Source organism: Typopeltis vanoorti, chromosome 1, assembly GCF_054136105.1.
Source record: "Typopeltis vanoorti isolate ZY-2024b chromosome 1, IOZ_Tvanoo_1.0, whole genome shotgun sequence".
NCBI lineage: Eukaryota > Metazoa > Arthropoda > Arachnida > Uropygi > Thelyphonidae > Typopeltis > Typopeltis vanoorti.
In genome coordinates, this window is record NC_143549.1 from 177,223,775 (window position 1) to 177,363,244 (window position 139,470).

Below are 139,470 nucleotides of genomic sequence, written 5' to 3' on the forward strand. Positions count from 1 at the left end.
AAAAAACACCAAGTTACACCTAAATATTATTAATAAGAATTTAAACACTAAGATCCAGCAAAGGGCATTGAAAAGTTTCATTCATGTGCATATTTTAGAATCATATGAATTGATAGTAATAATATTTAGATGAAGTTAATACAGAAGAGTTCTGTAGATATTCAGGTGATATGCAAACATCACCTTGCTAAATGGTTTATGTGCTTGAATTAACTAGGAAAAATGAGAAAGACATCCATTTCAAGCAATTTATTTTCTGTAAAATGAAATGCAGTAACAAATTGCTACAAAATTCTTATAAAAACAAACTCTCGTTATTACAATACTTGTGAATAATAGATATAAAAATGGAGTTGTATTATATAAATCTTATAAAAAATTTTGCTGTAACCACTTAAAGGACAGCTAGATATTATATATATATAACTCTCTCTCTGTACATAGGTTCACTTTACAAGTTAATTGCAAAACACAGCTTTCTTTAATGTGCGTGTATATGTTATTATAAGCTTAAAATTAAATTGTATCTAGATATCTGATAAAAAATGTTTCATTCCTAATAAACTTTGTATTCTACATTCAAAATCATGATCCAACTGTGTTTTCTTTAAGTTATAACAGAATTTGAAGTGTAGTACTTCACCTAATGAGAAGAAGAAAAGACTTACCAATGATCAGCAAAAATATAGTGGTACCTCTTTCTTTTGACTATTTTTTTTTAGTAATTCATTTTTTTAACAAGGTTAATTTTAATAATGAAATACCAAAGAATAGCAACAAAAAAAATTATCCCCACTTCCCTACAGAGTGAAGCAGTGTTCATATTCAAAGAATTTGTCGTGACTAAAGTCTCACATTATAAACAAATTCCTTTCCTCCATCAAATCTGAATAGTAGTACGATTAGCATAATTAAGCAGATTTCGATAAAAACCTTTCAAACTTCATAATTAATGAGATGGAGTTTATAATACAATCCACTATTTTTAGATGGACAGTGAGGTGTAATTCTAGTAAATATTCAAATGACTATTACTTGAATGAGAAGATGCCCTGAAATTATTACAACTTTGGCAATTACACACCATCATAGTGTGCTGTGATAAATTGTAGGCATAATCAAATTATTCTCTCTTCATTACATAAAATTTTTCTTGTACTGATGCGGTTACTTTTGCATATTTATATTCTGGAGCAATAAATATTCTGCATATTTATACTCTTCATGCTACAGAAGGAAACTAGTTACCCCTGAGGTTGTTACTCATAATGAGATGACTGTATAATTAAAACCATTTGTTTTTTGCAACCTTTTTTTTTATATTTTCATAATATGATAAGATTCAGCATGGTCAGTTTACTTTTTTTTTTCTTCTTCAGAACTGACTTTAAAAATTACTGACACCTTGTTTTTATCCCAGTTAGAGTGAATAAAAGAAACTACCTATCCCATCTGGTTACAAAAATTTTTTTTAGAGAATCCTAGTGTATTAGGTATATCTGTCAATAATATAAACAAAAGAATGTAAGATTACAAAATTAGCACTTGAAATTGTCAATTTCAAAACTGTGAGAGAAGAACCCTATATGAGAAAAGTATTGCCTGAGTAACAACCTCAGTTGTTTTGCAATTCCATAAAATGCTGGAGTATGTGTAAATATTAGCATATTTTTAAAAGATATAAAATCACAAATCTGATAATATATATATAACCCACAGTATTACAGTTGACTCTCACTAGTGTGAACTCATAGGAACCAAAGGAATAGTTTGTATCTCAATTAACATTGCACTGATGCTATAGGCTTTGAGACATTTTGGTATTTTTAAGTGTAAATTATTTAATGGTGTTTGCTACAGTGGAATTAATTGTATAGAAATATATATTAATTTTTTGGTATTAGTCTTATTTTATCCATCTTTATAAAATCTTAGTTTTAAAATGTACTAATTTCTATAAAGCCAGGTAACTTGGCTTTATAGAAATGTGAGCTCTGCTGGCATGATTCATCCAGTTCAATTACATGTATTCTCTAGCTAGTTTGGGGTCACTTCTGTATGACATCTAACTTGCCTTCAGTTGAAAACCTCTTATAATGATTCTTCTCACAGTATTCAAACTCATATCTTTATATCTAAAGGAGATGGTTATTAGTGACTAAGATATAAAGTTTCATTGGTAAATACTTAAGGTAGTTATTAATAAAAATTATTTAACTGAAATAAGGAAGATGCTGCACCACACATAATTCTTCATGTGATTACAATTTCTCATAAATTTCATGTTCCCTTTTTTTTTAAAAAAAAAAGTTAAAAAAAAGAGTAAAAAACTATCACCACATGACAACCTTTTCTGTTGTATGTTTATGATCTCCAGCATCAGTTCTTTCAAAAAATCACTTGTAGCCCATTTATGTCCAACAGTATTGAAAGGCATTAGAAAATCTAAGCATATCCACTTAATGGCTGTCATCTTGGAACAGTAGCTTGAAACAAATATCATCCACTTAGTTACTTAGCAAGGAAGTTACTTTTCTAACATACATTTGAGAAAATATGAAAAATATTTTGTATGAAAATAATTTCATGAACATTTAAAAAACATCAGAAAACAGTAATACAAAAAGCTATGCTTAGTGGAACATATCAGAAAAGCTGCTCTAAGAATGTCTCCCCCCCATTCCCGACCTCCTCCCCATACAAGTAGTAACATAGCAATATGATCTCAGTACTGAAGGGCATTTACAGAGTTTTTAGATATTTTGATTTTTTTATCAGAATACAGCAGCGGGTTAGACTACCTCCTACTTTAAGGACTTCTGTAAAAGTGAAAGGTCTTCGATTAAATACGCACAGTTTATCCTCAAGTATCTAAAAAAAAGAAAGTAAAAAAATAAATTCAAAATATTTTCCAAGGAAGTAAAAAAATAATCTCCACATATATTGCACACATTTTAATAATGAATTTCACCATGACACACAACATCAACATTTAATCACCATTACTAGTGCAATTATGTGACACTCTTGTGATTACATTTCAATTGAGATTTCTTAAACTCCACTTTAGAGGTTATCTAAATTCATTTCAAATTGTCTAGTCATGTCTTTATTACTTTTCCTAAAGCAATCATCGTGCAGATTTTGTGAATAATCAATTCTTTCGAATAAATATGTATAAGTATCATGTTTGTAAGATATACCATTAGAATAAATACTGAAATGAAATAAAAACATATACTTTTAACATAAAATTTTCATTCCAGTTTTGATGCAATACAATTGTAATCATTAAAAAGAGAACAGAATACAATTAAAAAACAAGGAAACACATGTTACTAAGATGAGGAGAGCTTAATTTGTAATGCCTTAGAATTCCAAGCAAAATTAAAGCTTCAGTTGAATACGGAAGAACTAGCTAGCTACAGTGTGCAGAGGAGTATTAAACAAGATTATCTCTCAAAACATGGAAAGTTTGAGACAGTTATTTAAGTTAGGCTGATGAATTAGAGCTTCGCATCTCTCTTTATACACTTAAGGGGGGGGGGGACTTTAATGTTTAATCTTTTTCCCCATGGATCCTACTGCCTGAAAAATGACATAATGTGGATTATTTTCTGCTCTTCCAATCTTTCATACTATATGGACAATGTGGTATATCAGCAACTGTACACTTTTATGTAATTTTGTGTTTAAAAAAAAAAACACAAGATTACATAAAATTATAAGAACAGGACAAATCAGGTCTAGCACATAATATCTTCTTGTTGCTAGATCCACTGGGGGAAAAAAAAAAAAAATCTAAAGTGTTATGAAGGATAATTTTATTAGAAACATTGTATAAGGAAAGAGGTGTTAAACTGTAATTTGTGTACATGCATTTCAACATATTCTTGTGCCTACAATTACCCTTGTTTAATGTCATTACCAACCAATTTGAATTGAAAACCTGTGAAATCATTAAGCACTGCATAATCTTTCTGTACACAAGCTCATTTATCACAGGGATGGTCAGACACAGGTTTTTCATCCCATAAACTCAAGAAAATCAACCATAGAACCCACACTATTTCAGACAGTAAACATAGTGTTTGGATTAAGGATCATGAGATGATGGCACTTGTCAGCTGCCTCTCCTCACCAGATGCCATGTATAATTAGTTAGTCATAGTCCTGGGCCAGCTAACTCTGATTGGCTAGCAGTGGAGACTGAAATGCCCTCTCACTCCCCAAAGTTAGATGGGACTAAATCAGTCTTGCCCACTCCCTATAGGGGAATAAAAGGCATTAGCAGATTTAATGTATTTATAACTCAAATTCATCAATCCAACTTAAATAAGTAAGAATGAACTCTCTCAAACTTTCCCAATTTTGAAAGGTTATAATGCTAAATGCCACTGACATTGTTAACTAGCTGGATTTTATACATACAAGGTGTGATAATCAAATTCCTGAAATGATTTTGTACTATCAGACATGCTTAATCAAGCAGAATCATGAGATTGTGCATGTCTGGACATGTTTCTGCTACTGCTTTGAGTTATAACAAAAAACAATCAAGCCAAAAGTTGACAAGCTGTGGTAGTTTGCATGTGATATTTGTTGCTTCAAAAAAATAAGTAAACAGAATTTAAAACAGTGCATTAACATCAAGTTTTGTGCAAAGTCAGGCAAACCAGGCATATTAAGAATAGTTTATGTAAAGAAGCCATGAAAAAGTATAGTATATTTGAGTGGCATAAGAGGTTCAAAGGGAATGGGAAGAAGTGAGAGACACATCTAAACATCTGAAACTACAAACTCATCAAATGTGAAAATATGGAAGGAGTGCAGCAATTAGTTTAGTCCAAAAGATGACTAGGTGTAGAGTTAATGACAGAAGAATTAAATTTAGACAGAGAGGTAGATTCTCACAGATGATTTGGGAATAAGAAAATTTGTGCAAATTTTGAGTAAAGAGACAAAAAGCAGAAGTGACTTCATATCTGTTCTAATCTTTCATAAATGGCTGTTTTTGACAGTTATTACTAGTGATGAAATTTGGTGCTTTAAGTAGCAAACCTGAAACAAAATGTCAAAGCATGCAGTAGAAAACGTCTTCATCGAGGGGGGGGGGAAGGGCACAAATGTCACAATCAGAGATCAAGACAATGCTTGCTTGTTTTTTCAATTGTAAGGGCATAGCTCACTTTGAATTCATTAAACAAGGAGAAACAATCAACTAATGCCATTATTTGGCAGGATTATATGAAAATGTTCGTAAGAAGAGACATTATCCATCATGACTCTCTGCATATAATATTATTATTACGGGTATCTCCATTCTCCATGGAGTCAGCAGACTCATGCGGGAGACCCAAACTAGCAAAAAAATATCTGTCATATCTCTTCTTGAATTCATTTACAGATGAAGAGCTCACAACTAAGTCAGGCAATGAATTCCACTCATTCACCACCCTCCAGGCAAAAAACCTTGTTCTGACACCCTTCTTTAATTTCCAGGGATGACCTCTTGTTCTTCCATCACTATAACATAGCTGAAACATTTCCCCTGCATCAATCCTATAAAAATCTTTCAGTAATTTAAATGTTTCTATCATATCCCCTCTTCTCTGCCTATCAACCAACCTCTGCAATCCATCAAAGTAGGGAGCATTTTTTACATCACTCACCAACTTAGTCACGCTTCTCTGAACCCTCTCCACAGACTCCTCATCTCCAAGGAATCCAGGTGACCAGACCTGAGCACAGTAATCCAAATGTGGAAGTATCAATGCTTTATAAAGGGGAATAATAACCTCTTTATCTCTGGATGTCAGTGTGTTCCTCAACAACTAAGTAATCCTATGTGCAATCTTGGACACCTTAGCAATGTGCCACCTGAACGTCATCTCCCTATCCACCAAAACCCTTAGTCCCTAGCCTCATCAATCTCTTGGAGTACTGTTCCATCAATGTAGTACACAGCTGGTAATCATTTAATTCCAAATACAATAGTTGTCCACAAGTTTCTGACTAAAAGATCAATCCCAAAACTGGCCATCCTCTGTATTCACTAGACTTAGCCCCTTGTGACTTTTGGCCATTCCCAAAACTGAAGAGTGCCTTGAGAGAATGCAAATTTTCTGATATCAAACATAATGTGGTAATAAAAAGCATTCTGACAGTGCATTTAGACAATGCTGCACAAAGGAATTATTACTTCAAAGGAGATAGTAGCCATACATCCACAGGTAAGCAAATATAGTTTTTTCATGGGAATTCCAGAAATTTGTCACTCACTCACTCACTCACTCTCACACACACACACACACACACACACACACACACACACACACACACACACACACACACACACGCGCGCGTGCACGTGTGTGTGTCTGTCCATCCAAGTGATTTACTTTTGTTTCAAATTCCAATAATATTACAGAGTGAACTTCCCTCACACTCATTAACAATTGTTATTCTATTCTCTTTTCAACCAATGCAACTATACTGATCACCGTCCAGAAGCTAGGCTAAACATTTTGCTTATATAAAGTTGTTATCATGCAAAAGTTACCCAGGAACTGATGTTGATAGTGACCACAATTTGGTTTTATTGAAATGTAATCTGAAATTTAAAAAGTTGTCATAACCAAGGAAAAGGCCCAAATGGAACATAAGTAACCTGAAAACAGAGGAAAACCATAGAAACTATAAACAGCAAACTGATGAAAGCATTAAAACTGGAGAGAGGGAAAAGAAAAACATAGAGGAAAAATGGACTCATTTGAAGGATACAATCATCAAGGGCGCCAATGACTGCATAGGATTAAGGAGGAAGCAAATAAAAAAACCATGGATCACCCAGGACATTCTAGATCTAATAGATGAAAGAAGAAAATACAAACCTCTCTAAAGGAAGAAAGCAAAGACAAATATAAACATATAAAAAATACGATAAACAGAAAATGTAAAGAAGCAAAAGAACAATGGTATACAGAGAAATGTAAAGAAATAGAAGATCTAACAAAGACTGGAAGAATCAATAAAGCTTATAACATTATAAAAGGAATAAGCCAGCATAACAAGACAAGAAGTACAATTATCAAAAATAAACAGGGGAACATACTTATAGATAAGGAAGAAATTTCGGAAAGATGGAAGGAGTATTAAAAGATCTATATAGTGAAAAGATCTAGATGCCAAGGCCATAGAAGATGAAACAAGACTGGATATGGAAGAAATTAGTCCAACTATATTAAAAGATGAATTTGAATGGGCACTGAATGAATTGTCAGCCAACAAGGCACCAGGCACTGATAACATCCCCTCAGAATTAATAAAATACTCAGGAAACATAACTAAGTCATACCTTTTCAAGATCATAAAGGATATTTATGAAACAGGGATCATCCCCAAAGATTTTACACAATGCTCTATCATACTCATTCCTAAAGTAAATAATGCAAACAAATGTGAAAATCATCGAACAATAAGCTTAATATCACATGCTTCAAAAATACTACTCAAAATTATACAAAAAAGACTAACAAAGAAGGTTGAAGAATATGTTGGCAATGACCAATTTGGATTCGGGAAACAGCAGGGAACAAGAGAAGCAATCCTAGCTCTAAGAACAGTTATTGAAAGAAGATTGGAGAAGAATCAAAATACTCTGATAGTCTTTCTTGACTTGGAGAAAGCCTTCGATAGTATTGACTGGAATCAAATGTTTCACCTCCTAAAAACAATAAAGGTAGATTGGAGAGATAGAAGGCTCGTATTTAATCTTTACAAGTATCAAGAAGCCCTAATAAAAGCAGCCAGCAATACAACAAAAAGCAATAGCAAAAATATGTAGAAGTGTAAGACAGGGGTGCTCTCTTTCACCCATATTGTTTAATCTGTACATTGAAGATGCAATAAATAAACTGAAAGAACTAATAGAAACCGGAATTAAGATAAATGGAATTGGCTACGGTTTGCGGATGATATAGCAGTTTTAGCTGATAACGAAAACAAACTGAAAGCCACCCTAACAAAGATGGAAGAAATCTTCACACAGTACAACCTAAAAATTAATTATAAGAAAACAAAATTATTAATTACAAGTAAAGCAAATCCAATGAAAATAAACCTGGAAATAAATAATAACCTACTACAACAGGTGTCCTCTTTTAAATATCTTGGAAGTCTTATCACAGAAGATGGAAGAAACCAATCAGATATTAAAGCACAAGTAATCCTAGCCAAAAAAGCATTCTATAACAGAAGAAACATTTTTACCAGTAAAGGACTTAGCATCCAGCTCAAAAAAAAGGCTAGTGAAAACATACATATGGAGCATTGCATTATATGGTTGTGAGGCCTGGACTCTAACAAAACAAGACATGAAAAAGTTGGAGGCATTTGAAATTTGGTGCTGGAGAAAGATAGTGAAAATTAGTTGGACAGAAAAGAAAAGTAATGAAGAAGTTCTGAATATAGTTCATGAAGAGCAGTCATTAATGAAACACATCAATAAGAGAAGAAAAAGCCTAATTGGACACCATTTGAGGCATGGGGGACTGATTACAGAAATAATGGAGGGGACTGTAGAAGGAAAGAGGCCACGAGGCAGACCAAGAATTTCATATATAAATAACATAATGATGCTAACTGGCGCTAAGAGTTATGAAGAGATAAAAAGGAAGTCACAAGACAGGATGTTGTGATGTGTTGCTATATTTACCAATTTTCGGATTGATGCACCAAAGAAGAAGAAGAAAGTTGTTTGTTCATTTTAATGTGTGTATAATTTATTAGTATGCTAGCAATAATTTTATGTCCACATTTGGCTGTAGTCATAAAATTTTTTCATATACAGGTAAAAATGTGATTCATTCTTAGCTTTTGGGCACCAGTGTATAAATTATTATATATATTATGCATATGTACATATATATAAAAGTAACCACAGTAAGTAAAAAACAACTGAATCCTCTGGTGCAAGCTGACTTTAGAAATAACCTGGTCTTAGATCAGCTTGTTTATGGCCTTGAATATATTCCTGATAATCAGATGGTATTGCAATCTAGAACCCTTGTTTTGGAAATTCCGTGACTGACATTCTGAATTGGTTCTGCTTGTTTGCTGATCAAATTGATTATGCAATTCTGGAATTTTCATCAACAATTTCTGGGTGTTGGTGAAGTTTAGATTAGTATATATTTAGAGAAAGATGTCGGAAGTTTTTTCTCACTTGGTAAAGTCCTGAAGATACTTCAGGCACAAACTTTGTTTTGTTACACTTGGATAAAGGATTGAACTAAATTTATTATAGTATATATTTAATTTACTACATATCTATTTTCTTTTTTTTTTTTCAAAAATTCTAGAATGTAACCTCTATGGACACAATGTACAAAAAATAAATATAAAGAATTATTTGCACTTCTTTAATATTGTAAGTCACATTCACTTTGATTTAGAAATAAACAAGTTGTGTACTGTGAGGACTAACTGCTTATGAAAGACAGAAGGAAAGGTAGAAGTGCTGGTAAGCTTAATATGTTGCTAGACGTCAATAAGTCAATTGAATTTGTTTGATGTTAATCAACACTAAAAATCCCTTTCACATATATGAAGTGGACGAAGAGAAGACAGTTAAGTGCTTCGCTTTATAGCAAAATATTCAGAATTGAAATTATGCCATTTTTCTTGCTCAAATGCTGTTTTCAGGAATCCATATGAAGTGAACCCCCCCAAAACTGGTCTGCTTCTTTTGAATCTAAAGTAATTTGGCAACATGTGGACATTGATAAGGAGAAACTCTCAAAACTATATTCCGGTTCAAGAAAGGAATTACAAGTCCTTTTCTTCAAGCTTTTAAAATGTTTTTGCATAATTTGCATTGAGTTCTTTAGCTAAGTTGATAAGTCATGAAGGGATGGAAATGATTCTAATTTGCCACAACTAAAGCATTAGCCCACAGTTTCAATTTTTCAATCATTGCATTCACTTTATCACGAGCATGGAATATGAACTTACCTGAAAGGATATATAATTCTTCCTCTTCTTTAGCTTGTTCCCATCCATTGCTGGATATAGACCTTCCCCTTGATTTTCCAGTTTTTTCTGTCTTTATCCAGTGTCGACCTCATTACAAACCTTTGTAGATCATGTCTCCATCTTGTTTTTGGAAGATCTCTTTCTCTTATTATACACTCATATCAGTGCTTAATTTTGTTCATCTGTCAATCCACTAATATGGCCAGACCATTTCTATTTACGTGCTTTACAATATATAGCTAGATTGCAGCTGTTGAAACCAGCAAAAATCTGAAACGTATGCTAATTACACAGCAATTTCCATTAATGCTAATGTTCTCATAGGATAAAGTTTTATTATGAAAAATGAAGTTCTTGCAGCTGAAGTAGACAAGTAAAAACTTGAGTGTGCGAATGAAATAGGAGATGCATAATCATTCAGTCTTTTCACAAGATTCAGAAAAAAAAAAAAAATTGCAATCAGTAGCTAGCCTTTTGATATGTGCTTGAATATGTGAAATGACTCCTTTCTTTGAATTTTTCATGGCTCAAGCACTATCAATGCTTATCAACACCAAATGCTACTGAACTGATTTTCTTTAATGAAGTCATCAGTAACCTTTAAAAAAAGTTTTCCCAGGTGCTGAATTTGCAGAACAACATATAATCACATACTTTCTCATCCAGCTAACACCTTATATACACCAAGGTATTAGAAATTCCCATATTAATGGATTCATGACTTGTATGCCTTATTCAAAATTAATTGCTTCTTTACATTTCCAGCCATATGTGTGATTCTATAAGGGACAGCATGATTTTTTTTAATGGTATTCTTTATGTCGGCTATCAAAACAACACTTGAAATTGGATTGGCCATTTTGAATTATAGCCGAAGAGCCAACTCAAGACTATGGAGCTCCTATATTGTAGTATTTGCAGTCACAGATGTCAGCCAATTCAACCTGGCTCACAATCAGTGTTCCAATTCATTCCACAGGTACTGAAGAACTTGATGAGATTGGTGTTATTCAACACCAATCTCATCACTCCACAGACCTTGATTTGCAGACTGGGCATTGTCATGTTGATAAAGGAAAGAGCCCTCACCGAACTGCTGCCATAAAGCTGGAAGCACAGAATTGTCTAGAATGTCATTATAGGCCAGAGTGTTAAGATTCCACATTACTGGAACTAGGGAGTCGAGTCTAAACCATGAAAAAACAGTCCCAGATCATGATGCCTTCTCCATCAAACTACACAGCTGGCACAAAACATTTAGACAAGTAGCATTCTTCTAGTCCACCAAAACCAGACTTGTCCATCACTCCAGAGTCCAATGACAGTGAGCTTTACACCACTCCATCTGATGCTTGGTGTTGCCCTTGCTGATGTTAAGGTGGTATGCAGCTGCACATTTGTGGAATCCATTTCTTGGATTCCGATCAACAGTTGTGATGCTGGCATCTTGCAGAGGCATTTCAGAACTCAGCAGTGAGTGTTTCAACTTAGGACAGGCAATTTTTTTTCTGCTACATGTTTTAGCACTCAGCAGACCTGCTTTGTGATTTTATGTGGTCCAATAGGTCACTGCATTGCTGCTGCTCCCAGGAATTTCCACTTCACGGTAATATCACTTACAGTTAAATGAGATAGCTGCAGCAGGGGAGAAATTTACCAAATTGAGTTGCTGTAAAGGTGATATCCTATGATAATGCCATATTGAAAGTCAATGAGCTCTTGTGTACAGCCCATTTTACCATTAATGCTTGTCTACGAAGACTGCAAGACTGTGCTTCCTTTTATAGCTGTATGAGAGCCATGGTTGTGATGTATCCATTACTATGAAGGAGTGTCCAGATATTTTTGCATCAGATAATGTATATTCCTTATCACTCTTCCTAACTTAACATCATCAGCAAATAATTGAATATTATGTTCAATCTCCCCATTATCATTAATGTACATGTTATGCATCAATGATCTGGATAAGACTTCTTACACCCATCTTCAGATGGGTGTAAGAAGTCTTATCCAAAGGAGGACCAACATTACTAGGGAGGTGGTCATAATGCTTAGGCTCATGAGTATATAACTGATATATAATAACTGATATATAATATTATATATAACTAATATATAATAACTGATGCATCAGTTATTTCAGTCACTTCAGATGCATTTTTCATCATTAGTGAAGGCAGGAGTCAAAAAAAAAAAAATACTTTTTTGTATAAGAAATACTCAAGAATTTATTATGAGTGGCAAAATTTCTCATGTATATTTCTTGTATAAGAATCAAAATATCTTGACATTAACCAAAGGAAAAAAAGTGGTGTCTGTCAAATGTTTTTATCACTGCCACAAACATGAAAAATTAAGGAACCTACAGTACATTAGTGCCATTGTGTGTACTAAATGATGGAAAGAGAAAAGTAACATTTTTTTTTTTTTTTTTTTTGAACAGCTGGAGACTGTTTTGCTTAAAAAATACCAGATGAGGAAGGCTATTCCAGAATAGATAGAACAGAGGATAAGACATATCACAAAAATCTTAATATAAGATACTTCATATTAATAAAAAATAATTCAGAAGAATAATTACAATTGAGCTTTCAGGTAAATGTGATAAGTGAATCAGTGTATCATTAACATAAAGGCAATTGGCAGCTGGCTCATCAGGAACTGTCACTGTCTGATATCTTGAAGTTGCTTCCCGGGCCATTCTCTGCAACAACAAGAAAGCAATGTTCTTTAATATTATGTGTACATTATATGCATCTTTTAAATTTAATCTTGACAAATTAATAGAGTATTAAATTTAATACTGTAAATTTAATTTTTTTTTTGTAATATTACTTTTGTGCCTTTGGTTGTTTTAATGGATTTTCATTACAAAAATATGACCTGTAAATTATCATGAGCACAGATGCCTCCATCAATGAACTGCCTGGCCATTTACTTGGGAAAGAGAAGTGGATTTAAGGAGGAACTGCCACCTTCATATGAAGATGATCCTGGAAACTTAGGTTTCTCTCTCTCAAAACAGGCCAGCTGATCAAAATATAAGTTGCTAGAGTCATTCCTATCAAGGTGGAAACTGATTCAGGAAAGATGAAATCATATTCAGGATTATCAGTGGATTTCAAAAAAGACAGATTTATTGCAGGTAGTCCGATGTGAAATTTTATGTGAATCACATAATGCAAAGTTGAAAACATATTTATTTAGTATTAGTACCACAGGTGAGCTTAAGGGTCAAAGCTAAATAACTGGGAGGAGACCTCCAAATCGCCTTTCAGAAATGCAGAAAACTAACTGGGACTTCTAACCTAATGTCCAATCTACAACTTCACATGGTGCACCCCATTAGTAGCTATCTGTGGGTACTAAACAAATGAGGATGGGCTAGCAGTTTAGGACATATTACAATATGATGAGATTTCATGGCAGCTGGGGTATTGTATGGTTAAGCAAGGACCCACAGTTTTTGTTAGGGAAGCAGGGCAAACAGTGAAAAGTCAGGTATTGGAACAAACTCCAACTCAACAGCTAGAAGAAGAAGAATAAACCCAATGTCGGAAGTGATAATAGGAACCAATATAAGGAGTGTTAATGAAAAGGAAACCAAACTTGTAGAAGAAATGGAAAAGTACCACGTGGACATAACTGGCATTACTGAGACAAAGAAGAAAACAGGTGAGATCTTACTAAATATAGCATATTCTGGCAATAATGACCAAGAAAAGGAAAGAGTAGCAATAGCATTCAACATCAAACATGAAGATAAACTTCTTGAGTGGAAGGCAGTTTCAAGTAGTTATGTGAGCAAACTTCAAAATTGGGTAATAGACAATGAAACTTATTTGGACACAGAAAGTTCTAAGAAAGAGTGGAGGAATTTTTTCAGTGATTAGGACAGGCAGCTGACATAAAAAAAAATGGAAAAGTGGTCCTTGATCTGAACAGCAGAGTAGGAAATTAATCCCTAATTAATTAATGCTGGACTTGCTCAGGAGATGGACTAGTCATTACTATCCCATGTTTCAACATAAAGATATGCATGAGTTCACGTGGAGAGAAGAAATAAGAAAAGCCTTATTAACTATGTCATTGTTGATGGTGATATCTTCATGCTGGTTCAGGATACAAGAGTGTACAGAAGATTTGAAATTGGAGTGATCATTATTTAGTACTAAATAAATAATGTAAACTAAATACTAAATAAATCTTACATACTAAATAAATAAGTATGTAAGAAAGTTTTAAAAAGAATTAAAGTTGAGCAGTAAAGTAATTGAGCAGTAGATTCTATAGGTAAACTGTGGACTCAACTATACAAATATTATTGAAAATTTGAAGCAGTTTGAAAACAAGAACCAAACCTTGAAGTCTCAGGGGAAATGCTGAAGAAGACATTAACTGATTGAGCTAGGGAGGTATGTGACAAAGTTGTCTGGAAGGATAGAAAAATAAGAACCCATAGTGGACAAGAAGTTAAAGAAAAAGTCCTGAAAAAGAAGAAAACATATCGAAAGTTGCTAGCAAATAAATCGGCAGGTGCCCTACAAGAATACAGAGAAAATCAGAAGAGAGCTCAGCTATATGTAAAATAAAAGTCATGGGAAGACTTTGGTAAGAATATAGAAAATAAATATCAGGAAGGTGGCAAAATGTTCTGGAGACTATGGAAGAAGCTTAGAGATGAAGTAAAAAGTATTGTAAAAGGAATAAACGATGATAAAGGAGAAAAGTGAAGATATTCTACATATTATTATTATTATTATTGTTCCGGGAAACTCCAAGGAGTCGACAGACTCATCGAGAGAGGCCCTAACATCATGTCAAGAACAACTATTCAACATTCACACAGTATCTATCATACCTTGCCTTGAACTCATTCATGGTCGTAGCACCCACAACAGACTCTGGAAGCCAATTCCACTCATTCACCACTCTCCAAGCAAAAAACCTAGCTCTAACACCCTTGTCAACCACGCTCTTGCCCAGCTTCCATGCATGGCCCCTAGTCCTCTCACCACCAGTCATATTTTCAAAAATATCTTCGGGATCAATCTTATAGAAACCCTTCAGTAATTTGAATGTCTCAATCATATCACCCCTCCTTCGCCTATCGTCCAATTTCTGCATCCCACAAATCTTCAACCTATTCTCATAAGGTTCATTCCGCAGACCTGCTATCATCTTGGTCACTCGTCTCTGGACCCTCTCCACTTCCTCCCCATCACAAAGAAATCCTGGTGCCCATAACTGGGCACAGTAGTCCAGATGGGGTCTTATCAAGGCTCGATACAGAGGAACAACAACTTGTTTGTCTCTGCATGTTAAAGTATTTTTCAGAAGCCAAGTGATTTGGTGAGCTGTATTAGTCAGTTTTGCAATGTGCCCCCTAAACTTCAACTCTCTATCCACCAACACACCCAAATCCCTGGCCTCAATCTCCTGGAGTACGGTTCCATCAATGCGATATACTGCTGCTATTCTTTTCACCCCAAACTGCATACACTTTGCCACATTAAATTGACATCCATTTTTCCTAGCCCAGTCCTCCAAACTATCCAAATCATCCTGTAAAATGTTGACATCCTGTGCACTCACAATTGCTCTACTCAACTTTGCATCATCAGCAAACAAGTGAACACTTCCTCTCAAATCCTTTCCAATATCATTGATGAACAAATTGAAAAGCAGTGGTCCAAGAACAGAGCCCTGCGGCACTCCACTAGTCACAAGACGTCTTTTAGACTCCACTCCTGAATAAACCACTCTCTGGTATCTCTCCTTCAACCACCCTCCTATCCATCTCACCAACCCTATATCTATCCCCATCTGCTCCAGTTTACCGATTAGGGTTCCATGTGGTATCCTATTAAAGGTCTTGGCAAGGTCCAGTAGTATCACTGTAAACCCATTACCCCTATCCAGTTCAGCCGTCACTGTGTTATAAAACGTGAGCATGTTACTGAGGCATGATCTACCCTTCACAAAACCATGTTGTCCCCCATACAATATCCCATTTTCATCTATCCAATCCTGTATTCTTTTCTTGATTAATTTCTCTAAGACACTTGACAATGATTCCTGATATGCTAATCGGTCAGTAATTGACAACAGCAGTCTTGGAACCACCTTTATGCAGTGGAACTATTTTCCCCTCTTTCCACCCGTTCGGGACTAACCCAGACCCAAGACTCAAATTAAACAAAATGGTCAAGGGTACTGACAATTCTTTAGCTGCTTCTTGTACAACACGAGCTGGTATACCATCCAATCCCACAGATGTATTGACAATGAGGTTATGCAATAGACCAGCACTTCCCAAACTGTGGGCCACGGCCCCCTTGGGGGCAGTAGGTTTTGTTGAGGGGGGCCGTGAAATAATGAAAACAAATTTAAAATGTTTTAAGACTAAGTAGATTTTTTTTATTTTAAAAGAAACGTATTTAACTTTTATTATTTATTATTTCTTTTTTGTTATTTTATATATTTTAATGGAAAAATTCACACATTGGTGTTGGTTCACAAACTTTGCTTTCTGCGTATTTCGGCGCTCAATGAATATTAGTAAATATTGCTTATTCATATGTTTCATTTCAAAGCAGTGGTTAATTGTATTTACTTTGAATGCTCTCCAAGAAAGCTCCAAATCTTCCTGTCCCTTTCTTCATGCGTTCGTAATCAGGCACTATTGATATTGACTTTATATGCATATCAAAACTCGTTTTATATTATCACTGTCATCCAAGCTAGTTTCCTGTTACCAATAAAAGTTTCACATATACTTCACACATGAAAAAGCTTAAACAAGTTCATGTGGGGAGATAGTAACTCGCTTGCAGTGGTAAACAACACCCCTCCCTAACAGCCACTATACTGCAGAGGCAATAAAAACAAGTACTTTTATTATGCCAGTGAATAAGGTATGAGGAGTCTGTGTAATATATTTCTCAACAAATAGTGCAATTAGAGACAACGGGATAAAAACACACTAATTAATGAATTGCATGTCTCCTCATACAGAAACTATGCTGTATAGAGTGAAACAAAACCATATATGTTGCATGGGAAAACACAGTATCTAACTAAAAACTATTGTTATTAATTAGATGTGTGCGAGTTCGATTTCCCAAGGCAGCAATAAAATTCAACCGAACGTGTTAAAATTGTAAACATGTTAAAATTCGTAAAAGTGTTAAAACTAAGTAATATATATACATAATGAATGTTATGGCAGTTTCACATATGGAATTCGGTTGAAGAGAGTCAGCATTTCAACTCAATTGTCAGCTATGCTTTTATCTTTCGGTTGCGTGATCTTTTGTTAATACAGCACCAATCATATGCATGTTTTAATAACCTGCCTTTGCTGTCTGTTTTGTGTTAAGCTTAATTACCCTAAAGGGAGAAAAATCACAAAAAATAAAAATATTTCTGGTTCGGGGATTCCCTTATTCAGGTAATATTCAATAATTTCATGTGTTCAGTCTGTGGTGTACCAGTATCGGTAAGTGGTGATATTATTTGATCTATTCTACATTAAAAAATTTAACCCTGAGATGGATAAGTGGCTGATAAAAAATTTAAAAAAATCCTGCGAACAATCAGAAGAAGCAGAAACAGACTCAAAAAAAAAAAAAAAAAAAAAAAAGACAGTATTTCATATTTTACCAGAACAGCCTGCATCGTCCTTATAACCAAACGGTAAGAGGCAAAAAATGTAATATATGCATTTGATTTTTGCAATATTTGCCGTGTATGTTTTGTATTGAATATAAATACAATAAATATTATAATAATATATCTCTCTATTACAATTTTTTTTCTAGGGAGGCCGTGAATTATTTTAATTTTTGCAAAGGGGGCCCTGACATCCAGAAGTTTGGAAAGCACTGCAATAGACTACTCACCTCCACTTCATTTACCACAATTCCCGTATAATCTACTGGTTTATTCGTTTCTGCAATGTCACCACCTGGATGATATATTCTTGCAAAGTGCTCACTCAGTAACTCAACTATCTCAACTGATTCAGTTACCTCCCTACCATCGGCATTCTTTAAAATCATTCTGCCATGTACATTTTTCCTTTTACTTGCTACATATCTAAAAAACTGTTTAGGATTCTCTTTAGCCTGCATGGCCAATGTTCTTTCGTAATCCTTTTTTGCTTTTCTTACCACACTCGTTACCCTGCCGGTCACCTTTCTCCTTAAATTCCCTCCATAGTTGTTTCTTTTTTTGCAGCTCAAGCTTAATGGTGTTATTCATCCATTTAACCCCTACTTGATTTATTATTCGGACTCTAGGTATACAGTCAGAAATTGCTTCATGCAAGCACTTCTTAACTACCTCCCATGCACTATCAACTTCTAGTCCTTGCAGTTGTACATGCCATGGCACTGAACCAATCAAACTCCTAAGCTTGTCATACTTTCCAGCCCGATAATTCCACATGTACCCTGTCTTAATTGAAAATTCTACACCTTTAGCCACCTCCCAAGTCAAGACCCTATGATCACTCTCAGCGATTGGTGGCAATGTGGTCATATTTCTTACAGCCAAATCCTCATATGTAATTACCAGGTCAAGCACTCTCTGACCCCTAGTATTTTCCATTACATGCTGTCGCAGATAGTTATCACTTAATAACCGCATAAAATCCAATTCCTTCCTCCCGTGTGTCCTCTCCTCACTCCAATCAATGCGACCATAGTTGAAACTCCCATAATAATCACCCTCCTTCCACTCATTTCTTCTATTTGCTTGTGCATACTGTCACCACCATCTTTTCCATCACCTGGTCTATAGCAGCACCCAATTGTATATTTAGTTCTGCTAGCCACAATCTCACACCAAATGGCCTCAAATGTGCTCTTTTCTCTATCCTGCAATTCAACTTCTATTCTCCTTGGCTGGAGCTCATCAGCTATCATCAACAATACTCCTCCCCCCATTTTATTCTCTCTGTCATTCCTGAACACACTATACCCATCACATTCAATCCCACTAGCTATATCATCTACAGTCAACCATGTTTCACTAATACCAATAACCTGTGGTCTGGAAGTGCCAACCATGGCCAAAAACTCTTCCTTCTTGTTCCTAATACTCCTAGTATTAGTGTACATGAATTTAAGACCCCCATTAGCCCCAACCCTACCTTGATGCCTTATATTAACTATCCCACTCTGATTTGTTGTCCTTATTTGCTCTGGCATATTATATTCATTCTTACATTCAACTGCCTCCCTAAGGACTGTATATTTACTCCTCCCCCCCCTTAATAAATCTAGTTTCCCTGAATTTGCACATCCACCACATTCAGCAACACTTTCTCAAGTCTTCTTACACCGTAACCATTCAAATGCAAGCCATCCATCTTATAGAAATCCTTTCGCCCATCAAACTCACTCCAGACGTCCACAAATTCCACACCACTCGTCATACATAACCCACGCATAAAGTCATTCGCAATTATGGCCCTCCTTTTAAACATTTCACTGTCATACCATGGCAAAAGACTAATCATTCTAACTCTCTCACTCTTTTCTTTTGCTACCTCAAACAATTCATTCAGGTCTTCTATCATTTCCATTTTATCTCCTTTCAAATCATTCATACCTGCCACAACAATCATTTCTTTCACCCTTTCCTTTTGCTCTCTAATAGAATCAGTTACATCCTTTATGGTCGCACCAGGTTGGTACGATTTTTTCAAATCCTCTACTAACACACCTCGTACTAACGAGTCTCCATACAGCACTCTATCCTTCATTTTGTTCACGTTCACACTCATACGTCTATTTTTCCTGTCATACCTTTTATTATTGGTTGGTTCATTCAGTCGCCTTTTGTTCATGCACTCTAGCTGCTGTTTTACCCTTTCTATCGCACCATTCAACAACGCGATCTCACTCAATGCATCTATCTCATCTTTTTTATTCTCTGAGAAGCCATTAATACTATCATTTACACTTTCTACATTCACACTCTCACAATTCTCATGTACAACCTTGCCGTTTCTTGTCATATCCCTATTTTCTTCATTCTGAAGTTTGACAAAAATATCACACTCACGATCCGAAATACACTTCAATTCCTCATTCTCCCCACATTTTCTACCCACGTTCAATCCTTTATTATCATCTAACCACACTCCAACCACACTCTGCAAAGCGTACATTTTACAGCTAGTACACTGACTCATTTCTTTTATACTACCGTTCTTTGATAAAGATGGCGAACCATCATTACTGGCCGCCATTTTCCTTCGTACAGGTGCCATACTTATTTGCAACGTGTTTTATCAAATTATAAGTTATAACACACCAAAAAGACACAAACAGACGCACTAAAATACGCAAGGCAAACAAAACTACGCAATATTAAGTAATTTTATCAACGATAACTGAAAATAATACTTATCTTATCAGGAGTTTGCACGAACACTACACACTACGATGTTAGGAGTAATTACTTTGAAATACTGTTAAACGAACCAAGCAGTGATAGAACTATATTAGAAAATTTTCAAGAGAAGTACATATCAATACTTGAGGTAGAAAAAGCCACTAAAAACTTGAAATGTGGAAAGGCAGCTGGAGCAGATGATATTCAACCAGAAATGCATAAGTATGGAGGTATAAAAGTTTTGCAGTGGCTACACTACATAATTCAGAGGACCTGTACAAAAAGTCAAATTCCAGATGACTGAAAACAAAAAAAGAGAATAAAGCTGAACACAAGAATTACAGAGGAATTTCTCTACTAAGTATACCAGATAAAATTTATGAAAGCATACTAGAAAAGAGATTGAGAAAGATTGTGGAAAAGAAACACGGAGAAGAACAAGCTGGGTTCAGGCCAACTAGAGGTTGTCAAGATCAGAATTTCACTTTAAGACAAATAGTTGAGAAATAATGATCTGTACTTAAGTTTCGTAGATCTGGAAAAGGCATATGACAAGCTGCCCAGATAAAAGCTTTTCAAAACACTAATTATATGTAAATGGAACATTTTACAAAGAGCAACACATAATTATCAGTCAGGTTAGAATTGAAGGAAATACAGGAAGATGGTTTGATGTAAAATCAGAGATAAGACAAGGATGCACATTATGTCAACTCTTATTCATGATCCATATGGATCACATTATTAAAGAAAGTGGCATCAGGCCTGATTTTAGAATTGGACATGTCAAACTTAGTTCACTGCTTTATGCAGATGATGTTGTATTCCTAATTAGATCTAGTGCAAGTCTCCAGGATTCTCTAACTAAATTGAATAACAGCAGTTACAAATTTTGCATGAAAATCAGCAATAAAAAGACCAACTATGAAAATAGGCAGGAACACAGAAAACTTCAGCTGCATTCTGAATGGCTATCCTGTAGAATAGAGGTCGGCAACCGGCAGCCCATATGCGGCCCAAAAGTGTATTTTTGGTGGCCCATAAAAGGTTGACCATACTTACATGACATGTGGTCCGTAAAATTTTATCAAAAAGAAAAAACGTTATGGACATTTCAAGAGGACGTTATCTACTACTGAAGTGTTAGATGATTAAGTAGAGGTGCTGTGCTAAAACCATCATCATCAAATTCCTGCCATGTACCCTCAAGGGTGTACAGGATATGATAGTACTACATGAAAAAAATTACATCATTACTAACTTCCTATCAACAATTTTCCTCCAAATCAGTCTGTTACTTGTCAAGACTTCAACATTATCAGATCTTATATTTCTATCGTCTAAGGCACTTTGTACCGCATCAATCCACCTATATCTTGGTCTTCCTCTGGGTCGTTTTGTTACCAACTTGGCAGAGAACATTTGCTTTGCTAATCTTTCCTCGCCCATTCTGTTTAAGTGACCATACCACCTGAGATTAGCTCTGCTAACGCATTCCTGGATGCTGACAATGTCAAGTTCTTTCCTAATATCCTCGTTTTTAATATGATATTGCCATTGTTGCCATCTGTTCATGCCTCTAATCTTTCTCAGGACTCTCATATCTGCGGTCTCTAGTCTTTTGTCAAGTGTTTTACTTCTGACCCAGCTCTCAGATCCATAAGTTAAAACTGGTTTGAACACTGTCTTGTATACAGCTAATTTAGTGTTCCGACTAATTTCTCTCTTATTCCATATGAATTTATTCAATTGACTTCCCACCATATCAGCTTTGCTGATTCTGTTGTCTATTTCTATATTTAATTTACCATCTTCAGATAAAAATCGTGCCTAAGTAGCTGAAATGTTTTACTTGTTCCACAGGTTCTCCATTCACAACACAGTTGACATTTTCAATGATTCTGCCTATTTTCATTGTCTTTGTCTTTTTATTGCTGATCATCATACCATATCTATTACAACAACTATTCAATTTAGTCAGAGAATCTTGCAGACTTGTTGCAGATTTATTTAGAAGTATAACATCATCCGCATAAAGCAAAGAGCTGACATTAACATCTCCAATTTTGATATCATGTTTAATACCACTTTCCTTCATAATGTGATCCATATAGATAATGAATAACAGAGGGGATAATGTACATCCTTGTCTCACGCCAGATTTAACATTAAACCATCTTCCTGTACTTCCTTCAATTCTAACTGCTGATTTACATCTCAAATAAAGACTAAGTATTGCTTGATACAATGCCCCATTGACACCATATAACTGCAGCGTATTGAATAGCTTCTCTCTTGGCACCTTGTCATATGCCTTTTCCAAATCGACAAAACTTAAATACAGATCTTTGTTATATTCCCATGCTTTCTCGACTATTTGTCGTAAAGTGAAGATCTGATCCTGACAGCCTCTATTTGGCCTGAATCCAGCTTGTTCTTCACCAAGCTTTTCTTCCACAATTCTTCTCAACCATTTCTCAAGTATGCTTGCATAGATCTTGCCAGGAACACTCAGTAGGGAAATACCTCTGTAATTCTCACATTCAGTTTTGTTTCCCTTTTTATATATGGGTACTATGAGAGCTCTACTCCAATCATCGGGAATTCGTCCCTCTGTCCAGGCTTTCTGAACTATGCAGTGCAGCCACTGTAACACTGTATACCACCATACTTCAGCATTTCTGGTTGTCGAATATCATCTACTCCTGCTGCCTTTCCACATTTCAAGCCTTTGATGACTTTTTCTACTTCCAGTATGGATATGTATTCCTGACTGCATGACTGGTCAGTGTTTTTTACCACTGTGCTGCCATCACTGCTTGTTTCATTTAGCAGTTTTTCAAAGTAATTACTCCATACTTCAAGGATATCTTTTTCTCCAGTTTTCATGTCACCTTTATCATCTCTAACTCCTTTTACAGCACTCTTTCCTCCATTCCTAAGCTTCTTCAACAACCTCAAGAATATCTTGTCACCTTCTTGATATTTATTTTCTATATTCTTGCCAAAGTCCTCCCATGACTTTTGTTTAGCTAGTTTTACACAGTGTTTAGCATTCTTGCATTTGTCTCTGTATTCTCTAAGAGCACAAGCTGACTTATTTGCCAGGAACTTTTGATATGCTTTCTTCTTTTCCTTCACTGCCTCTTTAACTTCCTGTGTCCACCAGGGAGTTCTGATTTTTTTTATCCTTGCAGACAACCTCACCACATGCCTCTCTGGCAGAATCAATCAATGTTTTCTTCAGAGTTTGCCATTGAATCTCCAAAGTTTGATTCCTGTTCTCAAACTCTTTCATTTTTTCTTCAATAATCTTTGTGTAATTTAGTCTACAGTTCACATCTGAGAGCTGCTCAACTTTTATTCGCTTTAAAACTTTCTTACATGTTATTCTTTTGAATATGAAATTCAATTTTATCCTGCTAAAGACTAAATAGTGATCACTTCCAATTTCAAATCCTCTGTACACTCTGGTGTCCTGCACCAGGGAGAAAACATCACTATCAACAATAACATAGTCAATGAGACTTTTCTTATTCCTTGCCTCTTCTCTCCGTGTGAATTTGTGCACATTTTTATGTTGGAACATGGTGTTAGTAATAACCAGTCCATGTCCTGAGTAGAAATCCAACAGATATTTACCATTATTATTAGCGTTGCTCTTTTCTCCAAATTTTCCCAAAATATTTTTGTATGTCTCACAATCATTTCCTACTCTGCTATTTAGATCCCCAACAAGGACCAACTTTTCCTTTTTCATTGTGTCAGTTGCTTTTTCTAAAGCCTCAAAAAATTCCTCCACTTCTACCTTAGTAGAACCTTCTGTGGGACCATAGGCACAAATAAGTCTTATTGTCCAGTTTCCCATTCTCATATTTGCCCACATTACTCTACTTGAGACTGACTGCCATTCAATATTTTGTGTTGAATACTATGGCTACTCCTTCTTTTCCTTGATTGTCATTGCCTGAATATAACATTTTGTATTTATTGCTCAGAAATATCTCACCAGTTTTGGTCTTTTTTGTTTCAGTCACCCCTAATATGTCGATCTGGTACTTATCTAATTCCTCAGCTAGCTCCATTTCTTTGCCATTCAGGCTTCTTACATTGATAGTACCGATCTTTAACTCTGGTGATGTTGAGTTGGGGTTTGTTTTCAGATTTGTTCCAGTAGCTGACTTTTCGCTGTTCGCCCTGGTTCCCTGGCGAAAACAACGGTGGCCTTGTTTAACCGGGCGACGCCCCAGCCGGCATGAAATTTTGTCATGTTGTACCATCATTTTTTATTTTGGTTTAACCAATAAGAATACAATTTGGTCAGCTAAATCCCAAATTGCCAGCCCATCCTCGTTCGTTCAGTATCCAAGTAGATACCCAACAGGGTGCACCACGAGAAGGTGAGGATTGGACATTAGGTCAGAAGCCCTGGTCGGTTCTCCGCATTCCTTTAAAGGCTATGTGGAGGTCTCCTCTCAGTTATACAGCTTTGACCCTTAAGCACCCCGCTGTGCTAAAAAGAATTTTTAATATAGGTATTTTTTTCAAGGTAATTTTACCTGCTTTTGTTTAGGAGTGCCCCTTTTTTTAAAAGTCATTGGCTTTGGGGCACTGCAGATGTATTTTAGAGACAAATATATGTAGCATAATAGAAGAAAATTCGCACATACCTTTTCTTAGATGTTGTTGCCTGTCTTCTTTCTGCAGTGTGCATGCTTCTGCTGTTAAAAGGGGAGTGGTTTAGGAGTGCCCCTTTTTTAAAAGTCATTGGCTTTAGGGCATTGCAGATGTATTTTAGAGACAAATATATGTAGCATAATAGAAGAAAATTCGCACATACCTTTTCTTAGATGTTGTTGGCTGTCTTCTTTCTGCAGTGCATGCTTCTGCTATTATGGTGTTGAAAGGGGAGTGGTTTAGGAGTGCCCCTTTTTTTAAAAGTCATTGGCTTTAGGGCATTGCAGATGTATTTTAGAGACAAATATATGTAGCATAATAGAAGAAAATTCGCACATACCTTTTCTTAGATGTTGTTGCCTGTCTTCTTTCTGCGGTGTGCATGCTTCTGCTGTTATGGTGTTGAAAGGGGAGTGGGGAGGAGGGGGGGGCTTAGGCAATGTGGGAGAATTAATTTGAAAAAAAAAATCCCAGTTTTTTATATAATATATACAGAAACTGTTTTTTAGAGGAGGGGGGAAGGGTTTATGGGAAAGGGTCCGGGGTGCGAGCCATTTCGACCATGTTGGTCGTCGTCTGAACTCATGGAGGAAATGTATGCTATGTCGTATTGGCTTGGTGTTTCTGCCTTTGAAGTGTTTGTGTTTTTGCCTATTGGTCGGAGTTGTGAATTTTTATGTTGTGGAGCTTCCAACACTCGGAGATTTTGTAGGGTCAGTGGACGTTGATTCAGTTCTCGTCACATTTTGTGGCTATCGTTTCTGATATTCTAAGCATCGTTTCGTTGTCTTATCTGTCTATTATTATGGCCTTGTTGATTTGCAGGGTATGTTTGTTCAAGGGCGTGAACTGCTATTTCTGTTTTCCCTGTACTTTGTATTCTATTTTTCTTTTTGATGTTGCGTTTTTTAGTGTTTAAATGTTCTGGAATAGGTTTGTTACAGTCACGGAAGTGTTCTTATAGTCTTGCCCATAAAGACCTGATGGTAGAACCTGTGTAGGTGATATCACAATCTTTTTGGCAGGGAAATTTGTAGACTACGTTGTGGTGTTCTAATATTTCTTGGTGTGTGTGATTTAGTGAGTTTTAGAAGATTTGCCAATATTTGGTTTGTGGTGAATACCAGTTTGTAGTCAGTATGTTTGAAAATGTATTTGTAGGCTTTGTATGTGTTCTGGATGTATGGCAGTTTGATAACTTTTGTGTTGGGAAGTTTGTTTTGGTTGTTGGGTTGTTTTGACGGGTTTTTGCTGTCCTGTTTGCATAATTTATTAGTTGTGTGGGATAGTTGCGATTTTTAAAGATTTGTGTTAGTTTTTTTATTTCTGTGTTGATAGGTATTTTTTCTGGGAAACTCCCATGTTACTCCTCTTAAAAACTATTATTTTCAAAAACTAACACAGATTTACCATCGACAAGGCCATCATAATAGACAGATAAGACAACGAAACAATGCTTAGAATCTTGGAAACAATAGCCATAAAATGTGAAGAGAACTCAATCAACGTCCACTGACCCTACATAATCTCCGTGTTGGAAGCTCCAGAACATAAAAATTAGGTCACAACTCCGAGCAATAGGCGATAACACAAACAATTGAAAGGCAGAAACTCTAAGCCGACATGACATAGCATCCTCTTCCTCCATGAGTTCAGACGACGACCCACACCGTCGCAATGGCTCACACCCCATCAACCCTTCCCCTTTCTCTAAAAACCAGTTTCTATTTTCAGCCCACTTTTTCATCTTTTTTCACTCTACAAAAAAAAAGTGCTCCGCCAACCCTTAAAAATAATATATGTATATATTTAAAAAACCCAGGTTTTTTCAAATTAATTCTCCCACATTGCCTAAGGCCCCCCCCCACTCCCCTTTCAACACCATAACAGCAGAAAGCAGAAAGAAGACAGGCAACAACGTCTAAGAAAAGGTATGTGAAAATTTTCTTCTCTTATGCTACATATATTTGTTTCTAAAATACATCTGCAATGCCCTAAGAATTCTTGAATAAAAAGCCAATGACTTTTAAAAAAGGGGCACTCCTAAACAAAAGCAGGCAAAATAGTAAGAATTTTTAATTGACATGAAAAACAGATAGTTACAGGACAGAACATGAAAATACTGTCCCACAACTATCGGATAAAAAATGGATTATGTCTCTTGCGTTTATGGTAGACATTAAAAAGATTCAGGAAAGAAAGAAACATTCTGGAACAGGCTTATTTCATCACAAATTCTCAAATATTAATAGTAATTCAGCATTCACATGCTTCTCACAGATTTTGACTTGAAAAACTGGAGATAATCATGATCTCCAGTTTTTCAAGTCAAAAACTGGAGATCATGATTACAAAACAAATGCCACAAAATTCTAACTCAATACAATATTGATTATATAGGGTGTTTAATAAAGACCTGAACAATTACAAATGATGATAACTCTGTCTGAAGCTGTCATTTGGTAGTGACAAGTACCAAAGTACCATATATAAGTACCAAATTTGTATTCCTAGCATCAAAAATCACAAAGATTCTATACATGCACTTCTAGTAACACAGGAAATAGCAAGTTTATATTCAGTCCAGTTTATATTCCAACTGCCATGCTCTATGTAAGATTCCATATTCTTCAATGGAATGACTCTGCTAATGCATGCTTTCAGTTCATTAAGCATTCTTAATAGTAGTTCTTAATAGTAGTGTAATAGAAAAATATTTTTTGGCACACTTCTTTAGGACCAGCCAAATTATTTAACTCACAGACATACGATGCCAGTCTGCAAGCAGAATTGATACTTTAGAAGGAAACTTGATAATTCTCTATACTGTAAGGTATTCATTAATATCTCTCAAGTGGCATTAGAGATATAAACATTGGCAGTACCATTGATAGAGTGTAACATAGAGGCAGCCTGCCTCATGGTGCAGCTTAATAAGGGTGCTCGTTCAGCCATATTGCAGTAGGCAGCTGCACTATGCTAACAATTCCTGTTAGCATAACAAGTGCGGAAAGAAGTTTATCCAAGCTTAAGCTGATTAAAAATTATTTGCGAACAGCATTCATCCAAGAAAGATTGGTTGGTCTAGCAACTATATCGATAGAGGCAGACATAGCTTATAATTTAAATTTAGAAGAGCTTATAAACAGCTTTATTGTGCGATATCCCCGTAGAGCAAACATTTAATTAATATTATTATGTAATCGTTTTGCATTAATGTTTCTTTTGTAATAAAAACAAAATAGCAATTGGAGATTTTCTTATATTTTTGTCTTAGAATCCATCATTGGCGATATTTAATTGTTTGCCTCAGAGTGCGATCTAATCTGGCGACGGCCCTGAACATTGCCACTCAATTGGGTCTTTATAATGCTCCCTGTATACTGAATTATACATACATTATGCAGAAGGATATACATAGTATATTTAAACTTCATCATAGTTCAAAAGGCAAACTTAATATTTAAAATTTTATTACAATGTTTTAGTAATCAGAAAGGAAAAAAGTATAAGTTTAAACAAAAATTTACAGCTACCTTAATTACACTTTGGGCCTCCATTCCACTGCTGACACAAATGATATCTGGTCCTGCCATGGATACAAGGGATTTCAAGTGAAATTTACCTGGAACTTTCACTGGAGTTACAGGGTATTCTGGGAATGCAGCAGCAACAGCCTGTGCACCAGCATCATTAGTCCAAGTAGACAAGCCAACAAAAAATTCTTTGCCTTTAAACAAATTCAGTAATATGCTTAGGAAAATATATGCATGCTGACCGTCTACAACATCTATTACTGATTTTTTTTTTTTTTTTTTTTTTAAATCTGCTTTAAAAATAAAAAGAATACAGTAACATTCAAGTTAGCACTCAGGATGCATTCTGGAAAATATAGTGAATTAAGTGAAACAGACAACAATGCTTATAATTAAGAACAAATTCATATATTTCCAATTATGTTTTTACTGAAGTCAAATTGGTCATCAGGGCTTGCATTAGTATATGGATAATTGTGCAAGTAGAACGTGGGCGAGAAAGACTGAAGAAAGGAACAAGAAACTAGTGTATACAATCTCTAAAGGAGACCATCTAGTGAGCACAGATGATGTTCATGCCCAGTGGGCTAAATGTGTTGATAAACGTTGAGAGTTTAACGGCGTCCCTCATTTCTTACAATAGGAACACGGAATCGAAATCCCGCACACTTTGTTTCCTTGTTGTGTCGGACGGAGAAAACTCCTAACCAGTCACTCAGGAAAACCGCATGAGACCTATACGAAGACTCGTGAAGAAAACTCTCAGGAATACAGCCTCGGGGGGAGTCCTAACCCTTTTATACGAAGACCCCTACCGGTACCTTCTTCAATTTCTTTTTTTCTCCCCTTAATGGAATCGATTTCACTGACCAATTAGTGGCGCTTTTCTGCCAAAACATCAAGTGGTCCATGTGCATGCGACTGACACGTGGCGAAGTCTCAATTCGGGAATTATGACCTTGAGCTTTGGTTTTTGTTTAAGCTAACCTCTATGTCATATATACTAAATTAATCCCCTTTCCAAAATTTTCTAAGAATTAACTCGAATTTTTAATCTCTTATTTCAAGTGTAAAAACTAGCCTCTCACATACAAAATCCTATGACTAATCTTCTTTGCTTTACTTAACCTTATTTTATCATATCATAACTATAATAAAATTCCCTTCCTTTTTTTTTTTTTAGTTCAACAAACAATTTCAGCTATATTTTTCACTTAGATGCAAGCATATTTTTCTTTATAAGATTTCTACTTGTTAAATTGTGATCAAGTAAATTCTCTTATGAACTTTACAAAGATCACAAATTTAACAATATAGTCATTACGATTCAAGTTAGGGCGTTGAAGTAAGGCCTCCACACTTTCTTTAAATAAACATTCAAATTTGTAGCGACATCTGTGTAGGAGGAGAGTCTTGGAACAAAGGATGTTGTGGCTTGTTTCTAATCCATGCTGAGCTAATCCAGATTTATCAGGTTTGTTGTGTTGAATTGATGACTGAGGCTCTTGAATTCTTTTTTCTATAGAACGTCCAGTTTGTGCAAAGTAGGAAAGATTACAATTACAAGGAACTTGATACACACCAGATAGAGACAAGTTGAGCGTTTATCTTTAGATGAAGGAAAATGAGTGAATAATTTGTTAATAGGTGTATAAGTGGCTGTTAAATCATATTTCTTCAGAATCTTGAAATTGGTTCCGAAATCCCGGAAATGTAAGGAATTGGAACTCGATGTATTGAATCTTTGCTGTTCTGTGTTGGATTGTAAGAATCGAAAAGATGATGTGTACTCTTTTCGGAGAAGCCATTTAGTTTCATGTGATGTTTGATAAAGTTCGCCCACCATTTGTAGATCTCTCCTTGGCATTTTGCCAAGAATAGTCGCTTTGTGCTGAAGGGGAGAAAGAAAGATGTACGAATTGGTTGCCAACATGCGAAATCACGTGCTTTCTTGTCTGTTGCTATACTAGCTTGATTTTTGTTGTCACTTTTTTTGCATTATTTTTTTATTATTAATTTGTATGATGGATCCAGTACAGTCAACAAGTTCTGTTGTTGTTTAACAACAGAACTTGTTGACTGTGGTTTCAGTAGCTCTTGCAAAACAATATTCAATAATGTGCTGAAATTCTGCGAAAAAGAATCATCTCCTTGTTCCCCTTTCTCAAGTCATAAAACGAGCAAGTGCAATTGTGGGCATATCGGGGTCGACTGTTAAAAGAATTCGTAGGGAATCAAAAGGTGAAGGTAAGCCAAAATTTAAATCTCCTAAAAAAAAGCGCCAGAGTAAGGAAAACCATCGAAACTGTAACTTTGAATGATTTTGATGTAGACATTATAAGAAGAACTATTCACTAATTTTACGTGGTCAAGAAAAGTGCCAACTGTTCCGAAATTGATTCCTGTGCTTAAGGAAAAAATTAATTTTCCTTGGAAAAGAGAAACTTTAAGGAACATACTTCATGAAATCGGATTTTGTTTTAAAAAGTCCCAGAATAAAAGGAAACTTATCATGGAGCGAAGTGACATTGTTTTATCTAGAACGCAGCATTTGAAAGCAATAAGACTTTTCAGGGAGGAGAAAAGACCGATTGTGCATCTAGATGAAACTTGGATTGATAGTAATTTAACTTATGAAAATGTTGGCAGTCTAAAGAAGAATGTGGACTGCTACAAACCGGAAATGCCTCGCGGCGCATAATAATTTTGTGTGCAGGTGGAGAAATATGTTTTTTTACTGAATTCAAACTTACTATACAAAGCCAATTACCATAGGCAAATGAATTCTATGATCTTCGAAAAGTGGGCATAAGAAAAACTGATTCCAAACCTTCCTAAAAATGCTGTTGTTATAATTGATAACGCTTCATATCACTCTATTCGATTAAACAAAGTTCCAAATTGGTCTAATAAGAAGCAAGTTCTTATGGATTGGCTCTGTGCAAATAACATTTCTCATTCCCCAGATATGCGAAAAATTGAATTGCTTAATTTAGTCAAAAGAAACTCGCCCACAACTAAACTATTTAAATTTGACACGATGCAAAGAGCATGGATTTCTAGCTTTGAGGCTACCACCATATCATTATGACATTAATGCTATCGAGTATGTTTGGTCAGAAGTGAAAAGTTTCATTTGCCATTGCAACCTAACTGGAGATATTGACATGTCGAAACTTTTTAAGCTTTCAGAACAGGTGACTGAAAGCATTACAGTTCAAAACTGGGGAAAATATTGCTTTCATGTCATCTCATTGGAAAATATGTATTGGGACAGACACGGAATTATCGAAGAATTATGCGAACCTTTGGTGATCAGTTTAAGTGAAAGTGATGGCGATTCGGACACCGATTCAGATGACTATGAAGATTAAAAGGATTTGATAAGGTATTTTTTCCAACCTTTTTTTGCATTGGTTTGTTAAAAGATTCACAACAAGTCATAAATAATTAATCGGTTTAGGACATTAAAGTGTCTCAGTTCTCTCAACTGTAAGTTTAGAATATCTAAGTTCACTTGAAAAAATTTCTGTTTTTCATTATAATTATTTTTATTTTATAGAAAACTTTCTTAAAAATAAATTTAGTTAAATTTTTGTTTTATGCTATACCTTTTTTAATTTTGTTAATACTCTACGTACATTTTTCCAACTGTTATACAAGCAAAATAGTTACACTTTAAAAACTACAATGTTCGTAAAAGAAAAGCTAAATTTTCCGACCTGTAATAATAAACAAACACATCCAAGAAGACAGATTGATTACCCTATCATTGGAATGGATTCTCCTTTTTCTGACATGCACAGAAGTGTCGAGGGACCTCTAATTGGTGGGCGAACTATAGTCGAAAGTTCTTTCTGTAATAAATGAGAAGTTGAACAGTTAGTTTTGGCTCGTCGGATTAAACATTTTATGATTCCTGTTTTTTGACAAAGATGATGAGCAGATTCTTTGAGAATATAACGACCTGTGAAAGTTGGTTTTCTGTAAACTGTTGTTGTAAGAATACCAGAAGGTGAACGGATGAGAAGGACGTCTAAAAAAGATAACTTGTTGTCTTTTTCAATCTCCATGGTAAACTTTATACGAGGATGTAAGGAATTGATACTACTTAAAAAGGAAGGTAAGGAGTCTCTGTTGTGAGGCCAAACAGTAAAGATGTCGTCTATATATCTAACCCAAAAGGATGGGTGAGAGAATATAGATGAGAACAGGACTTCTTCTATATGTTCTAAATAAAAGTTGGCAAGAGCAGGAGAGAGTGGACTTCCCATGGCTGTTCCTTCCACTTGGTTGTAAAATTTGTTTTGATATAAGAAATATCCAGAGTGCATTAAGAAATCAAATAACTTTATAATATCTTGTGGGAAGATGCCAGCAAGTAATTCTAAAGTCTCTTTGAGAGGTACATTCACATATAAAGATTCTATATCAAAGATAACCATAAGATCTGTAGGTTGTAAAGTGATGTGTTTCAATTTATTTAAGAAATCAGAAGAGTTTTTCAAAAAACAGCGCGAGTTGCCAATGTGTGATTTCAATAATTCAGATAGAAAACCAACTTTCACAGGTCATTATATTCTCAAAGAATCTGCTCATCATCCTTGTCAAAATACAGGAATCATAAAATGTTTAATCCAATGAGCCAAAACTAACTGTTCAACTTCTCATTTATTACAAGAAAGAACTTTCGACTATCAAACATCACATGAAACTAAATGGCTTCTCCGAAAAGAGTACACAACATCTTTTCGATTCTTACAATCCAACACAAAACAGCAAAGATTCAATACATCGAGTTCCAATTCCTTACATTTCCGGGATTTCAGAACCAATTTCAAGAATTCTGAAGAAATATGATTTAACAGCCACTTATATACCTATTAACAAATTATCCCCCCATTTTCCTTTATCTAAAGATAAAGGCTCAACTTGTCTCTATCTGGTGTGTATCAAGTTCCTTGTAATTGTAATCTTTCCTACTTTGGACAAACTGGATGTTCTATAGAAAAAAGAATTCAAGAGCACCAGTCATCAATTCAACACAACAAACCTGAGAAATCTGGATTAGCTCAGCATGGATTAGAAACAAGCCACAACATCCTTTGGTCCAAGACTCTCCTCCTACACAGATGTCGCTACAAATTTGAACGTTTATTTAAAGAAAGTGGAGGCCTTACTTCAACTTGAATCGTAATGACTGTATATCTATATCAAAAATTTGGGAAAGTTTAATCAGGATAATACATTAATTTTTTTTTTTTTTTGTAAATTTCCTATATTAGTCTAATGTTATTTAAGATTAAATTAAGGTGATAAAAATCCCGTATTGTTTTTCAGCCAGTATGAGAAACTCTTAAGATTAAGAACTACGATCTAAGAGTTTCATGCCGAAGAACTATCGGCGAATCCAAGCATAAGTGACCACCTGGTAGTACAACACCAAGGCAACTCGAAGCAAAGGTGGAGCAAGCTCCCTCACTATCCTTGATATTTTCTCATAATATAAAAACACAGCTCTCAGGAGATGTAATACTGTCATTACATTATGAGGAGAGGTCACTACCCAGATCGGTTTCAACCTTTTTTGAGGTCTCATCAGTGAGTAGGTAGACCTGGATGATATCAAAGTTTAAGTGAAAAGAACTTGCATACCTTCACTATACGAATGCCATAAAGGTGTGCCCATATGTTATAACTAAGATGAAAAGCCAAACGGATATTTTTTTTTCTTTTTTTTTCTGGCGAAGTTAATTAAATTAAGGGGATAAAAATCCCTTATTGTTTTTCAGCCTTCTTCGGCATGAAACTCTTAGATCGTAGTTCTCAATCTTAGAGTTTCTCATACTGGCTGAAAAACAATAAGGGATTTTTAGTCCCTTAATTTAATTAACTTTGCCAGAAAAAAAAAATATACCCGTTATTTAAGATTATTATAGGAATTTCTGAATTAATATATTTAATTATGACTTTAAAAATGTTGACTCTTCTAATACTTAGCAATATGACATCACGTGGCTTGTTCTATGTGTGAATGATCAATTGTTCGTATTCCACTTTGTTTTTTAAAGTTATTCCTATGTAGCCACTGAAGATGGTCTGTAATATTCAGACCAAAATATTTAGAAAATTAAACATTATTCTTCTGCAAACGTGTATATATTTCTAATCATTATGTCACAAGTATCGTTAAAAAATCAAATGGAACATCTCCTGTTAGATCCTTCCAAATGTCATTAATGTATAGACTGAACAATAATGGTCCAAAGACTGATCCCTGGAGTACACCACTGGTCTAAATCTGGCAGATTTATACCAACCACATACCACTTTTTGATACTTGTCTCTCACCATCCACTTATCTAGGTCGTAATCATCAAACTCCTGACATGTACCCTACAAGGGGGGGGTGTACAGGATATGATAGTACTACACGAAAAATTTACATCATTACTAACTTCCTATCAACAATTTTCCTCCAAATAAGCCGGTTACTTCTCAAGACTCCAACATTATCAGATCTTATATTTCTATCGTCTAAGGCACTTTATACTGTATCAATCCACCTATATCTTGGTCTTCCTCTGGGTCGTTTTCCTGTCAACCTGGCAGAGAACACTTCTTTTGCTAATCTTTCCTTGCCAATTATGTTTAAGTGACCATACCAACTGAGATTAGCTCTGCTAATGCATTCCTGGATGAGAACAATCACAAGTTCTTTCCTAATATCCTCGTTTTTAATATGATATTGCCATTGATGCCATCTGTTCACGCCCCTGATCTTTCTCATTTCTGCGGTCTCTAGTCTTTGGTCAAGTGTTTTATATCTAACCTAGCTCTCAGATCCATAAGCTAAAACTGGTTTGAAAACTGTCTTATATACAGCTAATTTAGTGTTCCGACTAATTTCTCTCTTATTCTATATGAATTTATTCAACTGACTTCCTACCATACCAGCTTTGTTGATTCTGTTGTCTATTTCCATATTTAATTTACCATCGTCACTAAAAATCGTGCCTAAGTAGCTGAGATGTTTTACTTGTTCCACAGGTTCTCCATTCACAACACAGTTGACATTTTCAATGATTCTGCCTATTTTCATTGTCTTTGTCTTTTTATTGCTGACCATCATACCATATCTATTATAACAGTTATTCAATTTAGTCAGAGATTCTTGTAGACTTGTAGCGGATTTATTTAGAAGTATAACATCATCCGCATAAAGCAAAGAGCTGACATTAACATCTCCAATTTTGATATCATGTTTAATACCACTTTCCTTCATAATGTGATCCATATAGATAATGAATAACAGAGGGGATAATGTACATCCTTGTCTCACACCAGATTTAACATTAAACCATCTTCCTGTACTTCCTTCAATTCTAACTGCTGACTTACAACTAAAATAAAGACTAAGTATTGCTTGATATAATGCCCCATTCACACCATATAACTGTAGAGTATTGAATAGCTTCTCTCTTGGCACCATGTCATATACCTTTTCCAAATTGACAAAACTTAAATACAGATCTTTGTTATATTCCCATGATTTCTCGACTATTTGTCGTAAAGTGAAGATCTGATCCTGATAGCCTCTATTTGACCTGAATCCAGCTTGTTCTTCACCAAGATTTTCTTCCACAATTCTTCTCAACCATTTCTCAAGTATACTTGCATATATCCTACCAGGAACACTGAGTAGGGATATACCTCTGTAATTCTCACATTCAGTTTTATTTCTCTTTTTATATATGGGTACTACGAGAGCTCTACTCCAATCATCGGGAATTCGTCCCTCTGTCCAGGTATTCTGAACTATGCAGTGCAGCCACTGTAAGACTCTTATACCACCATACTTCAGCATTTTTGGTCGAATATCATCTACTCCTGCTGCCATTCCACATTTCAAGTCTTTGATGGCTTTTTCTACTGCAAGTATAGATATGTATTCCTGACTGCATGCCTGGTCAGTGTATTTAATCACTGTGCTGTCATCACTGCTTGTTTCATTTAGTAGTTTTTCAAGGATATCTTTTTCTCCCGTTTTCATGTCACCTTTATCATCTCTAACTACTTTTACAGCACTCTTTCCTCCATTCCTAAGCTTCTTCAACAACCTCCAGAATATTTTGCCACCTTCTTGATATTTATTTTCTTTGTTCTTGCCAAAGTCTTCTCATGACTTTTGTTTAGCTAGTTTTACAAACTGTTTAACTTTCTTACATTTGTCTCTGTATTCTCTAAATGCACAAGCTGACTTATTTGCAATGAACTTTTGATATGCTTTCTTCTTTTCCTTCACTGCCTCTTTAACTTCCTGTGTCCATCATGGAGTTCTAATTTTTCTATCCTTGCAGACAACTTCACCATATGCCTCTCTAGCTGAATCAATCAGGGTTTTCTTCAAGGCTTGCCACTGAATCTCCAAGGTTTGGTTCCTGTTCTCAAACTCTTTCATTTTTCCTTCAATAATCTTTGTGTATTTTAGTCTACAGTTCATATCTGAGAGATGCTCAACTTTTATTCGCTTGAACACTTTCTTAGATGTTATTCTTTTCAATATGAAATTCAATTTTATCCTGCTTAAGACTAAATAGTGATCACTTCCAATTTCAAATCCTCTGTACACTCTGGTGTCCTGCACCAGGGAGAAAACATCACTATCAACAATAACATAGTCAATGAGACTTTTCTTATTCCTTGCTTCTTCTCTCCATGTGAATTTGTGCACATTTTTATGTTGGAACATGGTGTTAGTGATAACCAGTCCATATCCTGAGCAGAAATCCAACAGATATTTGCCATTATTATTAGCGTTGCTCTTTTCTCCAAATTTTCCCAAAATATTTTTGTATGTCTCACAATCATTTCCTACTCTGCTATTTAGATCCCCAAAAAGGACCAACTTTTCATTTTTCATTGTCAGTTGCTTTTTCTAAAGCCTCAAAAAAATTCCTCCACTTCTACCTTAGTAGAACCTTCTGTGGGACCATAGGCACAAATAAGTCTCATTGTCCAGTTCCCCATTCTCATATTTGCCCACATTATTCTACTTGAGACTGCCTGCCATTCAAGAAAATTAGCCTCGTATTTTGTGTTGAATACTATGGCTACTCCTTCTTTTCCTTGATTGTCATTGCCTGAATATAACATTTTGTATTTATTGCTCAGAAAGATCTCACCAGTTTTTGTCTTTTTTGTTTCAGTCACCCTTATTATGTCAATCTGGTACTTATCTAATTCCTCAGCTAGCTCCATTTCTTTGCCATTCAGGCTTCTTATGTTGATAGTACCAATCTTTAACTCTGGTGATGTTGAGTTGGGGTGTGTTTTCAGATTTGTTCCAGTAGCTGACTTTTCGCTGTTCACCCTGGTTCCCTAGTGAAAACAATGGGGGCCTTGTTTAAAAGGGCGATGCCCTAGCCGGCATGAAATTTTGTCATGTTGTACAATCATTTTGTATTTTGGTTTAACCAATAAGAATACAAGTTGGTTGGCTAATTCCCAAATTTCCAGCCCATCCTCGTTCGTTCAGTATCCAGGTAGATACCCAACAGGGTGCACCACGAGAAGGTGAGGAATAGACATTAGGTCAGAGGCCCTGGTTGGTTCTCTCCGCATTCCTTTAAAGGCTATGTGGAGGTCTCCTCTCAGTTATACAGCTTTGACCCTTAAGCACCTAAAAGGAAATATTCAGTTGTTTGCTGATGATGCAAAATTAGGTAGAATAATAAATAACACAATAACCACAGTAATTAACTTTAATGAAATAAAGGGTACAAATATTTCATACTGAAATTAACAGTACATCATCAGTATAGACAACAAGCAGTTCAAAGGAATGGAATACGAAGTACATAACAGTCAGTGAATTACCAATTAAAAACTGTTACCACATGCAAGACCAAATCTAGAAATTAGTATTAATAACATATTATTAAATAATTCTTAAAAACTCTTTCTTTGATGGTTACATAAGATAAGAATATCTCAAACCTTTGGGAGAGAGAATCATTTCGATTCAGACTTGGCTGATCTAAAAGGGCTTCGCAACTTTCTTTGAAAAGGCATTCATATTTAAACTTGCATCTATGGAGAAGACGAGCTTTATCCCACTGGATATTGTGTTTAGTGTCAATACTATGTTGTGCCAGACCATACTTTTGGGGTTTCATGTATTTGATATAATATTGATGTTCATTCATTCTTTTTTCCACAGAATGTAATTTAACATTCCAAAGTATGTTAAATTACATTCACATGGTTTATGGTAAATACCAGCTACCGTGTGTAGCTGTGGTCTGTTGAAGAATCCTGAGGTGCTGGAACATAGCAGTCAATTATCTGAAGATTTTGAAGAAGTATCATCTCATTCCCACATACTTTCCTATCAACAAAATTTCTCCTGTTGCCATCTACAAAAGACAAACTGGCACCTCTATCATTAGCTGCCGTTTACCAGATACCGTGTGAATATAATTTAACATACTTAGGACAGACAGGCCATTCTGTGGAAAAAGGAATGAATGAACATCAGTATTATATCGAATGCATGAAACCTCAAAAGTCTGGTCTGGCACAATATAGAATTGACACTAAACACAATATCCAGTAGGATAAAGCTCATCTTCTCCATAGATGCAAGTTTAAATATGAACGCCTTTTCAAAGAAAGTTGCGAAGCCCTTTTACATCGACCAAATCTGAATTGAAATGTCTCTCTCTCCCAAAAATTCGAGAGATTCTTATCTTATGTAACCATCAAAGAAATAGTTTTAAAGAATTATTTAATAATATTTTATTAATATTAATTTCTAACATGTGGCAACAGTTTTTAATTAGTAATCCACTGACTATGTACTTTGTATTCCATTTCTTTGAACTGCTTGTTGTCTACACTGATGATGTACTGTTAATTTCAGTACGAAATATTTGTACCTTTATTTCATTAAAGTTAATTACTGTGGTTACCGTGAAATTTATTATTTATAGTTATGCCACAGGTATCTTTAAAGATTAAAATTAGGTAGAGTAATAGTGAGTCAAGGTGATGTGGAGAGCTTGCAGGATGATTTAAAGAGGCTGCTGGTAGGAGCAAAAGATGATGGGTATCAGTTTAATGTAGAAAAAATGTAAATTATGCATTTTGGATAAACAGAGTACAAGCTGTGCACGTTGATGGAACTGTGCTTTCGGAAATAGACTGAGAGTTGAAGTTTAGAGGACATATTACTAAGGTAGCCTAAAATATTACTTGGCTATTGAAGAACACACTGACGAGTAGAGGTAATAAGTTATCATTCCTCTTTATAATGTCTTCTACATATCCACATGTGGATTACTGAGCACAGTAATATTGACATCTTAACATTTGTAATTTTATATTTTTGCAAAGGAACTTCCACAAGAACAAGGTTAATAATTTAAGTATATAGTACTAAAAAAGAGCTAAGTGATTCATTTTATGATAGGCAGAAAAGCATATAATAGGCTGTGCTGTTTTAAGGATACTTGTGACATAAAACTGAATGATATATGCACGTACACACAAGACAGATATTTAATTAACCAAATATTTCGGACTGGAAATAGTAGACCATCCTCAGTGGTATTACAAGAACAGTTTTAAAAAAAAATACAAGCTAGAATACTAACAATAGATCGTTAAAAATAGAACATGTCGCATGATATCACTAAGTATGAAACGGAATATTTTGAAGTAGAGACATGATTGAAAAAAAAATAATAATAATAATTAATGAGTAATCTTGATTAGACTTTCCCAGATTTTTGATATAGATATACAGTCATTACGATTTAGGTTGGGATGATGGAGTAAGGCCTCCACAGTTTCCTTGAACAAACGTTCAAACCTATAACGGGATCTATGCAAGAGGCGAGTCCTGGACCAAAAGATGCTGTGGTAGTTTCAATCCCGTGTTGAGCCAATCCAGACTTTTCAGGTTTGTGTAAAGAATGGAGGATTGATGTTCTTGGATTCTTTTTTCAAGAGAACGTCCAGTCTGTCCAAAATAGGAGAGATCACAGTTGCAAGGAATTTGATAAACTCCAGGAAGAGACCTGTGAAAGTACTCAATATCTTCTCAATTCTTTAAAATTCTTGCGATAGGTTCTGAAATACCAGAGATATAAGGAATAGGCACTCGACGTATTGAAACTTTGTTGTTTTGTGGAGGATTATAAGAATTGAGAAGATGTTGAGTACTTTTTTCAGAAAAGCCATTGAGTTTCATGTGTTGTTGAATAGTAGAAAGTTCTTTCTGTAGATAATCAAAAGTAGAACAATTAGTTTTGGCTCTTCTGATGAGGCATTTTATAATTCCTGTTTTTTGACATGGATGATGGGCTGATTCTTTAAGAATATAACGACCTGTGAATGTAGGTTTCCTGTATACTGTAGTTGTAAGAATATTTGAAGGTGACTGGATGAGGAGAACGTCTAAAAAAGATAACAGGTTGTTTTCTTCTATTTCCATAGTAAACTTTATATGATGATGCAATGAATTGATACTGTTTAAAAAAGAAGGTAAAGAGTTTTTGCTGTGTGGCCAAATAGTAAAGATGTCATCTATATATCTTACCCAAAAAGATGGTTGAGGGAAAATAGATGAGAAGAGAACTTTTTCTAAATGTTCTAAATAAAAGTTGGCTGAAGCAGGAGAAAGAGGACTTCCCATGGCCGTTCCTTCTACTTGGCTGTAAAATTTATTCTGATATATGAAATATCCAGAATGTAGTACGAAATCGAATAGTTTTATAATGTCATCAGGAAAAATGTCAACGAGTAATTTTAAAGTTTCCTTCAGAGGTACATTGGTATATAAAGATTCTATATAAAGCTAACCATAAGATCTGTAGGTTGTAATGAGACATTTTTTAATTTTTCTAAGAAATCTGAGGAGTTTTTTAAAAAAGAATTAGAGTTGCCAATGTAAGATTTCAATAATTTGTTATACAGTAAGTAGGAGAATCAATACAACCAACAGACAACTAAAGAAATTAAATTTTCTCTTAGATGAAGTCATCAGTTTAGATAAAGACACAATTCAAAGACTTAAAACTCATTTTGCAAGACCTCCTAGATTTATGGTCTTCCTAAAATACATAAGACTGACTTTCCTCTTCATCCAATAGTAGATTGTATTGATTCTCCTACTTACTGTATAGCCAAATATCTAGCTAAATTATTGAAATCTTACATTGGCAACTCTAATTATTTTTTAAAAAACTCCTCAGATTTCTTAGAAAAATTAAAAAATGTCTCATTACAACCTACAGATCTTATGGTTAGCTTTATATAGAATCTTTATATATCAATGTACCTCTCAAGGAAACTTTAAAATTACTTGCTGACATCTTTCCTGAAGACATTATAAAACTATTCGATTTTGTAATACATTCTGGATATTTCGTATGTCAAAATAAATTTTACAGCCAAGTAGAAGGAACGGCCATGAGAAGTCCTCTTTCTCCTGCTTCAGCCAACTTTTATTTAGAACATTTAGAAAAAGTTCTCTTCTCATCTATTTTTCCTCAACCATCTTTTTGGGTAAGATATATAGATGACATCTTTACTATTTGGCCACACAGCAAAAACTCTTTACCTTCTTTTTTAAACAGTATCAATTCCTTGCATCATCATATAAAGTTTACTATGGAAATAGAAGAAAACAACCCGTTATCTTTTTTAGACGTTCTCCTCATCCGGTCACCTTCAAATATTCTTACAACTACAGTATACAGGAAACCTACATTCACAGGTCGTTATATTCTTAAAGAATCAGCCCATCATGCATGTCAAAAAACAGGAATTATAAAATGCCTCATCAGAAGAGCCAAAACTAATTGTTCTACTTTTGATTATCTACAGAAAGAACTTTCTACTATTCAACAACACATGAAACTCAATGGCTTTTCTGAAAATAGTACTCAACATCTTCTCAATTCTTATAATCCTCCACAAAACAACAAAGTTTCAATACGTCGAGTGCCTATTCCTTATATCTCTGGTATTTCAGAACCTATCGCAAGAATTTTAAAGAAATATGATTTAACAGCTACATATTCTCCTATTAGCAAATTATCTCCTCATTTTCCTTCTCCTAAAGACAAATGCTCAACTTTCTCTCTTCCTGGAGTTTATCAAATTCCTTGCAACTGTGATCTCTCCTATTTTGGACAGACTGGACGTTCTCTTGAAAAAAGAATCCAAGAACATCAATCCTCCATTCTTTACAACAAACCTGAAAAGTCTGGATTGGCTCAACACAGGATTGAAACTGATCACAGCATCTTTTGGTCCAGGACTCGCCTCTTGCAGATCCCATTATAGGTTTGAACGTTTGTTCAAGGAAAGTGTGAAGGCCTTGCTCCATCGTCCCAACCTAAATCGTAATGACTGTATATCTATATCAAAAATCTGGGAAAGTCTAATCAAGATTACTCATTAATTTTTTTTTTTTTTTTTCAATCATGTCTCTACTTCAAAATATTCCATTTCATACTTAGTGATATCATGCGACTTGTTCTATTTTTAACGATCTATTGTTAGTACTCTAGCTCGTATTTTTTTAAAACTGTTCTTGTAATACCACGGAGGATGGTCTGCTATTTCCAGACCGAAATATTTGGTTAATTAAATATCTTTCTTGTGCATATATCATTCATATAATAGGCTAAAATTTTGATGTTCAGAAAAACAGTACTGATAAATGAAAAGATAAGGATATAAAAGAAGCCAGTTTTCACATAGCTCTTTTAACTGCCATGGACCTAGGATATAGCACAAGTGATACCACATAACATGATAGCAACAACTAACAGTGTTCTATCACGCATGCTGTAACGAATGTATCATTTGTATTCTGGTTTATCAATTATTTGAGAGTTGTGAAGTTATAAAAAAAACTAATATGTGTAACTAATCATTAATAGACTTTTGTTGCATGTACTATTACCCCTGATGATGTAAGTCTTACGAAGCACAAAACTTGTCAGGTTTTAATTGTTTATTTTTAATAACTCTTTATATTACAATGTGGTCTCAATACCGAAAACTACCTACAAAACTGCTTAACCACAGAAACTTATGTGTACATCTGGAAGCTCACATGAGTGCTTATAGTCTAAAATAACACAACTAGAAAAATTACACATTAAACATAAGAACTTCATGAACTGATTCGATGCAGAGACAATGATATTGTACCTATATAGGTTAGAATTAAACATGCATTCCATTCAGCTAAAGCAAACAAAATTTACAATAAAACAGAACTAGCTATCTTAAGAGAATGAATCACAGCCACTAGATCAGAACTTTCAAAGATAGATCAAAATACGTTTACTGTTCATAGTAAATTGGCTACATTTGCCAATCTATGGGATAGCAAATCATAAGATATATAATTTCATAAGAAAGTTTAACTTGCTTCAACAAGAAAAACATCTAGATCAGTCTAAAGTTGTGATTAATCTTTCTTCCAAAGTCCTGTCAAAATTGGAAAAGAATCTTCTAATGAAAGGTTTTAATTTTGCCTTATCTTCACAGAATATTCCAAAAGTAGGCATCATAGTGCAAATTGAAAAAAGAATCTGCAATCTTCCTAGAGATTTGGCAGATCTCATCCGCATATAAATTTCAGCCTTATTACTAAAATGTAAAGTACCACGTAGAAAACTTATTTAGAAACTTACCTAAATTGGAATTCATAGCCCTTAAAGGATTAAGATGAGATAAAAACATAGAAATAATCAAGGCCGATAAAGGAAATGCAAGAGTAGTTATGAATTCAGAAGAATATGCAAGAAAAATGAACCAGCTATTAGAGGATTCCAATACCTCTTCATCCTTAGACAGAGATCCCACATAATAAAACCAAATGACTTGATCCAAAAGTTACCTAATTGGCCAGAAGAATTAAAAAAATCTTTATCATCAAAATATCCATTCATCCCAAGAATTTATGGTGCACCAAAAATTCACAAAAAAGATATTCCGATACAGCCAATTGTAGATGGAAGAGATTCTCTGACCTCAAACTTAGCAAAATATCTGTCAAACATGATATCACCACGCATAGGAAAAGCAGAATCACTAGTAAAGAATTGTTTGCATTTCACTAAAAAGGTAAAGATATAAATATAGAACCTTCAGACATCTTAGCAAGTTTCAATATAGTCAGTCTCTTCACCAATGTACCCAGAAATGACACAGTGGATCTATTTGGAAATCTTTTCAACCAGACACTGTAGGACTATTCAAACACTGCATGAAAAACACCTTTTTCATTTTTCAAGACAAATATTGGGACTTGCCATGCCCCCCCCCCACCTTCTCCAGCCCTAGCCAACCTGTTTATGGAAAATTTTGAAACTAATGCATTAAAAATCTGTCAGAAAAAACAATGTTTGGCTATGTTATGTAGATGATATTTTTGTCATTTGGTCAGGAATGGTGAATGAATTGATTGCTTGCAAAGATCATCTGAACAACATGCATCCCAATATAAAATTCACTACTGAATTAGAAAAGCACAAAAAATTACCTTTCCTTGATATCCTTGTCAAGGTAAATGAAAAGGAAAAAAGGTTATCCTTCTCCATATACGGAAAACCTACCACAACAGGAAGATTTTTAAATTCCGCTTCACACCACCATCCATTACAAAAGATAGGCATAATTAAAACTTAAGGAGACACAAAATACAATATATCTACCACACTAATTAAAAGAAATGAAGAACTGCATTACCTGACACAGAACCTTGCACGTAATGGTTTTTGAACTCAAGATGATAAAAAAAATTCTTAATACATCTCCTGCAACTCCCTTACTTAAATAAGATTTCAAGAATGCAATCAAAATACCTTACATCAAAAATGTCACAGACAAAGTGGCTGTGTTGCTCCATGAGTACAACATAAAGGTGGCTTTTTTTACTTTTACAAAAAATATCTAGATTCCTACATCCACCAAAACCACCACATCACCCCATGAAAAAAACCAGACGTCTGAGATTCATTGCTCTTGTGGCATTTGTTATGTAGGCCAGACAGGAAGGTTGGGAGAGATCCACATGTCTGAACACGTAAAAGACACTGAAAAAAGAAGAGAGCATAAATCAGGTCTGGCATACCACACAACCACTACTGGGCATCAAATGTCATATATTGATAATAACTATTTCACAAGAAAATTTAAAGAGGCCTCACAAATGCTTAGGATCCCTACACAATGCAATAAAAATTAAGGCTTAATTTTATATCAAGTATGGTCTGTTTTCATCAAAAATATAACTGCCATGGATCTAGGATATAGCACGAGTGATACCACTGAACGTGACAGCAACAACTAGCAATGTTCCAACAAGCATGCAGTAAAGAATGTATTCTTTGTATTCTAGTTTATTAATTATTTGAAAGTTGTGAGGTTATAAAAAAAATATATGTGTAATTAATCATTAATAGGCTTTTGTTGATGATGCAAGTCTTACGATGCACAAAACTTGTCTGGTTTTAATTGTTTATTTTTAATAAACTCTTTATATTACAATGTAGTCTCAATACTGAAAACTACCTACTGAAACCAGTTTTCATTTTCCATTATTTAAAAAAATTCTGAGCATAGATAAAAGTATATAATATGATCTCTTCAAGAATTAGCAATCTATAAAGGATAAGCTTATCTGAAAATAGTTTATTTTCTGACGACAAACTATATGCTGAAAAAATATATATATATAAACAAGCATCTTAAAGTTAATCCATACTACTGAGTGGAAATAACTGAAACCAACAATTGGCATATTTTCTGTTTACTAACATTTGATAGTTCAAATACTTTTCATATAACAGACTATATATACATGTATATATATTGGTATATGCTGTACATTTATTATTTTGTACAACTAATATGTTCCATAAAATATCTTAGACAAGTAAATTGATCACTGATATTTAGTTGAAAATATTCAACTCACCAGTAAACAGCACATCCCCACCTTCAAGCTTAGCTTTTGGATCAGCAATTTCTATCATTGGAATTTCTAATTCCCTTTTTATTGTTGCTCGAATCATATCAACCTGTATCCAAAAGAGCAGCGTCAATTGTCCTTTGTATGATTATTTTCATATAAATAAAACATAAAATGTATATCTGAACATTAATTTGTTGATTACAAATAAATGCAATAGTCCAAGGCAAGTGAAAAGTCAGTAAAGCATTCAAAAGTTACAATTTTGAAATTATAAAGCATTTTAAAATGTGCATAAAACAAACAGCATAGCATTTATCAAAGAAGAATTCAGTGTTCAACTAGACACTAAATTCTTCATCCAGTGAAATATGTTTTTTATAGATTTTTTATAACAGTTTTTAAACATTTATTATTCATATTCACATAGAAATAAGGTTTCATTCAGAAATTCTCAAATCGAAAATTATAAAGAAAAACAAATTCACAAATGGACAAACAATTAGAGCTGTTGCTCTGAGAGCTATATTCAGTCTATCATAGTGAATGATGTTCCTTCTGCACAGACAAAATTTTAAATACTCTGGTCACATAGAAAAAATAACTATGAACATGTAAACACAAGAAAGTTTATTAACAAATGAACAAGTGTGTGTGGGCAGGGGGTTATAAAATAAAAAAGAGTAAATGATAGCAAAAAAGGACAAGATTTGAAATCTGAATTGGTGAAGATGAGGCAAGAAATGAGGCGGATGTGGAGTGAAATGAAAAGAATTGTGGATATGTATGGACAACGAAGAGATTTTGGAGACTAAGGTAGTGTTAATTTTAATTCTCTGAAATGCTAAGTGTGAGAACAGATTCAGGGAATCTGCAGAAAGAAGGGTAATATGTTTTGGGACAAAAGTTGGCAAAGGATTTATAGCTGAGAAAAAAAGATTTTTCACAGAGTGGAAATAAACAGAAGCCAAACAAAAGACTATTTTTGTAAGTTGCATAAGGAAGATGCGAGCAAGGAAGTGAGGATGAAAATTTGTTTGGAGAATGGTAAATGAGTGGAATACATTACCTAGTGAGTGCAGAAACAGTAAACAAGTTTTAAGAAGTGGAACTGAAGTGCCTTTTGTTTGATAGTGAGAACTCCCAATGAATCACACATGCAAAGTTCTTGGTTTATCTGACCCTTGAACTATCATAGTAAAGAACTGGTAATGATGTGCAGATAAAAAAGAAGTTTTCAGCATCAGAAGAGGATGTTTCAACACACAAATGATAATTTATTTGCATTGAGCTAAAAATAATTTGAATTACTCCTTCAGAAAAGAAGGGAGAGGACAAAGTATAAATTACTTAGAAAGGTCACAAATATTATATAAAGTTTTTAAACTTTATATTAATTGTGTTGATGTCAGACTCTTCAAGATTTTTAAAACAAGAATAATAATACTTAAACAGCATTATTTACACAATAACTTGATCCTACTAAATGCATATATAGAACTACTATTCATTTTTCTATTTTTATGAACAGAGGAAAAGCAACAAAGGAAATTATCTATTAACGATACAAATAATCAATTCCACTTAAGGGTTATTATCCTACTGATGGAGACTAAGGAGGAAGAGAGAAGGGATAAAGTTATTTCCCAATAAAGAGATGACAGAAAGATGACTCAAAAACAGGAAGACAAGACCATGAACGACAATGATCTGCAAACAAAAGGCAGGTTACAATTATGGCAACACAGGAACAGTACACTTTAAACTTTTGTTATGTAAAAAATATAAAACTACTAAAATATGAATAACAAAATTATCAATTAATATGAATGTTTCATTTTATAAGTTGCTTTGTTATTTTTCAATATTTTTCAGTGAACCTTTTCTAAAGAATTAACTGTTGTTGATGTAAAATGCATTTTATTTAGGTAAAATCTGTCATCTTAGTAGAAGAATAACTATTGTTGCAAAGCTAATTTTTTAGGACTCTTGCTCAATTTTTATAATATTAATTGCCAGAAAAGATAGGCATATATTAAATGGCCTTTCAGAAATTCATCGATTTTGGCACTTTTAGTAAGACATGCTAATTAAATATTGTAGTTTGTGGACTATTTTCAAATTTCAAATGCTTCATACATAAATTACTATATATCTCATATCATTCTATAAACAGATTCATAGTATAGTACGCCCAGACCCTTCGACACTTCTGCTCATGTCAACAGGAGGAGAATCCATTCCAATAATAGGGTAATCAGTCTGTATTGTGGGATGAGTTGTTTATTATTACACGTCGGAAAATTAACTTCTCTTTTATGATCATTATAGTTAACTATGTTGCTTGTATAACAGGTGGAAAATTTTACCTATAAAGCATGTGATTTCACATGGTGGCGACCAATCCTTCATTTCTTTCTCCCCTTCAGCATGAATCGACTATTCTTGGCAAGACGCCAAGCAGAGATCTACAAATTGTGTCCAAACTATAGCCAGTTTCAGTGGTTTTTTTTTTTTTTTTTTTTTTTTTTTTTTTTTTTTTTTGACAACCATATAACAAATTAAAACAATTCCTATAATGTAATTTGGTTTTGAGCATTTATTTACTTCTGTGAGCACTATGTCATTATAACCAATGAACATAAGTTTGTTTGCATTTCACATCTACTTAAGCAATATACCACTATCTGTAAAATGAGAAATCCACGATATGAAATCTTAAATCTTCTACTTAATTTAATTTCTTCATCTCTCAACACGTCAGGCTCAACTGCCTGTCAAGTAATTTGGCTTCATAGAAAATAAATGTTACAATAGGGTAATTAATCCTACTTCCTCAGTATGCTATAAATTAAAGATGCGAAGAAATTATATTCTCAGTTCAATCCTTTATCCAAGTGTAAGCAAACAAAGGTTGCACATGAAGTATCTTCATGACTGGGCTACTTGTACATAGAAGCAATGAGTTCACATCAGTTGCCTTAGTATCCCATAATACGAAATGCAAAAAAATCCCTCTGGGCATGTATATTGCTATGCATTATGGGCCACCATCCAGACTAGTTTTGACCTTTATTGAGGTCTCATCAATAGGAACCAGACCCAGAAGGGATATCAAGGTTGAAGTGCAAGTCATAATGCATAGAATTATACATACCCAAAATCATGTGTGCTTTGTATTATGGAATACTAAGGCAATAGATGTGAAGTCATTAGCCCCCCCCTCTCTCTCTCTCTCTCTCTCTCTCTCTCTCTCTCTCTATATATATATATATATATAAGTAGTCCAGTTGTGAAGTGTAACCTTTGTTTGCTTACACTTGGATAAAGGATTAAATCAAGAATATAAGTTCTTGTCATCTTTAATTTATAGCATAACCAAGTGAAAAAACTTTCAACATCTATCTCTAATCCAGAGTAATTTAATAATAAGGTGATATACTTTTTTACTGCTTGAATACAGAAATATATGACTTCTGCATTACTTCAACATTGTTATCTCTTCTGGATCTGGCTCCCACCGGAGACATTTATTAATGCTTGCCATTGGGTTTGCTACTTCTTGAGAAGTAGAGAGGTTCTACTTGGTGGTAGGCTTTTGCCTGTCACTTTCTGGAACCATTGGCTGATTTTCCTGTCCTGGAGTGATTCAGGTCAGGAGTAATGAGTTGCCTAGTGATCCTTTCCTCTATATACAAGTAACCCAGTCACGAAGATACTTTGAGCACAAACTTTGTTCACTTGCACTTGGATAAAGAATTAAACCAAGAATATAATTTCCTGGTATTTTTAATTTATAGCATAACCAAGTGAAAAAACTTTCAACTTCTATAGTTACGCTGTCTGTCTATTATGTTTATTCTCTGGGCCAGTTTTCCTGCTTTGTTGGAATGAAAATCCAGGTCTCTAGAAGGAAAATTCTACCACTTATATATGAGACAAGTCAACTCGCCTTTAGTTGGAAAGACCTTATAAAGATTCTTTACATCTTAGAGTTGGATTTCCAGTCTTTTCAACTAATGGCATCATGAGTAACAACAGAGACCCCAGTATTGCACGAATTATGATTACAGTAACATCCATGGAATCAAAGAAGGCCCACTCAACCAACATGTCTACCATACTAAACCTTGAATGCTTTCTTCTCACTGGCAACTTTCCATGTAAAAAATCTACTCCTCAAACCCTTCTTCACCACATCTTCATACAACTTCCAAGGATGGCATCTCATTCTTCCCATCTTACCATCCACTCTTTTTATAATTCCTTCTGTATTAATCTGATGAAACCCCTTAACTTAAAGTCTCTATCATATCTCCTCTTCCCTTCTATCTGCCAAACTCTGTAATCTACATAACCAACATTCTAGAATCCTGATATCACTTTGGTCATTCATCTTTGGATCCTCTCTAGTGTTTCTTCATTTAACATGAAAAAACACAATGATAAGTAATACTATTTATTTAAGGCCATATATTTCAGCCTGAATATTACAGGCAATCCATCACTGGTGACAATAGTTAATTACGAAGTAGAACATGAACAATGAATTGATTTGAAAAAGTAACAGCCGCATGATGTTGTACATAAAACAATGCAATGGTATATAATTGAGGAAATATTACAATACTGATAATTCATTAGCTATTTAAAAAAAAAAAAAAAATTGATGTGTTGATTTTAAAATAAGACTTTCCCATACCTTAGATTAGGAGAGACAGTTGTTCTGATTTAAGTTCGGACAGTGAAGTAAGACTCAGCACGTTCTTTAAACAAGCATTCAAATTTATACTAACATTGATGAAGTAAGTGTGTTTCAGACCATAGGGTGTTGTGGTCTGTATCTATTCTGTGCTGTGCACAAGCTAGATTTTTCAGATTTACTCTTGCTAATGTAAGATTGTTGTTCTTGTATTCTCTTTTCTACATTGCATTTAGCTTATTCAAAGTAAGAATGATGATGACAGTCACAATAAACATTTGTCTATTTACCTTTTGAAGATGGAAACCATGCTGATAATTTGTTGCTCAGAAGAAAAGTGCCCACTAAATTGTATTTCTTAAGAATTTTGGAAATGGGTTCTGAGATGTCATAAATGTAGGGAACTGCAACTCTACATACTGTTTCCTGTTATTTGAGCTAGGATTATAGTAATTAAAGCCTTCGTAGCTCAGTTGGTACAGATGAAGCCCTTTGGTTGTAAAGACTTGGGTTCAATTCCCATCCATGACTATGTTCTCCCCAGGACCTTTTGAATGGGCAAACCGCCTGGCTGGTTTTACTGACCACCCGGCTAATGTTGTGAATTGATATAGCTAAATAATGAGCAAGAATGGAAAAATAATTTTTGTATGTTCGGCTAATGTTTCATTCCACCCGGCTGGTAAAAATTTCTGGGATTTTTTTCACCTGGAAACTTGGGTTTTTCATCCCTCAAAAGAAAAAACCAACCAATAGAACACATGCAATTTACAGACAAGAATACTTAGAAGCATAGGGGTAATACCTTATCGTCATAATTATGGTGAGGAAATCCAAGGATACTTGAAAGGCTATGGGCACTTAAGTGCCTGTTAAAGCCACTGATGAAATGAAATGAAAATTATAAGAATTTAAAAGTGTTTCCTCATTACAATGAAAACTTGTATGAAATGAAGTTTCATCTTTCTACTTACATTTCCTGAATGTTGCTGTTTTTTGCAAAAAATAAACACAAAAGAGCAATCTTGAGTCTCCTTAGATAACTTTCACTGCCCACTGAAACACCACACCACACTACTTATTCAAAGTGTGAAATTGATAATAACATACTTCACTTCCAGAGCAGGGTCTCCAGTTTAAATCCTCACTTTCTTCACACATGTAGTGCAATAGCCTCGTGCTAGGCATGTTCTCCACACCATAATTAAGGAGCCAGAACCACCTCCATTCAAGGGTAAAGCAGTAAAACAGTTTCTGCAGACTGGCTGCTAGTAGTACACATGACAGACCTTCTTGGTAACACCTTAGGAGGCTTTGCTGGAAGGAGTGCAACTATAGCAGCTTGTGAGGGGTACTGTCTGGGACATGCTTGGATTGGAGTCTAGGCACTCTTATGTGGGATATGTATCCACAAGTCTTTTTCTGAAGCATGTCCCTGCTCTATACATTTTCCCTCAATATTCTAGTATCAATGTTTTTTGAATGTCAGCATAGAAAATTCCAGAGTAACTGCAAGTAAAAATAAAACTGCCCACAAAAAAATAAAATAAAATAATAATATATATTTTACACACACACACCTAAAAAATCCCAAACAAAATTTCCTCTTCAAAAAACATGCTCACATTGACTTGACCATCATCTCAATGACAAACACAGCACTACTTTCAGGCATCCAAACCAGATCTTGTTGAAAGTTTTCCCACTTGGATATACTATAAATTAAAGATGCCAAGAAGTTATATGCTTGGTTTCATCCTTTATCCGAGTGCAAGCAAACAAAGTTTGCATGCAAAGTCAATTCACGACTAGGCTACTTGTATGACTTCTGCATTACTTCAACCTTGGTAACACTTTGGATCTGGCTCCCACCGATGAGACCTCAATAAAGGTAGAAACCAGTCTGGGTAGTGGCCCTTCCCATAATGCATAACATTATACATGTCTGTAAGGATATGCACATTGTATTATGGGATACTAAGGCAAATGATGTGAAGTCAGTGTCTATAAACAAGTAGCTCAGTTGTGAAGTGATTTCACATACAAACTTTGTTTGCTCACATTTGGATAAAGGATGAAACCATGAACATAACTTCTTGGCATCTTTATTATTCATCACTAAAAGTCAACTGGATTACAACTCTCCTAACTTTCCAATCATCATACATGCTGCCTACTGTAAGGTTAGAACATGTGCTTTTGTAAGGTCTGATATCACAAAGGTCATTAGACCTAAAATCCCATTTATATAGTCTGCTTTGACTCATGATTTCCTTACTTCATTTCTAATATTTTAATTCTGATGACTATACCACTTTTTTTTTTTTGATTATTTACTTATGACAGTTGATCACATACAGTCTAATTACCCAAAAGTGAATCCTCAGAGGCATCCATAATTCATGCCGGCTCCCCTTTTCTAACTTCATAAATTAAGCTGGAAGAGAAGAATTGTTTGCTGTCATAATGATGTAACACAAATTGTTTGCCAACCTACCAGACTATTAGACAATATCATTCTCCCAACATCCTGGACTATTCTCTAACCAGCTTTCTCTCTCTCTCCAAATACATCACTGATGTTAGATCCCTCTTGGCAACTGTTATGATGATAACATCAACCATATTTCCTTTTTTGCAGTCATCCTTTGGAATTTCTATGCCTCTTTTCCATGGTATATTATTATTATTCATGACACCTCCAAGGAGTCCGAAGACTCATCGGGGGAGGAAACCTATTGTACAACTCTCCGTCTCCACCATTACACTGATCCTCTACTACCAATCATCTACATCAGTGCCATCTACTGCCCACCACCACCACCACAGCTAGTATTTTTTGTCTGTAAATTGGGTGTGTTCTGAAGGGCTGGTCTGAGTTTAATTCTATATATATATAATAATCATCCAAGCTTGATTTGCTTCCTCAGTCTGAAGTAAAAGGCTGGTTATATTCCACTAATTCGAGCTCTACCCAAAGGCCTATGAGTTGTGGAAATACTTTCTGAATATGAATGCTGTGCTGAACAAAGCAGCCTTTTGCAGCTATCCGATTTTTAATCCATCTAACTTGAGTGCTTCTAGATGTTTTTTCAATGTTTTAGAGATGGTACCTAAAGCACCTATTATATGGGAACAACCTTTGTTTTCTTTGGCCAGATTCGCTCAACCTTGACTTGCAACTTGCAATACTTTGTAAGTTTTTCAGTTTCTTTGTTGTCAATCCAACTATCTCCTGGTACTGATATTTCGATAAACTGAACACCCTTGTTTTTACTTTTTTCCAACCACTGTTATATTGGGTGTATTACATTCCAAGCTTTTGTTCAGTCTGGATTTTGAAATCCCAGAGTATTTTGGCTTTTTTCATTCTCAATCACTTTCTGGTAAACTACGTTTCCAATAGTCTTTAGACACTTTAAACCAGTACTTTTTACATAAATGCCAGTGAATTATCTTAGCTACGTTATCATGCCTTTTAAGGTACTCAATTTGTGCAATTTTGCTGCACCCACTTATAATGTGGTCTACCGTTTCTTGCTTTTCTTTGCACAATCTACATTTACTGTCTTCTTGAATTTTTTGTTTTTTTGTCTTCATAACATTGATTTTAATGGCCTGTTCTTGTGCTGCAAAAATTACGGATTCTGTTTCTTTCTTTCTTTAGTGCTCCATTTCTCAACCATTGCCAGGTCAAGTTGCTGTCAGCACTGTCCTCTATGCTTTGAAGGTATTTTCCATGCAATGCCTTATTTTTCCATCTTTCAGTTTTCACTTACTTGGTTTTGTATTCCAATTTTGTCTCCATGGGTTTAAATAAAACCTCTTTCCTTACCTCAATTAGAAACTTTTCTGTTGTTTGCTGCAGATAATCATTCAGATTTTGTTTTTCTTCTTCAATAACTTGCTTTACTTGTAATAATCCTCTGCCTCCTTTTTTGCATGATAGATAGAGCCTACTGCGAGGATTAAGGGCATGGTGCATTCTCATTAATTTTCGAGTTTTTCGGTCTTAATCGTCCACCTCTAGCTGAGTCCATTCAACAATGCCTGCTAAATATCTCAGAACAGGTATGGCCCAGATGTTAATTGCTTTTATCAAATTTCCAGCATTAAGCATTGCCTCAAGGAGTTTCCTTAGTCGCCTTGTGTATTCTGCTCTAGTTTTTTCTTTGATCTTATTATGCAGAATTTCTGATGCATCTAAATTCCCAAATATTTGTAGCTATCTTCGAATTTTATTGCCTTGATTTTTTTCACTATTGAGTAGCTTGATTTCATTCAGATCTTTGAACTTTCCTCTTGTTATTCCAGCAAGTGTGCATTTGTCTAAGCCAAAATCCACTGATATATCTAGACTGAATATATGCACAGTATTAAGCAATGATCTGAGTTCATTCTCTGATTTTGCATACAACTTCAGATCATCCATGTATAAAAGGTGAGATATCTTTGCACTTTTTTGTGCAGTTTGATAACCATGAGCAGTTTTATTTAAAATAAAATATTTGGTGTTGATGGAGATGACTGGTAGTAGAGGTTCAGTGTAGTGGTGGAGACAGTTGTATAGTAGGTGTCCTCCCGCGATGAGTCTTTAGACTCCTTGGAGGGGTCACGAATAATAATAATAATAATAATAATAATAATAAAATTCTAGTTAAGGGGATCATTAACAAGATAAACAATAGAGGAGATAATGAGTTTCCTTGAAAGATACCCCCTTTTTATGTTTACCTCTCCAATTTCTTCTCTATTCAGAACCAAGTTGTTTTCCAATTTTTCGTGCTGGATTGCAAACATTTTTGTATGTTTTCGCTAATACAGAATACTTCTGTGCATTTTAAAATCCAACCATGAGGTACCGATCAAACGCCTTTTTATAATCTATCCAAGTCATATAAAGGTAGGTTTTTCTATGTCTGGAATTTTTCAGAATCATTTTATCAATTAGCAATTGGTCTTTTATTCCTCTTGAATTTTTGCTGCTACCTTTTTGTTCAATTGGAAAAAGAGAATTTGCTTTAAGATAGCTGTATATTTTGTCAGCTAGTATGCCTGTGAGTAGCTTAAAAGTTGTTGGCAGGCAGGTTACTGGAAGTTTTCTGGTTTTGGGTCTTTTTCTTTATCCTTTATAATCAAAAATGTTTTCCCTGCTGTGAGCCACTCTTCTTTGCTTTGTCCTTCTAAAACATCATTAAATTGGTTAGCAAGTCTTTCATGAAAGCCTGTCAAATATTTCAACCAATAACCATGTAATTCATCCTTCCCGGATATTTTTTTTATCCTTTTAGCTCGCTTTTGAACCATTTCAGTTGGTCCATTTTTTGTTCTTGAGATTCGTTCATAATTTGTTCAATCCACTTTGCTTTTTTATTGTGCCTCTTAGGGTTGTCCCATAGATTTTGCCAAAATTTAAGTGTCTTTTCTTTGTTTGTGGTATTAATATTTATATTTTCTTTAAGATTATCATTCCTGCAGCATTCAATTTTCTTGTAAAATTGGTGCTGATTCACGTGAAACATTGAATTTTGCTTGTACTGTTCAATGCATGCACTGTGTCTTCTTATTTTAGCTGCAACTACAACTATTTTTTGCTTCAGTTCCTCTAATACTTCATCAATAGGTCGGTTCCAATATTATATCTCTTTATGAGGTTATTTCGGATTTTCGTGTTTTTTTCAGCTTCTTTTCCTTGAGGTTTTTCAAACTGCTCACGTCTGCTCTGAGTTTAAGAATTTTATTCTCCAGTCGATGCTTCCATTTTGGTTCCTGAGCCTTACTGCTTTTGGGTTCACTAATCTTATAGCCTAATTCAGATGTTGCGATGTAGGCTATTGAGTCCATAAGTTGATTCATTTGTCCAATAGTTCCAGTAGGGATAGACCTTGCAGCTTTATTCTCTTCTAGTAAGAGTTCCTTCAGTTTTTGTTGAGATACTTATCTCAATACTGGAAGCCTAACTCGTTCCAGGTTGCTGTTCATTTGCTCGATAATTTTTGTTGTGAGTTCTTGATAACTTCCTTTCAACTACAGTGGTACCTTGAGATACGAGTGCCCCAACACACGAGTTTTTTGAGATACGAGCCGTCACTAGGTCGATTTTTTGCCTTGAGTTACGAGCCTGCTTCGGTGACGTCACACCACCACTCTGCTCAGATTCCTAAGTCTTGCACGTCGTTCAGTTCACATGTTTACCTCACCGCACAAGCATTTATGTTGTGTTGAGTTTTAATTTTGTGTTTTTTTTTGTATGTACAATTATTTAGCTAATTTTTTTCGTATAACCATGAGTCCAAAGAAGGTGAGTGTAAAGAACAGTGGTGAGAAAAGGAAAAAGGTGATATCCATGGAATTAAAGCATGAGATAATAGACAAACATGAGCAAGGCGTAAGAGTAATAGACTTGGCAACACAGTACGATCACACTACTTCTACGATATGTACTATTCTGAAGCAGAAGGACTTGATAAAGGCTATAACTCCAGCTAAGGGCGTTAAAATTATTTCAAAGCTACGCAACTCTGTCCATGAAAAGATGGAGAACCTGTGATTTTTTGGTTGACAGGGAAGCAGCTCGCAGGAGACACTGTGACAGAGACTATAATTTGCGAGAAGGCACGAGCCATTTATGCAGATTTACTGCAGCAGACCCCAGATACTTCAGCACAGGAGTCTTCCCAAGAGCAGTCGTGGGTGGTTTGAAAATTTCCGAAAAAGAACCGGCATTGTCATATGCCTCAAAATTATTGATATGGCATGGCAAGGTGTTACAAAAAGGACCTTGACCTCTGCATGGAAAAAGCTGTGGCCTGAGGCTGTGGCTGAAAGGGACTTTGAAGGATTTAGACCTGAACAGGAAGTGCTGGAGGAGATTGTGTCCCTCAGAAAGTCCATGGGCCTGGAGGTGGATGAGGGAGACATTGAAGACCTTGTCACCGCACATTCTGAGGAACTGACGACGGAGGAGTTGACAGAACTACACACACAGCAACATATGGAGGTTTTGCATGAGATTGGTACAACCACAGAGACAGAGGCAGTTATCTCTTCAAGTGAGATAACGAAAGTGTTGGCAATGTGGGAAAACGTTTCGGACTTTATTGAAAAGAAACACCCTGAAAAAGTTGCAACTGGTCGTGCAGCGGCGCTATTTAACGACACTTGCCTAACTCATTTCAGAAACATTCTAAAAAGGAGGAAGAAATAAAGCTCCTTGGACAGGTTTCTATTGAAATGCCCTGCGGATGAAAGTGACGAAAGCGTGGCAAAAAAAGAAAAAACTAGTGAAGAAGAAAATTAAGTTAAGCAAAAGTGAAGTGAAAGAAAAAATTAATACCATATGCTAATCGGCTCCGCCAACATCTGTTTATTTCTTTAGATTCTCTTTTACATGTATGTACATACAGTATTTGGTTTTATTTTGTTTGTATACAATATTTGTTCATTATAAATACATTCTTATAAAAAAATTGGAGCGATTTTTTTTGGGCTGGTACGAATTAATCTCATTTTAATTAATTTCAATGGGGAAAATTGATTTGAGATACGAGCATTTTGACTTATGAGCTCGGTCATGGAATGAATTAAACTCGTATCTCAAGGTACCACTGTATTTGTATATTTTCAAGATTTTCAGTATTCTGCATGTTGGATTCTGGTTCTGCTCCATTCATATTCTTGGTCAGTTCAGGGTCAGTACAATCTCCTTTTACAGCTTGAGCTTTCAGTGCTTCTAGCTCAAGTTCACTAAATATCTTGCGTTTGATAATGAAGCTGCACTGCTTTCGAATCAACCTTTCGAATGAAATTTCCAAATTTGGGTGTCTAGCCAAAGTTAGAACATTCGTTTCTGAAATTCCCTAACTGAAGGGTTTGAACCGCAGAAGCACTGCATGACTTGTCGATTTTCAGCCATGCTCCACTTTTTTCTAGTAATTACTTTCAAATTCTGTGGATTTTGTTCCTGTAACCCACTTGTCACTGGATGTCCAGGAAGCCTAACATCCAGTGTGGTCCCCCACACGATGACCGATGTGGTATAGAGTTTTGATTTGTCTTCACCATTTTTAACTGAGGGTGGGCAGGTACCTGAGGAGAAGGTAGACTCCCACTGCACGAGGTGGAAAAATAGGATAGAATCGCCCCTAGCCCTTGAATACTCTAACAGCATTGGGGGGAAGGAGCAAGATGAAAAGAAATACAGAGGGAAAGAATAGTAGGGACCAGTCTACAGATAATATAACAGGTGTATATTACATGAAGGCGTGGTCCAGCTTCAGGTGCCTCAGGTTCACCTGCCCATACTCACTAGAGCGAGCCCTTGAGGATTACCGAACACCTTTTCATCTTTTATCTATATATATATATATATATATTTTTTTTTATAAACTTGGTTTTAATCCTTTTTCCCAAGTAAGCAAACACACAAGTAAGTCAAGTTTGCGCATGAACATAGTTCAGGTCTGAGGCAACTCATAGTAACGGTGGAGTAAGTTATGATCACTTTCCCTTAGTATCTCCCTTAATGCAAAGCACATCCCTGTGCAGAGATGTATGATGCTATGCATTAAAGGAAAGGGCCACTACCCAGACTGGTTTCACAAGCTGCCTCAGGCAAAAAGGATTAAAACTAAGTTTACAAAATTACTTGATATCTTTAATATACATACATACATACATACATACATATATATATATATATATATATTATTTATTTATTTATTTATTATTAATTTTATTTTTTCACCAGAGATCAGGCTAGGGTATACGATTAACAAAGCATTTACATTTATTGCACTTTTATTTAGTGTCATATAGCTTATGTTCTGTGCATATGTATGTCCTGATGATGACCTCAATATAAAGGTCGAAATGTTGAATGTTATTTTCTTAATTATAAGTAAAGTAAGTACTCCAATACACGTGTTTGTCTCCCCATAAATTCTTCCACATGAATGACCACAGTGTGAACTTAAAAGAAAGAATGGTCCGTTTCCACTTTCTTGATCAAGCACATGCTCTGATTGAATAACTGATATTATTCTGGAACGAGTACCTTTATTCACCACTCCACCCAAAATCCCCATCTCCAATTTAATTAGCCCTGGTTCTCCAAATGTGCGAAAGAAGTCGAAGACAAAATTCAAATACACTCAATGGCTTATGTTAATAATTCCAGCTTCTCACTCAGCTTATGCTACAACCTGTACAAAAAAGACTATAAGAGTCAAGTGAGTTAAGTTTGTCTCCTGCTCAAATGGCAGTCGAGCCTTCTGGTCCCTTGCAAAGGCTGTTGGGCAAAACTTCTCCCTACTGTGTTTCCAACTGTCTTTTTCCAGTTCTGTCTTACAGGCAGAGTTGAAAAAAGTTGGAAACATCTCCTGAAAATAATATAAACTCTTGGTCAGTCCTTCCTTCCAATGCCGGTCTAGTTGGCTGAGATCCTCTCAGATTTCTTTATGAATGCTGGAGCACCCATGGTTCTGTACTCTTACTCATGTTCATCAATGACCTTCTCTCTCTAACTTCAAATCCTAATTGAAGTTAGAATCAAACTTCAAATCCTATTCATAGAAAAGGAAAGTATTGATGATCATACTCTCCATTCCACTTCTTCATTTGAGAAATATTATTATTCTTAGGTCTCCAGGGAATCAAGGACTCATCAAGGGAGGCCATACATCATTCACACTAAATATACACTACTTCAAAAGGCAAAATTGTTTTACTCACTCAGAGTTCTATAAGAAAACAAATCTAGTTCACAAATCCAGTTGCTTTCTTAACTGCTTGCAAATTTAATTTCTATGGAAGGCCCTTGTTCTCTTCCCACCTTTCATATAACGAAAAATGTTATCAACTGATAACTAGCATATCAAATAATATGATAGATTTCTATATCACCACTTTATCTTCTGTCTGCCAGTGTTTGCAGTCCACATACCATATATCATAGGCACTCTGTTTCTTTTTATCTTTTTTATAGGTACTTTCATGAACTTTGTCCCAGTGAAGTGGCCAGTACCATTCCTCCACTTTCCTCTAATCTCTGTTTGTTGGCCTTCCATACCATTTTCACAATGAATACAACCTCCTACTTTCTAAGAGACATGTTAAGAAACTCCTTTCTCTCTCTAATCACATACCTACACAAGTTTTGCGACTTCCCATGTGTGGGATTAATATAAAAAAATGACTAAAATAAAAACTAACATATGATCTTAATTATACCAAATTTTCATTAAATTTTTACTGTAACTACGTTCATCTTGTCAATAAGTTTGTATCAAATATCATTTACTGACTTGATAAGACTGACTGCTATTGACATCACACATAATTCTACAATTTCTTATTCAAACAAGATCTCCCCTTTGTACACTGCAAATATCACTATCTACAACAGCAGAGAATCACTAAAACATAAGTGAATCACTCAATGTTCTATATGTCATTTCTCATTAGCTATGAAGCATTATTATTACAGCACATCTTCAACGAGTCAAAATATTTATTGGATATGATGCCATCTATCCATTTCATTTAATGACTAGAATATTCCTCTTCCACAAAAGGGAAGAGGAATGGGGGATTGAAATCGCGTCTCAAATTTAAAACAGACATGAGTAAATAAGTTTGTGCATCACTTCTAAAAAGGGGTCTGTAGCAGAAGCAGCTCATTATTAAGAGAATATCTGAAATTTAACTGTCACAGGAGTTCTCTCTCAGTACCACTAGGCACATCACTCATAATGATTACTTGCTTTCTCCCTGCCGAAATAGTTTTGCCGATACATTTCATAATCACTGACCTTTGAATTCCTTGGTCTACAAGAACATTAACCAGTATACATACAGTAATCCCTCAATTATCCAACCAGAGCATAGCAAACTGCTATTCAGATAACTGAAGGATCTGCTAGCAAAAGGTACAATTATATAGTACTGTGTCAGAAGCCACACTAACCCATTTAAAGGCTAGTTAATTGAAGGTCTGATAACTGAGAAATCACTTGTGCATATGAGCGAACAGCCAGACACCAGACAGTTTGCTCTCTCACAAGTCATTACTATCAGCATTCCAGATAGTAATGACCTGGAAGAGAGTAAAAACGCTTGCAGGATTCCTATGTTACCAATAGCAATCCCCCCCCCAATCCCATCCACCCTTTTGTTCCCTGGGTTCTTCCTAAAAATGGTATATCCTTTGCATTATATTCCAAGTATATCCTCATTTGTCAGGAAGGTCTTCCTAATGGCAATAATTTCTGGCCACAGTGTACATACCAAAATTCTTTCTCATGATACTTCTGATATTAGTGAACAGGTCAAACAACCAACCTCATGACTTATACATATCCTTAATTTCTATGGTCTGTTTTGCTCACAGAAATCTGCAATTCTATGTTTATCTGCACCTCCAACTTAGTGCTAGAATCATACTGGATTTACTATTATTATTATTTCGAGCAACTCCAAGGAGTCGACAGACTCATCGAGGGAGGCCCTAACATCATGTTAAGAACAACTATTCGACATTCACACAGTATCTATCATACCTCGCCTTGAACTTATTCACAGTCATAGCACCCACAACAGACTCTGGCAGGTTATACCACTCATTCACCACTCTCCAAGTAAAAAACCTAGCTCTAACACCCTTGCTAACCACATTCTTGCCCAGCTTCCATGTATGGCCCTAGTTCTCCCACCACCAGTTCTATAAAAAATCTTATAGAAACCCTTCAGTAATTTGAATGTCTCAATCATATCACCCCTTTTCCACCTATCAACCAATTTTTGCAACCCACAAATCTTCAACCTGTTCTCATAGGATTCATTCCATAAACCTGCTATCATCTTGGTCACTCGTCTCTGGATCCTCTCCACCTCCTCCCCATCAAGAAGAAATCCTGGAGCCCATATCTGGGCACAGTAGTCTAGATGGAGTCTTATCAAAGCTCGATACAGAGGAACAATAACTTGTTTGTCTCTGCTTGTTAAAGTATTTTTCAGCAGCTAAGTGATTTGATGAGCTGATTTAGCCACTTTTGCGATGTGCCCCCTAAACTTCAACTCCCTATCCACCAACACTCCTAAATCCCTGGCCTCATCAATCTTCTGGAGTACGGTTCCACCAATGTGATATACTGCTGCTAATCTTTTCACCCCAAAATGCATAACCTTACACTGCCAAATTAAATCGACATCCAATTTATGGTACTGGATTGCAGGAAACTAATGAGGGTAGAGAATTGGGGGGTGATGGTAGACAGAGAAGTGAAGTTCAGGGGACACTGCAAAAGTTGGCAAAATAGTTCAAAGGATTACTTGGGTGTTAAACAACATATCTGAAAGTAGAGACAGGGAACTCATAATGTTATGATAAGGCCATATCTTGACTACTGTATATAGAATTGGCCACCTGGGTTTCTTGGAGATGAGGAAGCAGACGATCCAGAAATGAGTGACCATGAGGGTCTGTGGAATGCCCACTATGAGGATAGACTGAATGTGTGTAGGTTGCAAAATTTAGCTGACAAGTAGAAAAGAGGGACATACTGTATGTATGCTGATGGCATTAGTGCTGGATTGTATGATTCATAATAGACACTTATAAGGTACTAAAGGGGTTCTATAAAACTGATGCAAAAGAAAATTTTCAATATGTGACAAGTAGGAAGAACAAGGATTGGGGTCACTCCTGGAAGTTATGTAAGAGTGTGATTAGTAGGGGTGTCAGAACTAGATTTTTTTGCTTAGAAAGTGGTGAATGACTGGAATGGATTGGTAGAGGTGGCTGTGACAGTGAATGAGTTTGAGGAGAGGTATGATTAGGGTTACCACCTCTCCCGAATTAGGCGGGACATCCCGAATTTTAAGAAAATTTTCAGCGTCCCGAATTACACCTAAGCGGGACAACTTATATATTTAAAATGCAAATATTATTAAATCACTAATACCGGTAATTATGTATTTAATCTTTTAATTTTTTTTATAAGGTTAGAATTACATATTCAACTTTGGCTTTTTCATTTTATACATTTAGAGGAGAGGAAGACTTTCATATTCGATAAGTGTGTCCCTCTTTGAACTTACCAAAAGGTGGCAACCCTAGGTATGATAGATATTGTATGAATAATTGTTAGCATGGGTCTCCTGTGATGAGCCTTTTGTCTACATTTTTAACAACTATATAATAACAACAGATGGATAAAGTGAGAGCTCTGCTCTGTTTAGACCTGAGTTATTCATTTGACACTACTGTAAAGTTTTTATAATTCCATATTTGTTAACAGGGTAGGCACATGCATATATTGAAAAATGAAATCTTAAAAACACTCACTTAACTAGATTCTTGGGGGGGGGGCTCCCAAAAATGTTTGGTAACTGTTTTAGTTGGTATGATTAGATGAGTGGTGCACCTATAATTTTCACACTCTCCCAAAAAGTTTTCAATAGGTTCACTTAATACTTTAATACCTTATTCTGGTTCCCTTAATATCTTTATTATGGTGTGCAACCACAATCCTGAATGGTGGAATCTGAAGTTGCTTTAAAAGTACCATGTGTAGGCTCTAGAGCTGGGTTCCTGTAATAACTAACCCTTAGTCCACCCACTGTGCAAATGTGCTATATAGGTTTATAACTTTTTATGATGGGAATGTCATAAATTCAGCCTACTATTGAAGAAAAGGTCACTGAACAATGATCAGCCAGACTTCTCAGATACAGATTTTTCATTGGAATCTAGAAAAAACAGATCAAAAAGTGATTTACTTCAAGCAGGAGATGGAACTTCAATCTGTGTAGCCTAAACATTCGCATGCTTCCTTCCTATTTTTTTTTTCTTATGAGATAAAAAGACATTGCCTTTCAAAAAAATTAAAAAAAAAAGAAATACTGAAGAGCTGAAAACAGTCAAGGCAACTTTCAGTGGAATTTTGTTCATAAATATGCTAAAACATGCTCAAAAGGCTTTAAATATGCATTGCCCAAGACAATACTGAGAACCAATATTATTATTATTGTTCCGGGAAACTCCAAGGAGTCGACAGCCTCATCGAGGGAGGCCCTAACATCATGTCTGGAACAACTATTCAGCATTCACACAGTATCTATCATATCTTGCCTTGAACTCATTCACAGTCGTAGCACCCACAACAGACTCTGGAAGCTTATTCCACTCATTCACCACTCTCCAAGTAAAAAACCTAGCTCTAACACCCTTGTCAACCACGCTCTTGCCCAGCTTCCATGCATGGCCCCTAGTCCTCCCACCACCAGTCATATTTTCAAAAATATCTTCTGGATCAATCTTATAAAAACCCTTCAGTAATTTGAATGTCTCAATCATATCACCCCTCCTTCGCCTATCGTCCAATTTCTGCAACCCACAAATCCTCAACCTATTCTCATAAGGTTCATTCTACAGACCTGCTATCATCTTGGTCACTCGTCTCTGGACCCTCTCCACTTCCTCCCCATCACGAAGAAACCCTGGTGCCCATAACTGGGCACAGAAATCCAGATGGGGTCTTATCAAGGCTCGATACAGAGGAACAACAACTTGTTTGTCTCTGCATGTTAAAGTATTTTTCATAAGCCAAGTGATTTGGTGAGCTGTTTTAGTCACTTTTGCAATGTGCCCCCCTAAACTTCAACTCCCTATCCACCAGCACTCCCAAATCCCTGGCCTCATCAATCTCCTGGAGTACGGTTCCACCAATGCGATATACTGCTGCTGTTCTTTTCACCCCAAAGTGCATAACCTTACACTTTGCCACATTAAATTGACATCCATTTTTCCTAGCCCAGTCCTCCAAACTATCCAAATCATCCTGTAAAATTTTGACATCCTGTGCACTCACAATTGCTCTACCCAACTTTGCATCATCAGCAAACAAGTGAACACTTCCTCTCAATTCCTTTCCAATATCATTGATGAACAAATTGAAAAGTAGTGGTCCAAGAACAGAGCCCTGCGGCACTCCACTAGTCACAAGCCGTCTTTTTGACTCCACTCCTGAATAAACCACTCTCTGGTATCTCTCCTTCAACCACCCTCCTATCCATCTTACCAACCCTATATCTATCCCCATCTGCTCCAGTTTACTGATTAGGGTTCCATGTGGTATCCTGTCAAAGGCCTTGGCAAGGTCCAGTAGTATCACTGTAAACCTATTACCCCTATCCAGTTCTGTTATAAAACGTGAGCAAGTTACTGAGGCATGATCTACCCTTCACAAAACCATGTTGTCCCCCATACAATATCCCATTTTCATCTATCCAATCCTGTATTCTTTTCTTGACTAATTTCTCTAAGACCTTGACAATGATTCCTGATATGCTAATCGGTCGGTAATTTACAACAGCAGTCTTGGAACCACCTTTATGCAGTGGAACTATTTTTCCCTCCTTCCACCCGCTCGGGACAAATTATTCAAATATTCAAATTGAATGTGTTCGATTACTGCCTTTAACATATAGTTTTTGTAATTTTTTTAAAAATTTTAAAGAGAAGCCTTATACACTCAAGGAACTCAGCTAGATAGGCTTGTGCAATCATCTGTGCCTTATGTGGAAATCCAAGTCCCACAGTCTTTGCAATGGACAAGAAGTGGATTTTATTGACTGAACTACCAAAACAGGCACTTTAGTGATGCACTTCAATTTGTTCTGTCACATAACATAGATTTTTTTTTTTCTCCTCTGGATTGTTTATGTGCCTTGTATATTTTAGTAAATTTCTTTTTTGTGTTCTGCATCATGGCAAGAAGATTGTATATGTGGAAAGCCCCAGGGGAGGATATAAATAGTAGAAGAAATCATATAGATTATGTTTTGATAAACAAAAGATATAGAAACATTATAAAAGATGTGACAACATATCCAGGAGCAGACTGTGATACAGATCCTATATTGTTGTCAACTAAGATGAGGATTAATCTAAAAAAGGTAACTGCAGGGAAAATAGGTGTTAGAATTGGAATAGTTAAAGCAACAGTTTGGAGTATTCCAAGTTATGGAAGTGAGTCATGGACACTCAAAAAGAGAGATATGGAAAGAATTAATGCATTGGAAATGTGGTGTTATAGAAGATTAGCTATACAGAGAGAATATCAAATCAAGAAGTTTTAAGAAAAGTTGGGATGAAAAGAACACTGCTCAAGAATATTATGCAAAGAAAGACCAGATTTGCAGGACATCTTCTGAGAGGTTCTTCGGGACACCTAACAAGAACTATATTATAAGGGAAAGTTGAGGGGAAGAGAAGACGTGGAAGACCAACTAGAGAGTGGTTCAATGACATCGTGGAATGGACTGGTTTAAGAATGATGGAGGCGACAGACAGAGAGAAATGGAGAAGAGCTGCTCATCTGATACAACCCTCTTGATAGTGGATGCTACCAGACAACGATGACTATGGCAAGAATAATGCCACTGAACTGGCTGTCCACAAGTGTCTCTGTTTTCTAATTGGCAGAATGCTCATTTTACATAAATGAATTCCATTATCTAGTTCGAAACTCCCAACCATCTCACTTACTTGAGGTGACTGTTCCATATTTAGGCAAAGTTCCATATTTAGTCTCTAAAACACGATTTCCTGATTTTGTAATCCTTAGCCTAACCCCAGTACTACGTACAACCTTTCCTGCAAAACTCACTACAAGATACACTGTTAACAGACATAATACTCTTCCTCCACTGCCTTAATTGCTTCTATCATATTCAAAATAATTGGGATGGAAAGAACACTGCTCAAGAATATTATGCAAAGAAAGACCAGATTTGCAGGACATCTTCTGAGAGGTTCTTCGGGACACCTGACAAGAACTATATTACAAGGGAAAGTTGAGGAGAAGACCAACTAGAGAGTGGTTCAATGACATCGTGGAATGGACTGGTTTAAGAATGACAGAGGCGACAGACAGAGAGAAATGGAGAAGAAATTGGTAGTAGAGGTTCGGTGTAGTGGTGGAGATGGAGAGTTATACAGTGGGTGTCCTCCCGCGATGAGTCTTCGGACTCCTTGGAGGTGTCAGTCACGAATAATAATAATAATCCAATCCAGTTTCATCTGATCTTACGATTTATTGCAAGAATAATACCAGTGGCTATTCATTAGTTCACATGTACTCATTACAGTCATCCTCCTTCCCATCGTCCGACTCCAGTCTGTCTCTCACTGTTCATTCTTAGATGAATTTGCGCCTTTCCAGCTTAACTGGAAAATTGTGTTCAAGAAAACAAAAGCATTCAATGATTTCAAAAAATAAAATGAATTAAAAAAATGCGCTAATTATTTTTTATTTCCATAATACTCGAACCTCATATAGGCGGCGAAGAACGGTAACAAAGACTTAAAAAAAAAGTGAGTTAGCCGTTCTCATAAGGCAATGGCGAGTTTTCCCTTCAAGAAACTAATTCTTCATCCCACAAAACGGGCAAAAGGAAAGAAGAACACACGCAAATTAACGGTTAATATACTGGTCTCAGAACCTTAGTCGTTTCGATCTTAACTTCAAACCCAACCAATTCCCAGGATACAGATTAACCATTTCGTAATTGATTTATGTCACAGAATCAAATGCAATTCAACAGCATGCGAATCTCTCCCCCCAACACACACACCCATATTATATCCAAATATTTGTTTTCTTGGTAAAGGGGAATCCCCTGTTCGGCATAAATATCTTAATTTTTATTAAGCAATAAATATAGCCTACCAACCTCATTTTGACGGATGGCACTGCCTGGTTTACAAATAAGCGCAATACCATTGCATACTACAGCAATGTCTTCGACGAAAACACAGTTCGGCAAAGTTTCATCTGATGGTAGTTCGATAACATCAATATGAAGATCTCGAAGTAGACGGCAGTATTCTTCATGCTGTTTTCTCGCTTCTACTAGGTTGATTTTTTCCGTATTTGCATCGTCTTTTTTAAAGCTATTCGGTATCCTACAAACAATCGCATGACTGTATTGAAAGGGAGCCATCACATAATTTTAACATCCGACTGTATTAAGCCAGATCTCCTCCACGCGCCTTCATTGCACTCAATTTTTTATTGGTTCATCATTGCGCACGACTCGTTAAGTGTGCTCGATTACTACATGTAAGATGGCTGGTGTAGAAGCATTGCAAAAACGACTTGCCCAAGAAATCGAGAAGTACAAGGCTGTTCAAAAAGGTATACTATCATGCCAATATATTTTATAACAGTGAATTTATAAAACTTATGCATTGCAAATGAACAAATGAATTCGAAAAGAAGGATGCTTTAAAAAGTCGCTTGTTCATTAAAGTGCCTATCGTGAATTCTTTGTATAAGTGTTCGTTGTAAGATACCATCAGTTTTTGACTCGAGTTTGAGAAAATAAAAATGACAAATTATAAATTGAATCTATGGTTAAAAATTTTTGTTTCGTTAAAAAAAAAAAAAAAATATATATATATATATATATATATATACATATTCTAGCCAAATTTTCGTATTATTCACTATATTTACACAACTCAACAGACAGTTGGCTACCTTTCGCAACCAAAACATTTTATAAATTACAATAACCCATTACACGTATAATACAAAGTATACAATTATTTTATCATGTTAGTGCAAAATATTATAAAAATGTACATAACGTTCCGGTGCTTGTTAATTTTATAATAGTATTACAAACTTCATCATAAATTATTTTGAACATTGTGCTTTATGTTTTGTAAGGTATGGTAGATATTGTGTGGATAGTTTGGGTCTCCCGCGATGAGTCTTCTGCCCCCATGGAGATACCCATATAATAATATTAAATCGGATTTATAAGTTCGGTTGTATCACATCAGAATTTGTACATTTTAAACCGCGAAATGATACAAATAAACTGATTTGTTTTCGCATAGTTTAAATTTAAAATTTTTGTCTTGTCTAGCCACAATATACCTAAAAGTTATTATAATTCAGAACAAATGACTCGATTGGAAAGAAAGAGAATGTAAGACTGGATATCAGAAAGTTCTTGAGAAGAATAAAAGATAATAGTGTGATAGGAAAGATAGTCAGTGTGTTGTGCAGGTATAATAGTGATGAGTTGAGGCAGAGAGTAATGATCACGAGTGATATGTTAGCAGAAATGTATGAAGAAAAAGGAATGCAGTTTGTAAAGTGTAGGATGAGTTTGAAGGACGAATAGATCAGTATAAGATTGGTGAACTATATCTGAATGGTTTGGGTGTGAGTAACTTGGAGAGTAAGGAGTGCAAAGAATGGATCTGATCAAGTAAGAAATTATGTGAAAAAGCAGAAGACTAAGGAAGAAAGGATTGATGTGGTGCTTATGAATGGACAAGTGGGTAGCATGAGTGTAGAGAATGAGAAAATAAGTGTGCAAGGCAGACAGGGAAAAGGGGGGGGGGTCAGGGTGGATGGGAACCCACATTGAGAAAAGTGAATACCCAAAGAGGAAGTGAGTGCGTGAGTAGAAAGAAAGGAATAGAATAGTCAGGGATGTGGGAGGAACAGTTCTGGTTCTGGGATGGGTAATGAGAGAGGAATGGCTTGAGCAAGGCATAAAGAAGTGATATCTAAGAATTATCAGCGAAACTTGCTATAGATCCTGAAGTAAAATATTATAATACTAAATAATTAGAGAAATCACTTATATAAAATTGTTTATTTGTAGAATTTTTGACTATATTTCATAACCATTTTCAATACACTACAGGAAGATAACCACAGAAAGAAAGAACGACAATTAAATTGAATGTTAGAAGTGCTATCAAATGCAGGAGAATAACTCCATTTGCTTAATAGATATCAGGAAATAAAATAATGAAATATTTTAAATTTAATTACAATTTATTGAAAACATGAATAGTGAGAATAACTTCCCATAATCGAGAAAGTTTAAGGCAATCATTTTTGTTAAGGTTAGGATTGTGAAAGTGTGCTTTACAGGCTTATACCTTCTTTCCAGAAGAAAGTAGCTTTTGTGTAGAACTTTGGTATTATTCTACTAAATTTTGTCGTTTGTAGATAAGGCATGGCTTGTTAAACTATTGGGCACTTGAAGTGAAATAAATTCTTGAAGATGATACCAGCTCCTTGCTCTGCTAGCAATCTTTTAAAGTGTCTTCCTTGTGCTGCTGTTAATATCACAGATTCCTGCTTATTACTAAAAAAAATCAATAGTTCCAAACTGCTTACTGGTAGTGGAACCTTAGATATGAATTAATGAAGGAGATCTTTAGAGATTGTGACGTCTCTTAGTTCAGTATTACCACTTTGCATAGTTATTCTCACTATTCATGTTTTCAATAAATTGTAATTAAATTTAAAATATTTCATTATTTTATTTCCTGATATCTGTTAAGCAAATGGAGTTATTCTCCTGCATTTGCAATGTCATCATCTTTATGTTTTTATACTTGAATGACAGATTCATAGAATATCTTATGAATTCAAAATGGAACACTGGATGAGTAAACTTTATCCCAGGAGACTTCATTGTAATGATGAAAGTGGTATCTTTTATTCAGAGATTTGTAAATAATGAATTTATAAACTATCAAATCTGCCTCTCCAAAATTTAAACTCTAACATTAGATTTTTCTCGCCCTCCCTTTTTTCACTACCTAAAAAATAATTTAAACTTAACATGATAAAAGGACATATAATCAAGAAATAAGCATAATCTTTCTGTCATGGATTAAGATCAAGTGGCTTGTTTTAGTCTTATGGTATTATTTTCTTTGTCTTCTACTCCTTCTTTTCCATTTTATTTTATATGTATGCATAATTTTGGTCACACATGATATATCTGCTGTTTCACTGACAAATATTTTATCTGCAGTTTGTGTTCTCTCTCATGGTCCATTTTCTCCTTCATATAATCAACTTCTTTAAGACAGAATGGTATATAGTGTGATTCTGGTATGTGGGTGACTTAAATGTGTTACTTATTTTACTATTTAACAAAATTTGATACTTTAATGTCTATGATCTTTATTCTTGATTATGGACTCATGATTATGTGTCCTTTTATCATGTTAAGTTTAAATTACTTTTTAGGCAGTGAAAAAAAAGGGGGGAGAGAAAAATCTAATGTTAGAGTTTAAATTTTAGAGAGACAGATTTGATAGTTTATGTTTATGTCTGAGATTTTATTTTATGATTTTACTGATCTTTGTAAATCATTTTTGTTTGCAGTTTAAGACAATTCAGAATACAGTTGGTTGGCATAGTCCCAAATTGCCAGCCTATGCTCATTTATAATAATAATAATAATAATTATTATTATTATTATTATTATTATTATCCAGGTAGGTAGCAGATAATGAGGAACTTATCAGAAGTGTAAGGATGGGACATTAGGTTGGATCTCTGCATCCCTAACAGGCTATATGGAAGTCTCCTAGTCAACCAGCTTTGACTCTTTAAGTGACCTACTAAGTTATAAATGTAAATAACTTAATTGCATTTAGTTATAAACATAATTAGTACTATCACAGCATCCTGTGCATCAGTTGGGTACAGCATTAGGAATTCAATTGAAAATCGTCTTCTGATGTAGTTAATACAATTGAGTCATCTGGAAATTATTGTATGCATGTTTTGTATAACTTTTTTAGGCTTATTTTTATTCCAAATCGGTTCTGCTGTTTCCAGATTGTTATTACATGCACACTTGCACACACAACAAAGAAAAAAAAAAATAGTGTGGTTGAATTCAAATAATCCAGAATATGGATAAAAAGTTTCTTATCTCTCAAAATAATCACCAATCTTTGAAAAGGCTTGGAAAAGTCATCTGCAGTGACTTTAGATATTTAGTTCTGCTATCACATTCTTCTGAATATCATAAATATTGTCAAATTGTTATTCTTTCAATTCTCAGGAAACCAAACAAAAAAAGTGCTAGAACCAGGTGTGTGTGTGGGGGGGGGGGGATAATGAGAATGATTGAGTACTCAACATGTTTGAGTCAGAAACATCCTCTGTTGATCATTATTATGTGAGCAGGCATGTTGTCATCATAATTGCAACAGCAGTCCTTCATTGTGGGTTATCCTTTTTGTGGTCACCATGGTTTTGATACACAATTTTTGGAAATAAACATGTATATGATCATTCTGTATACTATTTTTTGCTGCAGGATCATGCTGGAAATACCAATTCTCATTCCCATTAATAGTGCTGTTTAGCAAACCATCTTCACTTTCAGCTTTGAACAGAATCTTTACAAGCATTCTCATTATGCACATTGTGTGGAAAACAACCTTCACTAAAATATTTGTTTATCCTAAGTCTGATAATTATGGCTATTATAGATTTCTTCTCCACATTCACCTTATTTGCTAATAAATTGTTCTATTCATCCTTCATTTTAGAGCTGTAAATTTTTAGTTGTCCATTTTAAGGATATCCTACTACATCCTCTCTTCCCTCTTTAAATGACTTAAACCATCACAAGGTTTATGCTTGGGACAGAAACTCATTCCTAAGCTGCTTGTTTCCATGACATTTTCACCCACATTTACACGAAGTTTGATATTGATCCGTTGTTCCATTCTTTGGTGTCTGGTGAGGATGCACAAAGGGGGGGGACTAGTTAAGCAGTACTACCAAGTCACACTTCTCTGTTTAGTGTCCTCACTGATATTTGATATCTTTTTTTTAATTACTTTTTTTATAAATTTTAATAATGTATAGATATGTAAATTTTGTTACATAATGATCCCCTTTATATTTCCATTCTGAAATTTGTTCTAATTTAACTGCACTTTTTCTTGCATATAATTCTTTTGAATAGACTATAAAATTAAGTAGTTTTTTTTGCCTATAAATTTTATCATAATGAGACTTTTTCATAAAGGGTTTGTCTGTGTGTTCTTTTTGAAATTCTCTTCACTCTTCAGTAATTGATTTTAAGGTAAAAATTGAGAATTGAGTCTATGTAAGCAGAATCTTTTTTTGTTCTAGTAGTTTGTCCTCTATAGTTCAGCTTCTCTTTTAATATTCCTGCAGTTTTATAAAATGTTTATTATTTCAGATTTCCAGAAAACATTTTCTATTCGACAACAGTTAGATGGACAGCTAAATGAGAATAATATAGTAAAAGAGGTAAGATAAACAGCTTCCAAATTTTCTTATATTTTTATTTAAGGATATTTCAGATGAATATGTTTATTTTTTTCGCTCAAAAATGAATGTAACAAAAAATAACTAACACTGGGTTTATTGTTCACAGTAGTTATTTAATTAAACCTACTAGTTTCACCACGTATGCTAGTGGCTTCGTATGGATTAGGATAACAAACAAACATACAATAAGCAGTAAATATGAATCATTACGCGGAGCTTGGAAGCTGGCACAGGTCATTCATTGTTCAGCAGGTGTGTGCAATTGTTTGTAGAAAAATTAAAGTGGTATGTTGAAAGATCTAATAAGTGACTTCCAAATGTCACATAAAATCATTCCTTGATTTCTGTTGAGAGTGCCTTGTGAGTGGATTACCATCGTAGCCTCTTTGATGTTGCAGGTGCTGAAGTTGTCTTCTATGTAAGATGGAGCTCTTGCCCCATTCAATATTGTGGTGAGTGTGGGAGATATGGAATGCCAAGCCTGAGCTGTCTTCTCTGTTGCTATTGACATCTCCAATATGTTGCTTTTGCCTTATTTTTGAACTTCTAGATGTTTGTCCTATGTCAGTAAGGCCACAAGAACATGGAATATTGCAAACTCCAGGTTATTTCTTGAAAGAGTTGTGCTCCTTAGGCGAGCGAACAGAGTTTGTACATTCACAATGGGTTTGACGGCCACTCTTATGTCATGAGATTTCAGGAGATCAGTGATCTTTAGAGAAAGTTTGCCAATATAAGGGATGGAAACCGAGGTCCTCTAGCGAATATCATTGATCTGTTGTGGAGAAGAAGTAGAGAATAATATTCTTTGTACCATTTTTTTGAAATATCCATTGCTGACCAATAGTTGGAGAAGAGAATGTAATTCGTCTTTTTAGTGTTCCCTCATCCTTTATAATAGAGATCACCCTCTTTTTTCAGCGCATGTACAATACTTAATTTTTGTGATATATGGTGCAACTAAGAACAGTGAATAATGACTGACCTGTGCCAGCTTCTGCAGTCTATGTGTTTCTGCTTTTATTTGTATTTTTATGTAACGGTTCCTACACATTTGATTTTTAGTTATGTAATGATTCATATTTGCCACTTATTGTAATGCTTGATCAGGGCACACATTCTGTCTCTCAAGGTTTTGATGATGCTTCATTTTTATATTATTATTATTATTATTTGACACCTCCAGGGAATCCAAGGACTCATCGAAGGAGGGCACCTATTCTACATCTCCATCATTCAATCACCAATTGACCACAACCACACCAATGCCATCTACCACTGACCATCACTCATATTTTCACAGACAATCACAAACATCCATGCCCATGGCAGGATTCGAATCCACAGCCTTTTGGCTGGGGAGTGGATACGTTATCCACACGGCCAACCAGGCTGTCAATCAATCCATTTTTATATGGATGATGTATTTATGTATCCAATGTACATTTACAACCATTAAAGAATTGGATGGTTTTGCAGGTGTAAACATTATACATTACACAGGTCTCCCCAATCATCTGTAGTACAAGGGATGGAAATGTGCTTAGAAACCAAACAGTTATTTGAAGAAGAAGTCACTTTCATTTTCTTCCAGAAGGTGCACATGAAAGCATTGGTCATTCAACAGACATTACCATAGTATTATTAAGGTTTTAAGAAACATCATTATCATCAAACATGGCTATCCAATCGGGAACTATTATTTCAGTATGTTGTATAACTGAATAATAAAAAATGTGGTGTAATCACCAAAATATGTCTTTTGAATGGCTATCCAAATTAAAATGTTGTATTTATGTATAAAACATGAGTTAAATTTTGTATCGCAAAAAGAAAAAGAAAAAAAAACATGCTTAATTTCATTCCCATGTTTGATTGTGTTAAATGATTATTCTGATTGAATTCTCTGAAACATGCACTTGAAAGTTACACAGGATACTATGACATTACTACATGATTGTTTCTATTATTACTAATGTACTATCAACAGTTTTCCTCCAAATTATACTACCACTCATGAGCACTTCAGTAATAGATTTTATATTTCTGTTTTCTAGGGCATTTCTGACTGTATCAATCTACCCAGATCTTGTTGTTTTCTTTCTTAGCATCACACACACCTGTTTTGCTAACCTTTCCTCTCCCATTCTGTTTAAGTGATCATAAACACCTTCGATTAGTATAACTCACACATTCTTAAATGCTAATGATCTCAAGCTGCTTCCTTAATACCTTTATTTTTAATATTATCCAGCCATTGTTGCCATCTGCTCACTCTCCTAATTTTTTTCCAGAGCTCTTATATTAGTCTCCAGTCTTTGATCAACTGTTTTATTTCTAATCCAACACTCATTGTATAAGTTAAAATTTCTTTGAACACAGTCTTGTTTACTAGTTTGTTTTAGCTAATTTCTCTCTCTTATTCCATATAAATTTATTCAACTGGATACCCACCATACCAGCTTTGCTTACTCTTTTGTTTGTTTCCATTTTAAATTACCATCTTCACTAAAAATTGTGCCAAAATACCTAAAATCTCTTTCTTTTAAGGTTACATGGTAATCAGCATTCGTATTTACAAATTTAGGGACACAAAACATACGTGTTGAAATGATTATTTTACTTATTATTAATAAAATAACAATTGACGTTTCGACCCCTGTATTGAGGTCATCATCAGAAAAATACATATGTATATGTATTTTTCAAGCTACATGCTCTTGCACTCATCATCACCAAATTCCTGCCATGTACCCTCAAGGAGTGTACAGGATATTTATTCGTATGGCATGAATATCAAAACATGCAGTACAATACACTTTAATAACATATAAAATTAAAAGTCAAAAGTCATTTTAAAAACCAATAAAATTAAAAGGTTACATCAATATTGGTCAGATAGTTCATGGCTTCGGGTGTAGCACTTAAAAAGTCCAATTTGTCTCCTGAATATGCTCTGAGATAACACTGAGTCACAATAAGGTTCACAGTTTGTCACTGAGCTCCACAATCACAATGTGGGGATGGTCGTTTACACCATTTAAAAAGCATGTCTGCACATACACCATGACCAGTTCGTATTCTATTAAGCTGAGTCCAGGATTTTCGTGGGAGGTGTGACCAAGCATCAACTTTCTTGTAATTCATTGAAAGAAAATTTTGTGATGTCATCTGTATGACTCTCCCACTGTTCTTTCCACTTTTGCTTCAAGTCAAAGTTAGAATGTAGTAGTAGTTAGGCTAATTGTAGTGGTGGATGTCTTGATCTCAATCGTCGTACACTTAAGTCTGGGAGATCTAAATGTATTGGTAAGGCTGTGTTCTCCAAGATTTTCTTATACTCATGTAAGAGAGCCTTAGTCCTGCGCAGATTCAGTGGAACAATGTTACTAAGAGCTGGAAGCCAGTGTGTGGGCGTTGATTTAATTGTGCCAGAAATCAATCTCATTGTATTATTTAGTTGGCTATCAACAAGTTTAACATGTGTGCTATTTAGCCACACTGGTGAGCAATATTCGGCAACAGAGAAAACTAGACCAAGAGCAGTAATCCACAGATTATCGGCTGTTTCTCCCCATGTCGTGCCTATTAGTTTTTGTATTATGTTGTTACGGGTTCTTAACTTAGCAGAAACGTTTGTTAGGTGTTGCTTGTAAGAGAGAGAGCGTGCAGTCCAGAGTAACGCCCAAGTACTTTGGAAACTTATTGTGTCGTTTTTTCTTTACATATCATTTCAAAGAAGATATGTAAAGTGACATCTGCCATGTGATTATTAAGGTGAAAGCTTGATACTTCTGTTTTGTCTGGATTGAGCTGGAGCCTCCATTTTTTATAATATTCACTATAGTTTTCAGATCTTTTGTAAGTACATCTTCGGCCTGACTCATGTTTTTGTGTCGAATGGCAATTACAGTGTCATCAGCATAACAGAACTTGCGTGAGATGGTAGCAGGCAAGTCATATGTGTATAGGTTATAAAGTAAGGGTGCCAATACTGACCCTTGTGGAAGACCATTATTAAGTTTTCATTGTTGGGACATTTTATTTCCTAATATAACTTGAAAGAAACGTTCAGTGAGCATGGAGGAAATTAAGTGTGCAGTCCGTTTACATGGGACAATGCTAAGAAATTTGTATATAAGACCTTCACGCCATACTTTATCATAGGCTGCTGTTAGGTCCAAGAAGACAGCTGATGTTTTTTCTTGCTTCTGAAATCCAGCTTCTATGTGTGACGTTAAAGTGAGCACTTGATTACAGCAACCACGTTTTTCTCTAAAAACCAGCTTGTTCAATCAGGACATGCTGCATAATTGGTGTGGACAATCTGTTGTACAGAAGGCGCTTTAACGTTTTATAGGTGCAACTCAATAAAGCAATAGGTCTGTAACTTTTTGCCTCCTGGGGTAGTTTTCCAGGTTTAAGAATAGCAACTATTTTTGACTTCTTAAACTGGCTAGGTAGTCGGCCAGTCAATAATATATCAGAAAAGAATTCACAGAGCCATTTTATAGTATTTGGCCCGCTATTAATCAGAAATTCAGGATGGACACCATCGAAGCCTGGGGCCTTGCCTGCTTTGATATCTTTTATGACGGCTTTTACTTCATCTATAGTGAAGATTGAGGCATATTGTGAGAAAGCAGGGGCATTTATTTTTAAAGCTCTAAGTTCTTTCTTAACTTTCTTGGTATGTTCACGGTCCCTAGGTGCTCTTGACATATTAACGATTTGATTAGCTATTTTCTCAGGGAAGATAATTGTGCTTTTTCTTTTTAGGTAGATTAGTTGTGGATAGCTGTTGGAGAAGATTCCAAGCTTTTCTACTTCATCGTTTGAAGTCAAGGTTTTCAACCGTATCAATCCATTTTGTTTTTCGAGATGAGTTCAGGCTATGATTAGTACAGGATATGATAGTACTACATGAAAAAAATTACATCATTGCTAACTTCCTATTTACAATTTTCCTCCAAATCAGTCTGTTACTTGTCAACACTCCAACATTATCAGATCTTATATTTCTATCGTCTAAGGCACTTTGTATACCGTACCAATCCACCTACATCTTGGTCTTCCTCTGGGTCGTTTTGCTGCCAACCTGGCAGAGAACACTTGTTTTGCTAATCTTTCTTCGCCCATTCTGTTTAAGTGACCATACCACCTGAGATTAGCTCTGCTAACGCATTCCTGGATGTTGAGAATGTCAAGTTCTTTCCTAATATCCTCAGTTTTAATATGATATTGCCATTGATGCCATCTGTTCATGCCTATAATCTTTCTCAGGACTCTCATATCTGCGGTCTCTAGTCTTTTGTCAAGTGTTTTACTTCTGACCCAGCTCTCAGATCCATAAGTTAAAACTGGTTTGAACACTGTCTTGTATACAGCTAATTTAGTGTTCTGAATTTCTCTCTTATTCCATATGAATTTATTCAATTCACTTCCTACCATACCAGCTTTGCTGATTCTGTTGTGTATTTTTATATTTAATTTACCATCTTCACTAAAAATCGTGCCTAAGTAGCTGAAATGTTTTACTTGTTCCACAGGTTCTCCATTCACAACACGGTTGACATTTTCAATGATTCTGCCTATTTTCATTGTCTTTGTCTTTTTATTGCTGACCTTCATACCATATCTATTACAACAGCTATTCAATTTAGTCAGAGAATCTTGCAGACTTGTAGCGGATTTATTTAGAAGTATAACATCATCCGCATAAAGCAAAGAGCTGACATTAACATCTCCAATTTTGATATCATGTTTAATACCACTTTCCTTCATAATGTGATCCATATAGATAATGAATAATAGAGGGGATAATGTACATCCTCGTCTCACACCAGATTTAACATTAAACCATCTTGCTGTACTTCCTTCAATTCTAACTGCTGACTTACAACTCAAAGACTAAGTATTGCTTGATATAATGCCCCATTCACACCATATAACTGTAGCGTATTGATTAGCTTCTCTCTTGGAACCTTGTCATATGCCTTTTCCAAATCGACAAAACTTAAATACAGATCTTTGTTATATTCCCATGATTTCTCGACTATTTGTAGTAAAGTGAAGATCTGATCCTGACAGCCTCTATTTGTCCTGAATCCAGCTTGTTCTTCACCAAGATTTTCTTCCACAATTCTTCTCAACCGTTTCTCAAGTATACTTACATAGATCTTGCCAGGAACACTCAGTAGGGAAATACCTCTGTAATTCTCACATTCAGTTTTATTTCCCTTTTTATATATGGGTACTATGAGAGCTCTACTCCAATCATCGGGAATTCGTCGATCTGTCCAGACTTTCTGAATTATGCAGTGCAGCCACTATAAGACTCTTATACCACCACACTTCAGCATTTCTGGTCGAATATCATCTACTCCTGCTGCCTTTCCACATTTCAAGCCTTTGATGGTTTTTTCTACTTGAAGTATGGATATGTATTCCTGACATGCCTGGGCAGTGTTTTTTACCACTGTGCTCATCACTGCTTGTTTCGTTTAGCAGTTTTTCAAAGTAATTACTCCATACTTCAAGGATATCTTTTTCTCCCTTTTTCATGTCTCCTTTTTCATCTCTAACTCCTTTTACAGCACTCTTTCCTCCATTCCTAAGTTTTTTCAATAACCTCCAGAATATTTTGCCACCTTCTTGATATTTATTTTCTATATTCTTGCCAAAGTCCTCCCACAACTTTTGTTTAGCTAATTTTACACAGTGTTTAGCATTCTTGCATTTGTCTCTATATTCTCTAAGAGCACAAGATGACTTATTTGATAGGAACTTTTGATATGCTTTCTTCTTTTCCTTCACTGCCTCTTTAACTTCCTGTGTCCACCAGGGAGTTCTGATTTTTTTTATCCTTGCAGACAACCTTACCACATGCCTCTCTGGCAGAATCAATCAATGTTTTCTTCAGAATTTGCCACTGAATTTCCAAGGGTTGATTCCTTCTCAAACTCTTTCATTTTTTCTTCAATAATCTTTGTGTATTTTAGTCTACAGTTCACATCTGAGAGCTGCTCAACTTTTATTCACTTTAAAACTTTCTTACGTGTTATTTTTTTCAATATGGAATTCAATTTTATCCTGCTAAAGACTAAATAGTGATCACTTCCAATTTCAAATCCTCTGTACACTCTGGTGTCCTGCACCAGGGAGAAAACATCACTATCAACAATAACATAGTCAATGAGACTTCTTATTCCTAGCATCTTCTCTCCATGTGAATTTGTGCACATTTTTATGTTGGAACATGGTGTTAGTAATAACCAGTCCATTTCCTGAGCAGAAATCCAACAGATATTTGCCATTATTATTAGCTTTGCTCTTTTCTCCAAATTTTCCGAAAATATTTTTGTATGTCTGACAATCACTTCCTACTCTGCTATTTAGATCCCCAACAAAGACCAACTTTTCGTTTTTCATTGTGTCAGTAGCTTTCTCTAGAGCCTCAAAAAATTCCTCCACTTCTACCTTAGTAGAACCTTCTGTGGGACCATAGGCACAAATAAGTCTCATTGTCCAGTTTCCCATTCTCATATTTGTCCACATTACTCTACTTGAGACTGACTGCCATTCAAGGTTAGCCTCATATTTTGTGTTGAATACTATGGCTACTCCTTCTTTTCCTTGATTGTCATTGCCTGAATATAACATTTTGTATTTATTGCTCAGAAAGATCTCACCAGTTTTTGTGTTTTTTGTTTCAGTCACCCCTATTATGTCGATCTGGTACTTATCTAATTCCTCAGCTAGCTCCATATCTTTGCCATTCAGGCTTCTTATGTTGATAGTACTAATCTTTAACTCTGGTGATGTTGAGTTGGGGTTTGTTTTCAGATTTGTTCCAGTAGCTGACTTTTCGCTGTTCCCTCTGGTTTCCTGGCGAAAACAACAGGGGCCCTTGTTTAACCGGGCGATGCCCCAGCCGGCATGAAATTTTGTCATGTTGTACCATCATTTTTTATTTTGGTTTAACTTTAACCAATAAGAATACAATTTGGTCGGCTAAATCCCAAATTGCCAGCCTATCCTCATTCGTTCAGTATACAAGTAGATACCGAACAGGGTGCACCACGAGAAGGTGAGGATTGGACATTAGGTCAGAAGCCCTGGTCGGTTCTCCGCATTCCTTTAAAGGCTATGTGGAGGTCTCCTCTCAATTATACAGCTTTGACCCTTAAGCACCCACTCTTGCACTCTACAAAGGTAAATTGAATCTATGTTGTTAACTGATCTTTTACTTAGCCTGACCTCTAGTGGTAAAAAAAAAAACCATTAAAAACGACACATTAAATACCTTCATTTTGGAAAGATTTCAGACCACACACTCCAGACATACCACAGAATTGATCAGAAAGGTACCAAGTCCCTACATCACACCAAAACCTGGTTCGAAAGGAAATTTAAAGAAGCATGTGAAATGCTCAAACACAATCCTAACCTGAACGAAAATGATTGTCTAACCATTCCAAAAATGTTAAGGACCCATTTGCAACCGTTATAGCAATCAGAACAAGCCACAAGAAGACTTGAAGTTTTTTTGTTTTTTTTAAACATTCAATAACAAAACTGTACATGTCCAGAAGAAGATCGTAGTACAGGGGGCAGGGTTTAGTGTAGTGTTTTTTTTTTGTTATTTTTACCACTAGAGGTCAGGCTAAGTAAAAGATCAGTTAACAGCGTAGATTCAATTTACCTTTGTAGAGTGCAAGAGCATGTAGCTTGTTTTCATATACACATGTATTTTTCTGATGATGACCTCAATACAGGAGTCGAAACGTCAATCGTTATTTTATTATTAATAATAAGTAAAATAATCATTTCAACATGTGTGTTTTGTGTCCCTAAATTCGTAAATATGAAAATACCTAAAATGTTTTACTTGTTCTATACATTCTCCATTAAGAATGCAGTTGAAGTTTTCCATGTTCCTGCCTACTTTCAAAGTTTTAGTCTTTTTATTGCTCATTTCCATGCCAAATTTGCTACTGCCATTACTCATTTTAGTTAAAGAATCTTGGAGACTTGCAGTACAATTCTTTAGAGTACATGATTTATTTAAAGCATATAGTTGAGTTTGATACCTTTTGATTTTGCTATCAAATTTAATACCACTCTTTCTTAATGAGATCCATATGCATTGGTGAATAAAAATGGGGAGAGTTCACCCTTGTCTCACACTTGATTTTACATCAACCCACCTTCTTGTACTTCCTTCAATTCTAATTGCTGACTTACAGCTTAAATATGCAGAATATTTGTTCTGGACATCTTTTCTTTTGGCACCGTGTAATATGCTTTCTCCAGCTCTATGAAACTTAAATGCAGATCCTTGTTGTATTACCACATTTTTTCAACTGGATGTCATAAAGTGAAAATCATATTTGTCATCCTATATTTTGCCCTGAACCTGCTTTGGTCTGCAAGTTTCTTTCCCACAATTTTTCTTTCCCTCTTCTGAAGTATACTTATGTAAATCTTAACTGAAACATTTAGTAGAAAAATTCTTAAAAAAACTAGCATTCAGTTTTATTTCACTTTTTTATAGATGGGAACTATGAGAGCTATTCTATCATCATCAAATTTCTGATATGTACCCTCAGGGGGTGTACAGAATAAATATGATACTACTGGTAAATGAAAATGTTACTCCATTACTACTTCCGATCAATAATTTTTTTCCAAATTAATCTGTTATCTGTTAATACTCCAATATTATCAGATTTTATATTTCTGTCTTTTAAGGCACTTTTTACTGTATCAATCTATCTACATCTTGACCTTCCTCTGGGTCTTTTTCCTGTTAACCTAGCAAAGAACACTTGTTTTGCTAATCTTTCCTCTACTATTCTGAGATTAGCTCTACTAACACATTCCTGAATGCTAACAGTGTCGAGTTCTTTCCTGATATCTTCGTTTTTGATGTGATACTGCCATTGAGGCCATCTGTTCACTCCACTAGTCTTTCTCAGCACTCTCATATCAGAGGTGTTTTAGTCTTTGATCAAATGTTTTATTTCTAACTGAGCTCTCGGATCCATAAGTTAAAATTGGCTTAAACACTGTCTTGTATACAGCTAATTTAGTGTTTTGAACTAATTTCTTTCTTATTCTATATAAATTTATTCAGCTGACTTCATAACATAGCCTTAATAATTCTGCTGTCTATTTATCATCTTCACTAAATATTGTGCCTAAATAGCTGAAATGTTTTACTTATTCTGTAGGTTCACCATTCAGGATACAGTTGATGTTTTAAATGTTTCTGCCTATTTTCATTGTCTTTGTGTTTTCATTGCTGACTTTCACACCAAACCTATTACAACAGTTATTCAATTTAGTCAGAATCTTGCAGACTTGTACTGGATTTATTTGGTATAACATCATCTGCATAAAGTAAAGAGCTAAGATTGACATTTCAAAATTTGATATATCATTATTGTATTGGCACCTCCATGGAGTCCAGTGACTCATCGGTAAGTATGAAAGTAAGTATTGTGACATTAGGTCAGACGCCTTAGTCTGTTCTTTGCATTCCTTTAAGGTTATATGTAGCTCTCTTCACATTTTTCCATTTGTGATCCATAAGCAACTTCAACAAGTTATTTACAACTCAAATTTATGCTGTTTCACAATATGTAATAGTTTAAATGCAATCGCTTTACTGTGCATCTCTTTACACACTCTTTTCTAAGTTCGACTTTGAAGGTAAATAAAAACTGCTGAAAAGTATTGGTGACAAGGCAATAGTTACTTAGCTTATTTAAACAGCAGCTGCTGATTTGACTAATTTTTGCAATATTGTTTTCCAATATTACACAAACCATAATCAATATTTTCAAAATGGTGTTTTTTAAGGGACTATCAATTGTCACCAATACTTTTCAGCAGTTTTTATTTACCTTGAAAAACACAATATGTTTTCTATGAAAACATATTGTGTTTTTAAAGTCTTTTTATTTTATCTAAACTGTATCGCACTACAGTTTACTATGCAGAGTAAACTCCTACAGACATTTTAGAAATTCTTGGAACAAGTATATTTGTCATGTACTTGTTCAAGGACTTCATTACATTGCTTTGTGATAATGTCATGCCCAGATATGGCACCAGATGATTTGATTAGAGAAAATAAGATTAGGAAATCAGTTTTTTGTAATTACAATATTATAACCACAGCTGTCATACTGCTGTTTTGAAAGCTATAAATGTAGTGGATATGTCAGAGTTTTTTAAAAACTTGGCTGTTATCTTCGGGACTGGAACAATTTCATGTTAGCTCAAGCAGTCAAGCAATTATCTCACTGGTCAGGTGTAAGCCTGTGTGGAGTATCAAGTATCACAGTTGCCTGATATATCGGTGAAATGTTCCTTTCTCATACCTGCTCAGTTATTTTTAAAAGCCTTTGTTATTTCTATAACTAATTCTTAACCTGTGTAACTACCACTGTCTGTTGGAAATGAAGAAAAAACTCATATCAGTGATATGTTACCATCATTATTATTTATTATCAATACTTGATTATTTTCACATTTTTATTTCTAATGCTTGTATGTCTTGAATCACTCCTTTATGAAAAAAATCGATTTTTTTTCTGTGCCATTTACAGTTGCTGAGGTTAAAATATGCATGAATGAAATTAGTGGGTTTAGTGAATTGAAATTGACTCTGAAACACTATTAGACTGGTGGTCCCAGTGATGTCATATGTGCAGCAAGTGACAAAGAATCAAACAAAAATCAAAAAGGGTTACAGATGCAGAAGAAGTTGTTCAGTTAATGAGTGCCCATTTTTGTTAAAAGCTATCACCCTGATGAACACAACATTGAGCTCACTGTTACCTCCTCACTAGATGAAGAAACTCAGGTGTGTGAGGCCGAGGTATTAGAGCTGTTGCACAAACTGAATAAGAATTCATCAATAGGGACTGATGGAATATCAGCATGTGTGCTAAAAGAGTGTTCAGCTGAACTGGCCATTCCTTTGACCAGGATGTTTAATATGAGTCTCAGAACAGGGAAGATTCCGCAGGAAGGGAAGAACTGTATTGCAGAAGGGTGGTGCAAAGACCGATGTACCAAATATCGACCACTTAGTATCTCAGGAGTGGTGATGAAGATTTTGGAAAAATTGGTTAGGGCACGCATTCAGAAATGTGTTGACAGTGAATATCTACTTTGCAATGAACAACATGGGTTTACTAAGGGAAGGTCATGTTTTTGCAACTTGCTCACATTCTATAACAATGTTACCATTGAACTAGACAAGGGGAATGTATACACTAGGATACTTTTGGATTTTGCTAAGGCTTTTGACAGAATACAGCATGGCAGACTGCTTCATAAATTGGAGAAAATGGGTTTGGGTTATAGAATATTAGCATGGATAAGAGGATGGCTGACTAAATATCAAAGAGTGGTATATATGGGGGATCTGAGTCTGCAAGATTTAAGGTTTCGAGTGGTGTACCACAAGGATCAGTGCTTGGTCCACTGTTATTCAATCTGTACATTAATGATATTGGGAAGGATTTGACAAGTGATGTCCAGTTATTTGCTGATGATGCAAAGATAGGTAGGGTAATCAGGAATGCTGCTGATATGCAGTCTTTGCAGAATGATTTGAATAGGCTGGAATTGTGGGCATGGGAAAATGGGTGTCAGTTCAATGTCAGTAAATATAAAGTCATTCACTTCGGCATGATTAGATATCCAATGTCGTATTATATTGGTGGGATTACGCTAGAGGAAACTGATGAGGCTAGGGATCTTGGAGTGTTAATAGATAGGAAGTTGAAGTTTAGGGCCATGTGGCAAAGATTGCAAATACAACTCAGAAGATAATTGCAATGCTGAAACAAACATTCACATGTAAAGATAAGGATGTTATTTAGCCTCTTTACAAGGCCTTGATAAGACCTCACTTGGACTATTGTGCACAGGTCTGGTTTCCGTTGTGATTCTGATATATTGGAGAGAGTACAAAGGAGAGTGTTAAAAATGATATCAGGATTGTGGAATACTGATTATGAAGACAGATTGAGAATTTGTATACTGCAGACACTAGCAAACAGGAGAAAGGGGTGATATGATTGAGACTTACAAACTTCTGAAAGGATCATACAGGATTTCAATTTATGGAGGGTGGGGAAAGGATGAGAGGGCATCCTTGGAAGCTGAGAATGAAGGGTGTGAGGGCTAGATTTTTCTCTCAGAGGGTGGTGCCTTATTGGAATGGATTGCCATTGGATGTTGTGAGTGCAGAGCAATGTGAATGAATTCAAGAATAAGTATGATAGCTGGTGTGTAGTATGTGGCCTCCCTCATTGAGTCTCTGACTCCCTGGAGGTCTCTCTTAACAATAATAATAATAAAGCATGTAGGTTACATTGAAATTATAGACTTTTGGAAAATAAAAAAAAAAAAATTGTAATGATTCTCTCAATTCTTTCTCAACTTTTCAATTTTTTGCACATATTTTAGACTAACTGTATCACTATTAGTTTGTTACTTTGCAGTACCAAGTAACCAACTTTGCAGCACACTCAGAGATAAATAATGCATATCCTGTATCTTATTGGTTATATTCTATTACAATGGAAATTAAATAAATTGAAAAACTGAAGCTTTTTTTTTTTTTTCCCAACCAAAAATTGACTCATTGCCGACAAGCAGATGAACACATCTTTAAGTATTAAATAAAGCCACATAGTTAATCACAGGAAAACTGTTTACCAACTATGAGCAATGAGCATGCTGACAAGGCCTAGACTATGATATGTGCACAGTTGAGTATTGCTGTGATTACCAATGATCAAATCATTAAATATCTCTTCACTTGTCTCTAATCAAATCTGAGCCATGTTGTTATAAACTTTTTTTTTGCTTAAAATCACTCAAAGAATCAACCTCTACAGTTTGGCAGATTCCTCTTATGACACCCTGTATATAGATATGATTGATTCTCTTCTGTCAAGACAGGTTGAGTGCTTCATGAGTCCGTCTTCTCCATTCCTCTCTTAACAAAGTCTTTCTTGGAAGATCTTGGAGGCTATTCATCTTAACAGCTTTCTTGATATAGATATATATATTCATTATTATTATTATTATTATTATTATATACTGTGTGTGTGAGAGGGAAAAAATAAAAGGTTCCAACCTAATTTATACACATTATTTTATTCCTTAACATTTTCATATGCTCTGACCCCTAGAAAAAGCTTACCCACAAAAATATTGTAGCATTATTATTCATTAATATTAGTACTGCAGGTAAGTTAATGGTTAGATATCCAGAAATCCTGTTGTAGATACTAAATGTAGAACATTTTCAGGCCTCCTATAAGAGTGGCATTCTCTTACTCTAATTAAAATATAAACATCTATCACTTAAAGACCATCATGAGCATCCATACCCATGGTAGGATTTAAATTAATAAGTTAGAGAGTGCATATGCTATCTTTTCTGTCAGCCAAGCCAAGAAGACTCTCCATTTATATGACAACGATCTCCACTTAAGCTTGCTGATTTCAGAAAAGCACATGATAAACATGCTGTGTGTGAATGGAAGGGTGGAGGGGCTAAAAGAAACCTTACACAAATTAATACATAGCTTATACTTAAGTTACAAATCAGCAATGAGAACTAAAGGTTGCACAGGAAGAAGATTTAATATTAATCAGGTATGAAGCAAGGTTCTACACTATCTCTGGTGTTATTTATAATCTATATGAGCTACTTTATTAAAGAAACAGTATTAAATCTGGTATTCAGTTGGAAGATATTGTTATGTGGATTCTCAACTATAGATCTACAAAACTGAATTCTCAATAGTAGATCTATAGAACTGGCTATGCATTCTAGCTATTTAAACACAATTTTTAGTGAAGATGGAAAATTAAATAGAGAAATAGATAACAGAGTAGATAAGGTTGTACATAAATTTATACAGAACAAGAAAGAAAACAGTCAAAAGACCTAGCTCAGTAAGATAGCATTCTTTGAATGAAAGAATATTGAAAGATAGCATTCAAATTAACAGTAATGTGTGGATCTAATATAAACAGTTGATTAAAAACTGAAGAATAAATATGAGAGTTCTGAAGAAATTTTAGGGGATTGGATAGATGGCTTTGGTAAAGAACTTGAAATTGATACTCAAGGCTGTGTAAGCAGAGCTAATCAAAGATGACAGTCATTTAAACAGAATGGAAAATGAGAGAATACCAAAGTAAATCATGTTTGAAGCAAAAATGGAAGGAAAAATAATACCCTAAGGAAAACAAATTGGAAGTCTGACAAATAATAGATTATTTTGGAAGAAATTGGTTGATTGGAAATGTCATGAAATATTAATTAGGTTATGTGACACCACTTAAGAAGATACCCTTTAAAATGATGAGCAAATAATAAGAAAATTAAGTTATATTTTGTCAGTAAACACCTCTATAAATAATTACCTAGATAACTATTTAAGGTCCTAAGCAAATTCACTCTGTGCACTTAAAAAGATGGTTTAAATATGAAAAGAGTTGACATTTAAATAGTTACTTTGAAACAAACTTCCTGTTGTAGTTATGAAACACTATCATAAGATGAACTCTGACTGTGTGCAGTACTAAAAGTGTAAAAATTCCCCCCCCCCTTTTTTTTTTTAATATTGAATTATCATTATTATTTATTTCTGCATAGGAAATGGAACTTTTAGAACCTGGAACCAATGTCTTTAAACTTACTGGTCCAATCCTAGTCAAACAGGATTTAGAAGAGGCTAAACAGAATGTCAACAAAAGGATAGAATATATATCAAGTGAATTGTAAGTGAATATAAATTGCTTCCATTTAGATAGATAACTATATATATATTTATTGTTATTATTAATGCTGTATATGTTTTTTACTTTTATTTAAAAAAAATATAAACTCCTGCAAGATTTCTCTATTTTTGTTTGTTTATAAATAAGGAAGTCACATGGCAAACAGTTTTGTAATGTAGATGCTTAACTCTCACTTATAGCAAATTCATTGAAATAAAATAGTCACCTATCTGAAATCATTTGCAACAAGCTACTTATCTGTGATTAGTCTCATTGAACACTGGTCAGCAAGGATTTTTCTAACCAAGATCAAAACAGGCAGTTGTATTGTAGGGTATAGAATTTAAAAATCTATTTAAAGAATTGAATTAAATTATTATTATACTGATAAGAAATATATTGGAGCTTTTGTAATCTCGTCTCTGCAAAGAACTTTATAAGGAACTTTTCATCTGAAGATAAGTTAGTCAGTTGCATATGAAAGAGGAGTTTTTTCTGCTGGAAATTCTGTTTTTTCATTCCACAAGACTGGCAAACTCGCCAGAGAATTTATACACTGGATAGATATGCAGATTATACAGATAGGATTAACTACACTGTCAGAGCATTAATTAAATTGCTGCATACTTCTCTCTTTAGGCACACTGACAGGTCATTGAGTCTAATATGTAACAGGATGGAAGAAGAAGAATTTAAAAATGGAAGTTCCCTCCTCCAGTTAGTTAAATATCTTTCTTCAATGAAGATTGAAAAACGAAAAAAAAAAGTGTATTCTGTAAAATGAACATATGTTCATTGTAAGTACTTACATATAAATACTTCATTTCTTCTTGTTAGTACCTTTGTCTCTTTGAAACATTAATCTTCCCATCATATTGTCATTAGATTTTCCTTTCTTATCATTGCTCACTGTTATTAAACTTTCCAGGAATGCGATCTAGGTGAGAATGAAGTGCAGGTTCCAGAACTTTATAGTCCCCATCTCGTAACTATTATAAATTAATCACCTCTTTCCTTATAATTTTCAGATTTATTGTTGCTTGTCTCTTCAACAATATCTTGAATAATGTCCTTTCTTCTAGTTCTGCATATTTGAGACTTTTCAAATTTTTCTTTCATTTTTTGATGTTTTCCTAATTTGAAGAGTCCAACAAATATACCTTCCTTAAGTTTGCCTCCTGAAATTTTTTGAAAACTTGAAGCTATTGATGAAATGCATTCTTGCCATGTACTTTTGCAAAGTGTTTTCATTTGGCCTGGTTAATATACAGTGGTGGCATAAATATTTTTCTGTTAGTTTTTTTTTTTTGGGGGGGGGGGTCTATGAAGAGTTTGTTTTATGTTTTCTCTTCCTGATATAAAATCTATTTGGGAAGGCCATGTTTTCTTGCCGGTGCTTAAGGGTCAAAGCTGTATAACTGAGAGGAGACCTCCACATAGCCTTTAAAGGAATGCGGAGAACCGACCAGGGCTTCTGACCTAATGTCCAATCCTCACCTTCTCGTGGTGCACCCTGTTGGGTATCTACTTTGATACTGAACGAACGAGGATGGGCTGGCAATTTGGGATTTAGCCGACCAAATTGTATTCTTATTGGTTAAACCAAAATAAAAAATGATGGTACAACATGACAAAATTTCGTGCCGGCTGGGGCGTCGCCCGGTTAAACAAGGCCCCCGTTGTTTTCGCCAGGGAACCAGGGCGAACAGCGAAAAGTCAGCTACTGGAACAAATCTGAAAACAAACCCCAACTCAACATCACCAGAGTTAAAGATCGGTACTATCAACGTAAGAAGCCTGAATGGCAAAGAAATGGAGCTAGCTGAGGAATTAGATAAGTACCAGATCGACATAATAGGGGTGACTGAAACAAAAAAGACCAAAACTGGTGAGATCTTTCTGAGCAATAAATACAAAATGTTATATTCAGGCAATAACAATCAAGGAAAAGAAGGAGTTGCCATAGTATTCAACACAAAATACGAGGCTAATCTTCTTGAATGGCAGTCAGTCTCAAGTAGAGTAATGTGGGCAAATATGAGAATGGGGAACTGGACAATGAGACTTATTTGTGCCTATGGTCCCACAGAAGGTTCTACTAAGGTAGAAGTGGAGAAATTTTTTGAGGCTTTAGAAAAAGCAACTGACACAATGAAAAAGGAAAAGTTGGTCCTTGTTGGGGATCTAAATAGTAGAGTAGGAAATGATTGTGAGACATACAAAAATATTTTGGGAAAATTTGGAGAAAAGAGCAAAGCTAATAATAATGGCAAATATCTGTTGGATTTCTGCTCAGGACATGGACTGGTTATTACTAACACCATGTTCCAACATAAAAATGTGCACAAATTCACATGGAGAGAAGAGGCTAGGAATAAGAAAAGTCTCATTGACTATGTTATTGTTGATAGTGATGTTTTCTCCCTGGTGCAGGACACCAGAGTGTACAGAGGATTTGAAATTGGAAGTGATCACTATTTAGTCTTGGGCAGGATAAAATTGAATTTCATATTGAAAAGAATAACATGTAAGAAAGTTTTAAAGCGAATAAAAGTTGAGCAGCTCTCAGATGTAAACTGTAGACTAAAATACAGAAATATTATTGAAAAGAAAATGAAAGAGTTTGAGAACAGGAATCAAACGTTGGAGATTCAGTGGCAAACTCTGAAGGAAACATTGATTGATTCTGCCAGAGAGGCATGTGGTGAGGTTGTGTGCAAAGATAAAAAAATCAGAACTCCCTGGTGGACAAAGGAAGTTAAAGAGGCAGTGAAGGAAAAGAAGAAAGCATATCAAAAGTTCCTGGCAAATAAGTCAGCTTTTACTCTTACAGAATACAGAGACAAATGTAAGAAAGCTAAACAGTGTGTAAAACTAGCTAAACAAAAGTCATGGGAGGACTTTGGCAAGAATATAGAAAATAAATATCAAGAAGGTGGCAAAATATTCTGGAGGTTGTTGAAGAAGCTTAGGAATGGAGGAAAGACTGCTGTAAAAGGAATTGGAGATGATAAAGGTGAAATGAAAATAGGAGAAAAAGATATCCTTGAAGTATGGAGTAATTACTTTGAAAAACTGCTAAATAAAACAAGCAGTGATGACAGCACAGTGATAAAAAACACTGACCAGGCATGCAGTCAGGAATACATATCCATACTTGAAGTAGAAAAAGCCATCAAAGGCTTGAAACGTGGAAAGGCAGCAGGAGTAGATGATATTCGACCAGAAATGCTGAAGTATGGTGGTATAAGAGTCTTACAGTGGCTGCACTGCATAGTTCAGAAAGCCTGGACAGAGGGACGAATTCCCGATGATTGGAGTAGAGCTCTCATAGTACCCATATATAAAAAGGGAAATAAAACTGAATGTGAGAATTACAGAGGCATTTCCCTACTGAGTGTTCCTGGCAAGATCTATGCAAGTATACTTGAGAAACGGTTGAGAAGAATTGTGGAAGAAAAGCTTGGTGAAGAACAAGCTGGATTCAGGCCAAATAGAGGCTGTCAGGATCAGATCTTCACTTTACGACAAATAGTCGAGAAAGCATGGGAATATAACAAAGATCTGTATTTAAGTTTTGTCGATTTGGAAAAGGCATATGACAAGGTGCCAAGAGAGAAGCTATTCAATACGCTGCAGTTAAATGGTGTCAATGGGGCATTATATCAAGCAATACTTAGTCTTTATTTGAGTTGTGAGTCAGCAGTTAGAATTGAAGGAAGTACAGGAAGGTGGTTTAATGTTAAATCTGGTGTGAGACAAGGATGTACATTATCCCCTCTGTTATTCACTATCTATATGGATCACATTATGAAGGAATGTGGTATTAAACCTGATATCAAAATTGGAGATGTTAATGTCAGCTCTTTGCTTTATGCGGATGATGTTATACTTCTAAATAAATCCGCTACAAGTCTGCAAGATTCTCTGACTAAATTGAATAGCTGTTGTAATAGATATGGTATGAAGGTCAGCAATAAAAAGACAAAGACAATGAAAATAGGCAGAATCATTGAAAATGTCAACTGTGTTGTGAATGGAGAACCTGTGGAACAAGTAAAACATTTCAGCTACTTAGGCACAATTTTTACTGAAGATGGTAAACTAAATATAGAAATAGACAACAGAATCAGCAAAGCTGGTATCGTGGGAAGTCTGAATGAATTCATATGGAATAAGAAAGAAATTAGTCGGAACACTAAATTAATTGTATACAAGACTGTGTTCAAACCAATTTTAACTTATGGATCTGAGAGCTGGGTCAGAAGTAAAACATTTGACCAAAGACTAGAGACCGCAGATATGAGAGTCCTGAGAAAGATTAGAGGCGTGAACAGATGGCATCAATGGCAATATCATATTAAAAATGAGGATATTAGGAAAGAACTTGACATTGTCAGCATCCAGGAATGCGTTAGCAGAGCTAATCTCAGATGGTATGGTCACTTAAATAGAATGGGAGAGGAAAGATTAGCAAAACAAGTGTTCTCTGCCAGGTTGGCAGGAAAACGACCCAGAGGAAGACCAAGATATAGGTGGATTGATACGGTACAAAGTGCCTTAGATGATAGAAATATAAGATCTGATAATGTTGGAGTCTTGACAAGTAACAGACTGATTTGGAGGAAAATTGTAGATAGGAAGTTAGTAATGATGTAATTTTTTCATGTAGTACTGTCATATCCTGTACACCCCTTGAGGGTACATGGCAGGAATTTGATGATGATGATGATGATGATGTTTTCTTGCCATAATATTCTGCCTTTGCACTGTCTGTGCGTGCACACACACACACACACACACACAAAGTACTAATGCAGTTACTTTTAAATCATCCTCACAAATATTTCACTAATAATGCAGTATCTTATGGTAGAGTAGGTGCCGTAAAATTTAAAGTTGAGATTTTGGAAGGCTCTTAACTTGAGTATGATTATTAATTGTTTGGTTTCAGATATTGCTATTACTATTACTATTATTACAGGCAACTCCAGGGAGTCATTAGACTCATTGAGGGAGGCCCCAAATCATATTCATCAAAACTATTCAACATTCATACAGTATCTATCATACCTCGCCTTAAACTCATTCACTGTCACAGCATCCACCACAGACTCAGGGAGCGCATTCCACTCATTCACTACTCTAAAAGTAAAGAACCCAGCTCTAACACCTTTACTAACCACACTTTTGCCCAGTTTCCATGGATGTCCCCTAGTCCTCCCACAACCAGCCCTGTTCTCAAAAATATCTTCTGAATTAATTTTATAGAAACCCTTCAGTAATTTGAATGTCTCAATCATATCTCCCCTCCTTCGCCTATCAACCAATTTTTTGCAACCCACAAATCCTCAACCTGTTCTCATAAGGTTCATTCCACAGACCTGCTATCATCTTGGTCACTCGCCTCTGAATCCTCTCCACCTCCTCCCCATCAAGAAGAAACCTAGGTGACCAAATCTGGGCACAGTAGTCGAGATGGGGTCTTATCAAGGCTCGATACAGAGGAACAATAACCTGCTTGTCTCTGCTTGTCAACGTATTCTTCAGCAACCAAGTGATTTGATGAGCTGATTTGGCCACTTTTGCAATGTGTCCCCTAAATTTGAAATTTAGGGGACACATTGCAAAACTTGCACGTTGCAAACCACCAACACTCATAAATCTCGTGCCTCATCAATTTCCTGGAGCACAGTTCCACCAATGCAGTAAACTGACGCCAATCTTTTCACTCCAAAATGCATAACCTTACATTTTGCCACATTAAATTGACATCCATTCTCCTCAGCCCAGACCTCCAATCTATCCAAATCATCCTGCAGAATTCTGACGTCATCTGCATTCACTATTGCCCTCCCCAACTTCACATCATCTGCAAACAAATGAACTGTTCCTCTCAGATCCTTTCCTATATCATTAATGAACAAATTAAACAGCAGTGGTCCAAGAACAGAACCTTGTGGCACACCACTAGTCACAGGCCGTCTTGTGGACTCTACTCCTGAGTAAACCACTCTCTGATATCTCTCCGTCAACCATCCTCCTATCCATCTCACCAACCCTATGTCCATCCCCATATGCTGCAATTTACTGATTAGAATTCCATGTGGTATCCTGTCAAAGGCCTTAGCAAGGTCCAGTAGAATCACTGTAAACCCATTACCCTTATCCAGTTCAGCCGTCACTGTGTTATAATACGTGAGCAAGTTACTGAGGCATGACCTACCCTTCACAAAACCATGCTGTCCCCGATACAGTATCCCATTTTCTTCTATCCAATCTTGTATTTTCCTCTTGACTATTTTCTCTAAGACCTTGATAATGATTCCTGTTATGCTGATTGGCCGGTAATTTTCAACAGCAGCCTTGGAACCACCTTTGTGCAGCGGAACTATTTTCCCCTCTTTCCACCCCCTTGGGACTGACCCAGACCCGAGGCTCAAGTTAAACAAAATGGTCAAGGGCACTGACAATTCTTTAGCCGCTTCACGTACGACACGAGCTGGTATACCATCCAATCCCACAGATGTATTGACATTGGGGTTCTGTAATAGACTAGTTACCTCTACTTCATTCATCACAATTCCAGTATAAGCTGTTGGTTCTTCCATTCCTGCAAAGTCACCACCTGGATGATATACTCTTGCAAAGTGCTCGCTCAGTAATTCCACAATATCGACTGATTTGGTTACCTCCCTACCCTCAGCATTTTTTAAGATCATTCTACCATGAGCATTTTTCCTTTTACTTGCAACATATTGAAAAAACTGTTTGGGATTCTCTTTAGCCTGCATGGCCAATTTTCTTTCGTAATCTGCTTTTGCTTTTCTTACCACCCTTGTTACCATCCTGCCCTGAGCTTTATACTGTTCCTGCGCCTGATGGTCACCTTTCTCCTTAAATCTTCATTCATCATCTTCTTTATACCCTCTTTTACCTTGTGGTGTCGAGGGTCCATTGGTCATCGGACCTCAATCCGTTTACAGGATAAGGTGGTCAGCCCTATGCCCCGGTATATCCTATGGCCTGTAGTGTTAAGTTCTCAAGGTCAGTTTGCCTGCTTTGCGGGATGAAAAACCCCAGAATAAACTGGGGAAAAAACCCTACTGTCCACGCCCAAGACTGGCTAACTTGGCTATGGCTGAGGAAGATCCTTCAGCTCCTCACGTCACCGACAGGAATCGAACCTAGGACACTCCTTCCCCAGGCATATGGTTGTGAAGCGCATAGCCACTAGGCTAACCGCATGGACTCCTTAATTTCTCCTTAAATTCCCTCCACAATTGTTTCTTTTTTTGCAGCTCAAGCTTAATAGTGTTATTCATCCATTTAACCCCTACTTGATTTATTATTCGGACTCATGGTATTCAGTTAACCATTGCCTCCTGCAAACAGTTCTTAACCACCTCCCATGCACTATCAACATCCAGCCCTTGCAGTTTTACATGCCATGGCACTGAGCCAAGCACACACCTAAGCTTGTCATACTTACCAGCCCGGTAATTCCACATGTACCCTGTCTTAATTGTAAATTCCACTCCTTTAGCCACCTCCCAAGTCATGACCTTATGGTCACTCTCACAATTGGTGGCAACATGGTCATGTTCGTTACAGCCACATTCTCAGTTGCAATTACAAGGTCCAGCACTCTCTGCCCCCTCCCCCCCCTGGTATTTTCCACTACATGTTGCTGTAGATAGTTGTCCCTTAATAACCGCATAAAATCCAATTCCTTCCTCCCATGTGCCCTGTCCTCTTTCCAGTCAATGTTACCATAATTGAAATTTTCAATTCAACTAACAGATGTTAGTTAAACTGAAGTAAATATCTGTTACTTAATCTTTTAGTTCTCTTCAAAGATGGCAGTTCATTGGCACTCCAAAAGTCATACCCAGCTTTTTTTCTAAATCAATAGTCAAATTAATTGTTGTCATATCACATGTAACAAAAATGACAAGTCCCATTTTTATCTTGTTCCCCTATTTCAAAACCTAAATGATGGTGGCAGTCTTTACCTTACAAGCACTATTGTATTGCCACTTGGGGTGGGTGTGTGTGGGGGGACACATAACAGAAGTAGTTTGTGCTTTTTTAAAAAAATAAATAAATAAACAAGTAAGAGATTCAAAATGTCTGAGTGCAAGTGAGGTCTCTTAACAGACTGAGTTTGTGTTTCAGTATACCTGATATAAGACAGGTTCAGACATATTCAAATCATATCTCCATTCATTTTAAAGCTACTGCTGTATGCTGTAAGTCACAACAGCTACAGAAGTGGAATTAACTTTCAGTAAAATAGGTAAATATTAATTTAAAATATGTAAATATTATTACTAATTCATAATAAGATATTCGTGTATCTGTTTTTTTAGTCCTTACATGATGGAATCTTAAATTACAGACTTAGAAATTCAGTACTTTGAAATGCATTAAAATGTCTAAATTAATTTTTAGATTAATACCACAAAGAGTTTTAATTTTATTTACCAGTATAGTCTTTAGAAGAAATCAACCTGAAAGCCATATTCCAGGTTATATGAAGTCACCTGTCATTGATTATGACATTTTTATAATTCTCCACAGACACTCCTTCCATACATACTGAGAGCCAATCTCAGATAGTATGGTCATTTAAAAAGAATGGGAGAGTAGAGATTAGCAAAACAAGTGTTCTCTGCCAGGTTGGCAGGAAAACGACCCAGAGGAAGACCAAGATATAGGTGGATTGATACTGTACAAAGTGCCTTAGATGATAGAAATATAAGATCTGGTAATGTTGGAGTGTTGACAAGTAACAGACTGATTTGGAGGAAAATTGTAGATAGGAAGTTAGTGATGATGTAAATTTTTCATGTAGTACTATCATATCCTGTACACCACTTGAGGATACATGGCAGGAATTTGATGATGATGATGATAGTGAAATAGAAAAACTGGTAGAGTATCTTTGTGATTAGACCAAATGGTGAAGACATCTTCCATGTAGCATTCCCAAAATGATGGTTGGGATTATAAGGAGGAGAAAAGAGATTGCCTCTAAATGTTAAGTTCACCACTGCAGGCAAAAGTGGATTTCCTGTGGAAGTACCATTGATCTGTTTGTGGAATTTATTTTGACAAATAAAGTAGCTGGAGTGGATGCCGAAATCAAATAATTTGACTATATCAGGACAGAAGGCTTGTGACCTACATCCCATATAAATTTCATCAGAAATAGAAAAGGATGGTAACCTGGCTTTCTTAGATATCTTGCTCTTCTATTCTCCTTCTGACTAATTAACTCTGCAGATTTGCAGTAGACAGAGCACCTACATGCAGCAGCAGTCTGTACATCATCCATCTCAAAAAAAACTGGCATTATAGAAACTTTACTACATTAAACTCATGTTGTATGTCCTAATCCAAAAGATCGTAAGCTAGAACTTCTCTCCTTGCCAGAAATTAAAAATACAGCATGTTTTTAACTCCCACAAGCCTGCTTCTGACAATCCAGAACCAGTACAAGGATTCCAATTCTGTATATTTCATGTATCTTCAAGCTGATTTCAATAAGCTCTCCTTGTGGCTTCCTTCATTAATAAAGTAGCTCCTCTTTCCCTTTCTGGTGTATGTTAAATTTTTTGTGATTACCCTTCTAATTCAGACAAACTGCATACTGTGGAGAAATGATTTCAAGAATTACTAATAATACATCTTAGAAATCTGGCTAAGAACATGCCTACTCTACCATTGCCACTTCACCAGAATCCAAAAATCCTCTAATTTTTAGATTCTGGTGTAGGATGTGCTTTACAAGATGATGTTTCCACAACAGTATCTGTTATAAGAAAAATTGTTTCAGTATTCTTCAACAAGAAATTCTATTTTGCAAGCAGATCATAAAGAGTGAAAAATAGTAAATTAGTTATAAGTCATTTCACAACATTGAAAAACACATTGGAATACTTTAGAGAGGATGATTAACAGGCTATTAAGGATTTTAAAACTAGTAATAACTGCTTTACAAGAATTAAATTCTTTTATGAATGGATAAATATCCAAAAATTTCTGAAAATAAAAATATGTTAAATTGTTTAAAACCCATGAGACTTGAAGTTCAAGCACTAAGCAATCATGAAGCAAATTATTATTATTATCTCAAGGACTCATTGAGGGAGGCTATAAATCACCCAAACCAGTGTCAAATTTGCTATAACAAGTGAAGAAATTTTTAATGTAGGACTTTTTCCCTATATACTAAAATGTACAGTTCATCATTATAATATTTTATGACTAGAAAAATACAAAAATTTAATTTGAGAGAAACTTGAAATATTAAATACAATAAAACAAAATTTTTCAATATTCTCAAGAATGGCAAAATTCAGAACAAGCATAGATGATTCCATTCCTTATATTTCAGCTATCTCCAAAATAATTTCAAAAAATCCTCTAATTTTTGAAAGTTCAGCCTAGCTTTTATTTTTTTTCTCTGAATTTTAGTCATCTGACTGCCGAGTTATTTAGCTAAGTTTAATACATAGTTTCTTAACAGTTGTTAATGAAATAATTATCAAAAATAGTGTAAAGTCTTACATAAATTTTTGCTTTAGTTTGTTGCCAATAGCTTGGGTGTAATTATTATTATAACAGACTTAAATTCAAATGTTTTTTATTTTTTTTAGAAAGCGTCATGATGGTACTCTTCAGGATTTGGAAAAAAAGCAAGATAGTCAACGAGATGTCATCAATAAATTACAACAGCAGTTTCAGCAAGCACAAGTGAAAGCAGCTATGAAAGCATAGTAAACAGCACTGTATTTATTATTACCTATGGCTGAAGTATCATCACTTTCTTGTTTAATGTGAATTCAGTTCAAAAGGATGACTGAAGTTATTCTTTCCTTTTATCTTTAAATACTTTTCTGCTTTCCTTTAATTTTTCATATCTTTCACTGAAAATAGTAATAAAATAATTTATGGTATAAAGCCATGTCAGAATTAAGGCTCAGCATTGTTACCTGTAACTATTTATTTTTATGAGCACATTACAGGAAAGTATGTATTGTTGAAAGTATTTTTTTCACTTGCTTATAAATTAAATTGAAGAAGCAAAGAAATTATAATCCTTTAGGGTAAGCAAAGGGGTAAAAGTTCACATGTGAACTTTGTTTTAATCATTTGGATAAAAGATTAAACAAGAATATAATTTTTTTTGCTTCTTTATTTTAATTTATAACCAAATGAAATGTATATGGGAAATATGACTTCTACATTACTTCAACTGTGATATCTCTTCTGGGTCTGGCTCCCACTGATAAGACCTCAATAAAGATCAAAACTGGTCTGGGTAATGTCCTTTCCCATAATGCATAACATTATACACACCTAAAAGATGTATGCTTTGCATTATGGAATACGAAGGCAATTGATGTGAAGTCAGCCTCTATATACGATTAACCCAGTCATGAAGATACTTCACACACAAACTCTGTTTGTTTACACTTGGATAAAGGATTAAACAAGAGTATAATTTCTTGGCTTCTTTAATTTAGGAAAGTAAGCATATCACTTATGTAAATGTTGTGCAGAGCAATAATCACTACAAACGAATGCTTAATACAACAGTTGTAAATAGATGGAGTGGAAAAGAATTGACTACCATTCTGTGTTAAATTGTAACCTGCAATAAATAAAATAAACTAGAAGGTAAATAAACTTTTTTTTTTTTTTTTTTTTTTTTTTTTTTTTTTTTTTTTTTTTTACTGAAAGTCAGGACTGGCTTAATTGGCCAAATAGTTAACATACTCACTCTCCAACCAACAGGTTGCAGGTTTGAATCCTGTTCTTGGCATGGATGTTTGTGATTGTTTTATCTTGTGTAGTGCTATAACCTTTAATATGGCACAGTATGACTTTTGCTGTCCTTGTCCTTGCACCATTAAACCATAAATTATCATCACCTGACCAATGCCCATAGATACATTCAGTGCTAAAAGAAATTCACTGAGCAAACTATTATTGTTGTTGTCCACACAATTTTGCTAAAGTGACAATAAATTGTAGACAATATGTTTAAAAGGAAGTATTGGGACAGCACTTCATATATTTCAGGGAAACTTAAACTATGTTCCTCTAAACCAGATGTGGATCCTGCTTCCAGCCTGGTTATAGGCTCTACCAGTTTGAGATATGAGTCAGGTATTTTGGACCATTCTTACTTCAGTATGAACAGGTCATGTATCATTGTTGGGTTCACTGATCTGATTTGAACCAACATTTCAGTTTATCTTTACTGATGATCCATTGAGATCTGGATTGTGCAGACCAGCCAGGTTTATTCATATCATTTTCCTCAAAACTAACAATAAAACCTGCAGTATGATATAGTGCATTGTGTTGGAAAGAGGCATTAGTCTGTTCTGCAAAACTGACACAATGCAGGAAGCATTGCATACTTATCAGAATTTATTCTTCCAGATGCTGAAGCCAAAAAGTCTTCAGCACCAGGGGAGCTGGCCTCTATACAATTACACCTCTGCTACCAAACTTCACATTTGGGATAGTGTTCTCTGCCATAAAGTGGAAAAGTGTGTAGCATGATTTGCCATATAATGGACTTTCACTGTCCTAAGGACCCAGTCATGATGCAAGCTAGTGTGCTGTTAATTAATATGGTTCGTGTTAGCTGCTCTTCCATAAAAAGTGATATTACACAGCCCTTTACATAACATCCTTCTAACCTGAACCCCTGGATGATTGTTGCAACATTAGACTGTAAAGATTACGTACTATAGTTCGCCCACCGATTAGAGACACTTCTGTACATGTCCCAAAAAGGAGAATCCATTCCAATAATAGGGTAATCAATCCGTCTTCTGGGATGAGTTTGTTTATTATTACAGGTCGGAAAATTTAGCTTTTCTTTTACAAACATTGTAGTTTTTAAAGTGTAACTATTTTGCTTGTATAACAGTTGGAAAAATGTACTTAGAGTATTAACAAAATTAAAAAAGGTATAGCATAAAACAAAAAATTAACAAAATTTATTTTTAAAAAAGTTTTCTATAAAATAAAAATAATTATACAGAAAAACAGAAATTTTTTTCAAATGAACTTAGATATTCTAAACTTACAGTTTAGAGAACTGAGACACTTTAATGTCCTAAACCGATTAATTATTTATGACTTGTTGTGACTCTTTTAACAAACCCATGCAAAAAAAAGGTTGGAAAAAAATACCATTATCAAATCCTTTTAATCTTCATAGTCATCTGAATCGGTGTCCGAATCGCCATCACTTAAACTGATCACCAAAGGTTCGCATAATTCTTCGATAATTCCGTGTCTGTCCCAATACATATTTTCCAATGAGGTGACATGAGAGCAGTATTTTCCCCAGTTTTGAACTGCAATACTTTCAGTCGCCTGTTCTGAAAGCTTAAAAAGTTTCGACATGTCAATATCCCCAGTTACGTTGTGAATGCGAATGAAACTTTTCACTTCTGTCCAAACATACTCAATAGCATTAAAACAAAATCCAATTTCATGAAGTATTTTCTTAAAGTTTCTCTTTTCCAAGGAAAATTAATTTTTTCTTTAAGCACAGGAATCAATTTCGGAACAGTTGGCACTCTTTTCTCGACCACGTAAAATTCGTGAATAGTTCTTATAATGTCTACATCAAAATCATTCAAAGCTACGGTTTCGATGGTTTTCTTTCTCTAGCACTTTTTTTTTTTTTATGAGATTTAAATTTTGGCTTACCTTCACCTTTTGATTCCCTACGAATTCTTTTAACAGTCGACCCCGATACGCCCACAATTGCACTTGCACGTTTTATGACTTGAGAAAGGGGAACAAGGAGACTGCCTTTTAATGATTCTTTTTCGCAGAATGTCAGCACGTTATTCAATATTCTTTTGCGAGAGCTACTGAAACATTTAACAACAGAACTTGTTGACTGTACTGGATCCATCATACAAATTAATAATAAAAAAACAATGCAAAAAAAGCGACAACAAAAATCAAGCTACTAGTAGCTTGATTTTTGTTGTCGCCAAGAAACTCCAAGCTACTACTACTAGCTTGGAGTTTCTTGGCGAAACTCCAAGCAGAGACCTACAAATGACAAACTATACCCAATCTTTCCATGTACACTTTGGTATGCTTCCTGTACATATCATTTCCTACAGTTAATTTTGATCATGCAGTATTTCTGTCATTGTCACAAATGAATAAGCCACTAACGTAGAATTCCATGATAACATATCTTTGAAGTCTGTGAGTTTTCATGTGCCATTGATGTCAAGCGTGCAGGTGTACAATCTGACTCTGCAGATGTTTATGTTTATTTGCCTTATATAGCAGAATAGGCTGTGTGTGATATGCCACAGAACATATGTATTGGGATGTCTCATCCTAAAATAGAGAATGTCCAACTTATTTCAACATATATTATATTGGTAAAAAATAAAAATAAAGCTACATGCATTAGCCATTATATTGTTTTTCACATAAACAAAAATTGAAAGGAATGGATGGTCTGTAATTAAATGTTTCTGATTAATATATAATCCTCCTTGTAATATCCTTAAAAAATACTATTAAAAACAAAAACAGTTTATTCTCACTATAGAATACCACTACTGTAACAACCTGCTGAAAAGCCCTATAGATATAGTGCTGTGTTAAAAGAAATTCACTACATAAACTATCTACCTAACAAACATTCCTTTAATCTCTGTTAATTGTGTTAGAAAAATGGTGATTCTGCAGAATCATTTTTTAATGACAAAACTCAGCTAGCTGTTGAGCAACAAAATATTTGGGCAACTTTCAAAATAAAAAGTACCATGCTGTATGAGAACATTGTGGATAACTTTGTTGGTTTAAGTCATGTGTTAATGATGATCTTATATGTATTAGTGGGTGTGTATATGTTGGAGGGAGGGGTGCAAGAATACTTTCTGTTAATATGACAGATATAATCTGTGTACTGTACAAACTACCTATCTGGGTCTTCAAAATCTTTAATGTGACACTGATTTATCAAGTAAAGACATAAGAGAAGTCTGTGCGGTTAGCCTGGTGGCTGTGCACTTCGCAACCATATGCCTAGGGAAAGTGTCCTAGGTTCGATTCCTGTCGGAGATGCGAGCAGCTGAAGGATCTTCCTCAGCCATAGCCAAGTTAGCTGATCTTGAGCGTGGACAGTAGGGTCCCCCCCCCCCCCCCCGAAGGTCATCATGCAAAGCAGGCAAACCGGCCTTGAGAACTCAACGCTATGGACATAGGATACACCAGAGCATAGGGCTAACCACCTTATCCTGTGAACAGCTTGAGGTCTGATGATTAATAAACTCTCGCCACCACAAGGTAAAAGAGGGAAAAAGGAAGATGAGATGAGACATAAGAGAAACAGAATGAGTGGAAAAGTTGCAGAATATTCATTGTATATTGTGGTGAATATTTTCATAATTGAATAGTAGAGATCCTAAATGATGTGTCCTATACCTCTGAAATCTCGATTTTGATACTGGACTTAACAGAAAAACATTAATAATATGAAAAAACATAAGGAAATTCACTATGAAAACTCAATTATTAAACTAAACTATTCCTTTGGTACCTTTCAGCATGTTTATAAGAAAAGTTGACTATTACAAAAAGAAAGGTTGTTTACTGTATTTAAGAAAGAATCAGAATTATATACACATAAATGCTTTATATTAAATCATTGGTTAGGCCTGTCAGCAAATAAAATATGCTTTAACTCACTCACACATAGCAGTTGTGTTGCAGCTAAGCAACCAGAAGTATATTTAAAAAGCAAGAAAAATGCATGTCTCTAAATACAACACATAATGTTTTCAGTAAAACAAACATCATCAGTTTCTTGATCTGCAACCTCAAGGGGGTGTACAGGCTACTATGACAGTACTACATGACTAAGTTTACATTCTTATTAATCTCATATCAACACTTTTCCTCCAAATTATTCTCTCACTTGTCAGCACTCTATTATTATCAGATCTTATATTTCTGTCTTCTAGGACAACTGATGGCATTAATCCACCTAGATCATGATTTTCCTCTGTTTTTACTCCCTTCCTTCTTGGCATCATATACACACACTTTGTTAAACTTTCCTCTCATATTCTGTTTCAGTGATTATACCACCTTACATTAACTCTGCTCTCATGTTCTCGAATGCCAACAATGTCAGGTGCCTTCCTAATACTTTCATTTTTAATATAACTCTGCCACTGATGCTATCTGTTCAGGCTTCTAATTTTTCCCAGAACCCTCATATCTGTGGTCTCTAATCATTGTTCAAATGCTTTAATTCTAACCCAACTCTGAAATCCATAACGTAAAACTATTTTGAATCACTGTCTTCTGCTAGTTTAGTATTTCAGTCTTATTCCATATACATTTGTTCAGCTGTCTCCACACCATACAGCTTTGCTTATTCTTTTGTCTATTAATTTGCCATCTTCATTCACTAAATTCTGTACAACAGCTGAAATATTTTACTTGTTCTATAGTTTTTTTCATTGAGAATGCAGCTGAAGGTTTCTATATTCCTACCTATTTTCATAGTCTTAATCTTTTATTGCTGATTTTCATGCCAAATTTGTTACAGCTGTTATTCAGTTTGGTTAGAGAATGCACCATGATAAACTATTCCTAAACCTTTTATAAACCTATAAACTTTTATATAGGTTTATATTTAAACCTATATAAAGGTTTAATACCACTTTCTTTCATAATGTAACCTATATAGATAGATAAATAAGAGTGGAGATAACATGCACCCCTGTCTTACAGCTGATTTTGCATCCAACTGCCTTCTTGTATTTCTTTCAATTCGAACTTCTGATTTACACTTTAAATATGGTCTGTGTATTGCTCTGTATAATGTTCCACTCATATTTGTAGTATTGTGAAAGCTTTTCTCTGGTCTGAAGAAGACAGAATACTGAAGACAGCTCAGGCAAGAAGCCTTCTTGGTGCAGGGTGCATTAATGATAGGATACAAGGACAACAAATCTGAGTGGGATAGTTAATATAAGGCGTCAAGGTATGGTTGGGGCTAATGGGGGTCTTAAATTCATGTACACTAATACTAGGAGTATTAGGAACAAGAAGGAAGAGTTTTTGGCCATGGTTGGCACTTCCAGACCACAGGTTATAGGTATTAGTGAAACATGGCTGACTGTAGATGATATAACTAGTGGGATTGAATGTGATGGGTATAGTGTGTTCAGGAATGACAGAGAGAATAAAATAGGGGGAGGAGTATTGTTGATGATAGCTGATGAGCTCCAGCCAAGGAGAATAGAAGTTGAATTGCAGGATAGAGAAAAGAGCACATTTGAGGCCATTTGGTGTGAGATTGTGGCTAGCAGAACTAAATATACAATTGGGTGCTGCTATAGACCAGGTGATGGAAAAGATGGTGGTGACAGTATGCACAAGCAAATAGAAGAAATGGGTGGAAGGAGGGTGATTATTATGGGAGATTTCAACTATGGTCGCATTGATTGGAGTGAGGAGAGGACACACGGGAGGAAGGAACTGGATTTTATGCAGTTATTAAGGGATAACTATCTGCGACAGCATGTAATGGAAAATACTAGGGGTCAGAGAGTGCTTGACCTAGTAATTACATCTGAGGATTTGGCTGTAACAAATATGACCACATTGCCACCAATCAGTGAGAGTGATCATAGGGTCTTAACTTGGGAGGTGGCTAAAGGTGTAGAATTTTCAATTAAGACAGGGTACATGTGGAATTATCGGGCTGGAAAGTATGACAAACTTAGGAGTTTGATTGGTTCAGTGCCATGGCATGTACAACTGCAAGGACTAGAAGTTGATAGTGCATATGAGGTAGTCAAGAAGTGCTTGCATGAAGCAATGGCTGACTGTATACCTAGAGTCCGAATAATAAATCAAGTAGGGGTTAAATGGATGAATAACACCATTAAGATTGAGTTGCAAAAAAAGAAACAACTATGGAGGGAATTTAAGGAGAAGGGTGACTGGCAGGCACATGAACGGTATAAAGCACAGGCCAGAAGGGTGACGAGTGTGGTAAGAAAAGCAAAAAAGGATTACGAAAGAACATTGGCCATGCAGGCTAAAGAGAATCCTAAACAGTTTTTTAGATATGTAGCAAGTAAAAGGAAAAATGTACATGGCAGATTGATTTTAAAGAATGCCGATGGTAGGGAGGTAACTGAATCAGTTGAGATTGTTGAGTTACTGAGTGAGCACTTTGCAAAAGTATATCATCCAGGTGGTGACATTGCAGAAACGAATAAACCAGTAGATTATACGGGAATTGTGGTTAATGAAGTGGAGGTGAGTAGTCTATTGCATAACCTCAATGTCAATACATCTGTGGGATTGGATGGTATACCAGCTCGTGTTGTACGAGAAGCAGCTAAAGAATTGTCAGTACCCTTGACCATTTTGTTTAATTTGAGTCTCGGGTCTGGGTTAGTCCCGAGCGGGTGGAAAGAGGGGAAAATAGTTCCACTGCATAAAGGTGGTTCCAAGACTGCTGTAGTAAATTACCGACCGATTAGCATATCAGGAATCATTGTCAAGGTCTTAGAGAAAATAGTCAAGAGGAAAATACAAGATTGGATAGAAGAAAATGGGATACTGTATCGGGGACAGCATGGTTTTGTGAAGGGTAGGTCATGCCTCAGTAACTTGCTCACGTATTATAACACAGTGACGGCTGAACTGGATAAGGGTAATGGGTTTACGGTGATTCTACTGGACCTTGCCAAGGCCTTTGACAGGATTCCACATGGAATTCTAATCAGTAAATTGCAGCATATGGGAATGGACATAGGGTTGGTGAGATGGATAGGAGGGTGGTTGATGGAGAGATATCAGAGAGTGGTTTACTCGGGAGTAGAGTCCACAAGACGGCCTGTGACTAGTGGTGTGCCACAAGGATCTGTTCTTGGACCACTGCTGTTTAATTTGTTCATAAATGATATAGCAAATGATCTGAGAGGAACAATTCATTTGTTTGCGGATGATGCGAAGTTGGGTAGGGCAATAGTGAATGCAGATGACGTCAAAATTTTGCAGGATGATTTGGATAGATTGGAGGTCTGGGCTAAGGAGAATGGATGTCAGTTTAATGTGGCAAAATGTAAGGTTATGCATTTTGGGGTGAAAAGATTGGCGGCAGTTTACTGCATTGGTGGAACCGTGCTCCAGGAAATTGATGAGGCACGAGATTTAGGAGTGTTGGTAGATAAGGAATTGAAATTTAGGGGACACATTGCAAAAGTGACCAAAACAGCTCATCAAATCACTTGGTTGCTGAAGAATACGATGACAAGCAGGTTTATTGTTCCTCTGTATCGAGCCTTGATAAGACCCCATCTAGACTACTGTGCTCAGATTTGGTCACCTAGGTTTCTTCTTGATGGGGAGGAGGTGGAGAGGATCCAGAGGCGAGTGACCAAGATGATAGCAGGTCTGTGGAATGAACCGTATGAGAACAGGTTGAGGATTTGTGGGTTGCAAAAATTGGTTGATAGGCGGAGGAGGGGAGATATGATTGAGACATTCAAATTACTGAAGGGTTTCTATAAAATTAATTCAGAAGATATTTTTGAGAACAGGGCTGGTTGTGGGAGGACTAGGGGACATCCATGGAAACTGGGCAAAAGTGTGGTTAGTAAAGGTGTTAGATCTGGGTTCTTTACTTTTAGAGTAGTGAATGAGTGGAATGCGCTCCCTGAGTCTGTGGTGGATGCTGTGACAATGAGTTTAAGGCGAGGTATGATAGATACTGTATGAATGTCCAATAGTTGTGATGAATATGATTTGGGGCCTCCCTCGATGAGTCCAATGACTCCCTGGAGTTGCCTGTAATAATAGTAATACTCTCTATTAGACTTAAGGCTAATAGAGAGTATACCATGTATCAATTGTGGTAGTTTATGCACCCTGCATAGATATGCCTGAAGAAGAGAGTGAGGAATTCTGTGAAAACTTGCAAACTGTTTTGGACTGCCTACCAAGGAGAGACACACTGTACATCTTAGGGGACTTAAATGCAAAAGTGGGAAAGAGTATGAGAGTGAGCCCTTGAGCTGCCTCAAGTACTCACTTTAGTAAGTATGGGCGTGGCAAACCCCGAGGTACCTGATGCTGGACCATGCCTTACTTCATGTAATATACATCTGTTATATTATCTGTAGACTGGTACCTCCCCTTTTTTCTTTCTTTTTTTCTTGCTCCTTCCCTCCAATGCTATTAGAGTATTTAAGGGCTAGGGAATCTTTCCTATTTTGATATTTCATCTTATGTGGAAAGGGCCTCTGCAACCCTACCACTTTCTTCTTGCAGTGACTTCACTCCAAAATGCTAATATAGTTGTGCCTTATAACACATGCTGCATCGGCTTTCATACAGAATAATCAGAGCTGCATTCAGGGCTTAGGCAGATGGTCCTATTCAAGAAGTATATTAATCTCCATCAAAAGTCAGTGATACTGTGAATGATCAACACAGAAGGTATAAGATTAATCTTAGAAGGGAATTTTACATAGGCACACGGAATGTTTGGAGTCTACAGATGGGTACTCTTGAGATTGTCTGTAAAGATATGGATAGGTATAAATTTGACATCCTGGGAATAACCCAATTAATGATAGGATACTCTCTATTAGCCTTAAGGCTCAGCCTACCAATGTATCAATTGTGGTATTCATGCACCACACACAGATAGGCCTGAAGAAGAGAGTGAGGAATTCTATGAAAACTTACACTGTTTTGGACTGCCTACCAATGAGAGACATACTGTACATCTTAGGGGACCTAAATGGAAAAAAGTATGAGAGTCAGGCCAGAGTGTGGTATGTTTGGTCTGGGTGAAAGTAGTGCCCCTGGTGAAAGATTGTTGGAATTTGACCATGCTAACAGATTAGTTATTACCAATACCTGCTTCCAGAAACATCCACGACGGACCTATACTTGAACATCTAACATTGATAGATCAAGGCACCAGATCGATTACATTCTGGCTCTCCAGCGCTGGAAGATAAGCATCTCTGATGTGTATACTTGTCCTGGAGTAGATTGTGGTACAGATCATCAGCTAGTAAGACTAAGACTCCGAAAACTTCCAGGTCAGACACATCCCACTAGATCGGATGTTACAGTAATTCCTAGTGAATTCACAGAAGAAACATCAACTCAGTATGATGATTTTTTGGAGACTAGTGAGGAGAACTCACCAGAAATGCTTTGGGAAGGAGTCAAGGTGATAATACAGGATACAGCGAAGAAGTATCTCAGATAAATAAGAAGACCAAGAGACAATGGATATCAGATTCAACATGGGAACTAATCAAAGGAAGGCAGTTTGAAAAACAGACACAGGGACTGAAGAATACAAGAGATTACATAGAGAATTCAGAAGAGCCATCAAACAGGACAAGGAAAAGTTCTATACTAATAAATCTGAAGAAATAATGAAGAGGCACAATAATAAAAGGATGTTTTGTTTAGTTCGTGAGTTTAAGCCTAAATTGAATGTCATCAAAGACGAATGGAGCATTACTAACAGAAGAGTTATAAATCAAAAACAGATGGAAAGAATATTGTGAGGAACCCTACAGTAGAGTGGATAAAGAAAATGTGGAGCCCTCTCACCAGGAAAATTTTGACTTGGAACCTCCTCCACTTAGGCATGAAGTTGAAAGAGCAGCTTAAGAGCAATAAGGCCCCAGGAGCAGATGAAATCCCAGCAGAGTTAATTAAGTCCACAGGGGACAGAGGGATAAGATTGTTCCATAGATTGATTACAAGGATATGGGAGACAGGATCATGGCCTAGAGACTGGAAGAAGTCAGTTTTCATGCCACTACATAAGAAAGGTGATATGAAGGTATGCAAGAATTATAGAACTATTAGTTTAATATCTCATGCAAGCAAAATTTTATTGCAGATCATGCAAAATAGGATTGAAGCCAAAGTTGAGGCAGAGATGCCCAAGGAACAAGCAGGTTTTAGGAAAGGTAAGAGCACCAGAGATCAGATCCTTTACCTTAGACAGATCATAGAAAAATATAAAGAATTCAGACTCCCTCTGGTAATGTGTTTCTTAGACTACTCAAAAGCTTTTGACTGTGTTGAGCATGTGAAACTGTGGGAAGTAATGAAAAGAATGGGTTTTCCTCAACACTATCAAGTTGATAGCCAACTTGTATAAGGAGCAAGAAGCCACGGTAAGAACAGGTGTTGGATTGACTGACTGGCTTCAAGTTGGAAAAGGAGTTAAGCAAGGATATTTACTTTCTCCTCACTTGTTTAGTATATATGCAGAGGACATCATACTTGAAGCATTGGTTGAGCTCAGGACAGGAATTGGGATAGGAGGTAGATTTATCAGTAATCTGAGGTATGCTGATGATACAGTACTCCTTTGTAATGACATGGAAGAACTAGGACTAATTCTTGACACTTGTTTCTCAAGAGCTTCTCTGTTTTGTATTTCCTTTGAGAACCATAATCTTTGTCTTGCTAAGATTGAGTTGAAGTCTTCTGTTATTACTGATCTTGTTAACTTTGTAAGTTAACAAGATCATACCTTCACTGTCTCTGCACTCACTATACTTAGGCAATGCATTCCATACATCCATACTCACACCCTCCTTATACAGCTTCCAGGGATTGTCCCCTGTTCTCTCTCTCTCTCTCTCTCTCTCCAGACATTCTACAAAAAATCTCATCCACATTAATCTGATAATTACTTCTTGTCAACTTATTATTATTATTATTATTATTCCTGATACCTCCAAGGAGTCCGAAGACTCATCGCGGGAGGACATCTTCAACTGTCTCTACATCTTACCTCTACTACGAATCAACGCCATCTACCGCCCACCTCCAACACTACCACAACTAGTGATTTTTGTCTGTAAATTGCGTGTGTTCTGAAGGGCCGATTTGTATGTATGCGGGATGAAAAACCCGAGTTTCCGGGAGAAAAAACCTTTATGTCTCGATCATGTTCTCCCCCCCCTCCTTCTATCCACTAGGCTCTGCAATTTGCATTCTTTCAATCTGTCCTCGTACTCATATTCTAGAGACCAGAAACTGACTTAGTGAATCGTCTCTGAACCCTCTCCAACAACTTCTTTTGAAAATCAGGTGTGAACAAATCTATGTATTCACATGCAGCCTGGTCAAAGCCTTGTACAATGGAATCAAAACAGTGTTGTCCACATGAAATTTCAAGTTCCTACCACCATCATCCCCAGATCCTTTATCTCTTCTAAAATATCCCCACCAATCCTATACTCTACATCCCATTTTTGCTTCTCAGTATTTTAAACCTTACACTTTGCTACAATAAACTGGCATCCTCACACACACACACTCTCTCTCTCTCGTCCATTTAGAGAGTCTATTTAGATCCTGTTGCAAAGCTACATCTGCTCTACTTCTGATAGCTCTCCCCACCTTTGCATCATCTGCAAACAATTGTACATCACCATTTAAGTCCCTTCCAATGTCATTTACATAAATAAACCCCTGAGACACATGAAGAGTGACTTTCCTCTTCTGGGATATCACTTTCCCATACACAACTTGTTGATACCTATCAGACAGCCAATTGCCAATCCAACATGCTAATCTATATCTTTTCCAATTTAACTACTCTAGCTTGTCATGACACAATGGTAATTTATTGAAGGCCTTTGTAAAATAGGCTGACCATATTTCCTTGAGACAAAAACAGGACAGGAGTTATGTAATATTCTGTATTCATGAAAAAGTAGGATGATAAAAAAAAGTTTTATTACATAAACATATTGAGCTTATCATTATTCTTGAGTAACAGAACCCATGCAAAAATTTAGGTAGACGTAGAGGGAGGACTATATTTCACCATGATCATACCATGAATATTTCTCTGATGAAATGATCTTATGCAGTAAATTTCAGTCTTTCAACACCTTATCATAAAGCTTCTCACACTACATGACACAATTTTATCTTACAACTAACATAGCCCTCATTGTCTCAACACTTAATCTACATTTCCCTTTTGACCACATACTGTTCGTAACATAAAATATTCTCAACAGGTGCTGTACTTCCTGGAAGACAAAGAATAAACTCTACAACATTACAAAAGTCTTGAAAGTTAGGCGTTTTTCGCTCATTTCAGAAAAAATCTGTACCCATCTATCTGGAATGATTTCTTTATTCCATGTATCCACCTGCCTCACAATTATAGATTTTAAGGTCTGACAATTTAGCGTAATTGTTTCCCTGCAAAGTCACAAACGTTTTTCAGTTCTTCAACTCTGACTGTGTATATATTTGAAGTATTTGTATACTTTCACTGCAAAACATTCAATATCAACTGGTAAACAGTCGACAGCACACTGGAGCAATTATCTATAATCTGCACCTCACAACCAATACCGATAATCTGCCTCTCAGTTCAGTTTCAAGTTTTTGCAACCACCAAAATTGGTGTTCATGTTACCTGCACACAAAGCAACAATTTTGTTTTGGAAGGCAAATTTGTCCCTCACTTCCTTCAACATAGCACACTTTTTCACCAGGTAAGTAAATAGTCTATAATTTTGTCTTGAACATCACAATTTGGCAAAAAGTACTGCACAACGATTGGAAAAAGTTTCTTTTTTTTTGTTTGATGCATCTAAACTGTAATGCTTTTTGTTTTATTCAAATCCTCTATTAGTTCACCCAGTATATATGGTGATAAAACGTTGGTAATTATTGCTTCTATTTGGTACTTGCTGAAGAAAATTTTGGTTCATAAATTTTATTTCATTGTCCTGGTTTTTATTTATCATTATCTTTTATATAAATATAAAATTATATAATTTTATTTATCAGTATTAATGGCTGGCCTAGTGGCTAGCGTATCCACTCTCCAGCCAAAAGGCTGCAGGTTCGAATCCCACCGTGGGCATGGATGTTTGTGATTTTATTTAAAAAAATATCTGTGGTTGGTGGAGCGGTAGAGATGGAGAATTGTAGAGTAGGTGCCTTCTCTCGAGGAGTCTTTGGACTCCCTGGATGTGTTATGTAATAATAATAATATGAGTGGTGATGGGCGGCGGTAGATGGTGTAAGTAGTTGCAGTTTTGCTTAGTTGGTGGATGGAAGTGGTAGAAACGGAGAATTGTGGAGTAGGTGCCCTCCCTCGATGAGTTTTTGAACTTCCTTAAGGCATCATGTAATAATAATAATGTCAACAAGCAGTCATTTGCGTGAAAACTTTGGCCGTGATGTACAGTATGATAAGCAACAAGGGCTTCACTTGCTGTAATTTTTATCACTTTCACCATCAAATCTCACCATAAACGAGCTGATGTTTTTAACTGAAGCCAGAGTTTTTTCAGCATCCTTATGTTTCTGGCTATACAGATGGTTGATGTCTGCCTCCATGAACAATGAAAAAATGGGCATTACAGTGTTGGCATATCACTTTTGTTCCATCACTATACAGCTTTTCCAGTTTAATAAATTTAAGTTATTTCTGGAGATCGTCATTAAAACTGCAGTTTCGTCTATTTGACATTGCAAGGATAGACTTAAACCTTTAAAAAATATGAAATTTTAGCCACCAGTTAGCATAAAGGCAGGACCAGCTCTAGGCTTAGGCACAAGAGGCACTGGTCTAGTGGCACCAACATCTTAAAAAAAAAAGGACCAGGGAGAGTCCAAGCATTAGTGGTAATGAGCAGTGTGAGCAGTGTCCCCCCAAAATGCTCTATATACACTTTTTTGGCAATTACTATAAACTGCTTTTAACAATAAAGAATTTTATGATGCCTGTCTTGTCTTTCAATGTGTTAATAAAACGCCTAGGGGTACGACATACCCTCGAGCCGGCAACTGCATACAGGCAAAACAAAACCTAACGCTGCAGCAAAACATGCCGCGTCATAAAAAGTTGGTTGTAACTTAATTTTCTTACAAGGAACATGCACACTTGTAAAGACTGGCTAGAGCTACGTTGACTACGTATGGCTTGTATTTAAGCAACAGAGTGAGACGACGTGAAATGGCTATGCGCGCGCATGAAATCACAGTGCTGCTGCTGCGAGGACCTGGAAGCTCCTACAACCGAGCAAGCCAAGATAGCTTTGACTAGACGAGCAAGCATCGCCTTCGACACACAACGCAAAGCTCAATTATTGCAGCACAAGCTTAAGACGTCTTCTGTCTACAAAAATAAAAGCCTAAATGGAATGCTTATAAATGCATGCATTTATTAACAAATAAATATTACTTCTTTCTCAATTAATGAGCTTGTGCAGCAAGCATGGAGAATTCGCCCCTGCTAAAAATAAACAAAACAGAAAATGCCTGTCAGCAAGGAGCACCTTAGCTCAGTCGCATCGACGGAAATATCTGCATTCAAACCCACATCTTGGACGCGAGACCTTTAAAAGGTCAATCTCTCTCTCTCTTTTTTCTCCTCTTATGTGAAGGTAAGTTAGCAGGTCTATACGGAGATCGGGAGTTTCATCCTACAAAAGAGGCAAACCGGCCAGAAGAACGCACTCAAATAAAACACACTGATTTCATAGTCTTATTTGCTTCGGCCTTAAAATAACAACATCTGAAGCCAGTCAACAAAGTTATCAAATCGTTTATTTAAGAGATCTCAGTATTAATTAGCAATATCAAAACGTATCGATAAAAATTAAAAGGGAAAAAAACACAGAACCATGGAATATTCAAATGGCATACAAACAAATGGAACTGAAAAAGAGAACTATATAATTTGATTGAAAAAAAAAAGAGAGACCTGCTAGGAATGGTTGAATTCGAAGGTAATAAAACGGAAATGGAGTACAAATGAAGCGCTATTGCAAAGAGGATGAAGTAACGAAATCAAAGATATAGAATAAGTGCAAACTGTAACAAGATATGTACAGCATCGGCCCGAGCAAATTTGTGAGTGTGGGCAAGATTTTTTTTTCCCGCCCTTCGGTCGAAATTGTATATATATATTAAAGATACCAAGCTATTTTAAACCTGGTTTTAACCCATTTCCCAAGTAAGCAAACAGACAAGTAAGTCAAGTTTGCGCCCCTGCAAGTAGTGCAAGTCTGGATGACCCGTACGTAGTGTAAATCTTAGGCAACACGTGGTAAAGGTGAAATAAGCTCTGATCACTATTCTTAATATTTACCCTTAATGCAAAGCACATCTCCTTGAGGAGATGTATGATGCTATGCATTAAAGGCAAGGGACCACTATCCAGACCGGTTTCGACCTTTATTGAGATCTCATCAATTGGAGCCAGGCTTAGAAATACCAAGGTTTAAGTAATACAGAGCTTATAAGTATTTTACCAAAACAAGTTACCATAAGGTGCTTTGACCTTATTAAATAAAAATCTCAGGATGAGTGATAGATATAGCAAGTTTTTTACCTTGGGTATAATATACGTTAATGATACCAAGCTATTTTAAACCTGGTTTTAATCCACTCGTAATCGAATTGAGTTTTTACATGTCGAGTTCGTGTGCTGTCGTTAGTTGGGAAATCAGCATTTAACCCAATATTTAGAGCAAAGTTATGGGCTTGGTGCTTAACTTTCAAAAAATTATTTTCGCTTCTGTATGACGTCAAGAATTTTTTCGTGACATATAATGATTTCAAAGCTTCCATAATATTGCAAGAGATATTTTGCAATTGTTTGCTAGATGCATTGACTTCAGTTAGAATGTCATACCAAACAAATGTGCCAAATATAAACTTGAAAGAATTATTTTTTTTGCTAGCGAACTAGCTTCCAATTTTGTTTTAATGCCTTGTTGCCCAATTAAGCTGTGATCTTCTGTGATGAAAATTAAAGCTTCATGCATTTCTTTTACTTGATTTCGTATTGCTTTTACAGCTTCAACGCGACTTTCCCATCTCGTCGTGCATAAAGGTTTTAAAGTAAAATTTTGGATGTGGTTTAGAAGAACTTCCCATCGATGACTTGATAAAGAAAAGAAATTATAGATTGACTGAATAATGTCAAAAAATAAAACAGTATCTACATTGCAGCTTGCTGCATCGCTCAATACCAAGTTCATGGAATGCGTACAACACGGAACAAAAAATGCTCTAGGATTTTTGTTCCTTAAAAGTGCTTGTACCCCTGCATTCTTCCCCTTCATATTTGACCCGTTGTCATATCCCTGACCACGGATATTTTGAATATTTAAGTTTTTTTCTTCTAATAATTTTAAAATTACTTCAGTCATACCACTTCCTGTTGTATTATTAATTTTAATAAAATCTAGAAATCTTTCCTCTATATGTATAATATCTTGGGTTTCTTCATTTTTTTCTTTTATAGAAACAATTAAGGACATTTGCTCCTGCGGCGAAATATGAGTGGTGCAATCAACAATTATTGAAAAATACTTAGCATTTATTATTTTAGATACAATTTTTTTAAAAATTTCATTACTCAATATATTAATGATTTAGTTTTGTATACATTTCCCTAAATAATGAAAACGTGAATTTCATTGTTTTTTTTTTATGCGTTCTACATGTTTTTATAATACGCTGTCAAATTCGGCAAATAATTCAATCAGTTTCAAAAATTTTCCATTATTATTTGTATATAAAGTATCTGAACTTCCTCTGAACGCAATGCTTTCTTTTGCAAGAAATTTAATAACCGATACTATGCGTTTTAAAACATGTATCCAGTGTTCTTGTTCTTTTTTGAGTAATTTTAGTTGATGGTGATCAATTGTAGTTTCATTTTTTAAAGGCTTTTTCCAAACCAATCCATTTTTCAAAATTATTAAAATGTTCTTGAGATTTTTCGTGGCGCTGAAGAACTTGGGACATATGTTCCCAATCGTTATTTCCTTCCGAAATTAAGTTCATAGTTTGAATATTAGAAAATAATTTGCAGCAGTAACAAAATACTACATTTTTTGAACTTGAATAAATTAATGAGATCTTTTATTAATGGTTTCTCCGTTACTCAAAATCCTATTATAATGCGATACATGAAAAGTTCTATTATGTTCATCACGTGGATAAAAAGTCTCTTTTGATTCAGCAGGAGGACCTCGTTTTACTAATATATCAATTATTGAATTGGACAAGTTTGGCAATAAAGCTGGATCGTCAAAAAGCTCGTAATTTAGTGTTGAGGTATTTGTATTTGAAGTCGAAGCTATTAGAGGTTTCTCAAGAGCCTGATTATCATCTAAATTCGAATTTTCAGACTCATTGTCAGTGGGGGATTCCACAGGAACGTCGCTTTCACTGACTCTTGTTTCTGATAATTTTAAAAATTTCTGCAATTGATTTTCTTGCCGAGCTCGAATAACTTCTCGTTCAGCTCGTCTTTTTCTGTATTGATGACCAGAAAGGGTTTTCATTTTGTTTCTCTGGTCTGCCATTTTTATCTGTTTCTGAAATCATAAAAAAACTTTATTTATTTTTCATAAAGTTCTAAAAACGGCAAAAGAACAGAGTGAAGAGGTGGACGGAGAACAAGAATTTAAAACTGGTACGAAAGTTCGACGACGAAAGAAGACACGACAATTTGACTACGAGCACCATGACGAAACGCCAGAAGATAAATATAGAGTGAATGTTCACATGGCATATTCCGGTAATTGGACCACATATTTTTATTAAGCTATATAAAACCCAACAAGTTTCGTAAGTCGTTTGACTTACATCTTCCGGGGTAAAAGGTAACTTAAAGTTTAAAACACCAAGAAAAGAGAAATTATTAATAATAGTTCATACTATATAGTTGTAGCCGTCTAACTATTCATAAAATTAAAAATCAGAATGCGGATTCAAAGCAGTGCTGAGTTTAAACAATGCTGGATGATGCCACGTTCTGTTGTTCACGATCATAATGTCCGAGGTATATTTTTAATTAAAGCTGACCAAACTTGGTGGAGAATTAAGCTTCCATACCATACCACTTCCACTGGCCACAATGTACTCTGGCAGAAAACAATACATAGAAAAAACTGTTACATAAGGAAATTCAAAGAAGCTGCGAATATGCTTAAAATCCCACAATGCAATAAAAGGCGAGGCTTAATTCTCCACCAAATTTTGTCACTTTTATAAAAAATATACCTCAGTCAGACCTCGGACTTTATGAAAGTGAACAACAGAACGTGGCATCATCCAGCATTGTTTACCCTTCAACAAAACTTTGGGAAGCGCTGTTCTAGAGGACATGTATGATATTATTATTATTACGTGACAACCCCAGGAAGTCCAAAGACTCATCGAGGGAGGGCACCTCTGCAACTTTCTGTCTCCACCACTCAATCCTCCAACTACAACGAATCACAATTATACTAACGCCATCTACCGCCGATCACCACTACTAGTATTTTTACAGTATTTTCAGACAATCACAAACATCCATGCCCACAGCATGATTCGAACCCAGAGCCTTTTGGCTGGAGAGAGGATGTGCTAACCACTCGGCCAACCATGCCAGCTCGACATGGTTGGTCAAGTGTTAGCTTCACTTACCCATTTCTCTCTACTTGGAAAAATAACAAAATATGAGAATGTATGTTTTGTTGATGTATCTTCATACCCAAATGAAATGCCTTGATAATAATAATAATAAATATATATACTTGATATGAGGATCAAAACACCAAGTTAATAATTTTAAGTATTTACTCCAAACACAAATCTATTACAATCAATACATGCATTACTTAATAATCAGCAATCCTGAACAGATTAGCATTAAGACCAACTCTGAATCAAATTAACTTATACATGCAATGTATAAGTACATTTGATTCAAAAAAAGCAAAATAAAACTAAACAAATGCATTTAACATTAACATCAGAATCTTCAATAGTTGGATTTACAAAACTGTCATAACAGTCATCGCAAACAATATTGCTATGCTGAAAGCATAATAGTTTTACAATGCTTGCAAAAATATCTTGATAAGCGACTCGTTTTGTATGCATAGCACATAAAACTTTTTCTTTTTCTGTTTGTCGAGGGAGCCGTATTTATGTCGTCATTAGAACTTCCTTCAAATTGTGTCTGAAATTGATGAAGTTTCAGGTGTAAAGGACTATTCACATCTGTAGAGATTTCTGAACGCCTTTTTATTTGTTCTGACACTAACTGCATTACAAGATTTCCAATAAATATTCTGCACCGTATTTTCACATTGTTGTTCACCATATGAATAATCTGACCATTTATATTTATATTTATATTTATGAGCTATACTGACATCGGAGCTCGCGGTATCTCTCAGATACAATTTATTATCAAATATCACAAAGCTTTACAAAAAAAAATGTGTTCAACCAGACTGATAGCAAAAAAAAAAAAAAAAAAAAAGTGCAGAATACCACTCGAAACACGCACGCGCAGCTAAAATATCAATTTCAATTATAGTTCGCCCACTGTTTGTAGATGCCTCCTTGGCATTTTGCCAAGAATAGTCGATTCATGCTGAAGGGGAGAAAGCAATGAAGGATGTACGAATTGGTCCAACATGCGAAATCACGTGCTTTCTTGTCTGTCGCTGTACTAGTAATAGCTTGATTTTTATTGTCGCTTTTTTGCATTTTTTTTTATTATTAATTTATATGATGGATCCAGTACAGTCAACAAGTTCTGTTGTTAAACGTTTCAGTAGCTCTTGCAAAAGAATATTGAATAATGTGCTGATATTCTGCGAAAAAAATCGTCTCCTTGTTCTCCTTTCTCAAGTCATAAAACGTGCAAGTGCAATTGCGGGCGTATCGGGGTCGACTATTAAAAGAATTCGTAGGGAATCAAAAGGTGAAGGTAAGCCAAAATTGAAATCTCCTAAAAAAAAAAAGCGCCAGAGTAAAGAAAAACCATCGAAACCGTAGCTTTGAATGATTTTGATGTAGACGTTATAACTATTCACGAATTTTACGTGGTCGAGAAAAGAGTGCCAACTGTTCCGAAATTGATTCCTGTGCTTAAAGAAAAAATTAATTTTCCTTGGAAAAGAGAAACTTTAAGGAAAATACTTCATGAAATCGGATTTTGTTTTAAAAAGTCCCAGAATAAAAGGAAACTTATCATGGAACGAAGTGACATTATTTTATCTAGAACGCAGTATTTGAGAGCAGTAAGATGTTTCAGGGAGAAAAAAAAAACGATTGTATATCTAGATGAAACTTGGATTGATAGTAATTTAACTTATGGAAAATGTTGGCAGTCTAAAGAAGAATGTGGAGTGTTACAAACCGGAAATGCCTCGCGGCGCATAATAATTTTGTGTGCGGGTGGAGAAATGTTTTTTTTTTACCGAATTCAAACTTACTATACAAAGCCAATTACCATAGGCAAATGAATTCTACGATCTTCGAAAAGCGGGCAGACGAAAAACTGATTCCAAACCTTCCAAAAATGCTGTTGTTATAATTGATAACGCTTCATATCACACTATTCGATCAAACAAAGTTCCAAATTGGTCTAATAAGAAGCAAGTTCTTATGGATTGGCTATCTAAAAATAACATTTCTCATTCCCCAGATATGCGAAAAATTGAATTGCTTAATTTGGTCAAAATAAACCCGCCCACAACTAAACTATTTAAATTCGACACGATGCTCAAAGAAAATGGATTTCTAGCTTTGAGGCTACCACCATATCATTGAGATATTAATACTATTGAGTATGTTTGGGCAGAAGTGAAAACTTTCATTCGCCATCGCAACGTAACTGGAGATATTGACATGTCGAAATTTTTAAGCTTTCAGAACAGGCGATTGAGAGTATTACAGTTCAAAACTGGGGAAAATATTGCTTTCATGTCACCTCATTGGAAAATATGTATTGGGACAGACACGGAATTATCGAAGAATTATGCGAACCTTTGGTGATCAGTTTAAGTGATGGCGATTCGGACACCGAATCAGATGACTATGAAGATTAAAAGGATTTGATAATGGTATTTTTGCATGGGTTGTTAAAAGAGTCACAACATGTCATAAATAATTAATCGGTTTAGGACATTAAAGTGTCTCAATTCTCTGAACTGTAAGTTTAAAATATCTAAGTTCATTTGAAAAAAATTTCCGTTTTTCTGTATAATTATTTTTATTTAATAGAAAACTTTCTTAAAAATAAACTTTGTTAAATTTTTGTTTTATGCTATGCCTTTTTAATTTTGTTAATACTCTACGTACATTTTTCCAACTGTTATACAAGCAAAATAGTTACACTTTAAAAACTACAATGTTCGTAAAAGAAAAGCTAAATTTTCCGACCTGTAATAATAAATAAACACATCCCAGAAGACAGATTGATTACCTTATTATCGGAATGGATTCTCCTTTTTCTGACATGCGCAGAAGTGTCGAGGGACCTCTAATCGGTGGGCGAACTATAGCAAGTATCTGTCAGATCTGCCGGGACCTCCGCAGGGTCAAATATCACAAATTTTTGCATAACACGTGTTAAACCAAACTGACAGCAACAAAAGTGCAAAATAGCACTTGTAATATACTCACGCGCAGCTACTCATGACCTTCAACCTATACAATAGATAGGTTAAAGATGCATCTGTCAGATCACATGCGAGTGCCCGAGTGTTAAGCAGAGTCATGAGGCAGGCTCCCCCTATACTACACTCTGTCGACGGTACAGATCCCAGGGATTATCGAAATAAAAATAATTATTTGGAGCTTATATAATTAGAATAAAATATAATTATCTTTATAAATATGTATATATAAATTTAAACTTTTTTTTTAAATTTTTTCTGCCTCCAGTATAATTGTAACATAAACTCTTATGTTAAAAAAAGTTTTCCGCCCTTTTACTTTTCCGCCAGCGGCATTCGCCCACTTCGCCCCTGCCTCGCGCCGGGACTGGATATGTACTCGTGTATATCAAACCCACAAGCAAAAAATATAAAATAATTTAACAAACGAATAAAGAACTGTACAAATGCAAACAATAGGGTTTTTTTTGGAGGGGGGGGGGTAGAGCAATGCCATAGCATCAGAAACCTGCATTAGTTGAATGCTAATAGTGTATGAGAGATGGTAAAGGAGTGCTTGAGGGAAGTGATAGCAGATTGCATACATAGAGCCAGAAGAATAAATCAAGTGGGAGTTAAATGGATAAAAATTCATCATTAACATGAGCTGGGAGGGAAAAAAAGTGAAGGGAAATAAAGGAGAAAGGTGACCATCAGGCACATGAGCAGTGCAAACCACATGCCAAAAGGGTGACCAGTATGGTAAGAAAGGCAACAGGCTGTGAGAGGAAATTATTGGTGTAGGCCATTGATATTCTCAAAGATTTCTTTTGGAATATGGCAAGTAAAAAGAACAATGGTTATGAAGCATAATTTTAATATTTAGTTTAATCCTTTTCCCAAATGTAAGCAAAAAAATTTTTGCGCCTGACGTATCTTCAGGCTGGGACAACTCGTAGTAAAGGTGGACCAAGCTCTCATCACTCCTTGATAGAACTGTACTCCAGGAGTTTGATGAGGCCAGGAACTTGGGAGTGTTGGTGGATAGGGAGATGAAGTTTAGGGGACACATTGCAAAAGTGGCTAAATCAGCTCATCAAGTCACTTGGTTGTTGAAAAATACTTTGACGAGCAGAGACAAGCAAGTTATTGTACCTCTGTACTGAGCCTTGATAAGACCCCATCTCGACTACTGTGCCCAGATTTGGTCACCTAGGAATAAAGATAGGCTAATGTGACTATAAATTTTGATGAAAGATACACATCTTTCATACACTTTTCCCTCAAAACAATATCGTACTATAATAGCTAGTTGGTCATTGTGGGAAAAATCTTGTGTCGAGTCCATCACAATTGAGTAGCACTTTACATCGTCACTATTTTTCAGCTATAATTCTTTTTATTACTTGTTTTCCCATAATCTCTATTATTTGTTCATAAACTGTTTTTGATAAGTACGAAGTGAAAGGCTTTGGTCGCCGTTCTCGTTGTTGGATATGTTTGCACATGAATGGATCGAACTCTGCTAGTAATTCCAGAGCCCCCATAAAATTACCATTGTGCAGAGAGCCAAATATTTCCTCGTGACCTCTGAATGCTAAGCCTCTTACACTTAAATATTTCACAACTGCAATAACACGTTTTAGGACATTGTGGTAATATTCCGTATCTTTTCCTAGTTGCTCCTGCAACTGTGTGTCAATAACAGACTTATTTTCTTTACGTGTTAACCATACTAACAATGATTTCCTATGTTCATTAGAATTTTCGTGACTTTCTAAACATGGTCCTATATGTTTCCAATCAGAGAATCCGGCTATGTATTGAGAAGGGATTTCAGAGAAACGTTTGCACACTAGACAAAAAAACACTTCCCATACTGGTAGAATAGCACAACCAGGACCTTTCCAGTAATTGACCATTTTTAATTTTTTTCGCAAAGAACTTATTTGAAAATGATCTGTTTTGTTCTTTGTAATACCTTGTTGAAAAAACTGGATATATATTTTTTGGATCTTTATTTTGGAAATAAGTCATTTCATGTGAGAGACAGTGATTAATAAAATTATCATTTAGCTGTGTAGGCCAGTGCTTCCCAAACTTATGGATGCCAAGGTCCCCTTTGGAAAAATTAAAACATTTCACGGCCCCCATCGAAAAAACAAATCGCAATACAGACACATATTATTATAATATTTATTGTATTTATATTTAATACAATTTATATTCAAGATTTTGGTTTATAATCTTTTTTGTGTTGCTTATCAATACCTTTGAAATGAAAGTTATATGAATAAGCATATATTTACTAATATTCATTAATCGCCGAAATACGTAAGAAGCAAAATTTGTTAACCAACACCAATGTGCGATTTTTTCCATTGAAATATAAAAAAAAAACAAAAAAGAAATAATAAAATTTAAATATGTTTCTTTTAAGATTAAAAAAATCTACTGTGTCTTAAAACATTTTAAATTTGTTTTCTTTATTTCACGGCTCCCCTCAACAAAACATGCGGCCCCCAAGGGGGCCGCGGCCCACAGTTTGGGAAGCGCTGGTGCAGGCCACACACCTACGTCAACATATTTAGCAAGCAACTCTGCATTTTTTAAAGCCTCTTCTGTCTCTTTATCACTATCTTCTTGCAAAACAGCAGCAGATACTTCAGAGAGCTGGTCATCGTCTAGGTCTTGTATATTTTTATATGATACTGAATGTCCGTCAACGTCAACTTTGTTTTTAGAGGTTCTCGCTTGTGATTTTAGTCCTAGTAATTCTTCGTTATTGTTATATACATTTTGTTATTTTTTCTGTTTCTCTTCGGTTAAGTTTCTCTTTCGCTTATTACTGCACCTATATCGTTTAGATTTTCATTTTTATTTTCCAATACAAAAAAATTTGAAATTTTGGCACATTTACTTCTTTCTTTTTCTCTATTTAATTGTATTTTTCGTTTTTCAGCTCCGTTTTTATATTTTCTACCAGACATTTTTTAGGTATTTATTTAACCTGAAAATAAATAAAAAAAAACCTAAAAAAAATTCACCACCATATTAGGTTGTTTAACGTTTAATGTATATTTATTTAGTATTTAGTAAACTTTGCCGATACTTACCAGTGAAGAAACGAAACACCTGAGCAGTACACTTCGCCGAACAAATGACTATTTAATATTCAACTATACTGTACTATACATCAGAGCTTCCCAAACTGTGGGCCGCGGCCCCCTTGGGGACAGTAGGTTTTGTTGAGGGGGGCCGTGAAATAATGAAAACAAATTTAAAAAATGTTTTAAGACTAGGTAGATTTTTTTTATTTTAAAAGAAACGTATTTAACTTTAATTATTTATTATTTCTTTTTTGTTATTTTTTATATTTTAATGGAAAAATTCACACATTGGTGTTGGTTCACAAACTTTTCTTCCTGCGTATTTCGGCGCTTAATGAATATTAGTAAATATTGCTTATTCATATGTTTCATTTCAAAGCAGTGGTTAATTGTTTTTACTTCGAATGCTCTCCAAGAAAGCTCCAAATCTTCCTGTCCCTTTCATCACGCATTCGTAATCAGGGACTGTTGATATTGACTTTATATACATATCAAAACTCGTTTTATATTATCACTGTCATCCGAGCTAGTTTTCTGTTACCAATAAAAGTTTCGCATATACTTCACACATGAAAAAAAGCTTAAACAAGTTCATGGGGGGAGATAGCAACTCGCTTGCAGTGGTAAACAACACGCCCTCCCTAACAGCCACTATACTGCAGAGGCAATAAAAACAAGTACTTTTATTATGCCAATGAATAAGGTATGAGGAGTCTGTTTAATATATTTCTCAACAAATAGTGCAATTAGAGACAACTGGGATAAAAACACACTAATGAATGAATCACATGTCCCCTCATACAGAAACTATGCTGTATAGACTGAAACAAAACCATATGCTGCATGGGCAAACACAGTATCTAACTAAAAACTATTGTTATTCCCAAGGCAGCAATAAAATTCAACCGAACGTGTTAAAATTCGTAAAAGTGTTAAAACTAAGTAATATATATATATATATATATATATATATATATATATATATATATATATATATATATATATATATATATATATATATATATATATATATATATATATATATATATATATAATGAATGTTATGGCAGTTTCACATATGGAATTCGGTTGAAGAGAGTTAGCATTTCAACTCAATTGTCAGCTATGCTTTTATCTTTCGGTTGCGCGATCTTTTGTTAATACCGCACCAATCATATGCACGTTCTAACAACCTGCCTTTGCTGCCTGTTTCGCGTTAGGCTTAATTACCTTAAAGGGAGAAAAGTCACAAAAGAGAAAAATGTTCCTGGTCCGGGGATTCCCTTATTCAGGTAATATTCACTAATTTCATATTATCAGTCTGTGGTGTGCCAGTATCGGTAAGTGGTGATATTGTTTGATCTATTCTACGTTAAAAAATTTAACTGAGATGAATTTAACCCTGAGATGGATAAGTGGCTGATAAAAAATTAAAAAAAATTCCCGCGAACAATCAGAAGAAGCAGAAACAGACTCAAAAAAAAAAAAAAAAAAAGGACAGTATTTCATATATTACCAGAAGCCTGAATCGTCTTCAGAACCAAATGGTAAGAGGCAAAAAATGTAATATATGCATTTGATTTTTTCAATATTCGCTGTGTATGTTTTGTATTGAATATAAATACAATAAATATTATAATAATATATCTCTCTATTACGATTTTTTTTCGAGGGGGGGGCCGTGAAATATTTTACATTTTGCAAAGGGGGCCCCTGACATCCAGAAGTTTGGGAAGCACTGCTATACATAACCTCAAATGTCAAACGGTGAGAGAAGAAAGTATATATGTGAGAGCTACGCTAAGCTAACAAGCTTTAGATGAGCTGGATGAGCTAGACTTGCACTCCCATTCCGACGTTGCTATATTATTTGCATAATTGACAAATGACAAAGTATATTTTGATTTTACCGACTACCGACAGAGGAGATAGAAGACAGAGCCATGTTTACTATTTATTATCATTTAAAACATTGATATTTGATATTTAATTCGAATCCAATAATGTTGCAAATTAACGATTTTAACGTTACCTAGGTACGAAAAAATTTTGTATAATTTATGTTTTCTTAAATTTGTAATTGAAAGTGTTTTTATTTTTATTTATTTATTTTTTGACCATGAAGGGGGCCCTTTGATTGAACGGGGCGCTGGGCTGAAACTCATAAAGCTAAGTCCACCGCTGGTGGGGAAAGAAATTTTTCCAAGCTTAAACTGATAAAAAATTATTTGCGAACAGCAATGACCAAGAAAGATTAGTTGGTCTAGCAACTATATCGATAGAGGCAGACATAGCTTATAATTTAAATTTAGAAGAGCTTATAAAACAGTATCATTATGCGATTCTCCATAGAGCAAATATTTAACTAATATTATTATGTAATCGTTGTGCATTAATGTTTCTCTTGTAATAAAAGCAAAATAGCAATTGGAGATTTTCTTATATTTTTGTCTTATAATCAATCCATCAGTGGCGCTATTTAATTGTTTGCCTCAGGGCGCTATCTAATCTGGCGACTACCATGTTCTTTCTATATGCACAGGCGGCAGAAGTGGGCATTCAAAGCATGTGGGCGCCGCTGCTGCGCCACGGTTCATAAGTTCATTTTTAAGAAACAACATTTTTATCATAAAAACAAAAAATTCTTAGAATGATCAATATTAAAATGAATAAGGCCGGATAAAAATTTAAAAAATTGTATATTTCCACCTCTTTGATCAGCCGGCTGTTTATAATTTTGCATCGAGAGCAGGCTAAATGCTTGCCTGCAGAATCTAAAGTGAAACAGTGAAAAGGTTTTATGCTCAGAAACGAATTTTCGTACAAAACACTTGTTGCTAGTTAACCAGTTATATGGTACGCATCTCAGTAGGCTACTGACAGTAGCGCAGTGCAGACTATTATTTCGTCTCTGTGTTGTGTTGCGTAATAATTTCTTGTGGTATAAAATAGAAATGGAATCAAAAATTAAAAAAAAATTATCCGGTGCACAAAATCGTAAGCGTCATGCTGCGAAAGAAGCAGATGTTAAGAAACAAACTTGGGCTCTTAATAAATTTGTAAAAATATTAAAATATTCTGATGCAAATTGCAACCAACTCGATACATCAGAAATCATAGTTGACGAACCGTGCACATCATCCAGTTTGCATAAAAGTACTATTGCAACTATTGAACAAGATAACAAGACGCATGTTTTAAGTGAAAAACAGTTAGGAGAAGATTTAGTTGTAGTTGACCTCGAAACTAATACATTGTTAGTCTCTGTAAGTTTAGAAGATCCAGATGAATGAGGAAATATTGATGAAAAATTATGAGTTGTTTTAATTGAAATGGGGCCTGTTCAAAAGAAAAATATAATATATCCCAGAGATACATATGGTCGTAAATTTGGCGACACGTATTATAATAGAACAATGGAAAACGGGAGCTCGTGCCAAGAATATGGCTCATTTATCCCGAAACTTTAAATTCTGTTTTTGCTTTTATTGCAAACTTTTCGCACCTACTGAATCAAGTAGTCTTGTAGAAAGTTATAACGATTGGAGAAATGTAAGTACAACTTTGCATAGACATGAGACTAGTTTAACTGAAAACTAGTCTCATGATTTAATGAAAAAATTCTTAAAATGGAAGGAACTTGATAAAAATTAAAAAAAAAACAAAACCACTATCATTGCCAGACTCAAAGCATGTATGAAATGGAAAAGAAACATTGGACGAGTGTTTTAGAACGCTTGATTGAAATTATAAAATGCCTTGGTAGCCAAAATTTAGCTTTTTGCGGATCATCTGATAACTTATATGAAAGGAATAACGGCAATTTTTTAAAATTAGTCGAACTGTTTGCGAAGTTGGATCCCGTTATGGAAAATCATGTTGAAAGGGCCCTACAACGAAACAAATGGAGTACGCTATTTGAGTAAAGACAGTCAAAATGAAATATTGGAAACTATAAGTAACGCAATCAGAGATACAATTTTATTATCAATTCGAAAATCTAAATATTATTCCATAATTTTAGACTGCACACCTGATGCAAGTAAAACAGAACAAATGACCATTATTATTCACTTTATTTCCTGTGACAATGAAATTGTCAAGATACATCAGAAATCAGAACAACATAAACCACGCCGTGGTTTATGTGCAATAATAATGAAACAACTGGAAAAATGGAGACATGCGAGGTCAAGGGTATGACAATGGGGAAAATATGAAAGGGAAAAAATATGGGCTCCAAAATTGGCTTTTGAACAAAAATCCTCGAGGTTTTATGTGCCATGTGATGCTCATACTCCAAATCAAATTATTAACGATGCAGCCAAATTGAATGCAGATACAATTAGTTTCTTTGCAATTATTCAAGAAATATACAATTTATTTTCATTCTCTGACAAACGTTGGGCAATCCTTTTAAAGTTCGTAAAAATATTTAACATTGAAACAGCCATCTGAAACGTGATGGGAAAGTAAAATTAATGCAATCCGCCCTCAACGATATCAGTTAAGAGAAATTTACGATGCACTTTTTGAAATTTTAAATAATGAAAATTTTAATAAAGAAAATCAGCATGAAGCACAAACATTATGTGTTAAAATAATGGACTACAAATTTATTTGCGATCTTATAATTTGGCATGATTTACTTAACATAATCAAAGCAGTGCTGAGTTTAAACAATGCTGGATGATGCCACGTTCTGTTGTTCACGTTCATAAAGTCCGAGGTCTGATTGAGGTATATTTTTTATTAAAGCTGACAAAATTTGGTGGAGAATTAAGCCTTGCTTTTTATTGCATTGTGTTGGGATTTTAAGCATGTTCGCAGCTTCTTTGAATTTCCTTATGTAACAGTTTTTTTCTATGTACGACATGTTCTGCCAGAGTACATTGTGGCCGGTGGAAGTGGTATGGTATGGAAGCTTAATTCTCCACCAAGTTTGGTCAGCTTTAATTAAAAATATACCTAGGAAATTATGATCGTGAACAACAGAACGTGGCATCATCCAGCATTGTTTAAACTCAGCACTGCTTTGAATCCGCATTCTGATTTTTAATTTTATGAATAGTCAGACGGCTACAACTGTATAGTATGAACTATTGTTAATAATTTCTCTTTTCTTGGTGTTTTAAACTTTAAGTTACCTTTTACCCCTGAAGAAGTTGTAAGTCAACGACTTACGAAACTTGTCGGGTTTTATTCATTGTGTTTTATATAGCTTAATAAAAAAATGCGGTGCAATTACCGGAACATGACATGTGAGCTTCTAAACCACAGAAACCTCCACTTATAATTAGAGTGAATGTGCTTTATACACTTCTAGACGTTGCAATAATTCGTTAATAGAACGTTTTGAACAACTAAAAACATATTATGATAATTTCAATTTCTTGTATAGATTACTACAAATTGATAACGAAGATTTACGAAAAAATCGTGACGATTTAGAGATTCTATTGAAGGACGGCGACAACAAAAAAGTAAATGCAATAGAACTATATGACGAGTTATGTGCTTTCAGGGATATTTTTCGGAAGGATAATTTAAATATTCAAAACCCTTTCGATATTCTTAATTTTATTGTGTCCAATAATTTATCTTTCCCTAACTTTTCAATTGCTTTAAGAATACTATTAACCTTACCTGTTAGTGTAGCGAGCGGTGAACGTTCCTTTTCCAAGTTGAATTGATTAAAACCCACTTAAGAAGAAGTATGTCACAAAAAAGGCTTGTTAGTTTGGCGTTAATAGCTATTGAAAATTATATATGTGCGGAATTAGACGTTAAGCCCATTATTTCTAATTTTGTGAATATGAAATCAAAACCCCTAAAATTTTAATTTAAAAAATTTCAAGTATATTTATGTAATTTAATTTATTTTCATTTATTCTGTAAAGATGTTATTTTTTGAATACTTATATTAAATGTTCTATTTATTTCTGAATTATTTTCTCATCTATCTTGAGTTTCTTTTATTTTCCTAAAAGATAGTTCCACTTATAAAAATTATTAAAAAAATTTTACTAGTTACTAAGAATTTAGTAACTAGTAAAATAGTTAGTTTCGCAGCATTAGTTTAGCTTTAACTTTTGAGAATTTTTTGAATATTCGGGTTTTTTAATGATTATCCTGCCTAGTCAACACCCCCGGTTCGTTTCATTTAGCGAACCAACGTGTGGCTGTTCTGTCAAAATTTATTTAAGAAATTTCAAATAATTTAAATTTTTATTGTCGTAAAAGAGCCACACAAGCCCAGATCGTTACAGGGGCGCTTAGATAGAAATTGCATGCGGGCGACAAAGACCCTAGCGTCGGCACTGATTTTACAGCCAGTATGCGAAACTCTAAGATCGAAAACTACAATCTAAATTTCATGACGACGAACTATCGGCGAATCCAAGCGTAAGTGACCACCTGGTAGTACTACACCAAGGCAACTCGAAGCAAAGGTGGGGCAAGCTTCCTCACTATCCTTGATCTTTTCTCATAATGTAAAAACACACAGCTCCTAGGAGATGTAATTCTGCTTTACATTATGAAGAGAGAGGTCACTATCCACACCGGTTTCAGCCTTTTTTGAGGTCTCATCAGTGAGTAGCTAGACCTGGATGATATCAAAGTACTAGTAACATTACTGGCTTAACGGGTGAAACAAAAGCTTTTCATATTCCCGGCTATCTTAACAGAGACTGTGAGTAGAAAGAGTTTATGAGCTATATTGCTCGTCCTGATTGGGCTAGGAGATTAATCCTCAGTGAGGGGGTTTAGGATGGCTTTAGGTCTTTTGTGCTTAGAATAGTCCGTTGCATCATAGTCAGCGGCCAGTTGGATCAGTCTGTTAGGATGCACAGTTGCCTTTGAAAAGAATTTGGTTGCTATAGTCCGCATGAAGGTGTAAATATAGGGGACCTCCGTGTCGCGGTGCAGTTGGACAGTTCGGATGAACCATGGAGCGCCCAGGATCATTCTAAGACACTTGTTCTGAATGCGTTGTAATTTAATGATATTTGAGTTTGAAGTATGGCTCCAGGCCGGTGAGGCATAAGTGAGTATTTGACGAACCATCAGTTTGTATATGAGAAGTTTGATTCTGGTGCTCAGTTTGCTGTTTCTGTTTATTAGCGGATAGAGCTGGGCTATGGTTTTGGATGTGTTTGCACAGAGAGTCTTGATATCGGAGTTGAAAGTCAGTTTACTGTCCATTACTACACCAAGGTACTTGATCTCTGTTTTCCACTGAATTTTTGTGTTAAAGAGGAGAATATCTTCTTTGGGAAGCACTGATCTTCTAGAGAATAAGATGGCTACGCTCTTCTGAGGATTCACCTGGAGACGCCATTTTGCAAAATATTGCTCTATTTGCAGTAGGTTTTCTTGCAGTTTCTTGATGGCTAAGTGAGGCTTTAATGATCTGGCCAATATCGCTGTGTCATCAGCGTAAAGAGCTTTAATTGAAGATAATGGGTTGTGTGGTATATCATGCAGGTATAAGGAGAATAGGATTGGTGCTAGTAAGGACCCTTGTGGAACTCCAGCCAAGATGTGTTTCTGTGAGGACACTACTCCACTTAGTTTCACTTGCATGCGCCTATCGCAGAGGTACGTCTTGATGAGTTGAATGATTCCGATTGGGATACCGGATGATATAAGCTTGTATAGTAAACCATAATGCCAAACCTTGTCAAATGCACTGGCTAAGTCTAGGAAAACAGCCCCAGTGCATTGGCGCCAGTTAAAACCTGTGATGATATGTTCCACCAATCTGTGTATTTGTTGTGTGGTACTATGCAACTGTCTGAAACCAAACTGCTCCTCAGGCAGGATGTTTAACCGGAGTACAGAATCTTGAAGCCTAGTAAGAATTACCTTCTCAGCTATTTTTCCGAGATTAGAGATGAGACTGATTGGTCTGTAATTCTGTGGCAGAGTGGGATCCTTTCCAGGTTTATGAATTGGAACAATGTACGCCAATTTCCAGTAGAAAGGGAAATACTTGTAGTGAAGTATGGAGTTGATTATGTTTGCCAAATGAACAATAGCTTTGCGAGGTAGAAGTTTTATAACTTTGTTGGAGATGCCGTCGGGTCCAGGAGCCTTTTTATTTTTGAATTTCTGAATAATAGCATATATTTCAGCAGGTGAGGTGGGTGTGATTTGAGTAGAATGTGTGGGAGCAGACTTGAGTGAATATCTGACATTACGGTGTATCTTGTAGATATCATTAATGTCAAGGTGACCGTATGCGGGTTTGCATTGATTTTCAAGATGATTCTCTATTGCCTCAGCTTTATCAGCATCGGTGTGGATGAGACCTGAATCTGTTTGCAGAGGGGGAAGAGGTTTATTTTTGTTCTTGATCTTTCGGATAAGATTCCATACAGAGTGGCTGTCAGCGGAGATGGAGGTCAGTTTTTCTTCCCATAGTTGAGTTCTATGAGCTGCGAGTGCATCTCTCACTGCAGAATTTAACCTATTTAAGATTCGTTTATCTTGTGGCGCCCTAGTGTTATGGTATCTTTTTCTAGCCTTATTTTTTTCCCTAATCAGATTCAGTGTATCTTCAGGCAGGTGGTTGGACTTGTGGGTGGTTGCAGGGGTAGTAACTGCTGTACAGGCTGCTGTAATCTGTTCTGTTAGATTTTTGACAGCTATGTCAGTTTCCTCTTTTGATTTAATGATGGGAACAGGTCCAATATATTTCGGGAGCATCTTGGAGAGCCTTTCCCAAGGAATAAATGAGTGAGGGGGTGGGGATAATTTTTCAAGATTTCCTAATTTTAACCGTATTGGATTATGATCTGATGATAAATCATTGGTTGTTATTAAATTGTATTGGAGTCTGATGTGCTGCAGTATGGCTATGTCCAATACATCGGCTCTACCATAGGTGTTGTGATTGGTGGGATCAGCACGGCCTATTACGTGAAGGTTGTTGAAATCAGCATAGTTCTGTAGTATCTGTCCATTTTTGTTAGTGGAGTGGCTATTCCAGGTAGAATGCTTGGCATTTAAATCACCTGCCACAATGGTAGGCTCTCCAGTGTCAAATATGGCGTTCAAATCAGAAGGTAGTAGTGCTTTTTGTAGTGGATGGTATGCTGCAAAAATTTTTAATTTGCCTACTGAGCTCGTGAGAATCTCGATGCCAGTGATCTCGAGATTGGAGGTAGTAGGAATGTTTATGGAGTGATGAGAGATAAAATTTTTGATGAAAATTGCCGTGCCTCCACCTCTGTGGGCTGATCTGTCAGTTCTATACGACTGATATCCATAGATTTTGGGATGTCTGCTGGTCTTAGATGCGTTTCATTTATTAGTACAAGATCTGGCCGATGTCTGTGGGCAAAATTTTGGAGTTCTAGGATCTTATTTCTTAAGCCGTTTGCATTCCAGGCTATTATCTCTAGGGCTTCTGGTTTTAATTTTTTACCGTTCATTAGTGAGCGCTGAAATGATGACTTGAGTATCTTTTAGAAATCTGTTAGTAGAACTTTGTGAAGGATTAGATCTGCTGAAATCTAATAGCATATTTGCCAGGGACGCGGTAATGATAGCTGTCAAATTTGGGCGTGAAGTTGACTGTTCTAGGGATGTCTGTTTAGGGTGGGTTACATCCGCATATGTCCTGGACTGCCAGCTTAGAGTCGTTTTTTGAGGGACCTCAGTTTTCAACAGATGGGCTTCTGAGTTTTTATTCTGTACTTTAGGAGGCTGTGAAGTAGCTGCAGATGTAGGCGAGCTGATGGAAGGAGAGAATGGTCCCTCTTCAGATTTCCTGTTACGTGGATTGTACAAACATCCTCTGTAGTTGGATGAGTGAGGACCGCCACAATTGGCACATTTAGCCGGGGTAGATTTTGATTTAGAACAGGTGTTGGTTGGGTGACCAACCCCACACTTCAAACATTTAAATTCGGCCCTACACATTTTCTGGGCATGCCCAAACTTTTGACTTCTATGGCATTGCCCAGTAGAAGCTCTCTTCCTTAACGGTTCTACCGAGATTTTCAATCCACAGATGGTTGTCAAGTCATATATGTGTTTATAGGTATGACTGATCTCGATCAGCACTAATGGCATTGGAGTCTTGTCCCTCCTGGTCATCCTGCTGACCTTGATTGGTGGTAAATCACTCGAGTGCAGGTCTGTGATGATTTCATCGGTGGAGACATCCTCAGGCACGCCTCTAATCACAACCTTGAGATTTTTTTCCGAACCGAGTGAGAAAGTATGGTACTGAATTCCTCTGGAATTTAGTTCTGTTGTTAACCTACGCTAGTCTGTGACAGTTTTAGGGTGAATTTTTACACCATCTGTGATATTCTTTGCATTGTTATATGAGATCTTTAGGTTGTTCATTATGCTCTTTAGAGTCATCCATTTGTTCTTCTCACGCAGGATAATCGGGGGGATCTTTTCCCTTGCGGAGGTAGGTGAGTCTGGGGCAGAGCCATCTTCTTCCATGACATCTATAATTGGTGTTTCGGAGGTCGCAGTTTTGCGCTTTTTGCTTGCGCGAACCTCCTGACAATCAGTGTGGTCAGTACGGGAATGATCTTCAGCCGTTGTGGTTTTTTCAGTAGCGTTGTCTTGGAGTAGTTCAAGAAGTTGAACGTCGTCCGTATCAACTTCTTGGATTTCATGAACTACTACCTTACCTGGCCATTTTGTGTGTAGCAGATTTCCAATATGCTTGAAAATAGCCAGGAGCTGTTTGAAGGTGAGTTCCTCGTACGGCAGGTCTGTGGTTGGACCCACGTTTTGTTCTGGAGAACAGGACATGCTTTCCATTTCTATCTACCGTATTGTGATAATAGGTAGTTTCTAAAATAATAACTGATGCAATGAAACAATGGCGATGCTGATGGCAGTAAGCCTAGCGTATCGCCGTTGCTTCGAAAAAGGTTAACTTACCTACTGAATTAGTTTTTATGAGCCTATTCAAGAACCAAACCGGTTGACTATACCAGTAGGACTATTCACTGTCAGTAAAAATATTTGTTGGTTGAGTTCATTAAATCACATTTTATATCAAATATCAGAATCGCGAATCAAATGTATGAGCACTAGGCAAAACGCCATTTTTTCCTTCCACCATGATATCAAAGTCCTTATAAGGACTGGCTTAAAGGGGCGAAGCAAGAATGCTTTTCATCTTCCCCGTTATCTGTAGAGGACAGTGTAGGGATAAGGTGTTATTGAGCAATTAAAGCTCTGATCATGGCAGGAGGGTAACAGCAATAGCCGAGCCTCAGTTAGAACTTCATTGGCTACAGCATTACCATCCATTATCCTCCAAGGGTATTGGATTGAATGACTCAATCACCGCATCTCACGGTCGATTGTTCATTTTCCAATTATGATATCAAAGTTTAAGTGAAAAGAACTTACATACGAATGCCAGAAAGGTGTGCCCATATATTATATTATAACATATTATAACTAAGATGAAAAGCCAAACGGCTATTTTTTCTGGCGAAATTAATTAAATTAGGGAGATAAAAATCCCTTATTAATTTAATTAATTTCGCCATAAAAATAGCCGTTTGGCTTTTCATCTTAGTTATACCCTAATTTTTTTATAAAAAAAACTTAAGGGTTAAAAAAGAAATCTGAAGAACGAATTATACATTTTTCCATAGGTTACTATATTCGATTAATGCGCCTATTTTAAAGAACGCATTAATCGAGGGATTGCTGTGTAAAGAAAATGGTGATCAGCATACTCGTGAGTGTTACTAAGTGCAAGCAAGATGGGTGACTAGTATGGTAAGGAAGGCTAAATCAGATTATGAAATTAGGTATGCAGGCCAAGGTAAACCCAAAAAGAGTTTCTTTGTTATGTAGCAAGTAAGAAGAAAAATGACTATGTAGTATGACTTGAATCAATGCTGATGATAGGAAGGTGACAGAAAAAAGAAATAGGGTTACTGAGTGATCATTTTGCAAAGGTGTATCATCCAGATTTTGAATTGCTGATGTGACAGGGATGCATGTCAAACCTGAGGTAGATGGACAATAGGTGTTCAGCATATTGAAAAATATCAATGTGCACACAGAAGTGGGACTGAATGGCATCTGAGCCCATATGTGAATGTGTAAGAGAACTGGCATTGCCTCTGATGAAGCTGTTTAATTTACATAAAGGTGGCTCCAAGACAAAAGTAGCAAACTACAGACCAATTAATATATCAGGAGTGGTTGTTGAAGTACTGGAAAAGTTGGTTAAAGGTAATATCCAACAGTGGGGGCAATAGGGATACAATACCCTATGGTGGTGTTAAATTGTGAATGAAGCTATGTTATGTAATTTATTATTTTTCATTCACATTTAACATTGCTTATAAATATTAATCATGGTTTATATAAAATTGTTTATTATTCTTTAATTAAAGATTACTAATTAAATATTTACTCAAAATCTGACCTGCTATTAACTTATAAAATAATAATATGTTTAGAATTTTGTATAACTAAATATACAGGGTGTTCGGGATAAA

General features: G+C 35.5%; 3 protein-coding genes across 3 annotated transcripts; 1 reads left to right on the forward strand and 2 right to left on the reverse strand.

The window, feature by feature from the left end:
* Positions 1–234: 234 nt before the first annotated feature.
* LOC150110666 (N(G),N(G)-dimethylarginine dimethylaminohydrolase 1-like) lies at positions 235–69,502 on the reverse strand. The gene is made up of 5 exons (XM_090400185.1): positions 69,098–69,502; positions 46,666–46,768; positions 28,659–28,852; positions 12,620–12,742; positions 235–2,871 (listed from the first exon to the last, which is right to left on the reverse strand). The coding sequence occupies exons 1-5, from the start codon at positions 69,365–69,367 to the stop codon at positions 2,743–2,745; spliced, it is 819 nt and encodes a 272-aa protein (XP_090256311.1). The 5' UTR covers positions 69,368–69,502; the 3' UTR covers positions 235–2,742.
* Positions 69,376–101,316, forward strand: Pfdn6 (prefoldin 6). The gene is made up of 4 exons (XM_090400198.1): positions 69,376–69,561; positions 74,420–74,490; positions 90,212–90,336; positions 101,001–101,316. Exons 1-4 carry the CDS (start codon positions 69,492–69,494, stop codon positions 101,119–101,121), a joined length of 387 nt encoding a protein of 128 aa, XP_090256324.1. The 5' UTR covers positions 69,376–69,491; the 3' UTR covers positions 101,122–101,316.
* A 23,917-nt stretch (positions 101,317–125,233) lies between these two features.
* LOC150110668 (uncharacterized) lies at positions 125,234–125,779 on the reverse strand. Its single transcript, XM_090404387.1, has one exon. It carries the CDS (start codon positions 125,777–125,779, stop codon positions 125,234–125,236), a length of 546 nt encoding a protein of 181 aa, XP_090260513.1.
* Between the last annotated feature and the right edge of the window lie 13,691 nt (positions 125,780–139,470).

What these genes read in the sequence shown, in the direction of transcription:
- Pfdn6 (XM_090400198.1), top strand. Translation starts at nt 69,492, where the DNA reads ATGGCTGGTGTAGAAGCATTGCAAAAACGACTTGCCCAAGAAATCGAG. An exon ending in GTACAAGGCTGTTCAAAAAG is followed by an intron (nt 69,562 to 74,419) that starts GTATACTATCAT and finishes TTATTATTTCAG; the next exon opens with ATTTCCAGAAAACATTTTCT. An exon ending in AGAATAATATAGTAAAAGAG is followed by an intron (nt 74,491 to 90,211) that starts GTAAGATAAACA and finishes ATTTCTGCATAG; the next exon opens with GAAATGGAACTTTTAGAACC.
- LOC150110668 (XM_090404387.1), bottom strand. Translation starts at nt 125,779, where the DNA reads ATGGTCAATTACTGGAAAGGTCCTGGTTGTGCTATTCTACCAGTATGG.
- LOC150110666 (XM_090400185.1), bottom strand. Translation starts at nt 69,367, where the DNA reads ATGGCTCCCTTTCAATACAGTCATGCGATTGTTTGTAGGATACCGAAT. An exon ending in GTGCCATCCGTCAAAATGAG is followed by an intron (nt 46,769 to 69,097) that starts GTTGGTAGGCTA and finishes TTTTGGATACAG; the next exon opens with GTTGATATGATTCGAGCAAC. An exon ending in ATTTACCTGAAAGCTCAATT is followed by an intron (nt 2,872 to 12,619) that starts GTAATTATTCTT and finishes TCTTTTTTTTAG; the next exon opens with ATACTTGAGGATAAACTGTG.